At 41.4% G+C, this 138,588-nt stretch overlaps 15 protein-coding genes, 1 long non-coding RNA gene and 1 other non-coding gene across 32 annotated transcripts in view; 9 read left to right on the forward strand and 8 right to left on the reverse strand.

Moving 5' to 3' along the window:
• Window positions 1-31,699: 31,699 nt before the first annotated feature.
• On the reverse strand, window positions 31,700-42,696 carry LOC142964641 (cytotoxic granule associated RNA binding protein TIA1-like). Of its 3 annotated transcripts, XM_076105044.1 has the most exons (12): window positions 42,478-42,695; window positions 41,621-41,717; window positions 41,287-41,385; window positions 39,875-39,929; window positions 39,340-39,427; window positions 39,005-39,080; window positions 38,806-38,914; window positions 38,614-38,709; window positions 38,131-38,215; window positions 37,745-37,883; window positions 37,123-37,277; window positions 34,165-35,558 (listed from the first exon to the last, which is right to left on the reverse strand). In XM_076105044.1, exons 1-12 carry the CDS (start codon window positions 42,504-42,506, stop codon window positions 35,420-35,422), a joined length of 1,167 nt encoding a protein of 388 aa, XP_075961159.1. In that variant the 5' UTR covers window positions 42,507-42,695; the 3' UTR covers window positions 34,165-35,419. The 3 variants fall into 3 exon arrangements, with proteins under 3 accessions (XP_075961160.1, XP_075961159.1, XP_075961158.1); XM_076105045.1 differs by lacking the exon at window positions 34,165-35,558 and adding an exon at window positions 31,700-32,273 and having other exon boundaries at window positions 38,806-39,080; window positions 42,478-42,696; XM_076105043.1 differs by having other exon boundaries at window positions 38,806-39,080; window positions 42,478-42,696.
• Window positions 42,697-43,106: 410 nt separating this feature from the next.
• On the reverse strand, window positions 43,107-43,177 carry trnag-ccc (transfer RNA glycine (anticodon CCC)). Its single transcript has one exon. It is a non-coding gene; the product is annotated as a tRNA-Gly (tRNA).
• A 430-nt stretch (window positions 43,178-43,607) lies between these two features.
• rchy1 (ring finger and CHY zinc finger domain containing 1) lies at window positions 43,608-48,132 on the forward strand. The gene is made up of 9 exons (XM_076105046.1): window positions 43,608-43,763; window positions 44,189-44,308; window positions 44,449-44,564; window positions 45,066-45,144; window positions 45,230-45,274; window positions 45,368-45,426; window positions 45,748-45,777; window positions 46,115-46,235; window positions 46,423-48,132. Exons 1-9 carry the CDS (start codon window positions 43,713-43,715, stop codon window positions 46,660-46,662), a joined length of 861 nt encoding a protein of 286 aa, XP_075961161.1. The 5' UTR covers window positions 43,608-43,712; the 3' UTR covers window positions 46,663-48,132.
• A 2,654-nt stretch (window positions 48,133-50,786) lies between these two features.
• On the reverse strand, window positions 50,787-60,946 carry lrp13 (low-density lipoprotein receptor related-protein 13). The gene is made up of 21 exons (XM_076104891.1): window positions 60,493-60,946; window positions 60,230-60,385; window positions 59,231-59,446; window positions 58,903-59,118; window positions 58,313-58,528; window positions 57,975-58,204; window positions 57,409-57,538; window positions 56,985-57,175; window positions 56,527-56,713; window positions 55,766-55,978; window positions 55,464-55,647; window positions 55,168-55,369; window positions 54,730-54,894; window positions 54,231-54,431; window positions 53,564-54,113; window positions 53,311-53,430; window positions 52,890-52,997; window positions 52,517-52,750; window positions 52,024-52,408; window positions 50,952-51,051; window positions 50,787-50,857 (listed from the first exon to the last, which is right to left on the reverse strand). The coding sequence occupies exons 1-21, from the start codon at window positions 60,611-60,613 to the stop codon at window positions 50,834-50,836; spliced, it is 4,149 nt and encodes a 1,382-aa protein (XP_075961006.1). The 5' UTR covers window positions 60,614-60,946; the 3' UTR covers window positions 50,787-50,833.
• LOC142964533 (uncharacterized) lies at window positions 52,096-60,906 on the forward strand. Of its 4 annotated transcripts, none has more exons than XR_012957538.1 (5): window positions 52,096-55,660; window positions 55,800-56,029; window positions 56,932-57,149; window positions 57,708-57,767; window positions 58,000-60,906. It is a non-coding gene; the product is annotated as an uncharacterized LOC142964533 (long non-coding RNA). The 4 variants fall into 4 exon arrangements; XR_012957537.1 differs by having other exon boundaries at window positions 52,096-54,310; window positions 55,421-55,660; window positions 55,800-57,149; XR_012957536.1 differs by having other exon boundaries at window positions 55,776-57,149.
• A 71-nt stretch (window positions 60,947-61,017) lies between the features above and the next one.
• LOC142964527 (mothers against decapentaplegic homolog 2) lies at window positions 61,018-70,224 on the forward strand. Of its 2 annotated transcripts, none has more exons than XM_076104887.1 (11): window positions 61,018-61,184; window positions 62,259-62,709; window positions 64,182-64,271; window positions 64,501-64,694; window positions 65,384-65,518; window positions 65,842-65,904; window positions 66,480-66,533; window positions 66,695-66,907; window positions 67,032-67,169; window positions 67,488-67,632; window positions 67,937-70,224. In XM_076104887.1, exons 2-11 carry the CDS (start codon window positions 62,474-62,476, stop codon window positions 68,058-68,060), a joined length of 1,392 nt encoding a protein of 463 aa, XP_075961002.1. In that variant the 5' UTR covers window positions 61,018-61,184; window positions 62,259-62,473; the 3' UTR covers window positions 68,061-70,224. The 2 variants fall into 2 exon arrangements, with proteins under 2 accessions (XP_075961002.1, XP_075961001.1); XM_076104886.1 differs by having other exon boundaries at window positions 61,019-61,184; window positions 65,842-65,916.
• Window positions 70,225-70,911: 687 nt separating this feature from the next.
• Window positions 70,912-72,049, forward strand: LOC142964531 (immediate early response 3-interacting protein 1). The gene is made up of 3 exons (XM_076104890.1): window positions 70,912-71,072; window positions 71,316-71,417; window positions 71,547-72,049. Exons 1-3 carry the CDS (start codon window positions 70,982-70,984, stop codon window positions 71,600-71,602), a joined length of 249 nt encoding a protein of 82 aa, XP_075961005.1. The 5' UTR covers window positions 70,912-70,981; the 3' UTR covers window positions 71,603-72,049.
• Window positions 72,050-72,201: 152 nt separating this feature from the next.
• On the forward strand, window positions 72,202-78,499 carry LOC142964526 (uncharacterized). The gene is made up of 6 exons (XM_076104885.1): window positions 72,202-72,530; window positions 72,633-72,796; window positions 72,969-73,211; window positions 73,352-73,561; window positions 73,812-73,995; window positions 77,089-78,499. Exons 1-6 carry the CDS (start codon window positions 72,292-72,294, stop codon window positions 77,783-77,785), a joined length of 1,737 nt encoding a protein of 578 aa, XP_075961000.1. The 5' UTR covers window positions 72,202-72,291; the 3' UTR covers window positions 77,786-78,499.
• Window positions 78,500-79,397: 898 nt separating this feature from the next.
• susd1 (sushi domain containing 1) lies at window positions 79,398-88,432 on the forward strand. Of its 8 annotated transcripts, none has more exons than XM_076104877.1 (19): window positions 79,406-79,687; window positions 79,849-79,989; window positions 80,358-80,513; window positions 80,676-80,828; window positions 81,208-81,387; window positions 81,952-82,131; window positions 82,294-82,473; window positions 83,216-83,395; window positions 83,520-83,699; window positions 83,915-84,094; window positions 84,830-85,009; window positions 85,419-85,583; window positions 85,677-85,771; window positions 85,983-86,169; window positions 86,310-86,412; window positions 87,067-87,322; window positions 87,434-87,473; window positions 87,818-87,911; window positions 88,291-88,432. In XM_076104877.1, exons 1-19 carry the CDS (start codon window positions 79,633-79,635, stop codon window positions 88,307-88,309), a joined length of 2,724 nt encoding a protein of 907 aa, XP_075960992.1. In that variant the 5' UTR covers window positions 79,406-79,632; the 3' UTR covers window positions 88,310-88,432. The 8 variants fall into 8 exon arrangements, with proteins under 8 accessions (XP_075960997.1, XP_075960999.1, XP_075960994.1 ...); XM_076104878.1 differs by having other exon boundaries at window positions 79,408-79,687; window positions 86,319-86,412; XM_076104879.1 differs by lacking the exon at window positions 86,310-86,412 and having other exon boundaries at window positions 79,403-79,687; window positions 87,138-87,322.
• A 137-nt stretch (window positions 88,433-88,569) lies between these two features.
• zbtb26 (zinc finger and BTB domain containing 26) lies at window positions 88,570-92,913 on the forward strand. Its single transcript, XM_076104888.1, has 2 exons — window positions 88,570-89,968; window positions 90,628-92,913. The coding sequence occupies exon 2, from the start codon at window positions 90,659-90,661 to the stop codon at window positions 91,988-91,990; it is 1,332 nt and encodes a 443-aa protein (XP_075961003.1). The 5' UTR covers window positions 88,570-89,968; window positions 90,628-90,658; the 3' UTR covers window positions 91,991-92,913.
• Window positions 92,914-93,252: 339 nt separating this feature from the next.
• LOC142964530 (nuclear factor 7, brain-like) lies at window positions 93,253-96,208 on the reverse strand. The gene has a single exon (XM_076104889.1). The coding sequence runs from the start codon at window positions 96,179-96,181 to the stop codon at window positions 94,748-94,750; it is 1,434 nt and encodes a 477-aa protein (XP_075961004.1). The 5' UTR covers window positions 96,182-96,208; the 3' UTR covers window positions 93,253-94,747.
• A 1,840-nt stretch (window positions 96,209-98,048) lies between these two features.
• p2rx4b (purinergic receptor P2X, ligand-gated ion channel, 4b) lies at window positions 98,049-101,368 on the forward strand. Its single transcript, XM_076104694.1, has 12 exons — window positions 98,049-98,191; window positions 98,298-98,445; window positions 98,602-98,673; window positions 99,719-99,791; window positions 99,880-99,976; window positions 100,056-100,136; window positions 100,246-100,387; window positions 100,503-100,639; window positions 100,718-100,811; window positions 100,901-100,966; window positions 101,074-101,178; window positions 101,283-101,368. The coding sequence occupies exons 1-12, from the start codon at window positions 98,049-98,051 to the stop codon at window positions 101,313-101,315; spliced, it is 1,191 nt and encodes a 396-aa protein (XP_075960809.1). The 3' UTR covers window positions 101,316-101,368.
• A 228-nt stretch (window positions 101,369-101,596) lies between these two features.
• gucd1 (guanylyl cyclase domain containing 1) lies at window positions 101,597-104,550 on the forward strand. Its single transcript, XM_076104617.1, has 6 exons — window positions 101,597-101,954; window positions 102,070-102,154; window positions 102,333-102,498; window positions 102,600-102,691; window positions 102,796-103,037; window positions 103,272-104,550. Exons 1-6 carry the CDS (start codon window positions 101,948-101,950, stop codon window positions 103,361-103,363), a joined length of 684 nt encoding a protein of 227 aa, XP_075960732.1. The 5' UTR covers window positions 101,597-101,947; the 3' UTR covers window positions 103,364-104,550.
• A 1,238-nt stretch (window positions 104,551-105,788) lies between these two features.
• Window positions 105,789-109,501, reverse strand: upb1 (ureidopropionase, beta). The gene is made up of 10 exons (XM_076104616.1): window positions 109,289-109,501; window positions 108,409-108,580; window positions 108,190-108,277; window positions 108,007-108,101; window positions 107,767-107,925; window positions 107,517-107,686; window positions 107,235-107,316; window positions 106,811-106,853; window positions 106,441-106,595; window positions 105,789-106,235 (listed from the first exon to the last, which is right to left on the reverse strand). Exons 1-10 carry the CDS (start codon window positions 109,390-109,392, stop codon window positions 106,152-106,154), a joined length of 1,152 nt encoding a protein of 383 aa, XP_075960731.1. The 5' UTR covers window positions 109,393-109,501; the 3' UTR covers window positions 105,789-106,151.
• Window positions 109,502-113,689: 4,188 nt separating this feature from the next.
• Window positions 113,690-116,253, reverse strand: c8h22orf15 (chromosome 8 C22orf15 homolog). Its single transcript, XM_076104794.1, has 6 exons — window positions 115,540-116,253; window positions 115,290-115,400; window positions 114,977-115,063; window positions 114,574-114,696; window positions 114,112-114,186; window positions 113,690-114,026 (listed from the first exon to the last, which is right to left on the reverse strand). The coding sequence occupies exons 2-6, from the start codon at window positions 115,312-115,314 to the stop codon at window positions 113,890-113,892; spliced, it is 447 nt and encodes a 148-aa protein (XP_075960909.1). The 5' UTR covers window positions 115,315-115,400; window positions 115,540-116,253; the 3' UTR covers window positions 113,690-113,889.
• Window positions 116,254-117,374: 1,121 nt separating this feature from the next.
• adora2aa (adenosine A2a receptor a) lies at window positions 117,375-122,328 on the reverse strand. The gene is made up of 2 exons (XM_076104923.1): window positions 120,852-122,328; window positions 117,375-119,489 (listed from the first exon to the last, which is right to left on the reverse strand). The coding sequence occupies exons 1-2, from the start codon at window positions 121,187-121,189 to the stop codon at window positions 118,490-118,492; spliced, it is 1,338 nt and encodes a 445-aa protein (XP_075961038.1). The 5' UTR covers window positions 121,190-122,328; the 3' UTR covers window positions 117,375-118,489.
• A 4,651-nt stretch (window positions 122,329-126,979) lies between these two features.
• Window positions 126,980-138,588, reverse strand: part of specc1la (sperm antigen with calponin homology and coiled-coil domains 1-like a) — a 19,149-nt gene continuing 7,540 nt past the window's right edge. Inside the window, exons 4-17 of one of the 3 annotated variants that reach the window (XR_012957518.1) lie at window positions 138,104-138,588; window positions 137,343-137,550; window positions 137,018-137,091; window positions 136,119-136,294; window positions 135,615-135,778; window positions 135,335-135,456; window positions 134,415-134,505; window positions 133,820-133,909; window positions 133,559-133,715; window positions 133,155-133,257; window positions 131,525-131,641; window positions 131,365-131,424; window positions 130,352-130,535; window positions 126,980-129,952 (exon numbers count right to left, since the gene is read on the reverse strand). The exon at window positions 138,104-138,588 is cut by the window's right edge and continues 1,188 nt beyond it. Coding sequence is in view for 2 of the 3 variants with exons in the window: in XM_076104431.1 (XP_075960546.1) it covers window positions 130,446-130,535; window positions 131,365-131,424; window positions 131,525-131,641; window positions 133,155-133,257; window positions 133,559-133,715; window positions 133,820-133,909; window positions 134,415-134,505; window positions 135,335-135,456; window positions 135,615-135,778; window positions 136,119-136,294; window positions 137,018-137,091; window positions 137,343-137,550; window positions 138,104-138,588 (1,937 nt within the window). In the remaining variant the exon portion in view is untranslated. Of the gene's footprint in view, window positions 130,536-131,364; window positions 131,425-131,524; window positions 131,642-133,154; window positions 133,258-133,558; window positions 133,716-133,819; window positions 133,910-134,414; window positions 134,506-135,334; window positions 135,457-135,614; window positions 135,779-136,118; window positions 136,295-137,017; window positions 137,092-137,278; window positions 137,551-138,103 lie in introns of those variants that run through there. The other 2 variants (XM_076104431.1, XM_076104432.1) reach the window with 2 other exon arrangements.

Consider the following 138,588-nt stretch of genomic DNA (forward strand, 5'->3'; position numbering starts at 1 on the left):
GACAGGATGGCATGGACACCACCGGACATAAAAGACAACCTGAAACAGTGAATCTCTCTCTCTCTCTCTCTCTCAACCAGAAAAGACCTTTCACAACCGACCTGGTGCTGAAAAGAATAATACCACTAATGAAAGGCAAGAAACAGAAACGTGAGCCAGAATATATTCACTGGTCTGTGTGTGTGCGTGTGTGTGTGTGTGTGTGTGTGTGTGTGTGTGTGTGTGCGTGGGTGGGTGTGTGAGCATACACTTTTCTTGTGTGTGTGTGCGTTTGTTTTCACATGTGTGTACGAGTGCGAGCCATGAATGTGCCATGCGAAGGCGTTTGAAAGAGGCCAGACTTCGGGTGTCAGGCGTTGCTCTGTCTTTCCTCCCCCCCTCTCCTCCCACCGCTCCCTGCCCGATGATGGATGATGGCGAATGAGAAGTTTCCTCTCCTGGACTGCTGACTGCAGCCGGCTGCTGTCAGAGGACCGGCCATCTGCTTTCCATTGCAGGGCCCTCGGTTTTGGGCTGTGCTGGCAGCACGATGGGGCTACAGAGACAGCACGGCCTCGAGGCAGGGGGGGGGGCGCGTCAGAGGAACGAGCAACCCTCTGAAACTGACTATTGAAATTACGTTTATTTTCAATTTTACTGAAATAGTGATTTATCAGTCTGGATCAATTAAGTGTTAAAGTTCCTGTAACTGGGATTAATCCCAACACTGGCACTTGAATTTTCAACATCCACAGTTCTTTAAAGTAGAATTTAATATTTCCTCTGATAATAATCCAGCTGGAACTGACTCCTCTGAAAGGTGTAATGTGATACGTGAGCAGAGGTGTAGATGACTTTTTGAATCCTGCACAGCATGTTTAAAGGAAACCACTTTATTCCACCCCAATTGTCTTTAGCTGTTGTAGACAACTATCCTATGTAGAGTATTGACAAAATATATGAGTCTTTAAAGTCCAAAGGTCCACTCACACGAAAGGTGAAGTTAATCCAGGCATATGTAACTTGGGTTGTCTAAAAAGTGCTGCCATCTGAAGTTGGCACCCTTTAGGGTCTGTAATATAGGCTTTCAACTAACTCTAATGTAAATCCATCTGCGTCATTATTAGAAGCTGAGAGCAACTGACAGTATTTAGGCTACATCCACACTTATATATTTTTGCTTTAAAACAAAAACAAAAAATGTGTCCAGACTAGCGTTTTAGCACCATTTCAAAAATGATCTCTGTCCATACCTCCATGCTGAACAAAGCATATCACATGACCAGGGCTGAAAAAGCCGCTGGACACGGGAATTGTCGCGAAGCACTCAAATAATAGTTTGCCTCCTGCACATGTAGGCAGTAGTAACGTCATGAAATGCAGAGAAAATAAGGTCATTAACGCATGTAATTTGTTATCCATGTTGAAATTAACCACTGGTAGACGAGATTGATGTTGTTTGTTGTTAAAAATCAGGGAAAGCCACGTAACAAAAGACCCAATCCAGAAGCGAACAGGTTATCTGCGTCATCGCTTTCAAAGGTCTCCGTTTGCCGTCCACACTTAAAGCAGCCCGAGCTGTCAATCTAAAACGGCTTCAGCAGCGTTTTCAAACATCTCCGTTTTAGTGGTTCTAAAAAGCCGGAGTAGCGTGGACGCTAGGCGTAAACGTAGCAAAAGGTATTTGTTTCAAAACAAAAACATATTAGAGTGATGTGGCCTTTGGAACAAGAAGTATGCCAAGGGCAGGTGGAAGCGTGGGTGAAGGCTTATCAGACAGTGGTTTTTCTAATACAATTCTGGAAAAGTTTCACGGCTACAATAATTGTATCTTTCATTGGGACGTTGAGATGTAAACTGTAGAAATACAGCAGTTATGTTTCAAATTTATGTGCGCTTGCATGTATTTGATTGGCCACCGCAGCATTTTGCATTCCGCATGATCTTGCGTTTTTTTACCAGATATCCGATCCAGTATCTTTTTCTAATAACGGCCAGTATATCAGTAGTTATCACCACATGTTTGATAGATGGACCGGTTACTTTTTCCTGGACCCTGATGGTCTGTGTGCAGTTATTGTCAAAAGCAACGCAACCAGGGAGAGGAGGACACATATTCATCCAACATCACATCAACTCCACAGCTTTGCAATGTTGTGGAATGTCAGAAAGTTAGCGGCAGGGCTGGAAACTGCAGATTTAAACAAGCGATTTGAATCAGAGTCCATCCAGATTCGAGCCAAGCCGCCGCTTGTATGTCAGTTCTGATTTATTAACCCTGGAGGCATTAACTCGGCAGGAGATGAGGAATATCACTGGCAGCACTGAGCAAAGAAATCATAGCACAGAATGGGAGAAGAGAGAGAGGAACAGAGAGGAAAACAATCACTTTGCTCCCCAGGATTCATTGCATGAATATTCCTGCCAATTATTCTTTTTGCTGAGACACTGCAGACCTCCACACCGACATACACTAAGCATCAGCAAGTCAAACAAGTTGAACACAGGGTTACCATTACATTACACTTTATATGTCATATTTGTATTCTGTTATTTAACTGTTTTTTTAATGTTTTGGCTATTCTGTACATACCAATTTAATCAGCCTGTTATGCATAGTGAATTAAAGTGAAACTGAAAGATGGAGAAAGAGAGAGAGATTTGAGGCCCACAGCCACAAATCAACAACATGTGAATATCTCTTTGTAAATATAATTGAATTTAACTGAACGTGACATTGTTCTTTTTGTAGATACTTTTATGCAAAGAGTCTTAAAGTTGAAGGAGAGCTCACACTCTTGACTCTCACCCAGGACATCCAATAATTTGGGGGGTGAGGAGGGGAGAAGAGGGGAGGTAGTGTATAGTTATATAGTAATGGCAATGGTAATCTATGTTATGTAGTTATAGTTATATAGGTGTATAATTACATAATTGTTATCACAGTTACATATTTACATAACTATAGTCAAATTAAAGCTCTATTGTGATTACAAGTATATAGTTGTATCATAATCCTTATGTAGTAATGTTACACTTGTATAGTTATATCTTTATCATTTTATAGTTATAGTTATATTGTAATTTGTTGACTAGCTATGTTGCTATTGCTTTATATTTGAAGTGTATAGTTATAGTTACATAGTTCTATAGTAATATGGGTATTGTTATACAATGGTATATAACATATGATTAGATTTAGTTGTCGGGTTAGTCACATGAATGTCCTGGCTGCATTATACACAGTCTGTAAGATGTTATCCAGCTGTTTTGTGGTTCGTGGTTCAAATTAAATGATACAATAACACCTAATCAGCCCCGGTGGTGCGTGTGCAATATAAACAGAATATTATATATATATATATATATATATATATATAAATATATATAAATATAAATCAGAAGACAGGACGTTTTGCTGAGTCATCATGGTTTGGCAGTGTCATGGGAAAACGCTCCCAGGTGAATCTCCATTTCCACAGAAACCATCAATCATCATCCTAGGATTTCTGTGTTATCCCCATCCCACTCCTTTCATCCTCCACTCCCACACACATCCTCTCCGTTTTGTTTCTGGTGTTTGTCTCACACACTGTATCCTCCCATGCCCTCTTCTCCTTTTTTTTTAAGGAGAGTGGGCTTTCCACTTCCTTTTGTTCTTTTTTTAGATTTAAGAAATGGCTGACAGCAGAAGAAAGTGTTGTGATGCATGCCCAGGCAGCGAGGTAGCGGTTAGTGGTGAATAATACAAACGTCGGTCAACTCTGACCTCCGTCATGAAAATGGACACAAAATAGGTGGATAGTAATTTATTATTTATTCCTTTACACATCCAACGATGGGAGGTGAATCTACAGAACACTTAACCAGAGCAGCACATCCATCATATCCTCCTTACTCCCTTGCCTCTTGCCAAATGCCTTTCTATCACACTGGTGGCCAGTAAGCATCGACAATAGATGTCTCAGCAATGTGTGGGTCGGTGTTGTGTGGGTCACTGACTGGGAAGTGAAGGGTTTTCATGCCGTCATCAGTCGCCTGCCAGTTTTCTGACATCTCTCTTTTCCTTTTTGCTCTCCATCACTCCTGTCTTTCTTCCACTGACACCTGTCTTTCACTGAGATTGTCCGGCTTTCCATCTGTGTGTGTGTGTGTGTGTGTGTGCGTGTGTGCGTGCGTGTGTAAATGTGTGCTGTCTGCAGGCCTGTGTGTCTTGGTTTTTTATCTTTGTGTGATTGCCTGTGTTCACACACTTCCAGTGGCCCGTGCACTCAGGCACACGCGGATTGATCGGGGTCTGGACCGTCAGGGAAAGAGGTGGGAGTGGGCATTGATAAGGCAGTAAATAAAGTGATTGGCAGGATCAATGGAGACCCCAAGGGAACAATGAGCATTTCTGCCTGCCGGTCAGTCTCTCTGGCTGCCGGTCTGTCGGTGCGGCGAGGTGGAGGTGGAGCGGTGTTATGAGGAGACAGAGACGGAGTGCGTGCACAAGCAGAATGTAATACATAATAGAGCTGGCCACGGCCTCTGTTGCTGCTCTCTGCCTCATCCATCCATATGACAGGACAATGGCCCAGCATGGCACAATACTGAGCATCGGCTCCCATTGTGAGGACAGTCAAAGGACGAGGACACCATCCGTGTACTGGAGTACAACCTCAGACCTATAACTGTGTTTTGACAATGTTCTGTATCTTGTCTGCGTTGTTAAGTCATTCATTTATTAATTTAACTAGAGCCTTAAATATCAATACTTATCTATCCAATATTACTTGAACGTTTCTTTATAACTTATGCATTTCGTCAAATAGAAATGTAATCTTCTATTGTTTGGTTTCAACATTCTTTTCCAATGAAGCAAGTTCATGATGCTTCCAGTCAAACCAGCACTTTTTTTGTATTTCGGTGGTCAGCGGTGTGGATGGTATGTTCAAAGAGAAGGAGTTTGACAGTGGAGACCGATATTTGCATCCTGACTCATGTGTTTAGTCAACAAAAGCACTTTGGTTAAGGTTGAGGAAAGATTGTAGTTTCTGTTTAATGTTAACAAATTGTGTCTCATGCTTGAAGTCACTTTTTTAAATATTTAACCAAGACGATGATCTTTCCTTAACAAAGTGCTGTGAGTGCCTAATCATGAAAAGCTGCTATCAGTAGACGTTATATTACAGAGTCGGATATTGTAGAGAAAACGAATTGGATTCATAACTGTAGTAGTTATTGCTGCACAGTTGTATTGGATTGCATTAGATTGTACTCAACTCAGCTTTATTTTGTAGCCCCTTTCAAAGAATCATGTAGTCCAAAGTGCAAGACTACAAATTACATAAATAAACAATTATTGTAGTAATCATGTAAATAAATAAATAACAGTCACAAGAATAAGTAAACACATGGGATAACAAATAATCAACCAATTGTCAAGACCTAAAAACTAATGCAACAAATGAGTAAAAGCCAGGCTAAAAAGATATGTCTCAGGGTTTCTTTAAAAAAATGTCAGAACCTCAGGCAGACTGTTTCAGAGACGAGGGCCACAGTGGTTAAACGCTGACTCATCATACGTCCCTGGGACGACAAGGAAGCCAGCTGCAGAGAATCTGAGGTTCAAAACATGTCTGACAGAGGCCAGGCCCTTTAGTGATTTTTTAAACTTGGAACGAAAACCTTAAAATCAATTCTAAAACTGATGTGTTATTTGCACTGCTGCCTTCTGAGCAAGTTGTAGGCAGCCCACAACTCTTCTAAAGAGCAATAGTCAAGCTTAGAGGTTATAAAGGCATGCAGTAGTTCTCTTCTGTGTCAGCCTGAGAGAGAAACAGTCTAACCTTAGCAGTGTACATTATTCTATCTTTCTGGTATTTCAGTGCAACATGCTCATACGTCACAATACTGAAGCCTTCGTTTATTGCAGAATGTGTGCCCGGATGGATGGATACAAAAATGTTCCTCTGCTGCGGTTTTGGAAGCTGCCATTGTATTTTTCACCTCAGTCCAATAATAACAGGAGATACACTCATGCTTGGTTTCAGCTCAGCTCTCTTTGTATTAAATTCAATATCCCCACATTTCTTTCAGTCAAAACACCAATGTGTTCAACAGTAGTCATCCTTTCGTCCACTCTACTGTGTTTAATAACATTCCCGTCCTGCGCAGCTTTTCTCCAGTTTCACCTTAAGGACCAGCTACTTTATGAATATGTATCGCATGTATACATAAAGGATTAAGATCTCTCCTTCAGTTCCTCTTCGCTTCCTTTCCTTCCTTACGCTCTCTGTCTCTCTCCTCTCAGCTGTTCAAATATTGTCTTTCTATTTATATTGAGCTTGGGGAAATATTTACCCTGGGCCACTGAAGCAGGGTGGATGTGAATGGGCATCATCTCGGCTTGTCAAATTAGCTGCCGCTCGCTGCCTGCTAATGTCTCTGTAATTGTAAAAGGCTGGCAGTGCAGCCCGTCTTACTGCTGCCTTGGCATGGACGTCATGTGTTGCCGCCCGTCTCAGGGTTGAGATGCTACGCCACAACCACTGAGGTCACCTTCAGGGTACACGTTAAAAGCCTTTAGATGACAAGCACATCTATAAATGACTTACAGTGTGTTGCCATCCAGCTGTCCGTCACACTTTGAAACCTTTGCAATGTTGGCTGAGTCGCCATCAGCTTTTTTGACGCTATAGATTTGTCTTCATAAAATAGTATTGTTAAGCATATATTTATGACTTTTAAACAACATTTTTAAATATGAGTTCAAACCAGATGGAGGTTTGGTGTCTTTGTAAAGTGAAATTCAGGGTACATAAGGATGTTCAGTTCTCTAAAACTAGGTTTATGCTCTCCGTTGTGTCTCTGGTCGTGAACCAAAAACGTCATCACCTGTTATCATTCATCAGCTCGCTCTCTCAGGTCAAACATGTAAAGATGTCTGTCTGTCCTCACGCCTCGGCCTTAAAACCTGCAGTGCTCAAGCTTTTGAGGAACGCTTTACCCTTACTGTCCACTGATACTGTAGAATCATTCTACAATCAGCTGAAGACATACCTGTTTACACAGGTGTTTCAGTAAGCTGTAGGCACCAGGTCTTCACTCTATGAATTATTTCTGTATTTTATTGTGTATTGTGTTTTTTCTCTGTATATTGTTTTTGGTTTTGCACTTTTTAAACATGTGGCCTTTGTTGTCTTTTCATCTTCTATGATTTCTTTCATGTTATTATTCCATTGTTGAGCGCTAGTGAATTATGTCTGTAGAAAGCGCTATATATATATATATATATATATATATATATACATACATTTTACTTCGTTTTTACTGTTTTCGCCCAACAAGTTGTTGCAGTGTTATTTCAAGCACCTCAGAATTCTTGTAACTTGGCACCCGCTTTTCGGTCATGACTGCCACAAATACTGATACAATCAAATAAATTCATACATTTTTTACTATTAGTATGTCTAATTTTAGAATGATTAGCCGATTAGTTTTACATGCTTTAACAACAGGATATCTTGAAAGTCTGTACTCACTGACCTTGAATTCTGTCTTATGGACCTCATGACTTACTGTTATCTGACCATCATGCATTTGTGATGTGCTATTGTGCGTAGCTTTGTATCGTTGTGTGTTCTTTATTGTATAACTTGGTTGTATGTTTTCACTCTGGACTGTTTTGTTATTGTGCTTTCTTTGTTTTAAACTGCCAAGTTACTACGGATGTGAATTCGCTTAAAGCTATGGATCAAATGGTGACATTTATGATTTAACCCTCTCCATTAGGAGATTGATTGGTCAATTTTAAATAAAATGAATAAATACAATTTAAGAAATAAACAGATAATATAAAATGTCTCTTGATTCATTATAATATAAACTCTTCTCTGTCAATCCATAACTCATGCAAACTGGGAAATAAAGCACAAGCGGGTGTTTATCCTTTTGAAAACAGCTGAAAGAGAGCAGGCAGTAAAACAGTGATGGAAGTGGTTAACAGCAGAGAAGGAAAGCTAATGGAGAGCCACATGTCCCACTAAAAAGGTCCACCTGCAGACGAGGAGATGGGCTCGAGAGTGAGAAGAGAGGGGCGGAGGAGGAAGGGAAGAAAAGCAGCCGCGGCGCTGATATTGATCTTCTGCCAGAGAGATTGATAGAGCAATAAGGAGCTGAGGAGAGGAGAGATGAGAAGTAGAGTAGAGGAGAGGAGGAGGACGGCAAGGTGAGAGAGAGGATTGCAGGGTGTGAGATCAATGGATGGCAGGGCGAGGGGGGGAGAGAGAAGGGTAGAGGGTGAGGAAAAAATAGAAGAGGAGAAGGGGGGGCTGAGAAAGTGATAGACAGCCTATGAAAGAGAAGGAGAGAATGGGAGGGGGGGGGGGGGTTGATGTTGATAAAGTAACCAGCGAGTGACATCATTTGAGAGGTGAAAGATCAGGTGTCTCTTCCTTAATTAGGTCAAGGAGAGCAGAGCGACGGGGTGATGGATGAATTAGAGGAGGGGGGGGGGGGGGGAACGATAGAGACAGAAAAAGAGAGCAAGAGAGATGATTGGATTTCATGTGTAAGGGGGAATTGTGTGTTAGGCCAGCTGAGACACTAAAGGTGACCTCCCAGCCGTCTAATGGCACAATACATATTCTTTAATGAAGTCATAGTGCAGTCACATCTAACTACAGCTCCACCGGCAGCTCCTGTGTGAGTGGAGGTATCAGTGTGTGTCTGCGCGCGTGTGTGCGTGTGTCTGTGTGTGTGTGTCCGTGTGTCTGTGTGTGTGTGTCCGTGTGTCTGTGTGTGTGTGCATGTGTGTGTGTGTGCTTGTATGCGTGTGTCTGTGTGACATGTGAAGCATAGCACAGGCACCATTTATCTGCAGCCCCCAGTTCTGTGTGTGTGTGTGTGTGTGTGTGTGTGTGTGCGTGTGTGTGTGTGTACATGAGTGATATATGGGCGCGTGGCGCGGTGAGTGGAGGACCGGCACAGCCATCACTCAGGTCCAAGGCCTAATGGAGAGTCCTGGCAGACAGCTGGCTGATAGATGGCCTAACCACCACACACAAGCACAAGCACACGCGCACACACACGCGCACACACACACACACACACACACACACACAGTCATCAGATAACAGTACTAATGCCTGACCTCACTCCCTACATGTCCTTCAGGAGCGACAGAGGGAGAGTAAAAAAAGACACACCAGTGTGTGTGTGCGTGTGTATGTGTGTGTGAGAGAGAGAGAGAGATGGAGAGAGAAAGAAGGAGAGAAAGAGAGAGAGAGAGAGAATGTCTTCATGTCTGCCGATATGATCTCAATTTCCCTGTTAGTCCCTCTCCCCAGTTTGTCAGGAGCCATTAACATCAGCAGCAATCCTAACTTCCTGGACACACAAACACACACACACACACACACACACACACACACACACACACACGCACACACATACATATAAGACTATGTAACGCCTGGTCTCATGCACAAGTATGATCAGGAGTGACGCACGTGTATACACACACACACACACAAACACACCTGCAGCGGCCACTGAAGCCACATGTGTTTCGCGTTGGTGCCGGCCGCAGTGCGTGGCCTGCCTTCAGTCTTCATTAGCTTCTATTTGAATGAGATGCTCGGAGACATTAAGGTAATGTTACAGGCCAATAAAGAATTTAAAGCCCCCCCGGTGACAGCGCAGGGGGCGGCAGGGTGGGGTGAGGACACTGGGGGTCCCGGAGAAAGTGGCAGGAAGGATGAGAGAGTTTTATACATTTAATACGTTCTACTAATTTTGGCAGTATTTATAAATTAAATATTTCCTTCCTCAGTCTAAATATTTAAAATAGCAGGATCAAGACAGGTAGCTAGTGAGAGCCTGCATCGCTCGATGGCATATCTCTCTAATGTGGCGTCATCACATGACTAATGTAAAGATGCCTTTTAGTGAGTCAGATTCCCAAATTTTTCTTTCACATCTGTGGAAGTCTAAAAACACTTAACACCTTAAACCTCCTTGTTTGAACAGGCTCCTGGGCACTTGTCTGAGTGTCTTCGCTGGATGTACAGAAATTATCTCCTGGATTGTTTTCACAGTAGTTTCTTTTTTAAACATTAGCAATTGTCATTTATTAAGTGCACTTCCTCACAGTTACTTCCTTATGCATTGGCACAATAACAACCTACACCTAGAACATAATGAGGGTGTAAAAGCTTTTAAAGGACGATACATTTTAGCACACTGTACTGTTTTGACTTTGACAACTTGACTTTGTAACCTTTGCTGTATCTATTACAAGATAATTGCACTTTTAATTTCCCTTTATGTCCTAAGATGCTCTTGAGTCAGCTGCTTCAAAGACATCATCATTAGGAGATCTGACTAAGAGCAGAAAATGAGACCACAAGCAGGGAAAGAAGTAGAGAGGATTAATGTCAGTGATGTCAGTCTAAAGTTTGCTAGCATTAGCTAACATTAGCCAACATAAGCTACAGGTCACACCAGACCAAGTTAGGCTGTTGCAGCAAAAAGTGTGCTGAATGAAGGAAGGGGGCAGTTTTACCAGCCGGGATGCTGGTTTTCACCCTCTGACTCTGTGTGTCATCAGGGCAAAATATTGACCGGGAGACAGTATACTGTAGCAGGAACTACCACGGAGGCAGCAAAGATGGTCTCTACAGTAGTTTTGATATTGGATTTATCGTTTAGACTACTGTGTATATTCCCTTATTTTTGAATGTACATCATCTTACCTTAAACCAATGCTTTCAGGACAAAAAGTCATAAACTGTGGATTATTTTTCTTTGATGATCTCACTTTTCTCCAGGTTTCCATCCAATACACATTTCCACCTCAGCCATGTAAAAATATTATTACTTTGAGTTTCTTAGAACTTTCAGTGTTTTCCGCATAAAAACAGGTGGATGGAAATGCACCAATAGTGTCATTCAACAATTTTTGCTGGTGCAGGCCTTGGCAGATACTGTGGCTTGAACAATGATGAACCTAACTTTTCTTCAAAGTGAAAAAAAACCACATTATTTTTTGCTGTAGTTTTGACCGTATCCCCTCACAATATAAAGATGGTAGCTGGAGCGTCACAGAGGAAGACATCAACTATCAACATAACGAATACCGAGCTTTCAACTTAAATGACTGCAGACACATTAGGGATGGATCTTGCTTTGTGGACAATGGGTATAGTCTCGCTCCATTGATTTCTCACCAGCTTTTATTGCACTCCATCGACGGGCTAATGCCCCTAAGATCCTGCCGCAGTCTGAATTATTCAGCAGGAGTGTTTTGTTTTTGTGTCAGGGCCGCGGGGGTAATTCTAGATCGGCGATATTTGATGATCTGCTGCAGGAGTAAAACGTCTATTCTCAGGGTAGCAAGTGACTTTTTTCAATGGCCATGGGTCTGATGTGTGTGTCGGCTGAGGTGGGGTGTACATATCAGGTGGAGAAAGGCCTGTGACAGTGATATTTAGGGTCTTTGGCTGCGTTCCAAAACTGTCCAAGGCAGCATCAAGGCTTTTCATTTCAAAACAGGACAGACAGGTGGAATGAGACGGAACAGGAGATGACCGACTTCTCAATATCACGGGAGATTAAAAGAGGCATTGATGGAATAGCTCAAAAGTGGAAAGAATAGCTAAAGATTGACAAAAAAACGGGAACAAGAGATGAAGTGAGAGAGAATGCAATAGAGAGTTAGACAGAAACACAGAAGGGGAGAGTGTAGAGCCAAAGAGAAAATGAAGCAAAGCCACTGAGGATAAGACAACAGCACAGAAGTGATATATATACACTGAGAGAGAGAAAGGGGGATCCGAAGAGACGAGAAGAGATGAGAGGAGAGGACAAAAGTGCGTTGGTTAAGATTCAGGGCAGGCGGTGGCGCGGGGCTATCATTACCATACATCAGGACAATAAATGAGGCTTTCAGCGGGTCGTAATAAGAGTTTGATAAATCATCGGGGCCAGAATTAACTAGACGTCAAAACAATGTGAGGGCTCTGACGGATGGCAGAGGAGGGGCCGATGGCACAGATTAGTCTAGCTGGAAGTGAAGGAGCGCTGAAGGGAGAGAGGGGAGGAGAGAAGCACGAGGGAGGGGGGACGGAGGGGAGGAGAGGTGAGGAGCACAAGGACAGAGGCAGGCAGACTGTTAAACAGAGGACTGAGACGAGGTCTGCTCTGTCACGTTCATGTTGATGGGGAAGTTTGCATCACACTACTGTGGAGATGACAAGAGGTGTGTTTGTGTGTCTCCCACTTTTGTGTTACAGTATCTGTTGACCTCTGACCTCAAGGATGTGAGTGCTTATCAGGCAGCAAACCTCCCGGTCTGACAAGTGAAGCCAATGTTGAAGTGGTTTTAAACTTGCATTCTATCTAATGGACAGCAGGGGGCAACTCCTCAGTTTGCAAAAAGAAGTCAGATTGTATGGAAGTCTATGAGAAAATGACCCTCTACCTCAGTAAACATTGTAAACATGAGTTTATGGTTTAAATCGCTAGCTTAAAGTTTTCTTCAATAGCATGATGTTCATTTAGTAAATTATGACCCCGTTTAGAGTAAAACAGACCCTAAAGCAGGGTATGTTTTCGGTCGTGGCTACCTTGGGATGGACAGGTTGCTACCACAACGTTGTCTGGTCTGGAAGTTGTCTATGCTTTCGTCTTACATATTTAACCCTTTCACGATGTGATTTAAGTTCATGAAAGTTAATTTTAACATTCAGGTCGTTCGGTTGTACTCAGCTCCACCCTCTCGTGTCACCTCTGGTTGCAAAAAAACGGGATGGCGACCCCAAGGCTTCAAAACTGTAGTCCACAAACCAAAAGGTGACGTCACATTGACTACGTCCACTTCTTAGATACAGTCGACGGTGCCATTGCTGTAAATGTTATCTGCGTGTGTATCGTTTTTAGGCATCCAAGAGGGTTGCTGTTCATTCGTGTTCGTGTGTGCGTGTCAAGCTTTCAGCACCCCACAGCTAATCCTGTTTGTTATCATGATGAGAGGTTAGTGCAGTGCTGCTAGTGTCCGTCCCCTCAACCCCCCTCCATACCACCACCACCCCCCACCCCTGCAGTGGGTAGCTTTAATTGCCAGGCTCTGACCTTTGCCGAGCGGCAGTGACAAGGCCTGTCTGTGGCGGTGGGAGGTGGTAGCGACTCGATTAGCTGTGACAGCAGAGCCAGGCGATCGGAGGGAGCGAGCACGAGAGAGAGGGAGGGGGGGGCGGGTAGAGAGTGAGAGAGAATGAAAGAAATGAGGGCGAGTAGAGAGCCAGCACCGGCTAATTGGAGCCCCTCATCCTCGGAGCAGTGAGCCAGAGAGCAGACGCAGTGGTCTGGGGCATAGTGACGAGTGTGTGTGTGTGTGTGTGTGTGTGTGTGTGTGTGTGTGTGTGTGTGTGTGTGTGTGTGTGTTGAGAGGGTAGGCTATGGGGAGAGTTGCATCCACTCTGCCCAGCTTGAGAGCGATGAGTGTGTGCCTGTAGGTGTGTAATGTTTGCATGTATTGTGGATTCTGTGTATATTTCATCATGAGTGTGCAATTGTGTGTGTTCTGTCCTGAATATGTCTGACACGTATTCATTCGACCAGTCTGTGAATGTGTGTGTGTGTGTGTGTGTGTGTGTGTGCGTGTGCATGTGGGTGCGTGCATGCGTGCGTGTGTGTGTGTGTGTTTGTGTGGCCATGGAGAGACTAAGTGGAATGGACAGTTAGATTGAACAGAACGAGGCACAATTACCAGGTGAGGCTGAGAAGATAATGTTGTCCCAATCTAAGTCACCCCTCGGCCCCACATATCTCTCCCTCACACACACACACACACACACACACACACACAGAGAGAGACACACACACCTGCACACATTCCTCTCTCTCTTTCGTTGTCCTACAGGCTAGAACTGAATGGTCTCTGAAGAGTCACGGGTTGGACAGCCTGTAGGCAGAGACCACCCAGCATTTATCAGCTGTCTCTCTTCAACTGCATGATGGCACAAGTGAGCTTTCAGGCCTGCTGGTTATAGAGACTCATGAATTAAGTCACATAGTTTGATCCCTGTCAACAAATTATTTTATATTTTATCTGCTCTGTCCAAGACACCTTGAGGAAAAACAACAGCTCTGTGTTTAACGACAAGGGGCTGCATCGGATGGGACTTATTCTTCAGGCACCAGTGAGACAATGAAATGCCATCCAGTCCATGTAAGGCAACAGATTAATGTGTTTAAAGCCCTATCGGACATTAAAACACAGCATAATGTAATTTATTGTTTAGAGACAGGATTTTACAACACAGCTGCAATTATTTCATCTGTTGTCATGATGATAGAGATGTAAGGAACAGTAAAAATACAGCATTCAAGTGACAAAGTATCCACCAGGAACTTGTATTTGATGGGTCACTGCAGTGCCTTGCCAAATGATGTCATGTTGTGGTCATGTGAAAGTTGAGCCAGGTTCAACTTTCTTGCCTGCGTTTTTTTCCCAGAGCCCCTTGTGTTGACCCCATATACTGTATAAGAAGTGGAGGTAACAGTGACATCCACCATTGGTTTGAGGACTGCCTTTTGAAGCCTCGGGTTCAGATGGTCACCATCTTGATATTTGGCCGTCGCTATTTTGGCTTTTTGCAACCGTGAGTGACATGAGAGGGTCACTCCTTAACGCTGAATAAGACATTTTTAGGCAACCAAAATGTCACAATTATCTTTCATGAACTGAACACACACTGTGAAAGGGTTAAAGATGTTTGATCAGCACGCGGACAACCCCCAGAACTGACAACGCAAACTTCATTCACAAGTTAGCCCCGCCCTAAAGCATATCCTGCTTTATTGTCTTTTTCTAAATGGGACCATAATTTAATGAATGAACATCATTCTGTATTGACGAAGACTTGAAACTAGCTATTGAGACCATAAAGTCATGTTTACAATGATTACTGAGGTAATACATCAAGTGAGAAATAGGGTCATTTTCTCATGGACTTCTATACAATCAGACTTCTTTTGCAACCAGAGGATTTGCCCCCTGGTGGCCATTAGAAAGAATGCAAGATTAAGGTACTCCCGCATTAGCTTCACTTTTCAGAATGATAAGGCTCCTTTGAGCTAAATGCTAATGCTAACATGCCCACAGTGACAGTGCAAGCATGCTGATGTTCAGCATGTATAATCTTCACCACGCTCACCATAGTGTGTACGCATGTTAACATTTTCTATTTAGCACTTAACACAGCACTTAAGTACAGTTGAGGATAATGTGACATTAGTTTGTCAGTTTTTTGGTCTTTAACCAAACTGATGATGGAATCCACAATTATTACAATGTTTGTACCAAATGTCATGGCAAGCCATTCAGTAGTAGTCACTAAAAAACAAAACTTTCATTCATCCTCTGGGGACCATGACCGTCTTTCATAGTAATCCATCCAATAGTTGTTGATCTGATCTGTTACCAAACATCAAGCCTGTTGACCGTACCTATAAATTGAAGTGGATAGGAGCACCAATATGGAAAACTTAATTCCCACTATGGATCAGTTTTTGGATTAACTTTTTCTTATCACCGCAGCTTCTCTACTGAACCACGGTAATCAATGTTAAGTAGTTTTGTCTCTCCCACTTAATCATCTAGAAATTCTTATTCAATTGCAGTAACAGATTATATTTGTGAGTCAAATATTTCAGTGTTCCTTCCACCGCTGATGAAATTACTCAGCAACTTGGATACAGTTTCCAATGAGAATCATCGCCCTTGGATCACAGTTTATTGAAATTCATAAGATGTTTCAAAGATCCTTTGTGTGACATGAAGGTGTTGGAAAACTCAGGCTTGGCTGCTTCAGTCTCACAGTCAATACACACTTCAGATTCAGCTCACTTTATTGCTGCTCTTACCCATTTTTTGAAATATAATACATTGAGAAGTGACAGCAAAGTGGAAGACAGACAGAGAGGAAATGAGGCGCAACCTGTACTCAAACCCACAATGTCATAATCACATGACGCATGCACGCAAAACCTTGGCTGAACCTGGACGCCACAACCACAACCTTCATATCTAATCTAACTCTGAGAAGAAAAAGGGTACAATCCGGTTCATACATGTACTGCCACCCTCAACTGCTTCTATAATTAAACTAAGTGCAACCACACGCTGAATCTTGATGCCACAAAGTGTGCATTGATTGACAACGAGCAACATTGGGTTTGAAACACTGCCTGAGTAAAGCCTACAGTTTCAGTTTACAGCTCTATTTGAAAAGGACATACATTGTTTTCTGTGTTCCCCTTGTTGAATATGATACTCTTGTCACTCCTGTAACTAGTGAAGTAGAAAATAGAAAGGACTGAGAGGTTTATATTGGGTTAAGTCAACCCAGGTGATGTTCAGAGGTTCACAGCGAGGACAAACTCTGGCGTGAAAGTTCAGTGTCTCTTGGCAACGGCACCTCTTTAGATTTAGTTGTTTGTGGTGTGACTGTGAAATGAAAGGAAAACCTCTAGAACATCTGTAGCTGTTTACTCTAAAAGTGAATTATTTGTCTATTTGTAAATATAAACCCATCTCATGACACGAAAAAATACAGTTAGTGTCATTAGTGTCCTGTTAATGCTATGACGTAATGTCTTGATCTAATGTCCATTGAAATTGACATTCAGTTCTAATCCTTCTATGTTTTCTGCATTGAAAATACATTTAATATGGAGTATAGTCTGTTAATATTACACCCAGTTCAATAAATTGGCATCTGCATGTATTTAATAAAAGTTGCTCTATGCAAAGATGACACATTACAAGCTCCATCAAGGGTTTGAAATGGTGTACACTTCCTGTCTCCAAAGTGGGCGTGGTCATTGTGTGTGCTGAGGCAGAGAAAGGTCATGAACAAAGTTCAATTCCTCCTGATTTGTGTCTTCGAAAATGACACTTTAGTGTGAGAATGTTCCGAGGATATGTGGCTTGTGAAAAATGGGTCCAATATTTACTTTCAGTCATCATCTGTGTTCACGTTTACTTCTCAGTTAATAGACTCAGAACCTGCCACTAGTCTCCTAAAATCGCGGAGTCTCGGCGAAACCCACATGACACAGATACAGGAAACTGTCTCTCACTGGGTTGTCTCCTTTCTGAACTGTCTCTGATATAATTTCATATTTGATTCATTCATCTTGTCAAAAACGTTCTCACTCTACTTCCTGCCTGCCATGGTTAACTCTTTCACCTTGCAACTTGTGAGCAAAAAGTTGACATTGATTGGTTAGAATCGGCTTTGTTTAGAGTCAACATAGTTGCTTGTCAGAAGACATTAAATACATTGCATTTGTATTGGCTGAAACCAAAAACCCTGTGATGTTCACCACAGTATATGCAGGGTCTGAACTGTTTAAAATGCTATGATGACATTATAAGGTCTCGCTGCAGAAATATAGATATTGATTACAGTGTTAAAGGTCAGGTGTGAATGGTTATGAAGTGAATCATCTTATGTACAAGACTCATGGGATGTGCCTGTGTCAGCACACTGAAGTCCTGGACTGTGTGAGTGAAGGACCTGCCATTAGAGAGGGTTCAGGGTGGTCTGAGCCACCAGGACATCCTGCAAATTCTTCACAGCTGATCTAATCTAACTTTGCTGCAGGGGAAATATGTCCCAAAACTAATTCACACATGTATTACTTCCCCTGCTCTGTTAGTAATAATAACTAACCCTTTATGGCGTGGTGTCACGTCTTTGACTGACAAACAGCAATGTAATGACAACCATCTGGCGTAGTAATGAAGGCAGCAGTGGGAATGAGATGTTTTAATTAATGAAAGCCACTCCATTAGCTCTGATGAGTGGCTTATCAGCTCCGATTCATTATGCAAATGGGATTAAGATCGCTGCGCGTCCGGCGTTATTAATGACAGAGATGTTAAGGCGTTTTGTTCAAAGTGACTTCCTTTGACCAAGGCTGGCCGAGAAGCCATCAACTGTTCCAACAGTGACACATAAAGTTTCAGCTTTATGTTTATATACACATTATGAATGGATGCGGTGTTCATCATTTATACTTACACAGCCTGAAGAACAATTTTATATGTATTCCCATGCTCCAAAATTAACATTGCATTTAAGAACAAACCAAGAGCTGCTCTAATCAAACACTTTAATAGTAACAATCCTCTAAATTAAGATGTGTACTGTGAAAGGGGTTGTTTTTAAGTGATGAACAGCCCATGTTGCCAGGAAAACATGTTGTACAGCGAGCGACATGCAAAGCAAGTGAGGTAGTATATCGAGTAACCGTTATTGAAACTTACTTGGTATAATAACGAGTGTAAGTAGCTAGAAAGTCCACTAGGGGGGGTTCAAACAAACAACACTTTCACACAGGAGACTGCTGATCGTGTCCCATGTGAAACCAAAAGTTTACATTTGTTATGTAATGTGGATACGTTTTACAGGTGACATTACGTAAGAAAGTCTGCTAAGAGTAGTTGTTATTTACGCAAGTTACGGTGATAACGTTACATTGTTACGTTATTATTTTAACACAAACATGATCTTTTTATAACCTTAACCAATTAGTTGTATTGCTGAAACCTAACCGATCATTTTACATCGTTAACCACCGCAAACTCCACTCTAATAAGCAGCAGCAGCTAACTTTTTGACAAAAAAGGGACTGTACACAACCTGCCCATCACCAAACACCAGACAGACACAGTTAACGACTAACAGAAGAAGAAAGTCTAGAATCAATTTGGATATATTTCTCAGAAATAGGTGGAGACCAAAACAGAGCTAAAAGCACATTCAATATTACAGTTATAGAAAACTCAAGCTTTAACTTTTAAAGCCGCATGTAAGAATTGGAAAACAAAAAAGGAATACAATTATTTTAATTAATCTGAATGACACAAGTGTTTTCAAAAGGGGGGCCATACTCACAGTGCATCAGCTAAATCTATAACCAACAATGGATTTTGTTTCATTTAGATTTTTCAATTTTCCACATTGTAAAGTGTTTTTCTCCCCCTTTATGTGCAGTTGTGTGTATTTGGCTGTGCATCAAAGTGTGTATGTGTGTGTGATCATGTGCTGTTGTTTGTGTCTTTGTATGAGTGTGTTCACAATGGGTGGGGTAGTGTGGCTCTCTTTGACCCTGTGGCCATTAATCTCACTTGCTGTCAGGGTAATGGACACTGATGGACAGGATTGTGTTTGCTCACAAACACGCACACACACGTACACACACACACACACACACCCACACACACACACATGCACACCAGTACCTCTAGGTGCTGACAGCTTCAAACAGCCCCCCCTTCCAAACACGCATAGTTACTCATTCACAGCAGCTGACGGCCATTCACTGAATAATCCACAAGCATGTGTGTGTGTGTGTGTGTGTGTGTGTGTGTGTGTGTGTGTGTGTGTGTGTGTGTGTGTGTGTGTGTGTGTGTGTGTGTGTGTGTGTGTGTGTGAGTTAACTGTTCTTCAGTCAGCTGTCACTCCCTCTGCTGGTCAGTTGGAGCACTCAAACCCTTTTCAAGTCAAATTAGTCATAGCTGCTGTCGGGCCTCAACCTCACTGTCCCAAAAGGTTTCTACAATTCTCCAAAACATCTGTATGTTAAATTTCCAGAGTCACACTGAGGTTAGCAACACAACCCCCCACCCCACCAACCACACCGCTTTGTCCAGCCTGCCTGCTCGCTTCCTCCACATTTCAAAGCAATTACTCCATGTTGATTTAGCTGTCATTGGGGGCATGTGTTCGTGCGTGATTTATAGACGCCTGCCTGGTGCCAGTTGACTCGCGATAAATTGCACAATATTCCGAAAGGCTCATTTGCTTAGCGCTACATTAGGGGGCCGATGATTGCTACACAAAGCCATGTAAATGAGTTCTGAGAGGGGCCCCATCACTCAACATGTCATGTACCCAATCCCATTATTATTTATGACTGGAGCAGGGCCGTGTTTCCTCAGAGGCCAGGCGAGGCTCATATGTGTGCCGTGACAGCTCCGCTATGCCTCTGTGAGAGTGTGTGTGAGAGAGAGAGAAAGAGAGAGAGAGAGAGTGTGTGTGATATAAGCCATATCTGTGTGCTGGGCAGGAAGGAGCCAGGCTGTCTGTGTTATCTGCTGGAGGGTGAAGATTAAAAGATGCTGATGATTGTACATGGGGAGATGGAAAGATGATTAACTAACTTGTTCAATCTTCCTCTTTTTCCCTCTTTCACGGTCTTTGTCTCTCTCTTGTAATACACACACAGGGACTTGCACAGAAAGACACACTTAACAAGCCAATAAATCCAGAGATGTCCCGAAACAAAAGCCTCTTCAGTGCACAGACAATAGAGGAGATCAGTGCAGTTCATTGTGTTTATTCACTCTTATCTCTGTCATGTCAGGGCCGGCATGCAGCGCGGCCCGGGCCTGGGCCTAGAGCATCGGCCTTTTTCACGGTCGCTCAGACATGTCATAACACCGCTACTTACATTCACTGCTGTCAAACATGTCAGCTCTCCAAACCATAACAAAGATAACAGAGGCTCTGCTCTCAGATCCATCGCTCAGCAAGAGGATATCTGCGTGTGTGTTGACATTACAGCTGAGCTGTTATTTGATCAGAACAGTGATCTAAGTGTCTGTGGTGATTAGGTGTAATCTGCTTTCCAGGGCTGTGATCTATGGTCTGCAGCTGGATGGAGAGGGTGTGTTGTGTGTGTGTATAGCAGACTGGCAGAAATCACTTACAATAGTGCTTCTATAAAGACACGTAGATGTAGACAGAAAGTCAATACGGTGCACTACAGCTAACTCGCAAAAAACGGTTGCTGTTTGTAAACACAACATTCAAAGTTGGCCCCACCTCCCCGGCTCAACGAGCGTTGGGGTGCTCATCAGCGGGTTAAAAAACCCACCCGAGATTCACTCTCGTCACAAACACCCACCCAACTTGAATTAATGTCTGGACATGGACTACTAATTGGTGCTACTGGTTGGTTTTGCTCATTTGTGGTGGCCCGATTGTGTATTTTGAATTTCCACTCAGACTTGGTGCCTCCATAATAATTTTAAGACATTTACTGTACAGCTGTAATAGCTGAGTCAGTAATCTTCTAAAGTTCACACATTGAAATTTGAGCTATAAACTCAATGCAGATAATATTTGCAGATTCACAATTTAGACTGAACAGATCCATCATCTGCAATTGTGAAACTGTTTCAATCAACAGAGGAAACTTAAGACAAATTCAGCCTCCAAATCAAAGAGTTGATTGAATTCGTCGCCCACGTTGATGACTGACAGTGGTTAGTTTGAAAAGTATGCGATGCTCGCATGAAGCTAGACAGAATACTACAGGTGAGGTATACTGCTAAGTTTGCAGTGGATGGATTGATTCTTTTGTACACTTTTTTGTCGCCATTGAAATCATTTTTTAACCCTACAAATCAAGGGCGACTACAGAAGGAGAGTTAGGATAAGGTTGAGTGTTTGATACTTAGATTCCCATTGGAGTACTACTTTAACACTTAGAAAAGCTTTATTATTCATAAATACGACAAATGTGTAAAATAAAACAAAAACTAAAGTGTTTGCTTTTAGGAGCTATTGTGTAGAACTGCAGCTAAAGCATTTTCAGCTGTTCTCACTTCATTCAATTACTCCATTGTCTTTCTTCCTTCTTCCTCTTTCTCTTTTTCTCTCTCATGCGCTTGCTTGCTTCTCTTATGTCCTTCATTGCCGCTCCCCATCTCCTCCTCCTCCTCCTCTCCACTGGAGCTTTTTGTTTTTTAACGGATGAGTTATTGACTTAAGCAGGGCCAATTAATCAGGGTGTAATGGGGCAGCGGGGAGGCCCAGGGAAGCCATGCATCATGGGCCAGAGATGAGCTCTGTCAGCCTGCTCATACAGCCCTCCTCAATCACTCCCACATTAATGCCAGGGAGAGATGAGGAGGAGGAGGAGGAGGGAGAAGGAGGAAGAAATGAGGATTGGGAAGGAGAAACAGGGTGGAGGGGAAAGAGGAAAACAGGAGAGAAAGTGTGCACATGAATCTAAGTAAGACAGAGTTTGTGAGAGACCACACATAGACTAGACTTCATATCACCCAAATACAATCAACCCTGTGTCTCATCTGATCTTAGGTGGCCTATGCGTGTGTGTGTGTGTGTGTGTGTGTGTGTGTGTGTGTGTGTGTGTGTGTGTGCGTGCGTGTGTGTTGTCTTGTGGCTGGGTCAGATGAGACCAAACACTTGACTGCACTTTACACCCAAACATAACATGCTAGAGATCAAACCAGAATCACAACATGCAAACAACCTGAGATAACTGTTGTTTCTGTTTTGATAGTACACATACACACACACACACACACACACACACACACACACACACACACACATGAAAGTGACTTAGTCATACATAAGGGTAAATTTAAATTTAATTTATTTAATCATTAATAAATAAATAATAATAGATAATTATTCAGAAGCTTTATTGAATGAATAAATACATAAATGCTGGTAATTAATAGGGGCATAGAATTAAAAGTATTTATTCAATAATCATTATTTTACTTAAGTCTGCCTTTTTTGTGTGTTTCTACATTCATGTGTATTTTAAAACTTATTTATTTATGCATTTAACTGTTAATTTATGTTTTCATTTCAGCTTTTGTTATTTTATTTATCAGAATGTGAACCGATGTTTTGTTTTTTAAAATCTCAGAATCTATTTATTTATTTATTGTCCTCCCTATTAATATACATTCTGCAATCTTTGCAATTGTCGGTCAGAAATTAAATTTTAAAATGCAACTTTTTGTAGCGCTTCAGTTTTCACTATGACAGTTGTGACCTGCCAATAATGCTAACCCAGTGGCCAATAAAATTAACCCTTTATGGCAAATGAGCACAACAAGCACAAAGTTACCGAACAGTTTGCTTCATTATTTGATCCAACATCGATTTCTTCTTCCAGGCTTTTCTCAGTGGCCTACATGTGTTTCCTTGACTATCAATATAACATGCCAATAACCAACGACCAGCCGATCAAGTTCCAAGAGGAGCCTGTGCCACAGCTGTGCCCCACCCCACTACTAACCGACCTGCCCCTGAGCAAACGCAGCACTGCGACGGTGGGTTCATGTAAAATTCATTGCCGACAATGTCAGACACATGTTGTCTCACTCAGCCTGATTGACTTATCTGACTTCCATTGGTAGAGCCTTTACAAATATCACCGACGTGTGTCAGTCAATGGCTTTAGGCCCACCAAGCAGCTGTGTGTCACATCATAATCCTCCCCGTCACGACACAGTTACACAAGAGTAAAATATCCACTTAACATGCCGTCCATCACTTTTATCTCCTTCAGTCAGTCCTCGTCTTCTTTTCTGTCTGTCTGAGTCTCTCATGATGGAAGCTGACATATTGCCTCTTAAAGTATCACTTTTTTTCTCTGTGAAATCAAGGACAGGATGTGAGTTAGAAACATAATATCTGTCGTTTTTTATCCAAAGGGCCTCTCTGCACTATTAATGCATACATTTTGAATACAGCTGGCCCAAGTGTTGATCTCCTGACAGTCACATGTTCTGCCCGCTGACCTTCAGTTTCACCTATTAAGCCACACAAAAGTAGAAACATGTCCCCCTACACCACCTGGTTCTCCAACATCCTGTGTTTGTGATTCATGTGATCAAGGATCAAAACGTCACTCTGGGCCCCTTATGAGACTTGGCAGCCTTGGATGGAATACTGATTTTTATAATGACTGCTGCAAAGCCAAAACAGGAGTTCAGCTAAGTAAAAAAGAATATGCAAAGCATCCTTCCCCTGGAGTGGAGGAAATCTGGTGTCTGGTGGCGTCTGCAGTGTTGTTGCCTGGGGGGCTAAAGTGAGTTGCCAAGCTAAACTTGAGAGAGAACAGTAAAGACAAAGTGAGAGAATTTGAAGAACAAACGGCTGTCACAAATTCACCTCTCTACCCTGTCCTCTAATACCCATTTTCCACCAATATTAGTGTGTATATGCAGGTTTTTTATAGATAGACTCCTTTCCCTTTGCGAGAGGACTAGAGTGCCTGTGCGGCACATTGTACGTCTCGAACATGCTGCAAAATTGGGTTGCAAATGTTACAGTGCTCACGTCTTTTTTATATCAGTTACTTATTCAGTCACTCGAGATGCTGGAAACGATGTTCGAGCACTTCTTGGATGAAGACGGACAGCCTTTGTGGCTGAGATGACAAAGGAAATGCCAGAAAAGGGGCTTTCGTGCCCGTCAGAGCTGGAGCCGATAAATACCCATGTCGACCGCAGAGTCACAGTTTGACCTGGGCATGAATGCCGATTGAAACATTTCCCTCTAAAGACAAAAGCCAGATGTTAGTGGATGTTTTGTCACGTGGGAAACACAATCTAATTTACTAAAAATGCAAAAGACAATTCAAATTACCCAGTGAAGTATATATGAAAAGGGCGAACTGCCTCTAATTCATCAAAACAATTGCTGTGCATAACAAACCCATAAAACCAGAAGTAAATTCAGTTCACTGAAAATGAATACCATCTTAACTGTTTTACTGTGTGAGAGCTTTTGACTGACACACACAAACACACACACATATGACTGTAACATATCATGCTGGTTTGTGCATGTATGGAGGCACTGCCTGTAACTGATATTACCTTTTGTGTCTGTGAGTGGGCATGTGTGTGTGTTTGCGTGTGTGTGTGTTTGTGTGCGTGTGTGTGTGTGGTGTCAGTATGTACACTGGCAGGAAAAGGAGCTAAGGATTGTGCCCTCAGATAGGGACTGAGTGACATGAGGAGAATGGTGGTGGTAGGATTTCCGAGGGATGGGGGATGTTGTTATGGCGCCCCAGGGCAGACTGAAAGACATGTTTTGACATGTGGCCCTTAACTCCCAGCTTGATCTGACCACATTGCACAGCCAAAAACCTACTGTATGTGTCAATTTACCATAGCAAGCATTAACAGAGCAAGAAAGAAATCCAACAGATCTCACTGCTAGCAGATATGGCCAATATCATTTTGTGACTTCCATCTGATAAGATATTATTAGTCATGCAGTTTTTGACCATTGTGACAGAGCTATTGGCAAATATTGTAATTTTCAATTTGTTTAACACATACAGATGTAATAAATTACTCAATATTCTGTGCTATTTCAAGTGTATTCTTTTTCCCAGTGTAATTCCTGTTTCTAAATGTTCTTTATATGATATCCTCAATGTTCCTCATCATAGACACACAGGAGTCTCTCAGATACTAAATATGTAATAAAACCATCAACAGGAAAGTGTGTTGTATCGCCCACGTACACAAACACATGCATGTGCATCTGTGTTGGTGTGTAAGAGCTAACTGAGTTGGTTCATGTTGTGATGTCTATGTTCTTCCGCTCATGTATGACTATAGGGCCGTAGAGACCTGGCATTGCATGGTCAATGTTAAGTATCACAGGATGAAGTGACAGTGGGGAAAGTCTGTCTGTTGACTCTCTAAGCTAATTTTCTATCCCGGTGCTCCTGCTAATTAGCCCCACGCTGCTAGCTTTCTCCACCTAAACTAACCAAGTTACAGCACAAGCACAAGACAAAAGTGTGGACCCACTTTTAGTTTCCAAAAGGTTTCTGTAATAAAGTCCCATTGGGAACACAGGAAAGGGCGGGGCTTCGCCCTTCTATACAGGTGAAAGTAAAAGTAAAAAAAAAACATGTATTGCTGTATTTCTGTTTCCTTTCCAGTTTCCCACACACATACATCTACATACATGAACCACCCCATCCTCGACTCCACCCACCCTTCCTCTCTCTCTCTCTCTCTCTCTCTCTCTCTGGTGGTGCTTTATGGGTAATGTCGAGTGACACATTTAAGCGGGAGCTGTCAACCCTGTGTATGTACCACTGAATGGCAGAGCCACTGAACGCTGGCGACAGGCGCACACACACACACACACACACACACACACACACATATCCTGCCCTCCATTACTGTGTTACCCGAATACTGTTCAGTTTGTACTCTTAAAGCATCTCTCTCACACACACACACACACACACACACACACACACACACACACACACACACACCATCTATAAGAAGTAAGTACATACTGACAAACAGAGATTCAGACATGCAGCATTGACCTTGGCTGTCATGGTCCTTGCTTGTGTGTGTGTGTGTGTGTGTGTGTGTGTGTGTGTGTGTGTGTGTGTGTGTGTTTGCCTCTGCTTTTAAGAAACATCATCTACCATCATTCCTCCTTCTTCCTCTTTCTCTTTATTAGTGATCAGATCTTCTCTCCCTTCTCTCTCAGACATGAAGCTGTCAGCATTGCATCCAGTCGGCCAAAAGTGAGGAGAAGAAGGAGAGAAAAAAAATGGGACATGATGTTCGGCGCTGTCAGAGATCTCTTCTTCTTCTCTGACATTTGGATTTACACATCTCATTTTCCTGAGTGACAAAGTACATAAACACATGCTTCAAGTCGAGGAGCTTGGCAAGCTGCTCCCCTCCAACACACACACACACACACACACACACATATACTTACAGCCCTTGCTTTGGCTTTTTGGATGAATTTAAGGAAGGAAAGGGGGATATGACATCTAGTCTTTGATCCATGGAGCTCTATCTTACTCCCTGTGTGCTGGTGATGAGCGATGAGTCAAGTCAGATGGGGTTTTTTTTATTTTTTTTCATTTGGAGCATTACAGACAGTGGTAATGGGGGGGAGTTAGCCGCAGGCTGTCTTTGTCCTACATAGGACTTCTCCAAGACTCCCACTAAACTGTGTGCGCACAGAAAGTGGCTCTGGCTGAGCAACAGCCAACCGGTGTCCTTCATCGGCGTCTCGTCTCCTCCTGCCCGTCGGCTGCGTTGACAGCTCAAATGATGAGGTGACACACACCTGTCAACGCTGAGCCTGACACACCCTGACAGACACGCAAACACGAGCATGTGGGTGAACAGGCCGCACACACACATACAAACAGAAACGGTTGCGAAGACACAAACAAATATATAATTGATGATGTATAACACACACTCTAGCATGCTTTAAACACATGGCTGCCTTGACCTGTACAGGGTGTGGTGTCTTTCTGCACAACAGTGTGTGTGTGTGTGTGTGTGTGTGTGTGTGTGTGTGTGTGTGTGTGTGTGTGTGTGTGTGTGTGTGTGTGTGTGTGTGTGCGTGCTTGTGTGTGTTTGCGTTGGAAGCCGTTGCAGTTTGAGTGTACGTGAGAGCACAGTTTCATCTTTATTTGCTTGCTGGATTATTCAGGTCTTGTTTGCCGTACTGCCTATGAAGCAGTCACGACTGTCTAACGAACACTCTTACAGCCACAAAATCACCTGCAAATCTATTTACACATGCCAGGAATTTGACTTGCTGCTGAAGCTGTATACAAAGTACATAATAAAGCTGTCAAAGTTATAAACAGGGTGGCAGAGCTCTGAACACGACTTGGCACAGTAAAGTTTGTGGAGCGAAGAGTTAAACTGATATAAAGGTTAGTTTAAATGTCGGGCCAGTGTTGGCATTTTATGAAAACAGGACATCAGCCGGTCTTATAAATGTTTCTTCTCTTCTTACTCAACAGACCCGACAGTCTGAAGACCTGGAATGAAACCTGCCTCACTCAATGTAAAAACGGATCGTTTTTGATTGGCCAAGTTTTTGCGATATCAGCCTCTGAGATTTCTGCATCCAGCCCAGTACAATAGAGGTGAACCGAATTTCATTCAAAATACTCAACTGCAAGATATTCACAGAACGAGCTGTCAACAGTTCTTAGTCTTCATCGGTGTGAGCACCACAAATTAACTCGCATTCACATCCATTGTTTTGGTTAGAAGCAGAAATCTCATAGACCTCTAAATCTAAACAAACTCTCTTTACTCTCCACATATCTGGAAAACAATTCGATTATTTTGATGTTCCGACCTTTTGAATTGAAATTTTAAACTACTCAGAAAGTACAACAAAGCCTGTGAGAACAGTTTTCTAATGTCGTCTGTGGATCTGAAGGAGCTTTAAATCTGAAAGAATAATCCTGATGATGTCATAGTGTTGTCATGTTCAGGGTTATCTTGTCTTGGGCTTGAGAATTTTTGACAGCCTGCACGTCAAAGTGAGCTTGCGACGTTTTAAAGCTGTGGGTGGAGAGAGTCAAATGGAAGATGCAACTTAGTTGCATTGTGGGAAATGTAGGATGTAGCACTTTAGGATTTACATTTTTTTGAGCAGTGCAATACTCTGACTTTGAAGATATTACTGTTTTCCTTGTCAAACATAAATTTTCAAAATATTATCAGAAATTATTATTGACATATTTAATTCCACGTTGCCCCTCAAAAGGCTAAAGTCAAACCCATAAATCTATGAGCCATGTTCTGCATCTTACCTGGACTACAACTATGTATAATGTAATGTAACAAAAATTACATTATGGGACAGCGCTGGGAGTATGAAAAAAAAGTTGTTTCAATTTTCTACAATAAATTGAAACACGTAGGCTCATACTGTTTCTTTATTTTAGAGCCACATATTAGTTTATTTAAAGCTAGTAGCACTTATCGGAGACATGAAGCTTGAATATTTATACTGGATGTATTGTATAACACTAATACATGTCCTTGTGGTGTGCTGAAAACATTGTGCTGGAATATTAAACAGGAACATAAATTCAGCCAAAACTAAACCAGGGCAGAGCCGCTGTATTTAATATCTTCTATAACAGAAAACCTTTGAACCATCCAATACCCACATTATGACACAGATGGAACAAAGCAATACATAGACAGACAGTGAGTCACCCGTCGGTTTAGAGGGAACATTGGACATGAATGCTGATTCACTGGAATGTGATTTTTTTCAGGTTCTAAATTGAAGTGTCCATATATTTGTTATCCTCATAATGAAAATCGTGAGACATGGTCAGTGTTCGCACCTTGCCATACCCAGTGGAAATCTGAAAAATTAAGATGTACTGTTCAGTCAGCAGATCAGTGCTGTAAAGCGAAAAATAAAGATTGCATTGCTGCAAAGGTAGAGGGATGGAAATGCCAGTGATGCATCCAGATAGAATCAAGTCTTGAGGCTTTAAATAGTAGAAAGTGGGACCAGAGAGACATAAGATATTATAATAGGCACACAAGGAGGCTGCTTTAAAAACAATATATGTATATGTATATATACAGTATATGCATCCTCTTCTCACCTGTTTCAGCTTATCTTACACATACTGGTCTCAGACTTGCTGTAACTGGTCACTTCAAACAGCACAACTAACAAGGCTGTCCTGGATAAACTGTGGTTTTTCACCATTTCTACAGTTTTAAGAGCTCCATTGTTGTCCAAAAAACTATTAAAAGCATTTGAGTGAGACACACTGTTGCACTGGGTGACATGTCCCTTCACTACCTTGAAAACACTTTGTTTTATCTTTTATTATTCAATCCCACATACACTGTAGGGTTGTGGTAAATACTCAGAGCTCCAAATGTTAATCCAAGGGTGAAAATAGTCCTCAACAAAATGATAACATTTCACTCCTGTTTGAGTAACATTTGGTAAAATCTGCAGCGTCCAAGCTGTTTTAGGAAATTACTGAGCCCTTATCAAAAATGAAACTAAACATGTGTGACCTGTTCTTAAAGATTTAAGCATTACTTCATCAATTATTCATATTTTCAGCTGGAACCAATGAGCTTGATGCTTAGTGCCACAGACAGAGAAAGTAAGTTGGAACACTCCAGTTGCCAGGAAGAGATGTTGTCATTGTGCATTTCTGCAAACCACAGATACATTGAATATGGATGTTTTGCATTCGGGCAGAGCAAGTGACGTACAACAAACAAACTCATGCAGAACGTTGTATATGTAGTGGCCGTTATTGAAAGTTAATGGAAAAGTCCACAAAGGGCGCGTGGGAGGGTGAGGGATTGGTCAGACAAACACAGGACTTTCATCTCGTAAACTGTAATTCATGTCCTGTGTGAAACCAAAAGTAAACATTGAGTTTACGTTTGTCACGTAACGTCAAGCAAGAACGTTGCATGGATGGGTGGTTATTGTATTACGCTTGTTACATTGTTATGTTATTATGTTAACTTTAACCGTGAGCTTTTTTTTAAACTTGACCAAGAACCTTTGTTGCCAAAACCCAAACAATCATTTCATAAAGTTAACTGCGTTTCTTCCATCGTGATACAAGGTTGACATGAAACATATTCGTGATTCAGAAAAGTCAGATCAACGTATCCCGTGGTTTGCAGAAACATTCGATGCCAACATTTTATTCTGGCGCCTGCGTGTAGTTATAAATTAAAGTCCTGAAAAAGTAGCACTTTGTGTCAAAGCTGGTGCCGATCCAGGCTGCAAGAAAAGAGAAAAGTAAAACAGCTTCATGAAGCCTGCATCAAAGAGAGGTCATTATTTGACTGCACACATTTTAAGAGTTCATCATCTTCAGCAAACATTGCTGTACATTCTTCAAAGACGGCGTCTGTGCTGGTCTGCTGTCCATAATAATTAGCCTATGTTTATATTGTACGGTGGTTGTATACTGATAATATTTCTGTGCTTTTAATTGCTTTGGGTTTTGCTCAATGCAACTCTAGTATGTAGACAAACACATGTTATTTCACCCAGTGTGACTTTCATGCTCTTATTGTAGTGCATAATGTATTTCCCATGAACCAATCCCTCCAACACACACACACAATGTTCATTGACTGAGTGTGTGTGTGAGTGTGGTGTGACAGAATGCCTTAATTATGGATTAATTGTGTCATTAGCAGGTTTCTGCTGTTGCCACCACATTGGGTCTGTCAAGGTTAATTACTGGAACATGTTTATTTGCTGTCAGCCACTGCCGCAAGCTGTCACTTGCATGGAAACACAGACAAACACACACAGACGCTGTTCACTCAAACAATTCACAGGGCACCTCGTGTCCCTCAAGCCCTCAACATTTTTCTCAGCTCTCTTGTTTCTGCTTCAGCACACTTTGTACAGTTCTCAGTCAGCCACCTGAAGTACAAACACACCGTGATCCTGCCGTTTCCCTCCATCCAAAAGAAACCGAAGTCATCAGTGGCGGAATTTCAGGATGTGCAGCTGCTCTGGGGCTTTTGATAGTCATGTACCAAAGATAAGAGGAAATCATATCTTGGTCTTATTCATAGTGCTTTTTGTGTTTTCATCAGAGGTCTATTTGGTCCTCCAGCCCTGAGAAACCAGTAGCCTGTAATATTTTGAATATGGTCCTGTCCAATAGGTTTGTTTTACCGTTGTTGTCTGTGCCTGACAAACTTTCTGGACCAATTAGGATTTCACTTAACTTACAACATAAATAACCTGTAATAGTGTGATATCAACCTGGATCACAGCTCTATAGTTCTTATCTATTGTTTGTGTATCTGCATGTGTGTCTGCTTGTCTATGTGTGTTTGCTTGAGTGTGCATCATAAGTTAATAGGGCCAATGAAACGTGCTGGAGGTTTCCCTGAACACTGAATCTATTCGAGGTAGATTCATAAATCTACATTTAATTTTAAAGTTGTTTAAAGAAAAAAAATAGAAAAAAAAAATATATATATACAGTATATATAATATAAGCTCTCGAATATAATCAAACATAAAAAAGTAATTGCACAAATTAGTCTTGTTTGTTTTAATACACATTTATTTATTAAGATGAAAGACTAAATGTAGCATATTGTATAAGACACAATTTAAAAACATTGGCTTCAGAAAAGGAAAGGAAAAACAAAAGATTGTCATATATCACCAACTCTTGGGAGGTAATGACATAAATGACAGAGGCACAACAATACAAAATGTTTTGTATTTTTCAGCAAAGTGTTCAATAAAATGAATAATTATTCAAACTTATAAAGAACAAACCCAGTGCGGAAAATTAACATTAGTTTGCACTTAAACAGGAAGCTTACAAAACATTTACCATACATTAAACTTATGTGACGGGAGTCAAGCAGCCGAAGGGTTAGAGGACTTTCCAACAATTGAAACATGAAAAGTATCTCAAAAACAAAACAAAGAAGAAGGAAAAGATGAGAGAAAGGAAGCAGGACAGGCAGGAAGAGAAAGCCAGCATGGCGGCTTTGATTGATTTCAGCTGTAATCTGCTCACTAGCTCATCTCCTGACATCTCTCTCTTTCCATCTCTAACAGAGTCTCCGTCCATTAAAGCCCAGTCGGGTCCTGGCTGAGCAGCTGTGAAGAGACAAAACATTCATCAGCCTGTCAGCTCTTGCTGCCTGTTATTCCAGCCAGACAGACTGTCTGAGACCCAATAACTCTAACTGAGGAGAGCTGGAACCGTTGCTTTACATGACTCCAACACACCCATACAGTCCACATACACAGTGTATCATACGCGATGAAAGACTTTCTTAAGAGACACTACAAGTTTATAAAAGGTGACACAGACTAGAAGACAGTGAGTTAACAAGCGTGGACAGTTCTGTCACAAACGCACCTCAATGTGTCAGACATGTGACATTTAACATGTTGACATCCTGACTGATGGTCTGAGTGGCACTGTGCTAAATAGCAGCAAAGCCATCCACCTGCTCCACGCAGCACCGTGGCGCAAACATGGACCGAGGGCGCCATCTGGGGCACAGACCGACAATCACACGTCTGCACAAGACGCTGCATCTCATCTATTTCATGAGGATGTTTTCAACTCATCCCCAAAGAAACCAGGAAATAACGAGTGTGCATGCCTTCATGTGTGGTTCTTGCATGGCAAACTGGTGCTTTAGAGCTCACTGTTAATACACACTATCTCATACCCTAGCCCACTGACACCAAGAGGCCTGAACTTATCAGTTTTTAAACTTTAAGATGAGAATAAACGGTATATGACATTTTCTAGGATTTTTTTGAATGACATATACTATGACAATTCTTTGTGATTTTTTTACACCATACTATAATATTACATATATTATAATATAAACGACAATTTTTTCAAAACATACAACACTATATTTTCATGACATACTATACTAGGACATGTTTTTAAGAATTCTTTATTATAAACTATACTCTGCCCTTTTTGATGATTTTTCATGACATACTAGAATTTGTATGACTTTTTAGGCTAATTGCCAATCTAGTGCAATGTGGTTGTGTAAACAAAGAAGTGATGGGTGAGAGACAGGGAACAGAGCTTATTGAAATATCACTATACTGAAACTTTTTAGGGCTTTTCTAACGACATACTACACTCAGTGTCTTAGATCTCGTCTCAGAGGCAGCTGAGTTTCTTCTGCTGATGTTTCCTGTGGTTCTCCAGCTGCTCCTTCAGTGTTTTCTGAACCCGTCTTAACATGCAACACAACACACAGTTAAAAGTAGAAAACATACAAGGGAAGTGGTTTTTTAGGACACACTAATCGACACATTTTTGTGACATTGGGATTTGGCATCCTCCTATAATTCTAGTAATAATAGTCAGACATTGTGGCCAGTTGTATCACATAAAAAAAAAAAGTATGACTTTTTTACAAATAACACGTACGCTGACAATAGTTGTAGCCTATAATCTGCCTCAAGAAGAAAGACACACAAACACCCCATTGTTTTTATGTTCTTTCCAACATGTGTTTCTGTCGCATTTCATTTTTAATTATACATTTTCTAATACTTATCTTATAAGTTGTAGCAAATTACTTATAGAATGGAGAGAACAGAAATTCATTTTTGAAGTTCATACACTTTAAGTGGTAACAGTATATTAGAGTCCAGCTTGGAGTGACTAGTTTAAACATTGTAAGAGGAGACGTTGAGCTCTAGTGTTCAATGGAGTTACATTTTATTTGTGTTTTATCTCCAAAAGTCTAAAGGTGATAGTGTATTTTTGCATATTATGTTACAAGACTCTTATGCTTAGCTTGGTTGCCAAAGAACGTATACCTCTTAACTTTTGCAGCAAGAAAAAAACAAAACCCCAGTACCTTTTAAAGCAGAAACAATAAAGTTCAAAATATATACTCGTGTGCAAACATTTTCAAAAGTGGTTTCTGAATTAAAGCTTCATGAATGTTTCCGAGAACAGCACCACCTCCATGAGAAAAAAGTAACACAAACAGTGTGGTTTATGTGCATTAGCATTTTAATTGGACAAAGCAAGAAAACATTGATTACAGTAGCAGAGTCATCAGTTCTCAGGGGTAACACCTTTCTGAACAAAAGGGTCTGAAAATGTCCGTAGGCACTGCCTAATTAAAAAGAGTATCTCGTCAGCTAAAAGAAACCAGCTCTATAAGGCAACAGTTAAAATGTAGGCCTCCCCATTTCTCTGGCAAAAAGAGCAAGTGTAAAGGTTGAATCCACTCAGATTTTTTGATATAAAATACTGGCGTTTCAATAGATATTTAAAAACCATCATAAGTGTCAAACATGTTCACCCTTTAACATTTGAATTGTGTTACATTTTAAGTTTGCACAGCATGGCAATGCCGTATTATCCCTGCATGGAAGAATTGTGTGTTGCACTGTGCCAGTGTCACGTTAGATAGTGCCACTCCGCTACGGTCAATGTTGGCGTTAACTGTCACGTTATCAAAACAAAAAAGAAAAGCAAGCACCCACAGTTAACAGTAGCATTTTACTTACATTGTTCCAAATGAATTCATGGTTATTTACACGTGGCGAAAAGATTTGAGGCTGTCCGAAAGATATGACGGAGAAATGGAATGCAAAAAAGAAAAACACTCTTGAAGTCAAATTTGTCCCAAAGTACAAGAGAGGAAAAAACTGTGCAATATTTATCTGCCCTTACAGAGAAACAGCAGTGGCAACAATCCCTGCAATTGATTTTAATCCAAGAGAAAATGAGAACAAATTAAACAGATTTCCATTCCTCAAATAATAACTAAGGTTCATAACTTAGCACGACTCAGACTTTCACGGTTTCTCAAAAAGAAAAGAAAGAAAAAAGAAGACAAACCTCTCGGTGGCTGTCTGAGAGGAAAGATGCGAAAATGGAAGCAATTTGTAAAACCCGAAAAAAAAAAAATTCCAAAAGTTTCTCCTTTACAGTTTTATACTCATTTACAGTTAACTTAAAATGGTAAGAGCCCTGGTCCATGGCCAGTCTCACCTACCACAAAGGGTGTAAATACCTGTGAGGGTCAAATCGCTCCTCCCTGGCTCCCGTTACCCTCCACCCCACCCCCCCATGAAATCCCATTTACATCTCCTATAGATGTCAACCTTCCCATCAGGTTCCACATCCCAGTAAAAGTCTTAGTCCTGCCACAAATGGAGGCGGTGTTACACAGCCCCGCGGGGCACCGTACAGCCAATAAGAAGCTGATGGTTGAAAAATCTCCCACCCTGCCCACTTATCAGTGTGTGGGGTATCCTGCGGCTCCCATACCGGGCTGGTTGGCTAGCATACTCCCATTCAATCCCTGTGTAGGCTCCATAACCCCACCGTTACTGATGGCGCTCATGCCAGTCCACCCAGCACTGGCCGGTAAGTGACTGCAAAAAACGAGGTAAAGAGAGAGAGAGAAAGAGGGGAAGGGGGGGGGGAGACAGAAAGACAAAATGCCAGCAGGTTAGAGGAGACAAGGCGAAAGGGAGCCAAAGGGTTTATATTAGAGCTATTGGAATCTGGACAGGCTAGAATGAGAACAAGAAGGCAAACAGAGTTATCAGAGGATGTGAGGGTGAGGCAGGCTGGGCAAAAAACAAGCTAGCAAAAAGAAAAACAAACAGAGAGTGGAGGGTTCTTTGGAGGAGCCAAAGGTAAATGTCATGTGATTAAATATGGGTGGAAAAGTAGACAAAGAGCACAGAGGCTAAGCGCAGCGAGCTAAATATTCCTTTTAACCCCCCCCCTCCCAACAGTCGATAAAAACAGCGTGGCTCATTTTCATTGCAACACTACGTTTGGCCACAAGGTATAAAAATGTAAATTCTCGCCTAACACACAATGTATTTTAAGTCTTTCATGATTTCTCTAATAACTCTAATTTCTAAGTTCAGTGTGGAGAGAACAGCTTATTCAGGATAAAGTATCATCTTCAAATTTCAAGTCAAGAGAGGACTCGCCCTCTTTTTCTGGATTTGTGCATTTACTGTACATTCGACAATCAAACACTATCACTGCTTTCGTTACCTCACACCTTTGTACAGAGCCTATTTATACAGCTGGTCGCCAAGAATTTTAGACTGTCAACAACATATGGCCTCTCCTTTATTATTCTTCGGTGCACAAAATGTCACTGCACATAGGCTGTCTAAATAAAAACAAAGTTTGATAACAACCTACAAAAGATATGGAACATGTCCTACTGACATTCATATACAGATCAGATCCTCAGATGTATGTAGAAATAGATCAATGAAATCAAAAATGAAAAAAAAAAAAAAATATGTAAAAATCTATGACATGAATGTAGACAAACAAAAACAACTGAACAGCCTTAATTAAAGAACACAGTCTTTACACACAGTAGGCAGTCGTACAAAAAGGGAAATGAATTCTTCAACATCAAACCATCCCCGGACGCGGACAGTAAGTGAAAACTTTGTTCTGGGCTGTGAGCATTCATCTTGTTCAGTCACTTTAGTCAGTTATCTTTAAATGTATCGAAATTCAAGAAATAGTCTTGGAGCTAGTTTAAGGCAGTTTACGTACAATCCTTTTTGGGAACAGACTAGAGTTTGAACTATTATGCGCTAGAATTCAAGAAACATTTCAGAACAAAACCCTTCAGTTATTAGGATGTGCTGTGCACAGTGAGAAGGTATGACTGTAACATGATTAACAACAAAATTAAAGTTCAGATTGTTCTGTGTGTGTGTGTGTGTGTGTGTGTCTCAATCTTCTCGAGAGATGAGTAAGGTGAGGGGCTGGCGAGGGGACGAGACAGGATGTGGGTTTTCGGCGGAGGGAGGTCACGGCTCCCTCCTGTGGCCAGAGATGGCTCTCGCTGCCCCGGTCTTGAAGGGGGGGGGGGGGGGGGGGGGGGGGGACTCTGGTAGCGCTGGAGTAGAAGGAGGCGGTGAAGGGGAGCCCTGTTCACACCGTGCTACTTACTTGAAGCCCTGCTGGTTCCAAGCCTGGCCGTAGACACCGTAGGTGGGGACCTGCCACCCGTTTGGGACATACTGGCTGATCTGGGGCCCATTGCCGTACCACTGGCCCCACTGGCCGTAGGGCTGGGCTGCCGCAGGGAAGCTCATCTTGTTCTGCTGTAGAGCACAACAATATTTACTTTGACAAATTATGGACATTAATAGATTAACACAGTAATAAGATCACAGACAACCTCTGCAATTATTAAAAACTGCTAGAGGGCCCCAGGTAGGCTGACAGAAGGTTTTCTTTTGTTAACTATAAATGCAATCCAACGATTAGTTTGATGTTCAAAATTCATGCCCCATTTTCTTGCACTTGAATAGTTACAGCCTGCTTCATGTGAAGCTCAAATCTCCCTTCAACATTAAATTAAGGAGGCATGCTTCACCTTCCTTGTAATTATGTAGTTCAACACTTCCTGGGTTTCAAATCGACTGATGTTATTCATAATACAGACTCGGGATACACGGCAGCACTACCTTCCAGATGTTATCTCCTGCTTATGTTGTCCTATGAGCTTCTACTAGGACAGCAACTAGTGGCTTTCTTTAAACAATATGTACAGTATGTGCGTCCTTACCTGGGGCAGAGGCATCTGCTGCATCGGGTTCATCATGTCCGGGGTCTCTTTACCCCAGTAGCATTTGACTATATGGCCCTCTATTGAGGTGCCGTTCACTGACACAATGGCATGGGCTGCTGACTCATGGGAGTTAAACCTGGATAGAAACAGAGGGAGAAAGAGACCAAGGAGTTCTCCATCAAGGTCCTCATGATCTAGAGCACTGCATGTTTTGTCTCCATCCTTGTAGTGAAATGCATTCTCCCTACATCTAAAGCTGCAGTCCTCCATTAAATGGCTAGAATAAGAGTCTGCAGGACCCCAGACTGCCGAGGACCAGGAGCAGGAGCCTGTGCGCCACACTTTGAAGTAAAAAGGGAAGTAAATATGAAATGTCCACATACCTCACAAACGAATAGCCTTTGTCTGGGAAAACTCTGATTTCCATGATTTGTCCAAAGGGAGAGAAGGTCTGTCTCATCAGTTGCTCTGAAGGAACAAACAGAAAGGGAACATTAGATTTAATTTCCATGTGGATTGATGTGTCGTGATTAAAAAAAACATATGCTGCTTTAGAAATGTTGCATACTAACATCCTCAGGTACGAGTCTCTTGGTGATTGTAAATTAAATTCATAGGCCAGTCACCATTTTGCTGATGACACCACAGAGCTTTAAAATGACCCCTCTGAGCAGAATATTGACAACATTTTAGCTGACACAGGCATTACTTTATCTTTATCAACAATTCCCCTGAAAAGACTAAAATCCCCAATAAATGAATCCTGCTACCGAGTATCGTCTGTGTTGCCAGCGTGTTATACCTGATACTACCACTGTTATCATCATACTGATGGTAGTAATGGTACTTCTAATAGTATTCATTACCTGTCAGTCCTGTGCTGACGCCGCCACAATACACAGTGCAGTTACTGGGGCTGGACTGACTCACTACTTCATCAAAAGATAGGTGCTTGGAGTTACCTGCCAGAGGAGACAAGAGACATTTCTACTGTTAAAACATGAACCCAACATCCCATGTAAACGAGCAAAACGTGCACTTCCATCACGACTACGCACTTTCATAGGTGGTCTTTGGGGCGGGGGGCTTTCTTGTGGCCCAGTTAGTTCGAATCTGTCTGCCTCCTAACCACTGACCACCCATCTGCTGAATGGCGTTCTCTGCGTCCTGGAACAGGGAAAGGGACTCGTTAATCCAACGAGATCTGACGTGACGATGCAGTAAGGAAAATGTGGTGAGTGACGTCTCTGTACTAACCCATTTGTTGAAGAAAGACACAAAGCCGTAGCCTTTAGATTTCCCTGTAGCCATATCTTTCACAACACGAGCATCTCTGTGGACAAACACATCAGCAGGAGTACATTAAAAACATGCAGCGCAACACAGAGCTTGACAGAACTGGAAATCTAAAACAATAATGGTTGAGCTTTAAAAGCAAAAGCTCTTCAATTGAAATTCCCCCACCCTCCATGTATTTTATTACCCAATATTTCTTACTTTTTAAAGTAAGAGGAACAGAGAATAATACCACTTCCTGTTCATTTTTCTAAGCGTTGATTTAATCATCATTGTCAGTAAATCCTGATACTTACGATATCCTGCCAAATGGACCGAAGGCAGCTTTGACGTCTTCTGTAGTTATTTCTGGGCTGAGGTCTCCAACGAAGACGTGAAAGTGATCTATGAGGGGGGGGAGACACCGTTTAGACATAGAGTATGTTACAAAACACAATCTAGTACTTTCTTCCAGTATTGTGACCTCCTGCTCATTATAGTCACTGTATAAAATGTATAAAAATGTTTTCCAATTCATTAACATTACTTATAAAACATTCAGAGCACTTCATTTTACAAAAATATGGAATGTTTTGTTTTATAACTGAATCACTTCCTTTGATGAAAGAACAAAGTGAGATGCTTTGTTACATCAAATGAATTGATCTTCATAAAGATTCTGAATATCTTATTAGCAACAGAAATTTGACACTTTCTGGTGACACAATGTGCTTGAATCGCAAAAACACAGAACTTTGGGAGAGAAATAAAAAAAACATGTGAAAAATATAATTTCTGTGTAGATTTCTCCATGAAGAAGTGTTATCCCCACTGACAAGCACTCGTACTTACTACTTGTGTCTTTTTTCTGGCTGGTTGGCGTCGTGGCCCAGTTGACTTTGACCTCCTGCAGATTGGGGCAGAGAAAGAACAGGCCAGGTGGGGTATGTTTACACCACTTACATTAAAACCTGGATACCTCCACTATAAGAGTATATGACTTAAAAGCTGACTTAAAGTTATTTAAAATATACTTTAAAAATGTTTTTAATTTATTTTAGTGAGATATGGTGCCTTATCACTCACTTCTGTCTTGTGTATATTTAGTGACAAGAAAATGAATCTCATCTCAAATCTTCAATCAGAAATCAAACTACAACTGGCCTCCCACAAAGATTTTATAACTGGATGCGGGAAACTTAGCAAATCAAAAAACAAGCATGATATGATACGAAGTGGGTGTCGATTTAATGTTTAAACACCACAATGGGAGTCATAAGACAACAACAACAAATGTAGATATTAGTGAAAGTTACAAATCTCTTCTGCCGTAGTCGTCAATGAAATGCATCTCACTTAGAGCGGTTGCTCACTTCAGCCCTGTAGGTCTGCACCTAATCCATTAATCTAACGAATATATTTTTGATTAGTCTAATAATTCTAAAATAACGTAAAATGTAATGTCAGTTTAAGTCATTTTCTTACTCATGAATGGCTGTTTAAGTAAACAGAACAGTGCTGGTTTGGCTTTCTGAAGTGTTCTGCAGAGCCGTTGTACTGTTGTGAGTTCACAAAGCACCACATTGTCTAAAATAATACCACACTTTAGAGGATCGGGGGCGATGTTTTTAACTGCAGCTTGTTATCTGGGGGAATGCATGCTTTAACCGGGCGCAGCACTTTATGCAAAGTGCCAACATTTTAATTAAAAATGATATTTTAATAGTTTGCTCTATTGTTCTAGATAACCCGACATTATCCAGCTGCTCCCAGACTTTTTGTTTTGCTATCTTTCCAATGTAGCTTACATGGTCTTGAAGACTTTAATGGAGAGAACAGCACTGGCTTGTTTAGTAGATCCCTGTATTAGCACAAATCAACTTTGTCAGTGTGTTTTTTTTCTTGCCAAACCTTACTTTGCTTAAAACACTCAAGCCACACGATGATAAAAATCCTGCAGCCCTAACGCCACAGCATCATATGTTTTAAGAGATCCTATTTTACCAAAATAGAGATAGCTTTCTGGCAGTAGTGATGCTCCAACATGTTCAAGATCTGATTTAGACCCTGGCTCCAGCAACTTCCCCTTCACAGTAAGAAAACTAATCTAATCTCCGGCTGGAAACATGAAGTATCTAATTTAACTAATTAATGGATTATAAATGCTAGCAGTCAACTAGTAGTTTTTTTTTATATTTAGAAGGCACACAGCCCATTACCAAAGACCGCCCGTCCCCACTCACCCTGTAGACACGATAGCTTACCTTACCCATTATTTTCCTTCCATTCATGGCTGCCAGTGAGGCAGCGGCATGCCTGTGGTCATAGAACTCCACAAAGCAGTACGGATCATTTCCAGCAGTCTGTCAATGGGAGAACAAGATTGATATTGAATCCACAGCAAAGGGGGACAATTTAATCACTGCAGATGACAAGAGCCACCCACTGTAGTTTGGAGTGTCAGGCCTGATATAATAGACTGGGAGAACAAAATCAATTTCATGCACATAATGTAGATTGAGACTTTCACAAGCAGCACCACCACCTCTCAGGCCACTGTTGAGTGAAACAATATACACCAGAGAGGATAACACTCACATCCACTATCATTTTACAGCTCTTGCAAGGTCCTATCTGTGTGAAGACCTGCAGGATGAGGGGCTCAGTGACATCCCTGGACAGATTCCCCACATACCTGCAAACAAGGAGAGATGAGGGGAGGAGGGGGGTATTGAGTCTTTGTCAAACAGGAAGTAGCAAGCAAACAAAGGCTAGTTAACCGGGCTAGCTACAACCCACAACAATTCCTAAAATTAACATAAAAACAATGATGGTGGACTAAATATTATTGGGGATGGTCTCAATCCCACACAAATAACTCGAGTGTGGCCGGTCTAACACGAGCTGTCCCGGGCCGTCTCTCTCCGAGCGTTGACGTGGCTCGTCTACCAGCTAGCTAAAGCTAGCTTACAGATAGCCGGTTCATGAGGGCCTCATGCTAGCTGGGGTTGGCAACAGACGGCACTCAAATTACATCCACTCTGCGAGAGTCTGGCTAACGCATGTCTGTTGCTAATAAAACACGAATATTGTAGTGGATAAGTATAATCATACAATAAAAACGCGTTCATTGTAAAAGAAGCGACCGGCTAGCTGAGTTTGGGATCTTTGGCTAATGATAACTAGCATTAGCTAGCCATTCAGTTTCATTCTCAGGTTCCGTCTATTTATACGAGTAAATCAAACAACTTCACGCTAAAAATCCAACATGTGTACTGTATTTACAAACGTTGCTGTTTTCCCCCATGCTAAGATATCACGAATTAAATGTTAATTTGTGACAAAATGAGAGGATGTTATAGTTTTTAATTGAAACAACAACGTGGAAACATTTCGGACAGTAGTTACACCGAGCCTTCCCACTCCAGGACATAGACGGCGCCGCTGTTACTCACAAGGTTCTGGGTTGATCGTCCTCCATCATCAAGGTTTAGTGGTCGCGTCCTGAGAGCTTCTTTAATCCAATGACATACAAATGGTTTGTGCTGAACTTGAGCGACCGTGAACGTAAAAGGCTATTAATCTACTATTTAATGATAAATCGGTGGCCGATTCTGCTCTCGCACACACACCGCAGACAGCCTCAGTCTGATGCAAACAATAGGAAGTTGAAGATGGCGGAGGAGCGGCGTCAGCAGCGTCAACCTGCGCGCTGAAATGAAGCCAAAATCAAGCGCTCTTTCTCCCACACACACACACACGAAGATGTGCCTCTACGTTTTTATGGCATAAGCTACAACACAGCGAGTTTTGTAGCTTTGCATAACAGCGTAGAATGATCATAACAGCGTAGAATGCTTTTCCCAATTATCCTATTCGTGGTCATAGCTTAATCAACCGTGATGCAAAAACGTTAAGAAATTACAACTGGAAACATTTGTGAAACGCACCGTTAACCCAACAAGTTACACAATAACGTACCGTGTACGGTAGGTGATTCGAACATGGGAGTTATTTGCTACAGTTCATCATTGCGACATTTTAGCAATTTATTTTTCAATATTAGTTGCCAAAGCAAAAAACGTGCGCCGCCCGGGAATCGAACCCGGGTCGCAAGAATGGGAATCTTGCATGATACCACTACACCAGCGGCGCAGCCACAACGAGTGAAGGACCAATATACAAAATATAGATCAATAGTTAACGAGGCAGAAGTAGAAAAAGAGTGTAAAACATTGATGACTGTGGTGCATCAAAGGTGAAGGAACTCAAAATTAGTGCAAATGTAAAAAAAAATAAAATAAAAAAAAAAAACATTACAATGAAATGATCCTTTCTACTAAAGAGTTCATTTGAGTTCCACCTACAAAGGTTCAACTGAACGTGAAGATTATTTTAAAATCCGAAAATGTTACGGAGGAAAGGAGCCACTGGCATGTCAAAGGAATGTATTAATTAATGCACAACCAATAAAGAAGTAATGTTAATATTACGGTTTTAGCTCATGTTGCAGGATCATAGGGGCAGAATGCATCTAAAAATCCATTCATCACCTATGATTCTCAAACGGAGGAGGGCAGCACTGCTCTGTCTAAAAGAAAAAAGAAAAAAGAAGACGAAGAAGAAGAAAAAAGGCCAGTCTCGCCATTGCACTCGAAGAAGAAGAAGAGTCAGTTTTTCTGGAGGAAACATGGCTTCCCCTGCCGGTTGCGAGCATTATGTACGCAGCTGCTTATTGAAAGTGAGTTAACTTTTTGAAATGTATTGTATATATTTTCCCTACATGCATGATGGAGTCATGTTAATGTTGCCTCACTGTGACTCTGCTACAACGAATAGTGCTTCTGTTTAACTCTGTATAACCACTCACAGCTAGCATAGCTAACCTACTAACGTTAGTTAACGTGGTTACTAAAACACTAGCTGGTGTTGTAACACGGCAGCTGAATGGTTATGACATTTTAGTTAGTGTCTCATACCTTTATTATATGTTGATATTATGGAAATAGTGAGCGCTTTAGAGTTTAGTGAGTACCATTATGTCATTACTTAGCTTATCACTGACTATGTCAAACCTTTCTTTTAACTTCCAGTGTTGTTGCAGCAGATGCATGTTGTTGTCGAGCTGTGATGAGACTATTTCACACATGTTTCTGTGCACTGCAGGCGCCTTGCTGTGGTAAACTGTACGTGTGTCGGCTGTGCCATGATGCAGAGGAGAACCACCAGATGGATAGATTCAAAGTCAAAGAGGTGCAGTGCTCTGAGTGTCAGACAGTGCAGCAGGTAAAGAACAACTCCAACGTCAGCTGTAGCTGTACCACTAAGTGATGTTAAAAGTCACTTGTTTCCCTTTGGTTTTCATGTTGTTTTTGTCTATGTAGTGGTTAAAAGAATGGTACAAATGAAAGATGTCGCTCTTGTAGGCCCAGCAGACTTGCCAGCAGTGTCATGAGCAGTTTGGGGAGTACTACTGTGACATTTGCCACTTGTTCGATAAGGATAAGAAGCAGTACCACTGTCAGCCCTGTGGAATATGCAGGTGAGCACTAGCAGAGTTTATACATCGTAAACACTTGTCACTCTGTTACAAATCTGTTTTTAGGATATAGCCTAAATAGAAGACACTAACAGTGATCTGGGTATTTGGGGAATAAAAGTACAAATGCCTCAAGGTGAAACCCAGTCTTTTATTTGAAATTTAGTTTAACTTTGATCCACATGACGAGGCCTGAATGTTCTTTGGTTCAGATAATTGTAGTCTACTGATAACATCGAATGTAATATAAAAGGCTAGGCTAAGCAAGGGCCTGTTATCTCAGCCTGATTGCATTATTTGGTCTCATTTATGAATTATTCAACATGTGTGTAATATATAATATTATATCTCTTTGAAATGGCTGGTTTACCTATTCAAGATAATATAAACTGATGCAGAAATCTGCCATACGACTGAACACGTTGATATTTTACGTCGTCAGTTGTTATGTCGTTCATACATGAGGTAATTGTCGTCTGTGACGTTGTGTTTGGACCCCTACAGGATTGGGCCCCGGGAGAAGTATTTCCATTGTGAGAAGTGCAATCTGTGTTTAGCTCAGGATCTGCGGGGAAACCACAAGGTGATTATTAGCCTGTATTATGTCTGTGTGATGAGCAAATGAGTGTCCTCACTGCTGTTACTTACATCTATCTTTTATGTTTCAGTGTGTTGAAAACGTTTCGAGGCAGAACTGCCCAGTGTGTATGGAGGTAATGAAACATATTCGATGACGGGCTGTTGATTTGTTTATGCGTTTCATTACCTTCTCTAGGATTTTACATGATTTTCTCTTGTGCGTTCAGGATATTCACACGTCCAGAATTGGAGCTCACGTTCTTCCATGCGGCCATCTTTTACACAGGTATGACTCATTATTCTCTCAATATGGATATATCCTAATTTTCATTACACTGCAGAAAACAAATACATAAATGTATGACATTGGCCAGATTTTTGAACAGATTGATTACTCTATAAACTACATTTTAAAATAAATCATAGTATCTGTAAAACACATTCAAATATTGTAGGTGATGTAGACTAATGAATCTAAATATTATATTTTCTAGTCCTATATCATCGTTAAATAGATATTATATTTATTTAGTAATCGTATTTCAGGATGTGTTCTGATATAGAGCTGTTTATTAAATATTAACGTGTTTGTTTACATTCTCTGCAGGACCTGCTTTGATGACATGGTCAGAACAGGGTATGTGTAATCATTCCTGGTTATTCTATAGTTGAGTAAAACACGTTCTTGATCCACGTTAACGTATTATTTATTTGGCATAAACGTTTCATGCATTGCTCGAACAATTGAGTCCTGCATCAGTCATTGGTTTTCATGTCTTCTTATTTAATATGGTTCCATCCAAAGTCCGACTGAAACTAACACAAAGTCAGTTTCCACCACTGAACATTTGTTAAATTCAGACGGTGTGAGGAAAAGCTGATCTCTGACCTGCTGCATGTGTGCGTGGACTCACAGTGCTCAGGTTACTACAGTGCTTCCACTAAATGCAATGTTTTTCTCTCATTTATTTAAGAGCGTATCGCTGTCCTCTGTGTATGCACTCTGCCTGGAAGATGGAGGACCACTGGGATCAGATAGACGAAGAGATTTCCCTGTCACCGATGCCCACTGAATACCAGGGTGCAACTGTCAAAGTAAGACCTCAGTAATACGATCAAATTAACATTTATTATTTGAATTTAGTCATGCCCATTTGTTTCCATTTCATTCAATCCAATTTGTACAATTCAATAGAGATGGGACTTTGTAATTGTTGTGATTAATCATCCACTTGGTTATCTTTTTCATGTAATCCATTACCTTTGTTTTTCCTCATTATAGATTATATGTAACGACTGCCAAGCCCACTGCACGGTGCCTTTCCACGTGCTGGGGATGAAGTGCATCAGCTGTGGCTCCTACAACACTGCACAGGACGGGGGACTCATCCGGCAGCCTCCTCAACAACAACAACAACAACAACAACAACAACAACAACAGCAGCAGCCAGAGCAGAATGAGGCAGAAACAGACACGGAGCCAGAGCAGCAAGATCAACCTCAGTCGCTTACGCCAGATTAAACATTGACATTTGTACTTTAGATGTTTGGCTGGTTCACTTACTTGTACCAACTTACATTGAGTGTAACAGTTGACTGAGCCAATATTCCTAGATTGTACATATTACAAGAACAATCCCATCTATTTTCTGTATCTGCTTATCCTCTTCAGGGCTGGAACCTTTCCCAGCATGCACTGGGTGAGGTGAAGTGTATCAGGCTATCACAGGATTCACACACTTACAGGCAATCTGGAGTCATAGTCCATCTGACCACCCAGGAGGGACTTACTGGTGACAGTCTAACCTCTGAGCCACTGTGTGGCACCATGATGAAGATAAAGAATGAGCAGGTTAACTACTACTGGTGGTGAATCAGAACAATTGTGATTGTTTTCTGTTAAGTTCAGGGACTGTCATCCTACTGTACATCCTATTTAAATGTTCTACGTAAGACAGTGTTCACATAAGTGTGTCAGCTTGGAATACACACAGTCCTTTATCTGCCTGTACAACTATACTTAGTACCAGATTTGTAAGTTTGTCAGACCCAAATAGAAATCCGCCTCAGGCAGACGTCGGTGATTAGCGACATAGTAAACCTGCAGGTTAACTGTCATACTGGCAGCATGGCAATACAAACCAGGTGCATAGGATTCAAATCCAATTCAGGATTTGTGAAAAGTGGAACTGACACACAGGGCGACTAAAATATATATGGAGATGCATTCAACTATCTAGAAAAGTGCACTTTTTAATTTAGCTGCTTTTTTGTTCAGATGCCCATTCAGTCAAAAAAATAAACAGACAGCATCATTCTGAATTAAACTAAACCATAATATTAATTATTATTCAATATTATATGGTTTAGTTTGATTTAGTCATTTTGACTATCAAATTGTTTAAAGCTGTAATCCAAATACAAGTGAAAGCATTGCCTCGTCTGTTGCTCCCCAAATGATTGACAGGTTTCTTGTTTTTCTTTTACACCCGTCATGTTATCTACTTATTTGAATCAGTTCTGTTATCAAAAACTGAAGTATAAATGGAGAAATATTAGAAATAATAATTTTCCATTGACGAGGGAAACACTTCATTAATGACTGTTAACGTGCCTGTAATTTATAAAATGGTTATTGGGCCTTTTAACCAGCTCATATTCAAAAGATAATAAGATGACAGTATGGTCTGTGGCATAGGAAATATGTTCCAAGTATTGCCTGTTAAGATATAATAGACATAAATCCAACTGCAACACATTTATTGAGTGTTTCCTTCTCATAACATACACACAGTACACCTTTGAATCCGCCCACTCCACTGAGTTCAAGTCTGCAAACAGAGTGCAACGAGTTGACAATTCTGTCTGATATCAGGCAATACATACAGTACTGTCATTTATAGTGTGGCTGCTGCGACATCAGGCCTTTGATTGCTTTTTGTGTTTTTGTTACATTTTACAATGACAGCAATACAAACTCAACATGATTTTACGAAGCTATTATTCACCATTGTGTTCTGAACCGATCATTGAATTACAGATAAGAACATTTGATCACATTTTAATTTTCAGCTGCTCATATGAATTCAGTTTCAATTGTGTTTGTGTAGCAGTCAGGTACACGAGCAATTATTAAAATAAATCACCACTGATATTGTAAAACATGTGCCGCGGCCTAAGGGAATTACCCACAAATCATTGCAATGTGACGTTAAACACGGGGTAACCAGTGGACGCATGGAGACGTAAAAAAAAGGCAAACAAAGGACGGCTCACGTGTGTTCAGCCTGTCATATTCAGAAACATTAAGGGTTAAAGATGGAACAAAAAATAAACATGAAATCAGAATATTTATTTATTCATCAAATATTTGATTTTTTCATTGAAGCAGTTTTGACAAAAACAAGTAAATAGATTATATAAAATTACCTCTCATCTTGTGAGGAAAGAGCCTGGAACACTTTCAAATCAGGGAGTACAAAGTATAAAATAAATACAGACAACTATACATCATATTTTTTGTCGTTTTCATAACGTGATATGTTGCAGCAAAGTGCTGTCCCATTTCAAGCCCTCAGTCTCTCACACACTTACCAGGTGACGTCAGTAAGTCCTTGAGGGTTCAGGGTTTGGGGGGGGGGGGGGGGGGGGGGGGGGGGGACATTGGGATTGGGCCTAAATCTTTTTGGTTGGATCACATGCTGTCTCCTCTTGGTGGATCTGGCTCAGGGGTCGTGAACTGGAAGGTGAAACAAACAGGAACACCAGTCAGGGCGGGTCCCATTGCGATTGGCAGGGGTGGGGCTATCAAGAATTGTAGAGGTGTTGGTGTGATGTGTAGAGGAAAGGGTGGACTTCTGGTTGATTTGTACCACCAACAGCTATGATTGTATCCGTTTCTGTACACCCTGGGTGGAGTGAGCCCTCTGAATCTGGTGGAACGTGCACCGTGTCAGCGTTAATCGAGTCCTGTGAAGGATCAGAATCAGGCATGTCCTGAGAAACGTCCGTGCCTAGTGCAGTTTGTGAAGGATCATCTGGCATAAGCTGTAAAGGGTCTGTGTCAGCAGAGGTTTGGGGATCCTCTGGGTCTGATAGAGCTGAAGTATCGAGCGTGGCTGGAGAAGGCCCTGCGTCTGCAGAGGGAAGCTGGGGGTCAGTCTCCTCCATAGAATTCGGCATGTCTGTCTATGTAGATGCTGGCGGCAGCAGCTCCTGTGAAGGCCCAACATGAGCGTCAATCTCCGCTGATGAATTTGACTCACTGGATTCTGATGAATCGGATGAATCCTCACCCTCACTTAGACAACCTGTTTTTGTAAAAAGAAATGTTAACATTTGTCACAAATCCTCTTAGATTGCTTTTTTGTTGTTAACAGAATAGAGCTACTCACTGGTTTAGACATCACCACAGTCACCATAAAGGCAGCGCAAAGTGTATTCCTCAGAAATGCCATCCCTCTTTCCTGTATTTGCTGAAACAAATAAGCCATAAGCACTATATAACAGTGGCATTGTGCATCTACTGCATTTCAGAGGGGAATATTGTGCTTTTATCTCCACTACATTTACCTGACAACTACAGACACTAGTTATTCTGCAGATTATTCGTTATAAACATGATGCATTGCTCAGAGAAATCTACCTCTTATTAAGTCTGGAATTGAGTTTAAGAGTGTTTTACTATAAAAAGGTGAAACTAAAATCTGCCAGTGTGGAAAGAATAGTTCAACACATTTGTATGCAAATCAAAGTGTATTTCAAAGTATTGTCTAAAAACTTTCCGAATTCCATTGTCGAAACCTCTTTCATGATACAAATTTTTACGTTTTTTTCAAACAAGTTGATAGACATTAAAAACAGGCTAAAATATTTCAACTATGCAAATTAATGTTTTTAAGACTCAATTAAATTACACCGAAATGTCTTCAGGAGATTATGTTTTGTCCATATAGAAAAGAACACTATAGTTAAAACCAGCATCACCTCCAGCAGCTACAACAAAAATGGGAAAAATCCAGTATAGACTTTAAATACATGTTATCAGAATACAGTGAAGTAATTCAATAGCTTTTCTTCCAGCATCAATTAAATATGCCATTCATCCAAAGAAACATATCGTCTTGAATCCAGTCAAATGTCCCAAAATTAGTTTATTACAGCAACTTTCAAGAGAATTTGTTTAAACCATAACTTTATACGCCCTCCATCTATAACAATGGGGCATATTATATACGCCGATCACATGTTCTGCATTTATAAAAGAAATTTAAGAAAAAGTTCATCTTTAAAGTAACTACTTGTGAAATGTATGTAGTGATGTGAAAAGCGTAGCATGTTAGTATCAAAGTAGGGTTTAAGCTGAATAATAGTGATACCTTAAAAAATAAAAAAATAAAATTAATCTTCACACATCACTTGATCAAAATCAGTAGTAAAACTAGACTTCAGCTACAGCTCTGTGAGGCTGTACAGCAGTAGCTAAATGCTAACACAAGCATGCCAATACTTACTGTATGTTTCTCAAGTGGGATGTTCACTCTTAGTTCAGCCAAGCTGAACTAACTTGATTTTACCATCTGTCAAAAAGTCAACATTGGTGGTCTGACAGTAAACAATTCAGAAATGACTTTACAGGAGCCGGTGCAAGATGTAACCTTTTATTTAAAACTTTGCTTGCCCAAGAATCAACCTCATTCCACAGAAGACGCCACTTCCTGCAAAGAAAGAAAGCAAAGTCAGACCGCCATCCCACAAGAACAGTAACAAAATTGGGAACCTTCTAGTTCATGGAATGTTTTGGAAGCCAACCTCTGGTTTGTCAGACTCTGGTGGGGCAGTTTCTGTGGTCTCAGCTTTGTTCTCCAGGTCCGTCATACTGGTGCCATTCATTGCTGCTAGGCTAGCTCTCCTGCAGGAAGGAAATACAGAAGTAGTCCTGTGCTCTATATAATGGCAACTGTTGCCATTTGGGGCAAACATTTTACCCAATCTGCACAGACTCCAAATGTAGAGACACATTGAAGGTTTACATCAATATTCCTAAAATTGGAACAGGCACATATGATGCCATCTTTATTTCAGCCACGCTAGCAGTGTAGCTCTGGAAATAGTAATGTCAGTTGGTCCACCACTTTGATCCGGACTAACATCTCAACTATTGGATGGATTGCCATCAAGGTTGGAAAAATATTCATGTTCCCCAGAGGACGAAGCATACCGACTGTCATAAATTCCATTTGTCAAATATGTTTCTTATGTGGCATAAAAGGGACTACAGCTTTATTTCAGTGTGCAACCTTGTGTTGTACAATGAGAAAATAATCAACCTTTATTACCAAGTGCCTCACTTCCACTGCATTTAGTTTTCCATGTAGGCGGGATTCTCAGCTAATCGCCATAACTCCTTGTGAAACTGCTAAGATATTAAAATGTGCATTATGTCCCATGTTGCCAAGTGACAATTCTAGTGATTCTATGACCAATCAGTAGTCTGCAGTATTTTACCGCAACCTTCTGCTCGCTTGGAACCTCGACTGAGGTGGTACCAAAAAAAGAACCAGGTACCACGCACACCTTTTGCCGAGTAGATCTGTGCCGTGGCATAATACTGGCAAGGCTATAGTCATTCCCTCAGCCTCACCTGTACTCTGTGTTTAGTACCAATTAGCAAATGTTAAATTGTAAACTGATTTACACCTGCAAGCGTCTACACCTCAAGCATGTTAGCATTTAGCTCAAACCTGGCGAATAAAAGTCTCGGAGCTGTGGACTTTTAAAAAAGAATAATGTCTTTTAGAGAAATTTAATCTCAAGCTGCAGACTGTATACATTTATTTTGTGACTAGAAGGTTTCTGCTTAGTAATTAGTAATCAGACAAACCTTGTGTTGGCACGCCTCTTACGCTTAACCACAACTGCCATCACAGCAATGATCATCACTCCTGCACAGAGCCCTGCGGCACTGTAGATAATGGGACCCTGCATGGTCTTCAGGAGATTGTCTTGACAGGAGTCACCACTGTAGGCCAGTGAACACTGGCATGCAGCGTCTCCATTGGTTTCAATACAGCGTCCGTTGCCACTGCAGCGTTTCTGGCTGCACTGCTGGGCATCCAGGTTCTTGAGTAGACTAGATGCATTCAGGGTGGAGTTCAGGCCAGTGACTTCAGAAAGAGTTACAGTGGGCAGAGGAGTAGTAGGAGAGGAGCTGCTGGGCTGGGTGGTTGCAAGGACCTCGACTCCTGACCACGGCTTCAGACCAACACCTAAATGTCAACAGAGAACTCATGAGTTTGTTTTATGTGGTTTTAGATTAAGAAATCATTTTTCTAGTTCTTGTTGCTTTAAAAAATAAAAAAGGGATAAATACTCACAGTTCTCATCAGAGTGGTCATAGCAGTCAACGTGACCGTTACAGAACTTCTCAACAGGCTGGCATGAGAGTTGATCCAGACACTGCCTGCCGCCATCTGGGCAGCGCTGCTCCGGGCCACAGTGGGTGGCATTCACAAGGATTTGGCCATGAGCACACCTGCATGTCCGTCCGTTTGGGATGGCGAGGCATAAGTGGTGGCAGTTGCCGTTGTTTTCCGTGCACTGGTTTGAACCTGTGAAAAATAGGTCAGTAGATTGGCCATCAACTGGTGTTTGTGATTGGCACTAGATGACAACCACCTCAGTACGCTCACATTTGGAATACCCTTTTAACTGCCATCAAAACCGCTACAGCGTGTAGTTCTTACGTACCAGTCTGACTGGACTTGCTGAACGCCTTTAAGCCGATTACTTCTGTGTCGACCTCAAACCACAACTTGTTTTGCTGCTGCTCATCTCGGTACCAAAGCCTCGTCTTGTCTGAAGGAAAGCATCAACACAAAGTAATGTAGCTAAAGTAGTAACAACATTCTATCACACTGGATGGTCAAACATGTTAATATAGATTTCTAAACGATAAAGCTATGAGTTGCCAGTTGCATATTTTGAGCCAATTCATCATGCAGGAATTATTAATGTCTTGAGCTATGGATTCTTAGAAGAAAAAGAACTATGCAGAGATGAAAAACAATTTAAGATAAAGTTAGGATTTAGACAGCCACACCTCCTGGTAGTTAGTACAAACATATCATTAAAAATATATCATTTAGTACATACAATATGAGCCCCTTACCACTGACAGTCATCCAGAGCAGCGCATAATCACTCAGAGCCACAGCAGTCAGGCCATCACCGGCCTTCAACTCTCTGTATCCGGATCCATCAAGCTGGACACAGCCGATGGTCCCAGGACCTGGGCAAGAATCCAAGCTATGTTACAGCTTTTCTAAACAAATGGTATCTTTTTTTTACACTTTTAGAGCACGAAACATTTTGAAAACAAACTGACCAACTATACTGAAAATTTGTTAAAAACAAAGTCTTACCCATGTCAGCCCAGTAAATCGTATCCCCATTACTGGAGAAGACCAGAGATGTGGGCTGGACAGCATCCTTCCACACCACACTCCGTCTGGCACCGTCCATGTTGGCACACTCTACCGTAGCGACTGTGCCTGTACCCTGCAGGCCCAGGTTGGTGAAACAAACTCGTCCACTGGGAGGGTGGAGGGCGATGGACTCCACTCTAACAATTCCTTCCTTTATGAGAACAGCAGTGTGTGCACTGGGGATGGAGGTCACCTGCAGGCGGGGCTGTTTGTTGCTGCTCCAGTAGACATTATGCGTTACCCAGTCCAGGGCCATGGCGGTGATGGTGTTCCCAAAGAGTTTTAGAAGCTGGCCCTGAGAGGACAAGTCGGAGCCCTTAAGTTTGAAGGAGCTGAGTGAAGTTGTGCCGTCATCTGTCACCAAGAGGGTCTGGTCACGTAGGCTGTAGTCCATGATGGCTGCCTCATTGATGCCGGGCACCTGCAGGACCAGGTGTTCAGGCCAGCCCTGCAGGTCTGCTGCTGTGTGTCGGGACTGCAAGTAGATCTTGGAGAGTATAGATATGAGAGTGGTAACGCATTACTCAACTTTTCCTTTAAAAAGCATCTTCAGTTAAAAGCAAATTAGAGTTAGTGTAACTATGCTTTATTATATAACAAAAACCTGGGTGACAGTAGAGGGAGACAGCATCAGCAGATACGCTGAATTGACCTGGCTGGAGCAGGCAAGACCATCCTCAGCCAGTAAGAGTCCAGTGGGACACTTGCACACAGCCTTGGGTCCCGGGGCCAACACACACATGTGGGAACATCTCATCTTCTCACACTGATTCTCAATGCCCATCTGGAGCAATGGGTGGATGACCTGCAAACCAAGCAGGGAACAGGAAAGTGCTTTAATAATGCTATTCATGCTGGTGAATTATATCTAGCACATGGTACATTTCAAATTTCAAACAAGAGTCAGGTATTTTTTTTAATAATTTCCCAAAACTGGTCTCTCTTCATACATGAAACACTTCAAACATTTAAAGTCACAGCTGTGCGTGGGCAGTATGGATCACTGCTGGAAGCACTTCACACACAAAAAGTGAGCCAAATTTAGTTTCTCCGGCGTACAGTAGCAGCCCCATTTCTAACTCAATTCTGAAGATTTTGCTCACCTTCACAGCAAAAGGTTGTCCGGGTCTTTTCAGGAGAACTTGGTGGTTTTTGCCAGATATTTTATTGGCAGCCAGCACCACTCTCTTCTTGGCATCAGACCAGTAGAGCATGTCATTAAGCACTGCCAGGGAGAATGGGTTGGTGGTCTCTTTCATCTGTAGAATCTGAAAATTACATTAGACAGATTTATTATTCAAGCATTTCACTTGTCTTTGGATGAAATTTATCCAGAAAATATAAACTTTAATGAAGAGCCCATTGTGGGGTACTTTTAATTATAGCGGGCAGGAGGACCTTTTGCTGGACACTAGATTTAGTGTTGAGTTTAAATTTATTTTTAAAAGCCTGAAACATGCGTTTGAGTGGTTGCATCCAAACTCAGAACTATTCCTTCAAATCTTAGAACCAGACAACATCCCGCTTCCAAAAGGTTTTACCCGAATGTCATCTCCATCCAGTGTAGCAGATCCAATCGCCCTCAGCCTTTCATCCGTCCAGTAGACTCGTTCAGAGATGGTGTCCACAGCCACACCGCCTGGCCAGCCCAGACTGGAGTTCACCACTGCAGTCCTCTCTGACCCGTCCATCCCAGCACGCTCTATCTTCACTATATTACCGATCTCAGTCCAGAACATCAGCCTGGTAGAAACATAAAAAAATATGTTGTTTTTTTTGTTTCGTTTTTTTCAGACATTGCACACGAGTTAGGAGAATGAAATTAAGTCATGCGGACCCTTTTTGTGGCAGCAGTGCCAGAGAGCGAGGCTGATCCAGGTCTTCATCCAGGATGACACTGTGACCCACTGACTTCACAGTGCCTGTGGCCAGACTGACTGCAACAATCTGACTGTTCTCGCCGTCGATCCAGTACAGGTTCCTCCCAAGCCAGTCAACAGCAATAGAATCAGCTCGGACGCCTGTGAAAACGAGGTGTCGCACGTCTTAAGTATCCTTATTCACAACAATTACTATGCATTCCTCCATTAATACATCGATGTCCCCTACAATACGCGACGACATTTGTGTTGCACCGACCTTTAATCAGAGTTCCTGTGGTCTTCTGGTCCAGCGAGGACCACTTGATGCCGTCGGTGTCCAGACTGACCCAAAAGACCCTCTGCTCCCTCCAGTCGTAGTCCAGGGAGAGGATGGCCTTCTTCGCAGAGGACGACAACACATCTAGGCTACCACTGCGCAGGCCAAACAAGAAGAGGTCCGTTTGGACCGACATCAACAGGAAGGGTTCACCTGAAGGGAGCAAAAAGGACCAGCATTTTGAACCCCTTCAGGATAGACTAAGTATATCATTTATTGAACTGCAGCCAAGATACACGTTATCAATATTTGCATCTTTATAGGTTGCGTTACTGTGCAGATACACGTTGCAACATTCGGACAAACCTTCATTTGCTTTCTTGGCTAAAAGTGAAGATAGATGCCGCTTCATGTAAATACGAAGCTACAGCCAGAAAATGGTTAGCTTAGCATAAAGCCTGGAAATGGAGAGGAAACTGCTTTTCCGGCCCCATATGTACATAGGACTGCACCTGGGCAAGACAGTCTTGCACATAAATGGAAATGTGATGATTTTGCCATGGAACCAGACATACACACCAATTTGTGAGTTATAGAGGTGCTGGTAGGTTGATTTTCATATTGAACAGACCGACACGAGTGGAATCGATCTTCTCATCCAACTGACAGCAAGAAATGTATTTGTATGAAACGTGCATTTCCCAATGATGCAAACACCTTTATCTGGCCCACTAAGGATGTGGTCTACCAAAAGACTTTACCAGTAATCTTGCAGTGGTGTCCACCAGTCTCCATTATGTAGCCTGGGTGACAGTCACATTGGTATGAGCCAAGAGTGTTAATGCATAGCTGACTGCACACGCCTGGCCACCAGCCTTCACACTCATCGAGATCAGCACAGGTCAGCCCGTCCTCCATCAGCCTGAACCCTGGTGCACAGCGACAATGCTACACCGCAAAAAACATTAGTCAGAGGAGCTGCAACATTTACATTAATCACTTATCAAAGGGCAAGTAGTTATGATATTCACTTTGATTTGACTAAAAAGAATGCTTGCGTATCCAAAGTGGTCTTTCAAAAACCTTGTACGGCAAAATTCACAATTCAGTTTCTACTGCATTTCTTCCTTTAACTTTCCATTTGAACCCACTGATTGGCTGGATAGACGTGAATGGTTAACATCAACTACACACAAAGTTGGAACTACAGGGTCCTCACCGTTCCCTGTGGCGTGGTGTAGCAGCCCTGGGAGCAGAGGCTGTTATCCGCCTCCGCACAGATCATCTGGCAGCTGCCCCCCTCGTCTGAGCCGTCTTCGCAGTTGGTGACGTCGTTGCACACCAGGACTGGATCCAGGCACTCCTGGCTGCCACACTGGAACTGGTGAGGGAGGCATGTCACTGCCCCACCTGTTACACCATTTTCATGTTTAATACAGAGTTTTACAGGTATTTAGTCACATTATAAATTAGAAAGTACACAGAGACTCAAACAGGAACCGTGTGAATAGAGATTTACATGCAACAAATCCCCAGCTGGGTTCAAACCGGAGATGTGCATTTTAAGAAGACACTCACTTCAATTAAAACAGTTTAATTTATTTTCGGCAATGGGTAAACGACTATAGTTGACATCTACTCACATTCGGTCTCGTCACTGCCATCGTCGCAGTCCTTCATGCCGTCACACCTCCAGGCTGTAGGGACACACTCGATCTTGGATTTACACGACCACTGGAACGTACCACAGTTCAGTTTTGCCACAGGACAATCCTAAAGAAGAACCAATGGATTATTTTACAGTCATCCAAACTGGCACTTAAGTCAAAATTTTGATTTGAAAATTGAGCCAACAGAGAGGCCACATACATGTTGACCATTAGATGCCTGGCTTTAAAACCACCACAGGCATTTGCCTAACGGAAGTACTCTTTACACACAGAAACTCTACCAGCTCCATGAGTGTTTGGAGCCTGAACTTTGACCTTGATGTGGCTGAGAGGTATGATAAATTCTTCAATATGAACTACAGTCCTAGTATGTCAAAATCCCTTGTCAGTGTCGATTTACAGCTTTGTTTCACCCTTAATGTTCCACATGCATGACTGAAACAAGTAAATATGTTCTTATAAATAGGGTCAAACACAGAACTTTTGACTTTCATGTCTATTTTTTTCACAACAATCTTAGTACTGCATTCAACATCCACCTTCTCGTCTGTGCCATCTTTGCAGTCCTGATCGCCGTCACAGATCCACTCCTGTACCAGACACTCTTTGCTCTGGGGGCAGCTGTGTTTGGTGGTGCAAACCGGTGGGCTGGTGCAGCTGTTCTCATCCGAGCGGTCCTGGCAGTCTGGGTGACCATCGCAAAGCATTGTGCCCGACACACACTTGCCACTGATACACTGGAACTCAGAGTCACTGCAGCTCCTGTCTGCTGCAGGGGAGGTAGAGAGTCCAAAGATACAATCACAAAAGTTGTCCATACAAGCAGAGCCGATTAATACAGCATATATATTGACTTCCTTGTTCAATGACAACGTACCACAGTTTGCCTCGTCACTGCCGTCGACACAGTCCCTCTCCCCATCACAGAGGAAGCTTTTGGGAACGCAGCGACTCTTTTCATCACACTGGTGAGCGCAGCCCTGCATCTGCTTGGCACATCCCAGTTCATCCGAGCGATCCTGGCACTGAGGCACGCCGTCACACACCTGGCTCTGCTCTATGCACGTCTTTCCATGCGCGCACTGGAACTGGTCTGCAGGAGACACATGGCAAAACCAGGATGTCGGGAGAGCTGGGTTTATAATTGAGCTTTAAATTGTGTAGTGCGTTACCAGCTTTATTACCCATGAATGAGTGGCAATTACGTACTTCTTTGCAGTGACAATGTCACTTCAGACCCATGCGTTTAGAGACTACATTCAGATCAATATGATTTACCAACAATCCTCAATGTCAGTACATACTGTGAAGTCAAATTGCTGATCTGTCTCAGCACCAACATCCTGTACATTTGAAAGGTATTTGATTCTGATGTGCTAAAACATAAAAATGAACACTACCGACTAGAGGGCAATAAAGCAATATTTTTTGACCCACGTAAATGGCACCCACCAACCACCAGATTACCTGCTTCACATGTTGATATGCATTCTTCTTCATCTGAGCCATCTTTGCAGTCTGCGTCTCCATCACACACATGTTTGTAGAGGACACACTCAGAGCCATCCTTGCACAGTTGAGAGCCAAAAGGACACTTGATGGGAGTTGAGGCACCAACAGAGGTAGCAGGCACTGAGGTTGAACTGGCCCCTTTTGCCTCATCATACCCATCTTCCTCTGATGCTAAATTAAATGAGTGAACATGACGTAAGACCGCATACTACACACGTGTGACATATGGATGTAAATGATCTCCTGTGAGAGATCTGTATCTTCTCAAATAATTTCAACGTACCGCAGTTGGCTTCGTCTGTGCCGTCTAAACAGTCCTTCTCGCCATCACAGAGGAAGTTTGCAGGTATGCAGCGATCGTTGTGGTCACAGTGATGAACACAGCCCTTTGTCTGCTTCTTACACTGCATTTCATCAGAACGGTCCTGACACTGAGGCGTACCATCACACACCTGGTCCTTGTCTATACACTTTTTCCCATGAGCACACTGGAACTGATCTGCAGGCATTTTACATTAAAAGACATGCTATGTTTGAACAGAAACAAAGTCAAGTATATTGAAAAAGGGACATTACATAATATATTATACATTAAATTGCCAGTTTATTAGGTACACCTAGCAAGCAATCTTGCAATAATTCCTACTTTATTGAAAGTTCAAATGTTCAGTTATTCATTTTAAATAGTTTGAGAAGTGTCAATTCATCTGTATGATCATTTTACAGGCTGCAGTTTGTAGTCCTGTTGAACTGTATTGCATAATATGTAAAGCCTATCATCAAATATGACAAACATTAATGAAAGTAGGATACATTTAGGGCTGTTGGACAAGACTGCAATAGTTTAATCTGGGTGTACCTAATAAATTTAGTGTTTTAACCAGTTTAATCTGACAGCATTTAACTTTACAAAGGTAGCATTTCCTCTGAAATTTCAGCTAAAATAGCTAATTCACCCTAAAGCAAGAATTGTTATTTTTATTATTAATGATAATCCTCCAGGTTCTTAAACATGAAAAATCCAAAGAATACAAATATTTTGATTCAAAGTAATTTGCTAATTTTGTTTTAATCAATATCCTACAAGTCATGCATTTTATTTATCATGCCAACTTGGAATTGAAATAGTCTAATCTAACATCCAACCTTTTTTTAGTGATAGCCATACATTTTAGCCATTCACAGAACTGTATGTGACAAACACAATCCCATAAGTAAGTTAAGTTAAAGCAAAACTAATCACAGAAAGTAATCACAAATAGTTTGACTTCCAGTCCAGTACCTTCATTGCATCCTGAAATGCAGTCCTCTTCATCAGACCCATCCTTGCAGTCAAGCTCTCCATCACACACATGTTTGTATTGGACACACTCAGAGCCATTTTTGCACAGTTGAGAGCCCAGGCCACACTTCAAAGAATTGCTTCCAGCTGAAACAACTGTTTGGATCACAAAATGTCACACACTAGTAAAGGAAAAATTATAGCAGATAATACATATCTTCTGTAAAACTTCTGTAGATGGTGAGAAAATAGTTTTGCTAGACCTGTCTCACCTTGCAAAGACCCTGACAATTGTAATAAGAGGGCACACAGAAGCAAACATCCACCCATTGCCACAGACTGAATAAACCGGCGCAACTGCCTGAAAGAGCTTCGGCATAGCATTTTATAAGGCTACCAGGTGATGCCAATATAACCTAATTGAACACCTGAGTGAGGGGAGGAGCTAATGATTATTGTCCGATGATCCTGTGCAGCTGTTGGGGTAATCATATCATACATAAACGGAAGTAAAAACATTAAATCTCACACTGGACCTGACTGTGACATTCTTTAATTCATTTTTTTATGTTTTGAGAAAATGCTGAATACAAATAGCTTTTGCCTCCTAACCTTAGATATAAAAAAACAGATATAAACTCTGTCAAATAAACAATAAAGATATCCAAGAACATCAACCAGTGTCAAAAACATGTTTTTTTTACATCCTCCAATCAGTTTTTTGAGAAGGCGGGATTACGAGCTCGTACGTAACCATCATGTTTGTTGTTTTGTTCCGGTCTACCTAACCTGACAAACTAGCCACAGTAGCACTGGTAGCAACTTGAGAGGAGCCCTCAAGCCTTGTCAAATACTGCGGCACAATACAGTTCAGGCATTTTTATGTCAACAAGGCGTTTAGAGGGCTGTGCACATCTTTCTTTGAAAAAGCGGAGCGTTGGACTTTAAAACTGGGGTAACTATTGAAATGCTTTTAGCTGTTTTTATCGACTTTGAAGCATGTTGTTTTGTGTAAGAGATGCAGGTCCGTTAGCCAGCGGGAGCCAGGACTCAGTTTGGAAGAGTTCGTCCAAGATGCTAACTCATTTTGGTGCCGTCTGTATTTTAATAAAAGTCACAAACACTCAATAGCTAAGTCGAAATACAACATTACAGTGCTTGAATTCTTGAAGCGATATTTTGTGTAGTTAGATCAATGATAGCCGGGACAACCCGACGTTAGGTAGCAAAGTAGCGCGACTTGACTGTTGCGCATAGGAGGATTTTTTGTGGATCACAACAAAAGGATTTTTGATAACAAGCTGGCAGCTAGCTCAGTTAAGCTAGCTAACGTTAGCCGACCTAGCTAGAGGAGGACATCTCCTTAAACTGCCTCCGGTCTGCTTAGGTACGTCAACTGTAGGTTTTAGCTTTGTGATTTTAGCTAACTATGAGACCATTAAGCCTTTTGCTATTTAACACTCTGCAAGCTAACGCTGGTGAAGTTATTGTTGTGATTTGAGTCAAGCAGCCCCCCCCCCCCCCCCCCTCCCTCCCTCCCTCCAGAGAGCTAGCAGCCGGCCTTCCCAAAGCCAGTTGGTGTTAGCACTGTGGGGGCCTGTCACAAAACACTCTCCTTGTTCATGTTCAATTGATGGTGTTCACTGTGTTATCCAACGTGTTCTTCAACGTTAGTCGCTAGTCGTGATTGCCTCCAGGCACGGAGTCACACGCCGTGTGTTAACTTTATAAGTTTGCATGCTAAGCTAACTAGCTTGGATGTCGAGCAATGTTTGTGACAAGCTAACGTCAAAGGAGCAGCTCTGCTTGTTCAACTCACCAAATTCTTAACTTCACACAAGAGGCAGTCGTGTAATGTTTGCGATGCTGTTGACAAAACGATCTTACCATTTAATTTAATATTCGAAGTTTCATTGAGTAATAAGTTAAGTTGCATGCTTAATACTGTTTTGATGAGGCTGCATGTTGTTGTTTTTCTGTACTTTATTCTGTTTGTAATGATGTACTTTGTGTGTGACTTTCTCCCAAGGTTGTCCCTCTCTTTGGAATAAACCCTGCTAGCACTGGCGTCCACCCTGTGACTCATTGGTCACTAGAGGGGCCACATCAGAGCAAGGGCCCAAACTGTAGCTCCAGGTCCCCTCTGTGTGTGTGTGTGTGTGTGTGTGTGTGTGTGTGTGTGTGTGGGGGGGGGGGGAGAGCTTGTGTTGAGTCCTCTGGAGACTCGCGGCTTGTCCGGCTAAGATGTCCTCCATCTTGCCATTCACCCCACCCGTGGTGAAGAGGCTGTTGGGCTGGAAGAAGTCGACAAGTGGCCCAGGTGGAGCCGGCGGTGGAGAACATAATGGGCAAGAGGAGAAGTGGTGCGAGAAGGCTGTGAAGAGCTTAGTGAAGAAGCTAAAGAAGACAGGCCAGCTAGATGAGCTGGAGAAAGCTATCACCACACAGAACTGCAACACCAAGTGTGTCACCATCCCCAGGTACACTGCCCAACACTTGCTCTTCAAACTAGAATCAGGAATGCTGATGTTACACGTCTCTGCAAGTGTACTTAGTTTGAGACCTCTGCGTAATATAAAACCATGCAATCTTGGGCTGGTGGCAGACACCGATCTTGCACTTCTCTTGTCTTGATGCTGTTTTCATAATTTCCTGTGATTATTACCAAACATGTAAAGCTTATTGCAATGTTAAACAGTTTGTTTTGGGATGCAAAATAGTGGAACATGAATTGCTCTTTAAAGATGAGCTGATAATACATCAAATCCCTGTTTATTTACTACTGTACATACAGTCAGATTGTTTGTATTATGCTCATGGGGAGAGAGACATTTAAAGGGTGAGAGAGGTTGTTCTCTTTATCAGCCAGCCGGCCTTGATGGCCCAGACTCAGTGGGAACGCCACGTTAACAGATTCATTCCGCACTGATGTGCCGTCAAGTACCGTGTCAGATGTTTGTATGTCTATAGATAGCGGCCTGGTTGTTATCGCCTGAGAATTGTTCTAGGCCGCACTATTATGTTTGTAGAGATACAGTGGCTGGCTCGATCTGAATGAAATTATTTCTCGTGGAGGGCTGGACTAGTAGAGAGGACAGCTACACAAGAGAGGGTTACAAGCACAAAATAATGCCAGATTGAGGCTTTGCCACCAGCCATACTGTTGTTGGTACATTTTGATTGTGATTGAGGATTTTGTCTACCCTGCTTGTCACTTTGACATTATCCATTCACGATTTAGACTGATTCTACTCCAAGCATTTAGTTTTCTGCAGTTGAATTGGCTGGTAGACAAAAGTTGGTTTCTTGCCCTGTCATGAATCAGACAATTGCAATTTTGAATGTTGGTTGAGATCCCACCAAAGTAATTAAGTCTAGTAAATATTGTACATTTGTAGCATTTCATATGCAGAATTATTTATTATTCAGAAGCAAATACTCTCCATTTGTCCTCATGCCAAGTTTTTATTCTAAGTTTTTGTTCATTTTCTTGTGAATGTTTTGAGAAGGTCTGAAAATTGATTTTTTTTTTTCCTTCCAAGGTTGCCTCCTCCCTTTTCCCCCTCTTTTGTGCTATTGTGTGTCTTAGTGTTCGTTTGAATGTCTCCAGATGAGCTCTGACACAAACGACTGGAGTGAAAAGGTTTTCAGTCATTTTAAGCGTTTGATGCAATGCCGCAGTTGAAGAATGCTCTTTGTCTCACTCATTGTGTGTTAGCAGATTCCATGTCGTTGTTTTTCCTTAATTCTCTCAAAAAAAGGCTTCTCTTATTTGAAATTCCCATCTTTCATTTCCACTGCTGAAAATGAATTTGATGTCTTTATTTTTGCCATGAGACTCTTGAGGCCAAGAGGCCTTTTAATGTTTACATTACCCATACTGATATTTCTGAATGAGCCATGTCCCATGTTTATCATTTGTTTTTTGTTTTGTTGTTTTCTCTGTGCACAGCAATTGCTCTGAAATATGGGGACTGAGTACACCAAATACGATAGAACAATGGGATACATCAGGCCTATACAGCTACCCTGACCAAACCAGGTGACTATCATCAACTATTGTATGGTGTTGCGTACAACTTTGTTGTGGGAGAGTTGTCATTACAATGTTTGAGGTGACGGACATTGAGAACATCTTTTGTTTCTCGTCTCCACTCAATCCAATCCATCTCCATTTCCCTCCCCTACCTTGCCATATTATGTGTCGCCCCCCTCTTTCCCCCCCCCCCCCCCCCATCTCACCTCCATTTCCTGTTTGCTGTTCAACTTAGATCCCTGGATGGCCGCCTGCAGGTCTCCCACAGGAAGGGGCTTCCCCATGTTATCTACTGTCGCTTGTGGCGATGGCCGGACCTTCACAGCCACCACGAGCTGCGTGCCATCGAGGCCTGTGAGTACGCCTTCCATCTAAAGAAGGATGAGGTCTGCATCAACCCCTACCACTACCAGAGGGTGGAGACCCCAGGTGAGTCGACTTGGTTCAGTGGACATTTGTTACCTAAAACATGCACCTTTCTTCGTATTGCTGTGTCTATTGCATTATTGTTGCAGTATTGTTTGCTCCCACTGAGACTTGTATAGCTAAACTGAATCGGTCATCGTCTATGCAGAATAACTTCTTAGTAGCCAAAGTGTTGGTCTGGTTGTATGAGGAGTAATTTGACATTTTGAGGAATACAATCATACAATTTCTTCCAAAGAGTTCAATGAGAAGATCAATAGCATTCTCTTGTCTGTATGCTAAATGTGAAGCTACAGCCAGCTGCCAGGTAGCTTAGCATAAAGACTGGAAACAGCTAGCCTGTCTCTGTTCAAGTCTACCAGTAAATGCATTGTATCTAGTTTGTATAATATGTAGGGAAGAACAGTCAATTTGTGGACTGTAGCCTTATACAGTATTAAACAAATGTTAATCTTTGCATCTAACTCTAAGCAAGAAAGCAAAGAAGTGTTCCCCCTAAAACACAAACGAGTCATTTTAAGAGTTTCAGGGATGGCCAATATTAAAATTAAATTCCCCACAACAATGAAACTTCAAAGTACTTGATTCTTTTGATGTATTTAGTCCAAAACCAACTGACAATTATTTTTGAAAAGCATATAGCTGATAAGTGTCTAACTCATCTCTTCTGACACTTTTGCCCAACACTGTAGTGCTGCCTCCTGTTCTTGTGCCAAGACACTCAGAAATCCTGCCAGAGCTGCCACCTCTGGACGACTACACTCATTCCATACCTGAGAACACAAACTTCCCTGCAGGAATCGAACCGCCAAACAACTATATACCAGGTGAGTTAATCATCTCTGCACCGGAGAGGAGGGACTCTATCTGACTAATGTACTGAAGGGTTACATAATGTACAAAATGAAATCTGAAAATGAATAAACTCTTATTGTAGGTTAATGGGTGCAGTGTATTACATGGCATCTAGTTCGTATTTGGTATTGTATTAATCAAATAGAATCTTGTCGTACATTTCTTCTTCTTCTACTAATGACATCACGTCAGCAAAACAATATTGCTAACATTATGTTTTTATTATTTCAGTAAGTTAAACAGCCATATTAAAATATGATAACGCCACAGCTCCTTCTGTCCGTTATTTCAACAGAAACGCCTCCACCGGGCTACATCAGTGAGGATGGAGAGGCCAGCGATCAACAGATGAATCAAAGTATGGACACAGGTACCCTAGACTAGCGACTCCTTCTCCTTTCCTCGTGAGTCTGCCTCACCTCACCAGAAAGGTCAAAGTCAAATGTATGTTTTCATGGAAAACATCTGCTAAAGATGCTTACGTGATAAACAAAACGGCTGACAATACTCAGAAGAAAGACTTTATCCTCAACTCCCTCCTTTGCTTCAACAGACCTGTATCATGTTTCATAGACTAGATCCTCTTCTAGAGATTTGGCATTTCTTAACTACAGATATTGATTTTGACCTGACTACCTCAGAGTATGCTGTTAATGATAACCATAACAGCAGCAGCAGGCTACTTATTGTTTTGTACATCCATTTATTTGTAGTTTAAATTGTATGATCTCAACAAAGCATGCTGTGGGATGTTTCTGTAACAGTAAACAGCATCTCTGCATCACTCTCATGCAAATTGAGCAGGTTCACAGTATCATTATGGCAGCCACCACTTTCATCAGAGTCCTTTGATCCGACCCACCTGGTTCCCATGTTACGGTCTAATGTGAACCCATCCATATCAATGACTTCCTGTTGTCTTGTTTCTGTCAGGCTCTCCAGCAGAGCTCTCCCCCAGCACTCTGTCTCCTGTCAATCACAGCATGGGTAAGATGCAAACAATACAGAACATGCAAGCATACCGTGTAGTAATACGTCACAGGGTCTAGTTGGATTATATACACAAACATTTTCCTCCACGTATGAACAGTGTTGTATCAAAAAGAGATGATTGAGATAAACTTAACTGACTCGATCGTCTACCACAGACCTGCAGCCGGTGACCTACTCTGAGCCAGCCTTCTGGTGCTCTATAGCCTATTACGAGCTGAACCAGCGCGTGGGGGAGACGTTTCATGCCTCTCAGCCCTCGCTGACAGTGGACGGATTCACAGATCCATCAAACTCTGAGCGCTTCTGCCTGGGTCTGCTGTCTAATGTCAACAGGAATGCCACTGTGGAGATGACCCGGAGGCACATAGGTATGGCACGGCATCGGGTAACCAATCATCTGTTAGCCGCTTTACAGTTTGTTCTAGCTTTTCAAAATGTGCCACTGATCAAGTCAGATCTTGTGTTCTAGCGTCTCTCTGTCTGCGTTCACAGGAAGAGGAGTTAGACTCTACTACATTGGAGGGGAGGTATTTGCTGAGTGCCTGAGTGATAGCGCCATCTTTGTCCAGAGTCCAAACTGCAACCAGCGGTATGGCTGGCATCCAGCAACAGTGTGTAAAATTCCCCCAGGTAAGGTGCTGAAGATGTCACTTGTGTAGCAATTTGGGAAATGTGCTGAAATTGACAATGAGGTACCCACAGAACAAAAAAAAGTATAGACTGGCTAGCTTGTGGTCATGAATATATGTGTGGAGCTGTTTCTGGTTCTGGTGCTGCCAAATGCCTCCGGTCAAGGCCAACCAGAGCCAATGATGCCCAACACACCACAGAAACTCTGGGGAATAATTAGCCACAGACACACAATGATCACTGCCAACCAAAGGCCAAAATGTTGGCTGTAAACCCACATTAACAGCTGGTCTGTTTGCCGCTTTGTTCCTTTTTTAGGTTGTAATCTAAAAATCTTCAACAACCAGGAATTTGCGGCCCTGCTGGCTCAGTCGGTCAACCAGGGCTTTGAGGCGGTTTACCAGCTCACCAGGATGTGCACCATCCGCATGAGCTTTGTCAAAGGCTGGGGAGCCGAGTACAGGTGAGCACTGCCACCGCTTTAGTGAATTTGGCTGTTTTTAATCGGTGTATAATTGTTTATCTGTCGTAGCATATCGCGACATGGAAAATTTATCTGAAACTTTTACATGAGGGATTGATTCTGACGAATGTTGTACGAACTCAACCTAAACACAAGAGTTACACGTTATGGTCTTGGACAGAAGACTTAAGTCAAGTTTGGTGTCATTATTAGCATGAAGCATCAAATGTCTCGTGTTGTAAGGAGTGACGAGGCTGTGTCAGCACAGACGTCAGACATTGAAATGTACGTTTTTGGTTTCCAGGCGGCAGACTGTCACAAGCACTCCTTGCTGGATTGAGCTGCATTTGAACGGTCCCCTGCAGTGGCTGGACAAGGTTCTGACCCAGATGGGTTCCCCTTCTGCACGCTGCTCCAGTATGTCCTAAACAGCTAAAGAAACGCCCCCAAAAAAACGCAGCCCCATTACATGATCATTAAATTCCAAACTTGTGAGTCCTTTCATGAAAAAAAAAAAAAAAATGGAAACCCCACAGAATGAATTTTCTGTAACATTCATAGTATTTGTGGCCCAGTTCCACATCCCTCACACACACACACACACACAAACAAATGCACCTACACTGTTGCACTCACACACACATACAGACTTTTCAGTAAAAAAAGAATTGGCACTTTGTTACCCATCTATGTCATGCACCTTGTTAAATTGCTTTTCCTCAAATCCTTGATATTAGATCTATTTGTGGTACAAATAAAATGTATATTGGTTTTTAGTCCAGGAAGTAGGGGAAATACCAAAAATATCTGTGAATATTTTCTCAGTATTGAAGATTGCTTTTATGAGTAACACAAGCTTGAATGCTAAATGAATTTTGTTCCAGCCCACCCCAACCATTGTTCTGAACCTAAGTTTACTTTTCTCTGGGAAACTTGGCCCCATCTTTTGTCAGGGGGGAGGTGGCTCGGTGAAGAACTGATGGCCTTGGCGGCCGCTTTCCTCTGAAGGAAACGCCACAATGTGTTTATGAAATTTGAATTGACTTCGGAAGAATGGCCCTTTTTTTGTAACTCTCGACGTGTGTCGTTATAAGACGCACTTCTTAATGGACAAATAGGAATGTTAGTAAGTAATTCCAAAAACCCCAAACGAACTGCAAACTTGATCTGGATGTAGTTTATTTCTTTGTCATTATATGGCACTCTACATGTCCTTGGTTTAGTTGATTTACATCCCTACTGAACAGCCTGGTGTGGAAGCTAATGAGATGTTAGCCAGGCTTTGCAAGGTGCACTGGGCAGGGACCAGAGAACATCAGCTGTTGTCAAAAGCTTCTTTTGTTTTTCTCTTTTTGACTCGACACTGGGAGTCCTGGGGCCCTCCAAGGTGAAGCATTAAACTTCTCACCAGGAGAAATTGAAGGTATCAATGAATTCATTCTGTTTTTAGCCTATATCCCCATTGTTTTGCTACTTTTTTGTATTCTCATGTATTTTTATATATAAATATACTTAAAATTTTCTGTCGTTCACTTTTTATTAAAGTGATATTTTCAAGACCACAGCTGTTTCTAAAGTGACATGGAGGGCATGGAGCATTCCTTTATTTTACCCAAAAGGTTTAGTTTGAATTTATTTACAATTGCAGCTCTTTGTCTTGGTAAAAAAAAAAACTTTAAAAAAACTCACTGCCCCACATGATGTGTAGCCCGTTTCTATCCTTTTGTTTTTCCAAAGAAATCTGGTGCATTTAAAGTACACAAACCCACAGATTTAACTGAAACCCCAAATCTACTTCCCTGTAGTGGTTTTAATGATTCCAGAGGCATGTAAAACTTCGTAATGGCCATTCAGTCAGTCATCTCTTCACTTTTTTTGAACAACACACGTGACCTCTTGTAGCCTTTTGGTGCTTTGTCAAGCGGGTTAAGGGTAACCAGATACAATTGGCTTTTAAAATGTTACAGAAACCTGGGTGGAGAGAGAGCGATTTTCTTCCATGAGAAAAGAAGAGTGAATGTGCCTGCACACGAGGACATTCTGTGTTAATGTGTGTATTGTATTTGTTCTGTCTATAAAATACAGTATGTACAACAAGACTTATTAGCTTATTAAACTCTGCCATTATTGTCATTACGTGGCTGTTGCGAGTTTAACATGTTTCCTCCCCTCCCTTCTTTTTGATGTAAATGTGTTTACCTTATGGCACTAGTGATTGTACTTTAAGTGCACCTAGTGACGTTTGGATTTGGGGAACTGAACCATGTGTTAGGGTCCAGTGTTACATTGTTTTTATCTTTGGCCTACAACATATGAATGTGAAAAAATACATTACAGAAACTGACGTGGACCAGACGTACATATACATAACAGTAGTACAGTATGTGTGTATTTAACAGTAATCTTTTTGCAAAGCAGTCAGTACAGTAGATGTCGCAGTTGTTTTACCAGTAGAGGGCGGTATTGATAGAACAGTTTTTTTTCGTTTTTGTTTTTTTTTCGTTTTTTTTCTGACCATAAGCTTCTCAGGCGTGTGGCATATTATGCAGACTTCATACTTCAAAACACTAATAAAGATTTTTATTCTCATGATTCTTTATGTTGTGTGCGTGTCTTGAATGTATTAAGGATATTTGTCACTGAAAACACAATTGAAGACTGGTAACATGGGTTTAGTCTGCAGTAACAGCTGCTCTAAGCAGGGTGGTTTACGGTATGTTTAAAGAGTTGTACAGATATCAACGGTAGCTGACAATATCTACACTTTTTAACAATGAAGGAAATTAACTGAATTTACTCCAGGGCTGTACTTAAGTACACATTTGAGATTCTATTTCTAAATTGTATTTTTACTTAATTCTGCTCGACTTCAGAGGCAACATTATTTACTCCCAATACATATATCTGACAACCAGTTAGTTTGTTGATTTTACATACAAAGAATCTTTCTTTTCTTACAAATAGAACCACTTAACAGTACGTAAGAACAGACACAAGAATCATATTTATTTCAGGTAATGCTAACTTAGACAATGGGAACTGTGCTTTCATACATTTTGAATGCAGGATGTAGAATACTTTCACATTGTGTTATTACTACTGTAGTAAAGGGTGTACATCCCACTACTGATTCATTTAAAGTACATTATATTTATTGTAAACTGGATTTACTGTACGTAGTCATATTTTTTAAGTACTTTTACTCTACATGAGTAGACTTGTGTGTCTATTATCTGTCTGACAAGCGCACGCTGTCATTCGGTTTGACCTTCCTCAGCCACCGTAGGCTACGTCAGAGGTAAATACTGTCTGTTAGCCCACCACTAGCTAGCTTTGCTGTGAAGACAACATGGCTTTTACTGTGTACTCTCTCATTCAAGCAGCAATCCTGTGCGTCAATGCTGTCGCTGTATTGCACGAAGAAAGATTTCTTAGTAAAAGTAAGTGGATGTAGTTTAAAGTGTGTGTGGGTGAAATATAAATTAAGGTAGCTAATGCTAGCTAGCTAGTTAGTAACTTAATTAACAGCTAACTAAAACAGTTGTTAAAACATTAAACAATTAGGATTTATAGGGGAAGGATTGTGTTATTTAGAGGTACAACCTCTAATAATTGATAAAGAATGTTTTGTGTTAATAACAAAGCTGCATGTCTATCCCTCTGTGTGTTTTAACCATCTCTAGTTGGCTGGGGAGTAGATCAAAGTGTCGGAGGCTTTGGTGATGAACCAGGCGTCAAAGTGCAGCTAATGAACCTGGTCCGCTCTGTGAGGACAGTGATGAGAGGTGAGTGTCTCTCTAGCACCGTGTGTGGTGTTACACACACAGTTTGTGTAACGGTGAGTAACACAGGAGCCCAGTGGGACTCCTCTTGGCTCTCATCGTGTCATCTATTGTCTTTATTTTGCTCCACAGTGCCGTTGATTGCAGTGAATGCAGTCTGCATAGTGCTGCTGCTTCTGTTTGGATGAGGAGGAAGAGGAGACAAACCAGTCTGCTGTCGGGAGAACATCTCCATCACCTCAGGAAACCTTCTGCAGAAACATTGGATCACTTTGACTCACAACATGTCTCCTGTCAGCCTGAATGGGGATATTATAATTTAATATTTCACATCAATACATGGGATATTTATCAAGGCCTGTTTTGTACAGCACAGTAATTCAAAATAAATACATGCAGCTATTTAGAATGGTTAACATCCTTCTTTTGAATAGCACAATAAAATGCTTAATATTAAACACTTAATGTGTCTATGATTTAACTATCAATATATATAAAAAAATAAAATAACTTTCACGTGGAAGCTGACTGTATAATGTTTTCAATGTATACGCTGAAAACATGTAAATTAATTTTTGTATACGTGCTCTGATTGTTGAAATGCTGGCAAAGAAAATATGTTTTTAAAACTCTCACTAAGTGTGTTTACGTCTCTCATTTCCTGAAATAGTCGAATCTGTTGTGTTTGTCCCAGCTCGCGCTCCGTACTTTTGACAGTGTCGTGGACATTGATGTCCGCTCGTGTTTGTGTTTACTTCTTTAGTCCAGACCGATTTACAATTAAATTAAATACATTAGTGAATTAAAATGTAGCGATGTGTGCTAATGCATTTATTAAACCCACGGCGTTGTATTGTAATTATTAATTTAAGTAATAATGGGTAATGCGCAGAGTTCCATTGTTGCCTCGCTCTCTGTATCTTGTGTGTATTTAGTTTATGTTCACATTTACTGCTCTTATAAGTTGTTGAAAACAAATGTACTGAACGAGAGACTCCCAAGTTTTGTGTACCTTTACATCAAATGTGTGTCCAAAGCTCTGATTCGGAGGACAGGCTACTTGCACACAGCAACTACAAGGAAGCGTGAAGTTGTTTACACGGTCCTCAACTGCAGGTAAGCACGGTCCACTTCCGCTGAAGTTTTAACGGGACTAAACTGTCTGAGAGTAGACTGCTGGTCATTCACATTTTGAGTCATCGTATTTGTCTTTAAAAGGCTGGAGACTCCCTTGTTGAGGAGCTTCTGCGATGCTGCAGGTTATGGTTGGGATTATCCAGACACAGAATATAGAGACATCCCAGTGTGCTTCCCAGAGATCCTCTGCCGCAGACTGCTGCTTATGGCGCTAACTGATGAAAACTTCAGACTCAGCCCAGCAGGTACATAACACACATTCAGCAGGTCTCTTTAAACAGATGATTAAAGCTGATCTTTTTGTAAACTGTCTAATACACTAGAACACACATGTTGAATACATTTGGATAATTCCCACTACCCTAATTTCCACGATTTAATGAATGCTTCTAATAAAATGGTGAATTTCTTTTGCAGGTCTGTTTCGTGTGCGTCAGAGTTTGAAAACCCTCCAGCCAGTTGATGAACTGAAGAAGGGTCCGTTCATGCTGCAGGTCAGAGTTCAGGAGTACCGGCAAATTGATGCAGGGGTGGAGGTCGACATCGGTCTGTCTGCCACTTCTCGTACCGGATGCCCAGTGTGGGAATGCGTCCTGACACTGCTGTCCAAAAACGGGCTCCACAAAGCCAGCAGATGCTTACCCAAGAATGCACACGAATGTGAGCAATAATCTGGTGATTTCTGCTTAGATCTCAGCTTTTTCATTTTCACGCAACAAACACCAATTATTGTAGTCGTGTTTTTAGTGGCAGAAGCAAAGTCTATCTCTTTCTGTTTCTGATCATTTGTCTCTTGACAGGCCAACCAGATGAACCTGCGCCAGAAAATGTGAAGCAGATAGAGGTCAGAGTTCCCAGGACTACCGGACTGCAGTGTGTTTGGTACTTCTCTGACTACTCACCCTATCGGCTCCTCTCTCTATCGGCCAGGCTCTTTGGCTCCAGATCGCAGACCGCACCAAGTCTCTGGATGCTGTCTGTCTGCCTGGCTGAAATAGAAAAGCACAAAGGTAAAAGATTTTATGAGAAGACAAAACTGACTGATAGGTTAGGTTGATGAAACACTGTAGTAATTTAACCTGGAACCAATTCATGAAAGCTTTTATTTTTGCTGTTAAATTTTTTTTTTAAAAAGGAAACCAGACATTTTCTTGTTTCTCTGTTCTTTCCTTTTCTTGCTACTGAGAGTCAACATGTCTGCTGTGAAAAGGATTCGAGCCATACTGGTCACATCTTCTCATTGCTCTGTTGTGTCATCAGGGGTTGGAGTTATCACTGCTCCCATCAACGTCACTGCCGAATTTAAGGAGCCTCTTTTGGTACCAGGCAGAGTGAAAATCAAGATTTGGGAGAAAAACGGGGATCAGTCTCCTGCCCAAGACCTCAGCTTCCACATGCAGCAACATGGGAGCAACACATCTCACATGATGGGATTGATTTCTAGGTGATTGACTAACTTATACGGTTAATATTTGTAGTTTCGTCAATACACAATAAATGATTTTCTTTCTGTTTTGTTCTGCTTCAATTTGGATAACCCGTTGTATAATCAATGAAATGCTGTATGTTTCATAGATCTACTGTACATGAGCACTTTGTCAGATGGCATGTCTACCGGTTGACTATAGGCTAATGCAGACACCATCCCTACAGGGAAGGAAGACTTTTCAATATTTGACCCCTCTGTTATTCCAGTTTGCAGCTTTCTTGTGTGTGAAGGTCTGTCCTCCTGTATTATTTATTGGAACACAGTCAGTGAATGTGAAGCCATGCATCCCTGCACCACTGTAACATTTCATGAAGGAATCATAAAAAGGAATCATGTTAGTGCGTTTTAGAGGTGCTTGTAGGCAGATTTTGTTACTTTTGGACAGGCTAGCTGTTTCCCCGGTTTCCAGCATTTATGCTAAGCTAACTGGCTGCTAGCATTCCTTCTTCTTTAATAAGAATAATTGTCCGATAAGTGAACGTTCATGTTGTGTTATGTAGATACTGATTGTTTCCAGGTGAAAATATGTGCAGCCATGAATGTTAAATTCATTGAACTTGGGGGTGGGGGGAAATAAATAGTGGTGTGATTTAAATGGGTAGAGCGTCCCGTGACTGCCTCCCTGCACACTGTGAGCAGTTGTAGTTTATAAGATGAGGGGAGGGCGTGTGTGTAGAGTCTCTGTTTATAGACGACCAGACGGAGGAGAAATCAGCTTCACCAGTTTTACTACAGATCGGAGGGACACATGCTGGCTCATCCCACTTCCACCATGTGATTTTCATTACAGCAACTTGGGAAAGATTTCAACTGTGGAAGGCTTAGGGTAAAAGAGTTTTTTAAATATTTGAATGCAAGTGGATTTTTGTGAAAATTAAGCTTTATGCAGGATTCTGTATTCTTGTTAAATCACTGTAATTGATATATAGCCTACTAGTGTATGGGACACAGATGTTCTGTCTCCCTACAAAAGGAACTTCATTAAATACTTCAACTCGTGGTTGGCAATGAAGTAATTCAAACTAAGGCGAGTCTTGGGTCTTTGGTTAATTCAACATTATTGTCTTATTCCTCCTCGTCAGTATAAATTCCCTCCGCCACGGGTAAAGCTGTTGTCAACCTTCTCATAGTCACTGCTGAGACAAAAACAGCCACCAACCAAGAGCAAACTAAAGCGGTAATATAGTGAGTGTGTTTAAATCAAATCAATTTTTCATCTATTGTTCCTCAGCTACCACCACATGCTGGAGTGGAGTAGACTCTTGCTTGAACTTTGTACATTGCTGTTATTATTCATTTATAGAGTCCCGATTCTGTCATGCATACGAGTCAGTCAAGTGTAAGAGGGTCAGACAGCTAAGCTCCTGTGCAGAGTGGATTGCAGCATGTAGAGACTTAAAGTGGAAACACTCCTCTTGAAAGAATCTTTTAATCTTGTATTTAATGTAAATATGTCATTTGTCACATGTGTTCTTTAAATAGTGTATGTATAGTAATGTAATGTGTAGTTCAAAACAAATTTGAACATGAACTTTTCAGAAACAGTATCTGCTACTGTAGCTTTGGCTGATGGTCGATTTCTACAGTACGGACATTTAAAACACCTGCCATTCTGCCACTATATTCACCACTTCGTCTCTTTTGTTTCCGTGTGTAGAAGAGGAGGGTGTGTGTGGTTTTTAGAGAGATGAGATGACACGAACACACTCCTTCCTTGGTTAGAGCACTTTAGAGGAGTTCATCCGTCTCCTTCTTCAAAGAGCTGATCCTCTGGGATTTCAAGTTATTTTTGCTTCTTTTAAAAGTACCAGCTTCATTTATTTATTCAGAGAGGCCAATACTAAATGACAGCTTGTTCTCTCTTACTGTTGTTCATGAAGTCCATTGCACTTGCTATTACCTGCCCTAGTTGCTGTGTTAGTGGAAGATGTGACTAATATTAATGCTACAACTGCACAACAGTACCATGTATACTAGGGGTGAGCGATGTCTGGCACAGTGTATGTTATTTGTTATAGCGATACAAAGGGAGAAACGTTAAAGGAAAACCATGAATAGATTAGTGCAAAATACAGAGCTCAATAAATAATCATTCAATAATGAGTATGAAAATTATGTAAATAGCGACAGCCTTTATAGTCACTTGATCTCAACCCGGTTGAACACATATTTGACATATTAGAGCAGCGTGCAAGACCACCGCCATCATCATTAAGTATAAATGAGGGAATATCTTTTGGAAAAATGATATTCATCTCTCCAGTAGAGTTCCAGTGGAAACAACACTGAGGAGCATTGAAGCTATTCTCGAGGTTCATGATGGCCCAACACTTTACGACCCTCAAGACCCTTTGGCTGTGGTTACACTTGTATTTTCAATGTGACTTTTACAATAAGATGCGCCAGATTGGAACTCAGCTATGTCCATATTTGTATGTCCACACTTGACACTTAAATGAGACCTGCCCGATTGGATAGTGATCGGATATATTTAGTGATCAAAGGAACACTTTAGCTGGCCCTGTTCGACGCGAAGGAGCAGCGGCTCTACTCTGAACCCCCTCCGGATGTCTGAGCTCCTCACCCTATCTCTCTCATTCTTTCAGTCACTACCCAAACTCATTTCAGTCACTACCTATACTCATACAACGCCCGTATTACTGCTGATACTGCACCACACCTGTCCATCTCCCACTCCATCTTGCTATAACTCGTGAACAAGACCCAGAGATACTTGGAACTCCCTCGCTTGGGGCAGTGACTCACTCCCCACCCGGAGGGCGCAATCCACTGTTTTCCATCAGAGAACCAAGGCCTCAGACTTTGAGGTACTCAGTTTTATCCTGACTGCTTCACACCTGCAAAAATGTGACAAAGTAGTTGGTATGTAATTGTTAATAAATATTAACTGACGGTCTACTTACTAGCTCTTTCTGTAGCATCATTAATAAAGCTGGCTAGTAAATAGATATTGAGTTAAGTTTTTTTCAAACTACTATTTCCAAGGCCAAGTATTCATTTTCAATTTTCTTTTTTGTCTCAGTGCAGCAAACAAAAATACATGAAGAAGCAAGGAAAAGGCAACACTGCTGCCAGCATCCCCCTCTCTTCCCCACCAGGGAACAGCGGTGTGCAGGTCTACCATGACTACCAGAGTGTGGCTTTTAAGATGTATTCTGCGAACGGTCATGCTATAGAAAATGGCTGTCACACCAGGAGAGACCGGGTCACCAGCCGAGATGGTACAGGCAAGATGTCCTCCATTCCAGACATCATTTCTAACAGCCAGGACCAGAGGTACAGCATGAAAGACCAGAGTGTTCAGAGGAACTCCCCATGGATGATGGATTCCAGCAGCCAAGCATATTCAGGACCAGAGGACAACTCCACAGACCCACATGAGACCCTGACAGAGACTTCAACTCTGACCTTTGTGGATGTTCACACCCTGGAGGAATCAGCAGAGAACCACAGCCTCCATGGGGTGGGGTTGGTTTACCTCAGGGAGTTTGTGCTGATAGATGATGACGATGAAGGAGACATGTCGCTAAGAGAGAAAACAGTGATAGACTTGTCCGTCATGGATGGAAAAGCTGCTGACCTGGTGTGTGGGAGGCTGCTGTCTACCTCCTGTGGCTCCCTGTCAGAGAGTATGGAAGAATTTGCGGCTCCTGAAGCGCCTCCACCTGAGGAAGTTGAGACGGCACATGAAAAGAAACGCTGCTGTTTCTGCACTGTTTTATGAACAAGCAGGACTCTGCAGGAGTTTGTGTGAAGCTGTTCTAGACGACTCGGTTCTCTGACTCGGTTCTGATCTCTCTGGCTAAACACTACTACACACTGGTTGTATATATGTGTTCCTGTTGAATTGCAGAGCAGATTTATAGGTTTGGTGACATACCATTGTGTCATTTTTTCATTTATTGACTTTTTGTTTTACTCAATATTTCTGGCATTAATTTTACAAAGCCTTTATTCTACATTAAAACAGCAAACATATTTGTGTTGGTCTCAAATGTCAGCCACTAATGTTTTTTTTGAACACTCCTTATTTAAGTAGCCTAATTATGAAATATATGTATGCTGAGACGCATTCACGGATTCACATTGAAAGAATTGGATAATTTGGGTTAAGATAATCATTTTCAAGTTTAACAAACACATCTGATGTTTATTATAAAGTTTTTATACAAAAAAAAAGGCATATTCCTATAATATTTCATCTGAATGACATCTACTGGTGAAAGTAGGACTGAACTGTATCTGCCATGTGATTATCTTGTGGACATATTGAGGGACATTGCTAAACACCAGGCAATATGGTATATTCTGCACCTGTTTTTCACCAGATGATTTTGGTTCGAAGCTAGCTTACACTTTCAAGTCATAAATCATGTGTTGCTGAGGAAGTAATGCATTTTAGGCCTGTGGAATAAAGCCTTAGTTCAGGCAGAACTGATTGGCATCAGCTGTTTCTTTCATGCCTCCCGATCATTGCCTCATTCACAGGTGTGTAGCTACCAGCTGACTGAAAACATCCAATTATATACATGCAGGTGTACAGCATGGTCACTATTGCTCTGCCTCCTTATGTGTTATATTATTGATATTATCATGTTCATGTATGTTCCTATTGAGGGGGAATCATTCTTTCAACAAAAACACGATGATGATGCGTATTTGAGTCTTTTCCATTATATCTAACTCTCGAACCATTGGCTATAAATGGTCAATCCCCTGCTGCAAGTGTTGCTGACTGAACGTGTGTGCTTTGGGCAGGGGTTAATCAGTCCAGTCCAGCAGGCACTGGTGTGAGGCGGTAGCTTTTTGGTTTGAGTGACAGAGATACCCCACTAAGGACCATGCTTGGCTGACAGATAGCAGCTCACCACACTTATCTCCCCCTCCCACAGCATGCCAACTGACACCCCATCAGCACCAACTACAGACCCCGTGGTAGGACGAGGAGGGATGTTGGTTTCATTGACTTCAAAAACCAGTAAACATTTGAGGATTATATTAAAAAAGGATCAATTCAGTTAGTTTAATAAGGGTTACTTTAAATATATAGGGCAAAGGGTGAAGGTGTACTAAGAAATTCATAAAATGTCATTAATATTAACTTATTATTGATGTAGTTTCTAAGTCATCTAGTTAAAGGTCCTTAACTAGCTGATAATGTGGTTAATGTGCTTTTAAAAACATCTAAAATGATACTTTGTTTTTTGAAAGTGCATCCAACAAGTTCATCGGGCCAAATATAGCCGTTATCAGCCACCGCAGCATGAGTGTGCAGTTCACTAAAGTGAGCACAGAGCGTATCAACACATGTGAAGTCTAACCGAATGTGTCAGGGAATGAAAGATTAAGCCCCCAAAAAAAAACACCAGCTGCCAGAAGACCATTGACAAAAGGAGCTATTTCTCAGAGTGACCTCAGCTCACCCACTCACAGAGTCACTCAATCCTGGTTATCAAATACGCTCGGTGTCATCATGGAACACAAAACGGAAGTAAAATACACATAAAAAGAAGATGGGGAGGTTAAGCGTCTGGTGAAGTGAAGAGAGCGTCAGGGAGACTCTCAGAGAGGATGGACGAGAGACACAGAGCAATGATCCTGGTTTTTCTGCTCTGTGTCATTGCAGGTAAGAACACCGATGACAATTTTTTTGCTGCATCATTCTCACTGAACGTGATTATCTATTATGCATTTTATTTTTAATGTTTCACTTTATGTTTCACTGATGATTGCAGAAGGGGTGAATAGAACGATATTGACTGATGGATGTTCTTTCTATCCTCTCAGAAATTCCAGCAGAAGGCCACAATCTGGATGTGTGTCCCACCTGCCACGCTGACGCCACATGTGACGAAAAGTCAGACGGCTCTGGAAAAGTTTGTAACTGCAAGTACGGCTTTGTTGGAAATGGGAGAACCTACTGTCAAGGTAAGAAAAAAACATTGTGTTTATTTATCAAGTGAAGCTAAATGAAGTCTTTTCGTCTCAACCTCTTTTCTCTTTTCCTATAAGAAAAGGGGTTTGCAATGTCAATAATAAGAGTCTACAGCTGCAGTGGATCTGTGAGGCTGTAGTTAGGCATATATTCTCAATATATCCTCAATTTTCTTGGAGATCACTGAAGTCAGTAGGATTTATTTTTTGGGGACCATTCATGTCTGTAAAAAACTTCATGGCAATCCGTTCTATGGACATTTTGACTTGTCAAAGTAGAAAAAGCACCGTAGGAATTAATAACATTTGATTTCAACTCCCTCTCTCCTATGTTGAAGTGCAGTAAATATTTTTTCTTCCAGATAAAGATGAGTGTCAGATAGGTGCCAGTAAGATCTGTGGGCAGGACACCACCTGCCACAACACATATGGCGGCTACTACTGTACCTGCCTGGCTGGCTACAGCCCTTCTAACAACATGACCGTCTTCATCCCGAATGATGGAACCCACTGCCAGGGTGAGTTTAGGCTGGACGTGGGGCTTTATTTTTACAGGACTGTTGAAGGCATAACTATACAGAGAGGTATATAGGACAACATGAAGTTTGGACTTTTACCTGTAAAACAAGCCTTTCATTATCGTTTTTATGTCACATGCTCATTTACCATGTGTTGTGCAGACAAAGACGAGTGCACGCTCACAGGCTCGTGTGGAGAAGGAGCTCAATGCAGGAATCTTGAGGGCAGTTTTGACTGCAGCTGCCAGCTGGGATATCAAGTCCACAACGGAGCGGAGCCCTTCCACCCTCGCAGAGACAAAGCTTCCTGCAAAGGTAAGACAGCATTAATGTGTTTTGAATAAGCATAATTACAGTTATGAGTATATTAAATTGACACTTTTCCAGTGTATGTATTATGGGTTTGGGACTCGGCTCCAGACAATCAAGCAAGAGGGCAGTAGATGGACTTTCAAACCCTTTAAAAGGAGATTAAATTCCTACTGTGTATTTGATCTGTCTTGCTCCACACAAATCGTACTCCAAAGACACACATGTAGTTAATTGCAAATTCAGTCGAACCCATCCCTTTATGTCATTAGTGTGTACCCCTCACTTTGGTCCTGGCTGGTGTAACAGTGGCAGTGCCTGCTGCGTGTGGGTGGGCAAACAGCTGGATCTAATCTTGACTTTTGTTTGTTCTTGTCCCGCTCAGTGGTTGACTGCGGCCAGCCTGCCTCAGTGAAGGACACAGTGCTGCTGTCAGTCACAGGCACCACATACAGCAGTGTGGCCATGTTTGTCTGTGATAAAGGCTTTGTGTGGAGGAGTGGAGACAACAGCTCTGTGTGTGGAGCTGATGGACTGTGGAAAGGACCCAACATGGTCTGTGAAGGTAACAAAACACACATAAAATATATATACACATATATATACATACACAGCTTCTAGCATTATATTACTCTGTATGACCATTCGTCACCGCATTGCAACTTTGTACGTTGCTTTCTCTGCTCTCTGCTTGTGTTTTTTTATTGTTTGGCTTTTCAGGAGTTCTTAACAGTGTCAATTAAATGTATCATAATAAAAAATGTAACCATAAGTACTTTTAATCATGCTAGCTGTCGGCTAGCTCTGCAGGACTTTGCTACCCACACAGGCTACTAACTAGTTCTACTTCTGCAGATTTCAATACAGATTTGTTGCTCACAATGTAGCATTGTCAAGGAACAGTATAAACATGTTTAACCACAGGTGTGTAGTACTAGTTTGCACATGTGCAGTACCGATCTCAGCATCCGATCCAGCATCATCAGGCTGTATAGGTAGCAAACCCGATGCTGGTATCGGCTTTGGAAGAACTCTAACATGGATCATAAAACTGATCGGTCGGAAAGAGTTCCTGGAGATTTTCCAGTGACTACGGTTTCATGCAGCATGTCACTGCTTTGGCCCTCAGAGGTTGACTGTGGCTCTCCCCCTGCCCTCCCTCACTCTCATATGCTGTGGAATAAGAGTTCAAGGATGGGCACCGAGGCGGTTTATCAGTGCAACTCTGGATATCATAATGTTGGAAAGGGAAATGTATCCATCTGTACGTCTGCTGGACAGTGGGAGAGACCGTCTATGCTCTGTCAAGGTACAGTCACTGTTTTATCAGATCATTTTAGAGTAATTACAATATCACTGGAAAGCATACTTATCCACCACACAGATATACAGTTTGTTATTTTTTCCTTAAATTGAGTTAACTGAAATGAATCTGGATCTTGGTGTTCATGTTACATGTTATTCCTTGTAGAGGCCACGTGTGGAAGTCCTCCGATAATTGAATCCACTGAGCAGGTGTGGGACAGTCATTCAACCCCTGGCAGCACCGTGCTCTATGTTTGTAAAGAGGGCTTTTATAACAAAGGAGGACTTAATATATCGAAGTGTAATGAAAACGGTCAGTGGACCCCGCCAAGTCTGTCGTGTCAAGGTAATTAAAACAATGACTGAAACCATTCAAATCATTTTCTTTTACAGTATAAAATGGTAGGAAATTATTTCGAGCATTTTCTGTTGTGACATATTGTGAAGCTAGTTTTAGGAAACATTACTTCATTAAAAGTGTTTCACTCAATAATGACACTAGCTTGCACACCCACACGTGTTTTCACTTGTCCTGGCCTATTACATGTTCCAAATGAATTACTTTTTCTTTTTACTTGTATTACATACTGCAGCTGCCCTTACAAAGTACATACTGTTGCACATCCAGTCGTGACATACTACTTCCTCATAACATTGCACCTTGAACGTTGACCCTCTTATTTATATATCTGCTGCAAAGAGGATTGTGGAATACCCAGATAAGCATACTAGCTTTGTATGCTGCAAAATGCGACTGGAATGAAGTAGCACGTCCTGTTATTTTTTTTGAATAGTGACATTTGACATACTAAATCTTTTTCTGGCAGACTAAATAGTATTGTAGTATGGGTATTGGAATGCACAGTTTGTCTGCACATGGCTACGCAGTCCTGAGAAGAGCTGCTCAACATAAGTGAAATCAATGTAGCGTGTTGGGTGTGCAGGGCAGCGATCCTTATGTGAACATAACTAACACTTTTGTCAAACTGCTAAGAATTCATTAGATATAAAGAATGTTTTGTATGTATATATATAATATATATTTATTTTTCTGTATAACCCACTGTGTGCATAATTTTCTGTCCCAGACATATTATGTGGGGATCCCCCTATACTGCCTCACACTGGGCAAGTGTGGGATGGCAGCTCCAGCCCTGGAAGCACAGTGACGTACTACTGTAAAATAGGATTTTATCCCAGTGAAGGAAATAACATGTCACTGTGCTCAATTATTGGTAACTGGACAAAACCAAACATCTCATGCCAAGGTAAAAACACCTTCCTCCAAAATGTTGTTAATGCTGTGGTTCAGCATTGCTTCTCCATTGCTGTTGTAGATTCAAATAATAACTGTTTTCACCCAATTAAATATTTCAATTTCTATACTTGCAGAAGTTGACTGTGGTGTGCCGCCACCCATCCCCCATTCAATCATGCTGTGGGATAGAATCTCCACTTTGGGCTCTCAGGTTGTTTATCAGTGTAACTCTGGATATCGCAGTGTTGGAGAGAGAGATGTATCAGTTTGTACTGCCATTGGAGATTGGGATGGAGCCTCACTGCTCTGTACAGGTAATAATGACATTAATCTACACAATGGAGTATTGGGTTACCTGCCTCCAGTAAAAGTTATAATGCAATCCTCATGTCGGCATAGTCGACATAATTTCCATGCTGTAATTGAACAGTATGAATGTTACTGTAATCATTCAGCTGCCATTACAATCACTTGAAACTGAAAAAATGTGTAAATTCATCTGCAATGACTTGCTGTCTTTTTGTTGTAGAAATCAATTGCCAAGAGCCTGTTTTTAAACCTCGTGCTAAAATGCTATGGGACGGCACATCACACATTGGCAGTGTGGTTTATTACCAATGTGAGGAAGGATATTACACCAAGAGCCTGAGAAACTACTCAGTATGTGGAGACAATGGACTGTGGGAGGATATTGAGCTATGGTGTGAAGGTGCAACGTTTGATGACAGATATATTGATAAACTACTGTTTTCATTTCAGAATATTTGTAGCAATTCGCACATAATATTTAGAGCAATGGTTTGAAATTTTCAAAAAGCAGCTGGTTAGCTTTGCTTAGCATAAAGACAGGAAACAGGCTCTGTTCAACGGTAACAAAATCAACCTATTAGCACCTTAAAAGCTCACAACACGTTATATCGTGTTTGTTTAATCCACACAAATACCAAAGTGTAACTATTTCTTGGCCTGATTGCAGTGACGTCCTCGAGTCTACACTGGTTGCCTGGTAATCTCACAGTGACAAGAAGACTCCACTCACTGCACTTGGCCAAGAAATAGTTCATTTGTTACCTTTTGAGTGCCATGCTAGCTGTTTTCCCCCTGTTTCCAGTCTTTGTGCTAAGCTACGCTAACTGGCTGCTAGCTGAAGCTTCATATTTACTGTATTGATCTTGTGACTCTGTGTAAGAAAGCAAATAAGCCTTTTCCCCAATATTCAAACTATTGCTTTAAAATAGAAGTATTAGTATATTGCTATGCTCTGTAAATAGTTGAAGTATGAAAATCCAGTCCACCAATTCTATATTCTATAAACGTTCATATTCATATGAGGTACACATACGTAAGTGTAATAAACACAAAGTTTGCTACTTGTTCTCATTATGTTTATGGAGGAATGAACTGTGCCATTTGTGTTTTTCTTTGTGATATCTTGCTAATTCAGAAATAAGCTGCGGCCCCCCACTAACCCTCCCCCATACTAACCTCCGGTGGGATGGCACCAGTAGACCGGGCAGTGTGGTGCTGTATGAGTGCATGGATGGATTTTACCTGATGAGTGGAAACAATAGTTCAACATGTTTACTCTCAGGACAGTGGGGGAAGGTATCTGTGAAGTGCAAAGGTACAGTGATAATCTCTATAAGTGCATCTATTTGACTGCGGAAGAATCATTCTTTGTTAACATGTTATTGACATAATTTAGTTGATGCTTTGATCTTATCTGGCAAGTAACTGATGAATGCCCTATATTGTCTCAGCTGTGGTTGGAGGCTCCTTTGTATTTATTCCCGCTTGGGCTATACGTTGTGTGTTGTTGAGGTATATTGCTGAATAATGTTTTGTAACTTTCACATTGTTATGCTGGTGTGATTCTTTCCTTGGGTCAATCCACTGCTGACTGAATGTCGAGGAAACAACATGTTGCACGGCTTTTACCACCTGACGACTGATGGAATGTCTACGATATACTGTAATCATGCTTATAAGGCCTTTCAGTAAATTAGTTAACCAGTGCCATTGTTTTCCGACAGCTAAATGTGGTCCGGTTCCCTTCCTTGCCAAATCAGAGGTGATGTGGCATAACAGGAGTGTTGTGATCCACCGCTGTGTAGATGGATATCACAGCTGGAGGGGCAGCTACGTCTCTGTGTGTGGCAGCTCTGGGCTGTGGCAGAGAGCTACACTGAGATGCATAGGTGAGTAACAACACAACCCCATTAGGATCTGTAATATGTCAAATAAAAAGGGGAAGATTTGTGGTACCATCACTCTTTTTACATCTCTTACAGAAATAAAGCCACCTGTCAATCACCTATCTGTCCTTAATGAAAAATGTCTGCATTGGAGAGCAGAGAAGTATGAGGAGGATAAAGAAGTATACAAGGTAACAGATTTTATAATCCTTCTTTCACTGCCGTTGCTGTTTATCTTATCTCTATCTTACCATTATTGTCTTCATAGGAAAGTGCTTTCAGTGTTTTTTTACCTTATTATCTGGGTATATGTGAATGTGTATGGACAGTTAAGCATTTCTCATGCGATTACCATACTTTTTTTTCCCCTGATGCCACATTGCATATAACCAACCGTTGCAGGTGACGTACATAGGATTCAGAGACTACGAGAGGTCCTTTCATGATAGAGGGAAGCGGTGTCTGAGCTCTAAGGCAGACCAGCTGGAACTCTGTCTGAACCTGCTTCCAGTCACAAACTACAGCATCTCCATCACCGCACTGTCTTCCAGATTCACTGCCACCATCTCCACTAACACCAGTTTAACAGGTATCATTGTACAGCCAACTCTCCTCTGACAAATGTCTCCCTGCATTAAAGTGAAACCAGGAGTTATCAGCATTTATGGAAATATTTAGGACTGATTGTATTGAATGTGATGCATTCTTCTTTATACTGAGCATAATAAGATTTGACAGTTCCCCGAGCACCAGTTGTCGACTACAGAGAATTTGAGACTCCTGTACCAACATTGAGGCTCCGCAGATCACCCAACACACTGGACCCAATAAGGTAACAATCAGCTCTATTGTTCTGCCAGGTTACAGAGGAAATGAAAACCCTATGAGATAAAACAAACAGACATGCTTAAATAAGTTTGATAATTCATAAATCTTTACAATAAATCTAGTTAATAGCAAAGAAAGAAAGAAAGAAAAGAAGATATAAGTGCTAGAGCTAAACGGATGAATCAGCAAGGTAGACGTATCAGCTGATATTAGCTTATTGCAGATATATCTGTATCAGTGCTTAGTTTGGCCGATTTGTGTAAAGAAAGCACAGTCCAGGAATTACAAACTAGGTTACAGGACATTCAGAAGTTTGTCCACCAGAGGTCACTGACAAGTTGATTTATATTCTGTATCCACCGTTTAGTATGGAAGTCCTGAGCGGAAAGTTTTTCACCTCTTTTTACAAAAAAAAGCAACTTTCACCTGGAAAAACTTTGCCCACCTGCTTCAAAGATTAAAAAAAACAATTCTTTAAATGTTGAAAGATTATCCTGCAATACCGTTTTTCACCAGTTCTGAAGTCAGAATCACATGTACCACGTTACCTTTATGTCATATTCAGGTGTTACAAATCTTTCATGTAAAGAATTTAACGTGTTAACATATCTCTATTTATGACCATACGGTAACAATTTCTTTGTTCTTCATTCTGCAGTTGGTACCAGGTGTCTGTGCTTCCTGTAGAGGGGATTATAATGTTTAACTGTTCCTCTCCTGCGAGCTCAGACATCTCAAGCAAATCAAAGTCCTCAACAGAGTACATCACTGCCCAGATTGATGTCAGACATGTTGGGACCGAGATGAACTTTACTGTGGGAGATGGACTCCACTATGGAGGCTTCTTTAATGCACCACTGGAGAACGGCAGGAACTATTATATCATCTTACGAGCTGTCAGCCAGTGGAAATCGGTGGGTCCAACTACGATACAATAAAGTATCAGTATAAAAATGTATTGACTTATAAACTGCAACAAACTTTGCAGTTTACTAATTGAATTACCTGAATGTTTTCTCTTCTAGGCTTTAAAATGTTCCTGTGTCCTCTGGGCTAAAGTAAGAGGTAATTTACTGGCCAAATACCCAAATACTATAGTGTCCTTTTTTTAAATGATAAGATTTATCTTGGGAAATTACATAGTGTAGGCATCCGGATGTTATACGGTTAAGAGAGGAGAGAAAGAGGCTGAGCGAGGAGAAGGTGGTTCGGGCTGGTCTTGTTCGGTGTTGGTAGTTCACTAACGTTATGAGTAAAACTCAGAACGTGTTGGACTGATTTATTTATTCCTTATCATACAGTCACGTCGCTTACACTAGTAACAGAAAGGCAAGAGAAAGTATTTCAAATAAGTAGATGTAGAAAAAGCTCGTTGCCAGTTACTCACACGCAGCATTTCCTTGTTCCAGGTACAGCCTATGTTCTGTGGGTTTCATCTCTGTCTGCTGCTGCAGCAATTGCACTGGTTGCCTTGGTCATTTTGGGTGGATACTGTTTCCCCTGGTATGTAAGATGGTACAATAGAGTGTTATAACCCTGTTAATATTATTTTATGTGTGAAACAACTGTTATTTAATTAAATCAAATCTACACAGTCTGAAGTGATTCTAGTGTTTCTGGAATTTTCAAAGATGAAATAAATGCATGATCAGGGGATAATTCAAAAACTAATAACTATGACTGGTAATCACAGCCTGCAAATAGAATATTAATTTTTGATTTGTTTTCTGGTGACAAAATACAGTAATCCTGCATCGTGCAAGTAGCCTGTTATATTTCACTATGAATGACTGTAACTTAGATATTTTGCACACTTTCAGGGGAAAGACGGCACTTGAAATTGTAATTTATTGACCTGTTTTCCCTCTGTCGTCTTTTCCAGGTTTTTCAAGAGGACATGACACTCCTAAACTCCTTAATTGTCATTATGACGAATTCAATTACAGTCTTGACTTCCCATCTGTGCATTTTATTTTGTACATTTTGTAACTAATTATAATAAACTGTTTTTTTCACTTCAATAATAGTTGAATGATTAGTGGATGTCAATGTGTACTTGGAATGAAGCAATCCACTTTGTAAAGCAGACCATTTGTGACTTCACTGTTTGAGAAACCTTCTGACACACTCCCATGATCAGAGTCTACAGGAATAAGGAATAGATTACAAAACCAAGACTTTATAACTGAGCTATGTGCTTCAGTAGAGTTGAAGAGACTATATAGACCCCTAATAATGTATGCATTCAAACACAATGCCATGTCTCGTGAAGTTATGTATTAAGCCAGTGGTGTCCAGCCTATTTGAATTTGTGACCTTTTCACATCTTTAACAAAAGAGGGATATTTCTCTCCCACCTTGTTTAATTAGAAGACTTTTTTGAGCTCTAAAGAGGTGATTTGATTCTTTCTCATCTTGTATCATCTTTAGACACATCACTCTTGGGACAGCCCTGGGAATATAGACTCATTTTGGGAATAGTCTACTGTAATAACTGGATTTGGCACCTCTCTCTTATATATAGACTTCCTTACCTTGTAGGAGAGGATACATCATATAAAAGAAAAACATATTTTCATTAAGAAAACATAGGGGTTAATGATGACACTGAAATCACGATTGATCATTGTGTTTATCTTAATATGTTTACTGATGTTAACATTGTATTATTAGGTTATTATATTTGGCTTATTTGTATCTGGAAGGTGAGGGTTTAGGGCTATCCCACTGTCAAATCATCCAGTGTTTGAGGGCTCTCTTGCAGACTTTTCGAGCCCTTTATGAACCCTTTTCGTAAGTCAGCACTTCTGCAGACTTTGCCCAAGGAAATTACCCACAATCCATAGCAATGTGACAATAAACACGAGGTTACCAGTGGAAGTATGGAGAAGTTTAAAAAAAAAGGTAAACAAAGAGGACGGCCCATGTGTGTTCAGCTTGACAAAGTGAGGATGAGGATGAGAGATGAGGATGAGGATGAGAGGTGAGGATGAGGACGAGAGGTGAGGATGAGAGGTGAGGGTGAGGATGAGAGGTGAGGATGAGGACGAGAGGTGAGGATAAGGATGAGAGGTGAAGAGTGAGGATGAGAGGTGAAGAGTGAGGATGAGAGGTGAGGATGAGGATGAGAGGTGAAGTGTGAGTATGAGAGGTGAGGATGAGAGGTGAACAGTGAGGATGAGAGGTGAGGATGAGAGGTGAGAATGAGGATGAGAAGTGAGAATGAGGATGAGAAGTGAAAATGAGAGGTGAGGATGAGAGGTGAGGATGAGAGGTGAGGATGAGGATGAGAGGTGAGGACGAGAGGTGAAGATGAGAGGTGAAGAGTGAGGATGAGAGGTGAGGATGAGAGGTGAGGATGAGGATGAGAGGTGAGGATGAGAGGTGAAGAGTGAGGATTAGAGGTGAGGATGAGCATGAGAGAGGTGAGCCCGTACGGCTGTACTGGCCCTTTAAATAGGTTTTACATCCGGGACAGCGCTTCATTTCCCCTGACGGTCCGACAGACTCCTGCTGATGAAGACCCACCTCTAACGGGCTTGTTTACGAAGGGTTAACAGGTACAAAACACGCATTACTGTGCCCGTTAAAGTAACAACTTTGTAATAAAGACAGCTAGTCATCAGTGTTGCATGTTACCAGACAGCTTGAGATGTCAGCTCAAGTGTGGAGTAGGCCAAAGGGAAATATGCGGTCGATTTGTGATTGATGTTTACATACAACGCTAGCTATTAACTAACGTTAGGCATGGAGAGTCACTTTATACAAGATTACCTGATTGTCTCGCTGCAGCCTAAAGAGTATCGTTAAACCCCAGGCTAACGTGACCTATTTCCCCTTAAAGGAAGGCAATCATTTAACAGTAGCGTCCATGGTGTCGCTGACACGCTGCTCGTCAGTGATGCTAGCAGGTAAACCAGTTAGCATCACGTCACCAATGTGCTTACCATGTGTTTGAGAGGATGAACGCCCAACTGACGAGCTAACGTTAGCTAGCTCATGAAACAGACACGCTCACTCAACCAAAGTGTGGATCTCAGTCTCACCTTATCCACGAGGGCAGCACGCGCCTGTTTTGATGAAGATCATGATGATTGTTATTGACTCAGGTGGTGGTAACTTAATTAGCCATCCTACCTGCCATCTGAAGTACTCGCACTATACAGTCTATGTTGTGCTGTCCAGGAGAGATAACACAGTCTGTATTTGTCCTCAACAGGTGCGCTGCTGCCGCTGGCCCTCAGCTCACTATGGCCCAGAACCAAGTGATCCTGCAGTTCCGCTTCTCCACATTTGGGGATTCCATGCTGCAGAAGATGAACCTCTTACGACACCAGAAACGCTTCTGTGATGTCAGTGTGCGCATCAACCAGCTGGAGGTCCCTGGTCACAAGGTAGTGTTTGCGGCCGGCTCCTCTTTCTTGAGGGACCAGTTCATCCTTCAGCAGGACTCCAGGGAGGTCCAGATCTCCATGATCCAGGGGGCGGAGGTGGGCCGGCAGCTGCTGCTGTCCTGCTACACGGGTCAGCTGGAGTTTCCTGAGCTGGAGCTCGTGAATTACCTGACAGTGGCCAGCTTCCTCCAAATGGGCCACATTGTGGAGCAGTGCACTCAAGCTCTCAGCAAGTTCATCAAACCCCAGTCTGCACGCAAGCTGGAGGTGGATGTGGGTATGAAGAGGGAGAAGAAAGAGGGTTTAACCTCCCAGGCCCAGAGAGAGCAAGAGCGCTCTGAGGTTCGGACTTCTCATCAGGATGAGGAGGAGGTGATGCAGGCTGGGGACGACAACAATGGCGACGACGGCAGCGATGTGGACGACGGCAGTGACGCGGACGATGGCAGCCAAGACGACGATGACGTGATCATACAGCCTACGTCCCCTCTTCAGACCTTAGCCAAACGTCCAAAGCAGGGTGTGGTGGAGAGTGACATCACTATAGTAAAAGTGGAGTCTGTGTCTGATGTAGCAGAGAGCTCCATCACTGGTAACCTCCTCACCAGTCCTGCTCCCCCTACACTCCACTCTCCTGAGCCCCAGCACTCTCTCATCAACTCCACTGTGGACAGTCGTGGCAGTGAGATGGCGGTTCCGCCCGGCGTAGCCGGTCCCCCTCATGCAGAGAAGCACAGTGTGCACCAGAGGAACTACGACAAGCCCCTCCAGTGGTACCACCAGTGCCCCAAGTGCGCCCGGGTCTTCCGCCAGCTGGAAAACTACGCCAACCACCTCAAGATGCACAAGCTGTTTATGTGCCTGCTGTGCGGCAAGACCTTCACGCAGAAGGGCAACCTGCACCGGCATATGCGTGTCCATGCCGGCATCAAGCCCTTCCAGTGTAAGATCTGTGGCAAGACCTTCACCCAAAAGTGTTCTTTGCTGGATCACCTAAACCTGCACAGTGGGGATAAGCCGCACCGCTGCAACTACTGCGACATGGTTTTCGCTCACAAACCAGTTCTCCGCAAGCACCTCAAACAGATCCACGGGAAGAACAGCTTCGACAACGCAAACGAGGGCAACCTGCACGACGGGGGGCTCGACTTTGATTTTGGACAAATGAAATCTGTGGACCTTTTTTAGCAGCTATGTTAGGCGGCTGTGGCTAAGTGGAGAGCAGGGCCGTCCTTCAATCAGAGGATCGGCGGTTCGATCCCCCGGCCCCGGGTCACATGTTGATGTGTCCTTGAGCAAGACACTTAACCCCAAAATTGCTCCCGTAGCTGTGCCTACGGTGTGATAGAATCTGAATTGTAAGTCGCTTTGGATAAAAGCGTCTGCTAAATGACTGTAATGTAATGTATGTTGAATGGCATCAGTTTAAATGGCCGTGACGCAGACTTTCCTTCAGATGGAACATTGTTATCGTACATTTAGCAGTTCAAGAAGCGGACACAGTTTATACTCAGCAGAGAGCCGGTTATTTGCATTGTCAAAGAGCGGCAGATGAGCGAACATGATGGCTGGTTTCCAATAATGTCAGCCTCATCGGGATGGGTTTAACTGGAGAATGTAAACAGAAGACGTTTTCCTGGTCTACGTTTCACTGTAGCTTAATTTAATTTTATTTTCTAGATTTTATGTAGATGCCTTCATATCGTACTTGAACATTCAGCACTGAAACACGAAACATATTGACTGGACTTCATGAGTTTTATTGATGAATTAACATGTCTTTGCGTCTATGTTGTCCAATGAAAAATATCCACGTGTGTGTATATATATATCTATATACAGTCTACTGTAGCCTTTCTTTCTTACCTGTGTTATCATGGACTTCATAACTAAAGGAAACTTGAAAGAGGGCGGGTTGAAAAACTATTTTATTGAAGGCAAGCTACACCCGTGACGAACAGGATGCCAAAGTGTCTATATGAGCTGAAATGGTTCTTTTATACAGACTTTATATCTGAGGTACTATTGGACCAAAGTGACATTGTATCTGTCCTGTGTTCATGGAAGTCAATGTGTGTTAAGAAATTAAAACTGATTCTTCGAAACCTGAAGCTTTGTTTCCAACCGACCGCTTGTGTGTCTCGATCAATCAGAAGGCTTATCAGTGACGTCACCATGTTCCCAGATCTTATCTATTAATGGGCTCTATGTTGTTGTGACTGATAGAAAAGAAGGAGAAAACTACAACAATAAGAGTACAAGTTGTCAGGAAACATAGCGATTTTTAGATGTATTTTTCCTCCAGTGTTGACAGGAAACTGCTGCTGAGGTTTGTCCACAGCTGTGCTGCCTCTGACGCCCAGCAGGGGGCAGCAGTCCACCTGCTCAGGACCGTGCAGCACAGGCTGGATCTGTCCTGCTCCTCCTGTGTTGAGTTGGATCTGAAGGAGACTCTCAGGCTGACTGCTGAGGACTGCAGGGCCGTCTCCACCATCCTGAGACGCAGCAGCCAGAAAGCAGAGCTCATCCTGCAGGACTGTGAGGTGGAGGAGTAAGTCCAGAGACAGGATGAGTGGTTTGTTTGCAGTCAAAATGTCCTGAGGTCTTTGACGGAGCTCACGATGCACACAACGCTGTATACACTTTGAATCTTATGTGAGTGGACGGTCAGTTATTATGCAGTGTCAGAAAACTTCCATAAATGATGAAGAAATACAAGTGAACATAACGTGAACAGCCTCCACATATAAAGTCACAAATGCTCCTCTGTGTTCCAGTCCAAGTCACAACATCACTGATGCTTCCACTGACAACTTAAAGAATTGAAAAGAGGCTGGATATTGTCTTCCCTTGGGCTACTTGTGCGTAAAGTGACTGTACTGTTGAAAAAGAGGGAAATATGCAGATTTACTGTCATAACGACTGATAAATCCTGATTGTGTATGAATGATCAAAGCTGACATGATGATAGAAGATGATTCATTGTGCAGCCCTACATATAAACTACAATAACAGTCCTCTGGTGTCTGGAGGTCACTGAGAGCTCTGCTGCCTTCCCCTCAGCTGTTTAGTCAGATGAAGCATGACTGAGATCAACTGGAGCCACTGTGTTCACTCTGAACCTCCGCCATCTTCTTTCTCCAGACAGTGACTACGTTGCACTGACAACACTGAGTTGTCTTCTCTTGGTCTTCCTCTCTTTCTCCCATTCCCTCTGTTTCCGACCTTATTCAATCATTTCTCTGCAGTTGGCTCTTTCTAGTTTCCCTTTGTCTCTTTTTGTCTCTTTGGGTTTCTTCTGTATGATAATATTAATCCTCTAGTTCTCTGATTCTTTGGATTATTGCTCTGTTCTCTTACGTGCTACACGTGTTTCTATGACTTCAAGAAAATGTGTTACGGTGTTATCAATAAAAATGATCATTGAAATAGAAAAGTGAATCAGTTTCTGTGTTTGCAAACACATCAAACTGCAGCACAGCTTTGTATTGATAGAAGTCACTCATTCATGTTTTTGACCACAATATTTGCTGACCAGGTAGAAAACATGCAATTTACTCATCCATATTACTAATATAAACAATGATTAGTTGTAAAACATTATTTATAAAGAAAACAATCTACACATCTTCTCACATTTGAACATTTTTTTTTTTTTATTTAGCATTTTTTTGTTAAGGTTGTTGCTCATCCTTAAGATTAAAAACAAATCTGTAGATAAATGTGAAAATAAAATGATCACATGAAATCTACTGGTCCCAGTTCTTTCAGCATATTTACATAAAAAACACATGTTTACTCAAATCTTATGTTTCTTTAACTCTACATTTTCTTAATGTACTATCAAATTAAAGAACTAACTGGAATTGTCTGTTATTAACAAAGAAACACCTCCATTATAAAAATCCTGATAATTCACTGAGACCTCACCACCCTCCCTAAACATCACAGAGAAATATCAGTTTGACAGATTTTGATATCAGCAGTTTTAGCATCACCAGCTTCTTCAATATTGAAGAATGGGAAGAGTTTCTCAGTGAAAGTGTCTCTGTGAGTGTAGATGTGAGTCATGTCTTCAGGGTCGTAGAAGGACACGTCCCCCCTGTCATAGTCCAGCTGGACTCTGATCCTCTGGAGACTCTTCTTCACTCTGACAGTCTGACCAGATCCATTAGTGTAATTTCCACTTCGATGACGTAAACACCAGACTCCATATTTTGGTGAAACATGTAACTCTCCCTTCCTGTCAACTGACTCTTTAATCAAACCTAAAGTCCACTCAGGATGGTCTCCCACCTCCACCTCCCAGCTGTGTTTCCCTGAGCTGAAGCCCTCAGAGCCCAGAACAATGACAAACTCTGTGTTTCTCTCTGGATTGTCAGGAAGCTTCTGGAATGTGTCTCCACGTCTCACACTGGTCAGATCATCAGACAGATAGAGCCAGTGGTTTGCAGTGTTTGGGTCCAGAATGACAGGACTGAAGTGGACCTTGTCCTTCATCTTCTCCCAGACTCTGAAGGACAGGTTGCCCAGGTGTTTGGCCACATCTATCAGCGCTCCTGAGACCAGCTGTGGATCTGACAGTGAGCTCTGGACTCTGGCTCTGGCTCTGGTCTGAGTGGGTTTATAACTGCTGAGGAATGACACGTTGTGTTTCTGCAGGTCTTCTTCAACAGCAGAGATGCTGTCTGACAGAGAGGAGATCTGCTCCTGAATCATCTTCATCTCTCTGCTGATAGTCTTCCCCTTCTGCTCCTCTTCCTCCCTCAGAGCTGCCAGTCTGGACTCCTCTTCCTCTTTCAGGAACTGGTGGAGCTTGTTGAACTCTGCTGTGATCTGCCTCTCTGTGGACAACAGCTGCTTCTTGGAGAGTTCAATCATTTCATTGTATGTTTTCTCCACTTGCTTGTGTTTGTCCCTCTTGTCCTGCAGAGACTCTAAGTCAGATCTCAGCTGGTCCTTCAGGTCACTGACTGCTTGTTCTAGAGGAACCACCTTGTGACTCTGGTGGAGAGAAAACTCACAGACAGAACACACAGCTTTCTGCTCGTCCTCACAGAACAGTTGAGTCTCTTCTCCATGTTTACTACACACCACCTCCACCTTCTTCTCTCCTTTTTCTGTCTCAGATGATCCAGTTTTCAGTCTCTCAGCAAACGAGTCAGCCAGTCCCTTCAGTGCAAAATTCCCCCGAGGTCTGTCATTTGAGGATCTTCTTTTACAAATGGGACAGTTTTTGTTTTCAGCTTGTTTCCAGAATAGTTGCAGGCAGCTTGAACAGAAGCTGTGGTTGCAGCTCAGAGACACAGGATCTCTGAACATCTCTGAACAAACAGGGCAGTTCAGGAAACCTTCAAAAAGAGCTGTTTTCTCAGCCATTTGCTCTGATATGTGAATATCTTTAAACAGCAAGACTCACCGAATCTGTGTCTCTTTAAATTACAGATTACAATCCTTCTGATTTAATGTTTATAGTAGAGATACTCCACCCTGTAATGGCGTCTCTCGGCTCCGTTCAGCAACGTAGAAACCAGCTTTAAGTTTCACTTTCTATCCTGATATTTGATTTCATTAACAGCAGATGGTGATGTTTTGTTGATTATCAGATTTTACAGCAACTTTCCACAAGTGCCTGAGAATTGTTACTTGTGAAAAAATATTTATTTTAAAGTGTAAAACAAAATCAACATAATAAAATGCATTGACATTGCAACATTTTCTGACTAGAGAAATGTTTTAAAACACAACATTTCATGATTCAGTTTAACTTGTTACAGGAAATAATCACCACGTCACATCATGTGTTATACAACCAAAGTGTTAAATTAAATGACAATGTATTTTTCCAAGACAGTGAGAAATACTTTAAAGTCTTTTATTTTTGCAAAACATTTCCTCTTAAAATACACGAGCACATGAAATAACAGGAAATATTTACATATGCATATGAAAAATAAAACTTAAATAATCGGATAGAAATGTCTAACTTTTTAGTATTTAGTTCACTGGATTATGCAAAATTTAAGTTTTAATGTGTTTTATCACATTGAAACAAAATATCTGTAAATAAATACAATATTGTGATAAAGAAGGAAGATTTTCAACATTGACCACAATGACCTGATACAACCACACAACCTGTTCTAAAGAGAGAGCTCAGTGTAAACAGAGAGGACATGTTGTAGTTTCAGACTATGTACAGAACAACACTAATTATTTCATTTTAAATAAAATGTATTTAATGTAAATAAAAAAGATTTGCAATAAATATAATATAGAAATGTAAACAAACAGTAAATGTACTGATACAGCACTTATTTAAAAACTGTTTACAAAGTCCTACATTTGAAACAAGAGGTTTGGCTGTAAGTTAACTAACAATTACTTTCATTATTGATTATTTTCTTCTTCTAAAATATCAGAAAACAAAGATATTCAGTTTCTCAGAGTGAAAGGTGACGTCTTCAAATATCTTGTTTTGTTTCACCAACAGTCCAAAACCCCCAAATATTCAGTGAACATTGATATAAAACAGAGAAAAGCATTAAATCCTCTCACAGAAGGAGGAACAACTGGTGTTCTCGACCTTTCTCCTTCATTCATCTTATATCACAAACTGTAAATGTAAATGTGAGGTGAGTTTAACAACGGTTCATTGTGTTTGCTGCAGTTGGTCCTCCGAGTATCTTGAGACCGGCGAAGAGATTACTAAAGAGGAGTAACACAGCAGTGCACCTTTGCATGTTAAACTGACCGATTCACCTTTCGCAAAATGAAATAATATAATTGCACGTGTCAGATAATTATTTTTTTATTTGACCCCAGCCTTATTACATGTTATCTACTCAATAAATGGTAATACACAACAGAGTGACTCCTTTCGCTTCACATGTGTTACTGTGTTGAATACTGAGAATGAACAAAGTATCACGTGTACTGTAGTAAGTGCATGCATTAGTTAACTATAGAGTTATAGGTGGTTTCAACAATCTGTGAGTTTGGCATGTTTATATATATCTTATATAAAAAACACCTCTCACTCACCCTTTTTAAGTACGGGCAGAAGATGTGGAAAGTGCTTTTGTCCAGCCTTCACTGTATGTGTTTTGTTTAAACCGACTATATGTCCACTACATGTAAAACGTGCTGATGCCAAAAAATGTATTTGAATACAATGATTTGAATAAGCTACGTTCTCTCATCATTATTGCTCAGTAGTCCTTCACTGGTGTGTGGTGCAGCAGCCATGAGCAAGACTGCAGGCGGCTTCCAGAGCTGTCTGCATTACATGTTTGATTATGAAACACCAAAAACACTGGTTATTCCAAACCTATGGGTAGGATTTGTCTTCAGGTTCATCCAGTTTCTGGTGGTGCTGTATGTGGTGGGGTAAGTAACAAATGATGCGGGGGGGGGGGGGGCATGTGGACATAAAGCTAATCTAGTCTTGAAGTGCTGTTGTAGTGAGCTGCCTGGTGTTGCTCTACGTCCGCAGGTATGTGTGTGTGGTGCAGAAGGCCTACCAGGAGACAGACTCTGTCGTCAGTAGCGTCACCACCAAAGTGAAAGGTTTTGCCTTCACCAACACATCTGACATGGACCCCCGGTTTTGGGACGTGGCGGATTATGTTATCCCGTCTCAGGTATTTAACCAGACATTTCATCTCACACGCGTTCCATTCCAACTCATCCTCCATGTATATCGTCTGGGAAATGTGCTAAACTGATCCACACAGTTTGACTGGGAGTAAAACTATTTAACTGCCTTGTGACGTTTGTGCTTCACTTCTGTCTAACAGGGCGATAATTCATTCTTTGTTTTAACCAATATGGTTATTACCCCCCATCAAACTCAGTCACGTTGTCCTGAGGTGAGTCACCAACACGAGTGTATCTTTTAGGGATGCAACTGATTACTTTCATTATTGATTAATATGTCAAACAAATCGATTGATAATTTAGCCTAATGTGCCAGAACAAGTTTCCATCACAAGTTTCCATATGCAAAACCCAAACACATTTTAGTTGGATTAGTTTAGATTATGTAATCCTCACTTTTGGAAAGGTGGAACCAGCAAATGTTTGGCTAGCGGCGTGGCTCTAGAGATGGCAATATCTCAACAATAATTGGATGGATTGCTGTACAAATTCATGGTGCCTAGACTATAAATCCTGATGACTTTGGTAACCAGATATTTATCGCATTGGATGGAAAAATTTAATAAACAGGCAATGGTAAAGCATTAATGATGGTATGTTTTATAAAAGCCCAAAAAGCTAAGGTCAGGGCTATGATGGGCACAATGCATATTATTTAGATTCATTGTTGTTGTTCAACTCACATAAACTCCAACCTGCTTAATAACTTTACCACATAGACATCCTGATGCAGATGTGCACCTTGTCTCATACTAACAGGATTAAATCAGATAAGATAAAATAGAACTTTATCAATCCCGAAGGAAATTCTTGTGCCACTTTCATAAAGATTATAACAGAAGAAGAGCAAAAAACATTAGAATAAAAATATAAACAAAAACAAACAATATAATAACAATTATTAAGTGTAAAAAAAATAATACTGACACCATTGTAAAATAGAACACAATAGCAATAAGGATTGCTAAATAACTAAAATAGGAAAAAATATATATAATATTGAGCATGATAATGAGAGAAATATTGTCAATGATATTGAAAAAGTAGTAGAAAGTTATTTCTCACATAGATTAATGAAAAATAATATTGCACATGATGTGGTTATTATTGTTGTAGGTGTAAGATTTTTTAGCTGTCCTTCCTGCAGAAGAAGGGGGAGGAGTTAAACAGTTTGATGGCCACAGGTAGAAAGACTTCCTGTGGCGTTCCGTGGTGCATCATCAGGCGACAGGTTAACGGTGGTGATTTCTCCTCCAGCTTCCAAACCTATCTTCTACTTGTGTGGATGACTGTGACTGTATCGAGGGATACAGTGATCCCCGAGGCAATGGTAGGCCCATTAATAAGTGTTAATACATCAGCTATTAATTATGTGATACCACACAGCAAAAACCACCTGACATTGATTTCCCACTCAGGTATACGGACAGGGCTGTGTGAGAACTATTCCACGACTGTCCAGACCTGTGAAGTGCTCTCATGGTGCCCTCTTGAAATAGACACTACGCTGCCCGAGTAAGAATATATTCGATGTTATAGTATTCACAAGTAAGAAGTATAATGTAGATATGGCTTGACATGTTGTGTCCCACAGACATGCACTGCTGGCTGCAGCAGAGAACTTCACTGTGTTGATCAAAAACAGCATAACATACCCGAAGTTCAACTTCCACAAGTCAGTGTTTCTGAGTGTAACAGAAAGGCTCTTATCAATGTAGAATATGCCAATGTTCTGTTTTATTGTGTGCCATTATATCAAATATACATCTTTCTTCCTGCCTCAGAAGAAACATACTGTCACATGTTAACTCCTCATACCTGAAGAGGTGTGAATTCAATCGTGCAACAGACCCTGACTGCCCCATATTCCGCCTCAAACACATTGTTTCAGAGGCTGGAGAGGAATTTGAAGACATGGCTGTAAAGGTACATGCACACAATTTAATATGATTCCCCTCCACACTTTCTTATCTCTTTTCTCCCTTAGATTTCAGTTATATAACTGATTAAAGTGTCAAAGTTGTATTTGTTGTTTATAAAGGGTGGTATCGTCGGTATTATTATTGACTGGAGCTGTGACCTGGACTTGTGGGCAAGGAAATGTTACCCCAAGTACAGCTTCCGCCGGCTGGACAGCAAACATCCTGTCAACAATGTGGCTCCTGGATACAACTTCAGGTGAAACCATTTTTTAACAAACGCTTGTGATTTTTCATCAGAAAAAAATGGATTAAAAAAAACAAACACTGGTTTTAGGTTTGCAAAATACTACAAGACCCAAGATGGAGAGGAAACAAGAACCTTAATCAAAGCATACGGGATCCGGTTTGACGTCGTTGTATTTGGAACTGTGAGGCCAGATTAAATCTTTAAATTGCAATGACTTAATGTCTGTTCTCTCTGCTTTAACAACACCTGGGGTGTTCTTTTATCTCGCAGGCAGGGAAATTTGGAATTGTACCAACCATAGTGAACTTGGGTGCAGCTTTGTCATTCCTCAGTTTGGTGAGTAGACAGGTTCAGTCCTGCACTTGACGTGATGCGTTAAATGAAATGCACTTTTCTAGAAAAAAAGAAGCAATAATACACAGTATTTGTTTGTTTTCCTGCAGGTTCCCATGGTTGCTGACTGGTTTATGTTGACATGCGTGAGAAAAAGAGATCTTTATAGCAGACATAAAGTCACATATCTAAATGAGGACGCTGTCACTGAATCAGTAAGTGACCGATCCTTTAGTTTCACATTTTACATTCCTCACTGCTTACAATAATTTTGGCGAGTTGTACAATCAATCTTTTTATTTATCTTTTTACAACACAGGTGTCGATGGGAACCAGCTACGGAACCCAGTAGCTCGCTCACTTGAACATTTTCCGAGGGTCCAATAACAGAGGATGCTGTATGCTGTACAGACTGTAAAGCCCTCTGAGGCTAATTTGTGATTGTTAAACTTATAATGAAAAAACAGATATCTTCATAATTATTTGAATTCTTCAATAAAACTGATTAAATGTCTAAATCTAAAGAAAAGGTATATATATATATATTTATTTTTTTAATTATCATTTTAAAGATGAGTCCCCCGCACCGCACGGGGGCAGCATCACTGTAAGTGACAACATGACCACACAGAAGAAGCTTCTCAGTATGCTAGCAAACAACAGAGAAGTGAAGCAGAGCAGCTTTTTAGAAAGAGGCACCGACCTAAAAAACTGTCATACTTGTACCCTTTATTTGTTTAGTTAACTAATAAGTGTATGTGCTGCAGTGGCGCGTGTCGAGGAGCTAGCCTCGCTATTTATGCAGCTAACCGGCCAACTGACCAGTTCCTACTGTTAGCCTGACAGCTAACGTTTAAACTGGCAGTTGGGCAGCCCGGTTTCTGCTCGTTAGCATCCATGAAGAAACCCAACCCTGGATAAATATGCTGTGAGCAAGACTGACCGGCTCGTCTCGAGTTAGCTAGTAAGAAAGAATACAACAGAATGACAGGTGAGTGACACCATATCAACCACTTCATACACACGGACCGAGCTAGCCTAACGTTGCTTTTCTGACAGTTTTGTTTAATCACGAACTAATGATTAACACTGCGGGGTTTTCTCAGAGGATGCCGTCTTGCTGGATGTCCCTGTCATTCGGCAGCTCTACCACTGGGACTGTGGGTTAGCCTGCTCCAGGATGGTCCTCAAGTAAGTGCACAACAAAGTTGTTAACTTCTAAAAAAAAAAAACATAATGTGAATCATGTTTGCATAATGTTATGAAGTCTGCCAAAAGGTGTTCTGCATACACATTATAGTCAAAGTGAAATGTTTAACACCATTGCACTACAGTTGACCCACAGTCTCTTAACTGTCCGATCTTGCAGGTACCTCCATCCAGTCAGCGATGAGGAGTTTCAGAGAGCATGCTGGGAGCTCAAGCTGACGGAGAGTGTGTGGACTATTGACCTGGCCTACCTCATGTGCCATCTAGGAATCAAACACTGCTTTTGCACCCAGACTCTGGGTGTTGATAAGGGATTTAGGAATCAGGTACTTTGCCCCAATCTAAGCTGTCAGTACTGTCCGAACCAGATTTCTAGTTTTCTGTGTATGTTGACGGGGTCTCTGTTGTCTTTTGGTGTGGTTTGCAGTCCTTCTATAAGAAACACTTTGATACAGAAGAAGACAGAGTGAATGAGCTTTTCCTTAACGCAGACAGCAAAGGTGTGGCGGTGAACAAATGGTGAGTTTTCTGGGGTTTTTTATTCATGTGTACAAGCCACCAGCTATTGCCTGAGACAAAGCAAACCTAACACCTGACGTGTGCTTGTGGATGTCTCCTCACAGCTCTGTGACGGTTCAGGAAATCCAGTCTCATCTGGAGCAGGGCCACGTTGCCATAGTGCTGGTTAATGCCGTCGTCTTGACATGTGAACTCTGCTCCTCACCTGTCAAATACTGCTGCTTCCTGCCTGTAGGCCAGAAGTGTTTCTGCAGGAAGCCGGAGTACCAGGGTCACTTTGTCGTAGTATGCGGCTTCAACAGGACCACCGGCTGCGTTTTCTACAACAACCCAGCGTATTCTGACCGTGAGTGATATGGCCAAAGCAAAAGTGTATTTGAATAAGAAAACATTTATTTACTGCCACTGTAGTAATAAGTTATGTCTTAAGTTTGGAGCGTGTGTGTGTGTGTGTGTGTGTGTGTGTGTGTGTGTGTGTGTGTGTGTGTGTGTGTGTGTGTGTGTGTGTGTGTGTGTGTGTGTGTGTGTGTGTGTGTGTGTGTGTGTGTGTGTGTGTGTGTGTGTGTGTGTGTGTGTTCAGGGGTGTGCTGCACCAGCGTCGGTAACTTCGAGGAGGCTCGGCGGAGCTACGGGACAGACGAGGACATCCTGCTGGTCTTTAAGGAGAGTTGATTGACAGCGATGATGGGTTTGGATTTCACTCTTCCTCAGCGCATCGTTGTAGTGACCTGATGCTGCAGGTCCACAGTCTCGGACTAGCGGCTCCTCCCTGCTATCGCAGATCCCCCCCCCCCCCGGGGCCTTCCTCTCCGGTGCTAAGAAGCCCAACTGCTCACATGACTGCTGCAGATCCACCGCTCTTGTAAAGCCACCACCACCACTCGACCACTGCAGGACTAACAGCTGGGAGTTTCACAAATCTAAGTTCCATTTATTTTTGTATTCTCTTTTTTTGGGGGGGGATTAGCAGATAGACCAAATGGATTTTTATTGCGTCTTCGTTGAATTTGAATGACTCAAATATGAGCTATTGAAATCTCAAGCTGTGAGCGGAGTGTTTCAGACTTGTGGAACTACAGTGGATGAAATGTGGGAATCGTGACGGAAGAAGACGTACCTGGAAATAGTGTGCACATAATTCAGGGCTTAAAACAACATTTATTATAAACAATTTATTTGTGCTGTTCAGTGTTGAAGTCCTGAAGAGGCTCATCAACAGCCTCACCTCCACTTGCCTTTTAAAAAAGATAAATCCTCCTAACTCACCTCATCACGTTTTTATTCTGAGTCTATCAACAGGGAATACAGGAAGTAGTTGTGCTTTGAGAGTCTCAGGTAGTTAATGCCCTAAAGTGTGACATCATCCACAGATAGTTAGTGCAATGCAATACCCCATAATGTCTGTGGAACTCAATCCGCCTGCAGGAGGACGTGGACATACTGAAACATGTACTCACCAGATTGATTCATTTCAATAGAGAAAGAGCAGCCCGACATGCTGACGGACGGAGACGTTGTTTCGACTGCGGCAGAACAAGAAGGTGGATCTTTGACTCGTGTCCTAAGTTGAAAGTGGTGAAGACCGTTCCTCGTTGTCACTTAAGTTTTATTTTGTCATTTTGGTATTATGAGTACGTTTTTGCACTACACTTTCCAAACCAGACATTATTATTATTATTATGTGTTATTTAAATAAATCATGAAATTGCTGTTCTTGAACCGATAAGTGATTTCTTCCTGGTTGTGCTTTTTCGGTAAGAATAAACGGCACGTTTTAAACCTCAGACGTTATTTTTTATTAAAACATAGAGCTGCATTTATTATAAGTTGTGATTAAAGAAGGATTTGAACACGTGCGCCATCTTTGTTTTGCTGGAGTATTTAATGAGAAACCTGCACCTTAAATTATATCTGGTTTAAGTTATATAAAAGGTTAGGTTATACAAAATACAATTTGAAATGCAGCTTTTAACTAAATCCCATCCCAACATCTTTCTACTGGTGCCTCTTAAGAAAGATAAAGGATGTCTCGCACTGAGAAGGAGTTGGTGTGTGATTCATCTTAAAAAGGTCTGAGTCGTGCAGATTTGAGCTCAAAGAAACTCATTTTATTCTTAAAACAAGAAATTGTTCATCTCACAGATTAAAATGTTTAAATTCATAAGCAATAATAATCTTCAATTCAATACACTCAGTCACTACTGCCTCACATGGTCTGTGCCCTCTTGCTTACAGTGGCTAATGTTAGCGGTTAATGTGTAACCGAGTCAGTTCACTGACTTTGTGACTCAGCATTAAGCGGCTGCAGCGGCCGCTGTTCAGCAGTTACATGGTCTCGCTTTACTTGTTTCTCTGTTTACAACTATAGATAAGTTTTAAGACAACAGAAAAATCATCGGCCTTGTCAAATCATCAAGGATGAAATGAAGGCAAGTTAGTTATCCAGTTATTTAGAACACTGGTTTGACTTTCCTGTGATAAAGTGATGGAACCAACAGAATCAAACCAATCTGACAGACGGACAAATATGAACACAATGAATAGAAAAGAACTGAACTTTGTTTGTTTCATATTTTGGGTCTCACTAGGGACATTTTGGGACATTATTTTTTTTAGATCATTCTGGCTGTTATAATGCATATGCCTTGAATTTGCCATGGTTGTGAATTTCTTTTTTGAATTTTAGAAGTTCAACCTCAGGTCCAATAATAAGTCTATAATAAACTATATAGCCAAAATAAAGACACTCAGACCTTTTAAAAAATGACAAAAATGTCCCCAATCAAACCCATAAAAAAACATTTGTGATCCCATTAAAGCATAAAATCATGCATTCGATTACATCAGGCCTTCGATCTAGAGCTACGGCTTCAAAATTTGAGTCTACTACTTTAGCCATTTTTCTCACATTTGCTGGGCAAATACATGCTATTTTCCTGCACAAAAACATTAAAATGCAGGAAATAATTACATCTTTGTGGTTTTATTTTTTACAACAGTGACATAGTGTTAACAAACTGAAAATTCAGAAAATGAACGAATATTTGGTAGTTAGCCAACTTCCCTAATCCCTGGGAATCAATAAAGTACACCAGTATGATTCTGATATTTTATTGCAGTTTTAGTCCTCTAAAGTAACACGTGGGAGGTTTTTAATCTGACTGCACAAAAATGAAAAATTCATTAAAATAAATGCCATTTCTAATCATTGACATATCCCAGACTATACAGAAAATTATGTTTGTGTTTTTTAAATAAAATCAACAGTGGCATTATGTAAACAAACTGGCATTAAAAAGGCTCATCTTCTAAAATAAATGGATATTGGTAGTTAGGAAATTAACACATTTAGATTTGTTATTTTAGCAATATATAATAACTTTATGGCAGTTTTGTTTGACACAGTTTTTTTTTTTTTTTAAAAGGCACACGGGTTACCTCTCCTATTGTGGAATATCATCTACTCTTTCACAATGTTGGGTTTGAAGTCATGTCTCACAGTCTTGGTAAGTTCCTCTGCATATTCAGAATACCGCCCAGTCATCTGCAAAGAAAAGCACAGTACACAGGTAGAGTAACAGTACATCAGGAGAATAGATTGTATTTACCACAATGGAGCTCACATTACTTAAGCAAGTACAAGCCTTCAATCACTGCAGGAACAAATACACACACACACATCCTTTTTTAAAGTAGGTCAAAGTGAGACCTACAGGGAGGCCTCAAATGCTGTTCCCAGTTATATTTACCTTAAAACTCCATTTGTCGCTGATTTGTCTGTTCAGGTTGAGATCCATTTCTACAACTAGCAGTCCGTCACGGGTCCTGGAGAGACCGGGGCTGCGGCTGCCGTCAGGAGCAGCCACGTAACTGGATCCATAGAAGTGTCCAAAGTCATGGTGAGCTGCAGAAGTCAGAAGATCTGTCTGTCACTGCAACTGAAATAATTCAGTTCATTCATAATAATAAACAGCTATTCACTGTATAGATATAGATAACATAAAGACTGCGACATTACAAAACATTTAGGTTGTCCTTAAGAATACACTTATTAATGTAAATGTACATGTTAAGGAAGCTAAATTAAAGTTTCTCAATTCCAGGAAATCAATCTCTTACCTTTTTTTCCATCACCAGATGTGAATTCACTTTTGAAATGTTCCTGTGTGAAATACAAGAATGCACAGAATGTCACACAAGCTTCCAACAGAGACTGTTCAGCTGCTGAGTGGAGGGCCAAAGCTACCACTGATACTGAGGTCATGTTTCAGGGACGTGGAAGGTTTTGCAACCTACTGCTTTGTAACTTCAGGATAATAAATCACTGAAGAATAAATGCTTTCAGTTTTGTTTTTTTTAAATGCTTGAAAATTATGAATGTTTTCTAACCAAACCAGATGAAAAAAGAACACTTTTTAATCCATAAAACAAAAGCCACAAGTAGGATTGAGTACGTCTAAAACCCGACTACGGCCCTGCTCTAGAGTGTGAAAGCCCTGCGTCTGTGAATACAGACTGACTGCAGTTACAGAGACCGACTCACCGTCCCAACACGGTTGATTGCACAAGTGAAACAGTGGTTAGCTATTGCTGCATTCCTGGCCTCGATAGACCACATGGGCTCACTGTAGGCAAAAGAAAAATACATTATTCTTAATGTATATAAAACGATATACAACGACAACGTTAGTACGGGATATACCAACAGCAATAAGTCTAGTTTTATGGGGGAATTAAGGGAATATGTACAACTAAAGCCTAATATTGACAATATTAATTACATGTTGCGTATTCCCAATAATGCTAACTCCATTTTGCTCCTCACCTGAGAGCTCCAACAGTAGCTGAGGGGTTGAAGATGATCTCCGCTCCATTCATGCTGTACATGAACCAGTTGAGAGGGTGATGGCGGCCGTAGCAGATATTCACAGCAATGTTCCCAAACTGTGTCTGGAACACTGTGTGGCCAGTGTCGCCCTCCATATAATATGTAGACTGGGTGTAAAAGAAACACAGTGAACAGAGCAGTTTGCCTAATTTCACACAAGTGCAAGTTACGGAAACCCCTCACTGACCTCATTAAAGTCTCCAATCCTGGGGATGTGGTTCTTCCTGCTCTTTCCCAGCACATTTCCAGAGTTGGAGATCACCACCGCTGTGTTCCACAGAGTGCTGTGCAGCCCCTCTCGCTCCAGGATTGGAGAGACGACTACCATGTTGTATTTTTTGGCCAGCTAATGACAGAATCGCAGTGTTTATTAGGCCACTGCAGCGAAGCATATCATGGCACATGTGGCAGACATCTGCAATCTCACCTCTTGGCAGAAGCGCGTGGTGTTTCCTTCTTCAGCAGACTCCGCAAACTCCGTCCATGGTTCTTTCTCGCGGGTGCAGAAAGCAAAGGGCATGGCTGTGGACGGCAAACGACAGGTTAGTCTTTATTTTTTTTTTTACTGGCTTTTATGAAATGTGTAGTTGTGACCCATGAAAGCACTCACTCCAGGTCTCCTGGAAGCAGACAATGTTTACACCGCACATGGCTGCCACTTCAACCATCTCACCAACACGGCTGTGCATGGCATTGATCTGTGGAGGAGACAACCAGAGGGTTTACACCAGTGACTTCTACATCAACGGCTTCAAGAGGAAATACTATCAAATGTACGGCATCCTGTCTGTCTATGGCCTGTTTGATAACATGTGTCCCGAGTCCTGACCTGGTCCAGGATGGGGGCATCGGTGGGCAGGACGATGCGGTTCTGAATGAGGCCCACGCGGATCCTTCTGGGCGGCCTCAGTTGTTCCTGTGCAGCTTCAAACCTGTAACCCTTCAGCTCAAAGTCCCGCTCAGAGGCAGCGCTCACAGCACATGTCGGGAGGTCCAACTTCCTGCGACAGAGAAGACTCTTCATGACTGTTCACAGGATGGACACTCAAGGAAGAAGATAGGAAGATGATCTAACATTGATCCCTTGTAAGAACTGAACAATGTCAAACATATTTTTTTAGGTGTTTCTTGGGCCAAAACATTTGCCCCCTTGGTTTATGTGTATTCTTCTTATAAAGTCAAATCAGTGTCTGTTCAAATGCCACATTGGACAGAATGTGATAGTACTCAAATAGTTAGCATTTTGCTCTGGGATATTATAATTGTATTTTTTCAAAATGTGTTATTAAATTAATCAAGAAATTATTCTGCAGATTAATCGATAATGAAAGTAATAGTTCCTTTCCGCATTAGTTTGTATTTTCCTGCTTCACTGCTTTATTCTCCCTTGTGTGTAGAATTGGAGATGTGACTCATAAATAGGAGTCTGGAATAATCCTCATAACATCATTATTAAGTGGAGCAATGTGTGATGCCTGCATCTACACAGAAACTACACGTTTAAAGTTTCAAACATTGTATTGCGTAATCTTTTCTTTGCACAGTTTAAAGGTTGTGTCTTGAAAGCTGCAGCTCAGACAACAGTGACCAAAGTCCAGTAGAATGATGATTTACCAGAATCAAACTGAATAGAAAAAGCATGTTAAAAGAAAATAATATGGTCTGAGTGCCTGGTTCGCTAAAGTTAAAGTACTCTCGCGACAACTCACTGTGTTTCCTTCCCGAATAAGATGCGTTTCACCTCGGACAGCTCGGTCTCTGGCAGGTGGGTCTCCAGAGATTTCTCCAGCGATTCAAACTCACATGCGGACATTTCTGCGGTGTCCTGGGGTTTGCGGTGTCTGACGGGACGCACGTTTTAATCTGTTGCACTCGTTATCTGTCGTAGTCTGACGCAAATTCAGGATTTTTCAGGAAGAAGACCCGACCGTGTCTGTCCGGCGGAAGTTTGGTCATTTATTAACCATATGTGTCCCGTCACCCGTGTGTATGTGTTGTGGGAATAATTAAACCAGCACTACACCCCACTACACACACACACACACACACACACTATTTAGCCTCTCAACTTCGTGCTAGTCCCGCTTTGCGGAACATGTATAGGCATTATGATATGTGCGTGCAAGAACTGACTTCAAAATAAAAGCTATCTTCTGGTGAACTTGATATTCTGTCATATTATATAAATAAACAAACATAAATAAATAAAGGATTAAAACAAAGGGTATGAATATTAAATAATAAATGAATTATTACTATCACCTGCAAACTGTATTTCAGAGACAATTGTTTGATTAATTAATCTTAATAATAAAGAATATATTTGAAGACCAATCTCACCTCAAAATGAAAATACAGTACTCTTCGAAAAAGATGGGCAAATAGGCCCAAAGTTGTTTTGTGGTACATGTATATAGTCTTTATAGAGTCTAACCCTCCCTCGCCATTTTTGACATCCAGATATATGTATCTCATTGTTCACAATGCTGCTGTTTTCTTAAATGTTACATTAACTGGTTGTCTTTTCCATAATTTGTACCTGTGATGGATTTCCAGGAACTCCACACTTACCTTCAACTGCAAAAGCGTTTTACTAGTTTCATCCTCAAGAGTTTAGGAGAACTGTCCTCTAGTGGCTGGAGTCAGCATAACTCATTGTAACACATGTTTAATCTGTGTTTAATTGTCAATTTGAGAATCCATTTGGTGAAAAATTTGAAATTTAGCACAAAGGAAAAGGCTTGAAAAAACAGGTGGAATGTAGTATTGTCAGTAGATCATGAAATCATTATAACTTGGCCTCAGTAGATTTAATGATATAAACTGTAAAATACTTGATACCTAAATATTTTGTTTATTTACGATTAAATGAAATTATTGTTCACATTGTTAAAAACAATATTCTATGTTTGTTGTTTTTGTGTGTGTGTCAGTGAGCCAGTCATCTCTGCCACTGCATTAACAGCAGAGGGTCTATTTCTATTTCTATGGGTCTGGCTAATATTGACTAAGTATAGACGTAATAAAATCTCTTCAGGTCAGGTTTCAATTATTTCTAGTTAGTCTCCTATAGTAACAGCAGGAGCCCCTGCAGCACATCCCATAATTAACTAATTAGTGCCACCTGGTGGACATTCAAGAGCTGCAGGGTTTCCCAGTGTTTTATGGAGGTGGTGAGCCAGCACACACCTTTCTCTCCACAGTTCACAGATGAGAAGTGTGAGAGGAGCTCACACTTCTCATCATTCAACCAATCCCGCTGGTCTCTGGCGAAACCACATCGGTCTTTAGTCTTCAGGGGTTTAGGCATCCTGTGCGCTGCTGTAGCAGTAGGCTTCGGTATTCTCCCAGGAGGGATAGCAAACAGTGCCTTAATGCAGGAATAATCACAGCAAAGCCCTCATCTATTCCCGGCAGTGCAGTATTAATGGGAGGTGTGGTGGCTGGTGAGTGCAGGAGCTTCTCCTCACTAATGCATCCATTCCTCATTGTTCCGTGTCTGGTGAGGAAAACACAAACACATGCTGCCTTTTTACAGAGCTACACGTGCACATGCGCACACACATCTAATAATTGAATGTCATTTTTCATTATGATAACTTTTACTTTATTTTGATTTACTTTTTCATCTGCAGCTTATACTTCTAATTAAACTTTTAAATGCACAACTTTTAGTTCATAGTAATTTCCAATTGTTTTATTGCCACTTTTACTTTTTTATGTTTCTACTGATACTGTCTTAACTATCTGTTAGAATAATATACAAACGTTTTGGGTAAACCTGAAGCAGAACTATGTATGTGTAGCTATACCATCATTGTTGTGGAAATCATTATTAATAATTATTGTGAGGAATAATTAACTGACATGTGATCAAACGGTCTCTTCACATATATTATTATTATTATTATTAAGGTGATCTGTGCAATTTTGTTATTCAGGAAGTTCATATCAAATAAGTAGCCCTTCGTCCTACTCGGTACCCTTGAAGTAGCTCTCAGTTTAAAAAAGGTTGGTGACCCCTGTAGTAGAGCATGTCGAAAAGTCAAAAACTATACTGACCGTTTTTGACTTTTTTCGACATGCTGATTTTACTTTTAAAAATAAAAAACTTAAAAAGTAACTTAAAAAATAAAGTAACTTAAAAAGTAACTTAAATAATAAAGTAACTTAAAAAGTAACTTAAATAATAAAGTAACTTAAAAAGTAACTTCAAAAATAAAGTAACTTAAAATATAAAGTAACTTAAAAAGTAACTTAAAAAGTAACTTCAAAAATAAAGTAACTTAAAAAGTAACTTAAAAAATAAAGTAACTTAAAAAGTAACTTAAATAATAAAGTAACTTAAAAAGTAACTTCAATAATAAAGTAACTTAAAAAGTAACTTAAAAAATAAAGTAACTTAAAAAGTAACTTAAAAAATAAAGTAACTTAAAAAGTAACTTAAAATATAAAGTAACTTAAAAAGTAACTTAAAAAATAAAGTAACTTAAAAAGTAACTTAAAAAATAAAGTAACTTAAAAAGTAACTTAAATAATAAAGTAACTTTAAAAGTAACTTAAAAAATAAAGTAACTTAAAAAGTTACTTAAAAAATAAAGTAACTTAAAAAGTAACTTAAATAATAAAGTAACTTTAAAAGTAACTTAAATAATAAAGTAACTTAAAAAGTAACTTCAAAAATAAAGTAACTTAAAAAGTAACTTAAAATATAAAGTAACTTAAAAAGTAACTTAAAAAATAAAGTAACTTAAAAAGTAACTTCACAAAATAAAGTAACTTAAAAAGTAACTTAAATAATAAAGTAACTTAAAAAGTAACTTCAAAAATAAAGTAACTTAAAATATAAAGTAACTTAAAAAGTAACTTAAAAAGTAACTTAAAAAATAAAGTAACTTAAAAAGTAACTTAAAAAGTAACTTAAAAAGTAACTTAACAAATAAAGTAACTTAAAAAGTAACTTAAAAAATAAAGTAACTTAAAAAGTAACTTAAATAATAAAGTAACTTAAAAAGTAACTTCAATAATAAAGTAACTTAAAAAGTAACTTAAAAAATAAAGTAACTTAAAAAGTAACTTAAAAAATAAAGTCACTTAAAAAGTAACTTAAAAAATAAAGTCACTTAAAAAGTAACTTAAAAAATAAAGTAACTTAAAAAGTTACTTAAAAAATAAAGTAACTTAAAAAGTAACTTAAATAATAAAGTAACTTTAAAAGTAACTTAAATAATAAAGTAACTTAAAAAGTAACTTCAAAAATAAAGTAACTTAAAAAGTAACTTAAAATATAAAGTAACTTAAAAAGTAACTTACAAAATAAAGTAACTTAAAAAGTAACTTACAAAATAAAGTAACTTAAAAAGTAACTTAAATAATAAAGTAACTTAAAAAGTAACTTAAAAAATAAAGTAACTTAAAAAGTAACTTAAAAAATAAAGTAACTTAAAAAGTAACTTAAAAAATAACTTAAAAAATAAAGTAACTTAAAAAGTAACTTAAAAAATAAAGTAACTTCAAAAGTAACTTCAATAATAAAGTAACTTCAAAAGTAACTTCAATAATAAAGTAACTTCAAAAGTAACTTCAATAATAAAGTAACTTCAAAAGTAACTTCAATAATAAAGTAACTTAAAAAGTAACTTCAAAAATAAAGTAACTTAAAAAGTAACTTCAAAAATAAAGTAACTTCAAAAGTAACTTCTAAAATAAAGTAACTTAAAAAGTAACTTCACAAATTAAGTAACTTAAAAAGTAACTTCAAATATAAAGTAACTTAAAAAGTAACTTCAAAAATAAAGTAACTTCAAAAATAAAGTAACTTAAAAAGTAACGTAATCTTCATACCATAGTTGCTCTACTTGCTCAGTATCTGGATACAAATGTTTCTGATATTGAGCTTGATGTCTAAAGTAACTCAAACATGCAATTTCTTACAGAAACATTCATCCTCCCAGAAGGTTCCCAGATTTCTCAGAAGTGTGAAGGTGGCTGTTTCAAATCCTTTGTGGTTAAAGCAATTTGATATGCTATGTCCTTTGTGCAACTGTGAGATTCAAGCTATCAATAGAATAAAAAATGAGACATGACATTAACTTGTGTTTTTTTTTCACTAACTTTTTTATTGAAGACAGCGTCAACCATCTTCCAATACATCATAAATTACAACTAAGGTGGCCAAAAGATAGAAAACATACATTTACACAAAAACTATATCTGACATATTGTTTGCATGGTTATAATACTATAATAGTCTATGAAATCTAATGAAATCAGACTTTAAAGTCTTGACCAGTACAGAAACAAACAGAAACTATTTAAGATGGTGTTTCTTGTTATTTGCAGAGACGTTTTTGCTCCTGGTTTGGCCGGCAGGACTGCTCCTTTGTGTCCGTCCTCTCGTCTTTCTGTCTCGCTCCTTGTCGGGGTTCGACAGTTTCCTCAGCAGCTCTACAACAGAACAGTTGAATTTAAATCGTGACTTAAAGTCTGCTGGTTGGTTCAGCGCTGTTGAGCTGTTGCTGGTTTTTGTTACCTGTTAACTCGGGATGACTCTGGCTGCAGTTGTTTAGGAGAGACACATATTTACGACCTCCAGTATCATCGTCTCCTGAAGGGAAGTAAAGTCATGAACTTTAATGTGTAATAAAACAGCTTGACAAGGTTATAGTTTGTCAGACTTTTCCCCCATAAAACAACATGAAATATACTTTTGTTACAGTAGAATACCTCCCCGAGCAGCAAATCAAACTACTATATCCTCCAAAATGAAAATATAATATTCTAACATTTTATTATACCATCTAGATTTATCTATGTATTGTAAGAAATGCCACACTTTTACATTCACTTCCCAAAATGTGGGTTGTGATATGCTAATTATTTTGTCAGTCAAACACATGTTACCTCTGAAACTTTAAAAAGCACCATCATTTGTTTGTTCTATGATTGTTATCGACCTTTTCCCCCCCAAATATTAGATTACTAGATGACTCACGGCACACTCGCAGCAGGGCGTAGTGTTGTCTCTCTACCAGCACGCTGCTGGCCAGAGCCACACTTTGCTGCTTCCCCTCCAAGTTCATCACTCTGCCGCTGCTGTCCATCAGGTCCACACACTCTGCAGGAGGAATTGTAGGATTTATTTTTATACATAGCACTCAACATTAAATACTTTGTACTTACAAATCAATGGAAGTGGTCAATAGATGAAGCTGTTGTGAGACAATCTGACTGCATAGAGTTGGTGCTTTATGTGCAGTATGCTGCCTTTGCATTATATTGATCCCAATAGCAGATAAAAGGAATTTTAATGAATAATTAAGCTTCACTAATGGAAGATTTCAGCCTATTCTTACAGCAAGTCCAAACCACTAACAGTGTTGAGAGCTGTTAAGTACCTTTGAGGTCCAGACCGCATCTCTCTTTTAGATGATGGATGAAGTTTATCAGCTTACAGTTGAGATTGAACATTTCCATCCTGCTGTCTGTCAAGAAAAAAGAAAACTATTGAAAACACTACGTTGCACAATAAACTTTAAATCTTTCATAATGCTAGTTTATCCTCCCTGTACTCGGGCAACCAACCACTCTCAAATAACAATAACCAAACCTCAAATAACAGTTTCAATCCTACATCAACAGTATTATTGGTTACATTTTGTCCTACTTGAAAAGCTGCAAGAATATAATACATCCAGGAACTTTACTAACCTCCGAGCAGGATAGTGACAAACATGTTCTGGTCCTGACTGCAGTTAGACTCCACTAGTTCTGCCACTACCAGCACCTGTTTATTCCACAGAGCCGAGGGAGTAGTTTGGACTGGGCACAAAATGCAACAATGGAGGCTGTTAAATCAGTGTTGTGGTCGACACTTTGTGACAAAGACTCAGCTCGGAGGGAGAAGCTGTATGAACTGGCCTGCATAATGTAGAGACGGTAAACACACACACACACAAACCTCTTTTGCATCGTCCTCCTCTTCTTCTACTTTCAAAGCAGAAGCCTTTTAAATGAGGGAGACAAGGGACTGCAGCTGCTCGTATCCATGGAGTCTCTACACACAGACAGACTGGCACTCTGGACTTTATAGATACATGTTGGACAGTGATGTCAAGACTGGCAACACAAAAAGAGGCTTTGTTGTTTCCCGCCACAGATTGGAACTAAGAAATGAAGTAGCCTGACCAAACCCTGTTTCTACTTACTGACTGTAAAACCTATGGAGGCGAGTTTTAATCTTAGTTCAGAATTAATTTATGAGGGACAACACAATAATCACTATTATCTCCCCACAAAACATTACAGTGATAAACCAACAGCTCTATAGCCTAATCAGTACTTATATGTTTGAGAACTATACCTTAAAACGGCAATATTCAATATTTTTATAATAATGTCTGATATAAGAATGTAAAATGTTAATTTGACTGTGAGAAAGGTTGCCTCTTTACCTTCTCACATGTCCAGATCCCTACATTCAGCTGAGCCAGCTGTGCCTTGTTAGGCGTGTCATTTAGTCTAATTGAATGTTGCAGGAAAGAGTGAATAAGTAAGCATGTTTGCACTTCTTTTTTGGATGGATTAAACAAATGTTGATTAGTGAGCTTCAGCTAGCGGTTTTCCTCTGCTTCCAGTCTTTATGTCAATCAAATAAGTATATTTGCAAAAATGACTATTTTTAACTATTCCATTATTATAAAATATTGATTCGAGCAACTTTGAATGATTTCAAACAAATAGACACATTTATAGTTTCTTTGCGATGGCAATCAAGTTATCTCACTGGATCCTTCAAAAAGCGTTGAAAAAGAAGAGGGCCCTGCACCCTGTAACCTGAACTCACAAGGGATTTACCCTGCAAGCTGGGAAAATAAATAAACCAAAGATAGTCCGACTACCTGACTAACCATTTCCCAGAATAAGCAAACCAGATCTCTGACTTCTATAGACTTCCAGATCTGATATGAAACATGACCCTGCCTGGTGAAAAGCCAATGGGAAGCCTGGAGCTGCTCTGGTATAGTACACTTGCAAATGTAAAGGGATCTATTTAAAGTTACTGTGAGGAACTTTAAACTGGTTATGAAACAGACTCAATGGAAAACTAATGCCTCTATATGTCCTACATAAGTAAACGAGACCATCACGGAGAAGATTGATTCTATATACAGTATACAGTAGTTATTCTTGATGCTTGTCGTCTGTGACACAGGGTCGGATTTGATGCAAAACCAGATAAAATCATGCAGGTTCACCAGAAACTCCTCCAGCTCAGATTCCAGCAGGGCCTCCAGTAGCGACCAGTCCATAGTGGAAAGACCCAGACCCGGCTTCGCTTCTGCCTTCCACCTGCAGTCGGAAGCTCCGGCGGAAGGAGGAGAGCTCAGCATCCGGCAGCAGCTACTGACCAGGAGTAGAGCTTCGCCTCCCTTACCCCGCTAGGAGTCAATACCGACACCCCGCTGCTGGAGACCCGGGCCGTATTGCTGGGCCCAAACCAGGACTGAGTGGAGCAGACCGTCAGACCCTGCTACAGTAAAATGAGAGGTTTTCTAAAAGAACTCTGGTGCTTGTAAAAGCTACCATTTTTGTCCACAGGAACCACCAAAATCAACACAAAATGAAAGTCCCTTGCAGTAACTTTAAAGACAGGACTTTGCCTGCTTGTGATTACAAAGAAGGCAACAGCTGCGCTGGACTGAGGACACATTCATCAGGACAATGAAAACCAGAACTTCTTCCATGAGTTGATCTAAATCTAAAATAATAAAAATAACAATTTCCAGACATTCATCAAATCACAGACGTCACCATTTACATGAATATAATTGAAATAAGTCAAGTCACATTGTCACACTGAGCAAACAAAAATACGAGGTTACATCTCAGCATTGCATTACCAACATTGGGGCCCTTGCCTTTCAACATGTGTGACATGAACCGATCTGTCACTGGTGAAAGTGCTGTTCTGGTTTTTTAAACCAATCAGAACTTGTTCATTTTATGTGTGAACGCACATAAATCTATGCCATGAAGCTGGATTACAATGTGCGAGCAGGGATCAGGCCGAATGTGAAAAATGTTTAAATGAGCGTGAACTTTGCTAAGCAGGTTGGTGACACTGTTTGTGGTCCATGCAGGTCCTCAGGATGGACTGAATCTTAAAATGGTGCACATGATGGTGCAATACTGCATAAGAAATAATCATCTGCCCATTGTGATGCATGTTATAGGAAGAAATCCATCAGAGTGCGTTTATATCCACATTTCACATCCCTGAACATTTTCTAAATGTACCAATAATGTATTAATAAGTATTTTTCTTCAGCCAAAGGCCCATTCAGACCAGGAATATCAGGATGATATTTACATGCATAGTATGGTATATTACTTCAACCTGCAGTTAAACAAGTAGTTTAAAGAGAGTGAGGGTCAATACTGTGACTTCTTTTCCATTTTGGCTAAGCTTTGGTGGGTCATGCAATTTCACTAGTCAAAGAGCATTTGTATTAAAACCCTAAATATTCGTGAGCAAAAGCATTTAGTAATCTTGTTTGTTGAATTTAATGCGGAGCCGTTTGTGATGTGTGAAGTGCCTGCATCTTAAAGATAGACGTGTCAGTCGCTCAGTCGACTCGTGGTCATGAGGGGTGAAGGAACACAACCTCTTTGGGTTACTAGCAGTGCTCTTAGACTTTTAGTCTGGTTTAAATTAACAAGTCATTGTGTTTAAATACTGGAGAGTTTCTCACGGCGAGGAATTTTAAATCATTCGCTGTCCATTATCTGTTTACAGTGCTCCCACTTCCATTGCGGATCAGGACTTTTCCAGATGCTCTGTGAGCCGCTGCTGAGCTGACGTTGGCATGTTACTGCAAGGCTCTTGACTATCAGGGTATGTGCACGCGTCACAACACCTTTGCCATCTCACTATAGCAGCTCTTTGTGTTCTGCTTGTTCAACAGCGAGGTGACCTGGCCGGAGCCGAGGTTCTCTTTGTCCTTGTCCTCCACGACTTCTGTTCCAGCGCAGTCACGCTGCTGCTCCGCGTCCTGCAGACGATGGCCTATGTGGATTTGAGCGTGTCCGAGGGTTTGCAGTGGACAAGGGCCTATTTTAGTACAGTGGGAGATGATGAATGACAGAGGGGGGCGGGATACTGCCACCATGCCGCCCCCTACAGGAGACATGTGAGTTGGACAGCGGTAGGAGCTTTCACAGCTACTGCTGCTGCTGCTTTGTTCAGTGAAAAGGTCAACGCTCAGGCTGTTTAGCTTGAGTCTGATTGAGCTGCGCTTACCGCTGCCGCTCTCCAACAGCTCCTGCTTGCCCAGGATGTGGCGGCGGATGATCTTGCGGAAGGTTTGTCGGAACTCCCGGATGCGGTAGGCGTAGATGAAGGGGTTGACCACAGAGTTGCCGTGGGAAAGAATGATGGCCACATACATGATCCAGGATGGAGGACGCTGACACTGAGGACAGAAGAGGGTGAAGCAGTTGATGATGTGCAACGGCAGCCAGCAGACTGCAAACAGCCCGACAATGATGGCCAGAGACTTGGCAGCCTGGACCTCTTTCTGCAGCGTGGAGCGGGACTTCTCCCCATGGACCGCTTTCACCTCCATCAGCTTGAGCTGGTGGCGAGCGGCCATGAAGATACACAGGTAGATGGCTAACATCAGCAGCAGGGGAATCAGTACGCAGGCAAAGAAGTTGAAGTAGACCATATACTCCATGGACACCACATCCTCAAACAGGCACCCCATCAGGCCAGGCGGGCAGGTGACGTTGGTGCTCCTGGTCAGCTTGTGCCAGCCCATCATGGGGGTCAGACCGATGATGATGGATAAAACCCAGCAAATGGCGATGATGCCTTGAGCCCGCTGACCTGTCACCAAGCTGGTGTACCTGAAGAGGGAGACGATACAAACATCAAGCGTCAGCTCAAACGTCCGCCAAAAACTGCAAAATTGTAATTAATAATCCTTTGTAAACATGTGATGTTCCCCTCGACTTATAATTTGATCAGCTGATTGTTCCTTGGAAGCACTTCTCCTCCCGGAACTAAAAGAGAGGATAAATAAACAAAGTCCTCATAGGAAGTCTATTTTGAGTAAGCCTGTGTGGGAGAGCAGCTGAGATATTTGCCTTGTTTCTATCACATTCTTGAGATGTTAAAGTGCAAAGGTTAAGTCCCCCCCCCCCCCCCCCCCACCACCACCACTCAGGGATGCATCTTTCAGCAGGAGGGAGAACAGGAAGGCTGAGCTCCATGTGGCTCTGACGTTCAGTATTTTTATTATAATGACTCACAACTTGACACCGATCACTGCTGTCAGCATGTCATTAGGTGACTGTCTGGAGACATATCGTCCTTAGATAATTTAAAAGCTAAATCCTAGCTAATGTCTGAAAACGCTGTGTTTTTACAGTGAAATAATAAAGTAAGATTACACGGAGAGTTACAGGGGGGTCCCACTGTCTGTGTAAGCAATTAAAGCACAATTCATTTGAATGCTCCGGGGGGGAGGACACGGCCTCGTGGGAGACGCCATTTCTGGACACACTTATTCAGCCAAGACTTTCTGGTTCAAATGTCACGTCTTTACTGATAAATAGAAAATTGTGAGAGCTCCACTGCCTGGGACTACGAAACAGATTAGACTGAAAATAAAGACAAAGAAAAGACAACAAGTTATGGCATATTTCAAATACCTTCTTTCTGTTAAGAACCATGAAACAATGCAATTTAGGTTGTTTCTTATTTTTCTTACTTTTGATTCAGAGGTTGTGATGCCACTTTCCAATAAGGCGTCATTTCGAAAGGCTTTATAAGTACTTAATAAACCACTCACTAATGCTTGATAAATTACTTATTAAGGAAACTATTCAGGACAGCTTTTCAACTTTTGGGTTTTAAATGCAGTTTTAAATGTTTATAAACCATTCATAAATGCTATCCCTTTCTATGCCCTCTAGTTTGCAGCTGTTACAGTGAATAAGTCATTAATAAGGGTTTTATTCTCCCAAGTCTGTAGTTGCACATGTTAACAAATAGATTTCACTTCAGTACAAGTGAGTGAGGTTTTTTTTCTTAACCTGGAAACTGAAAAGTGGTTCTTATTAACGGCTTATAACTGATCTATAAAGCATGAATAAAACATGTATTAACCATTAACAAAGCCACTACTAAGAACTTATCAACTCTTTATTGTAAAGCCACACATTTCTCCGTGGCTCCTGTATGAGAAGCGACCCCGGGTCACTGACCTGAGCGGTATCTTGATTGCAATGTAGCGGTCCATAGCGATGGCCAGCAGGCTGAAGATGGAGCTCTGTGTGAGAACCAGCACGAAGCAGGCGATGAACAGGCAGCCGTAGAAGTTGGAGCAGAAGCCGGTGCTGATGACGATGGCGAAGGGAATGGCCAGGACGCCAACGGCGATGTCGGCCACCGCCAGCGACACCACGAAGAAGTTGGTGATGGTCTGCAGGTTGCTGTTGAGGCACACGGCCCAGCAGACCAGCACATTGCCCAGCACGGAGAACACAGCAATCAGCAAATCCAGGACGATGTAGCAGGAGGTGGCGACGGGGTCTTTCAGCATGGTGAGACAAAGGGCGAGGTCACTGATGAGGAGGGAGGAAGCCTCGCCTCAACGACCATAGCTGCAGCCTGGCAAACCACCGAGCTCAGCCTCTCACCTCCAATACTTTCACAAACAGCCACCAGACTCTCGAAGCAGCGCCGGCAGCTCCTTCACACCTGCTCAGCTCAAACAGCCGAAAAAAAAGACTCCGGTTTATTGAATTTGAGATGGAGCAGTCATCTCTCTTAACTCCACACTCATCCTCTGCTGTCCTCTTTTCCCCAGGTCCTTCCCCTCAGCGCCTATTTCCCACAGACTTCTCAAGGGGCTGAGATGATGCCAACGACGCACATCGATGGAACGTTATGTCGCTGAAGAGGAGCAGAAGTGAAAAAGAGGAAATGCTTTCACAATAAAGGAAGTGAATTTCAACAGACACACACTTGCATCAGATACGTTTTAGAGCAAATCAGAGGTCATGTAGAATACGGGCATTTTCGTTTTACACAAACCCTACAGCCAATTTTGGATTCTTTTTTTTTACTTTTTATACTTTTTTGAGACCATAAAATAATTCCACCGACACAATGAGCCCTTCACGAAATACTTCAACTTTTAATTTGAAAGATATCGCCAAAAGCTGATTCAAAATGAAGATTTGGAATTTGTTCATAAACCCACGTGAGTCAAAGCGGTCATGTCAGTGTTGTGTGGGGTTGCTGTTGCTCTTGAACCCTGCAGAGGGAGAGCGGTTTGTGTAGACGTCATCAGAGTCAAACGTACTGTTTTGAGTCAGACAGTAAAGACCCAAAAAAGTGTTTCCTCAGTCAACCTCTTACCGTGAACAGTGGTTTCTTCACGAGTGATTTCTGTATTTGTGTGTTTCTTTTTGTGTTGTTTTTTTTATTCTGACCTTCTCTCACTGGTTTTAAATGGGCAGGGCTCCTGTTACAGAAAGGTGATGCTGGTGATGTCACACATCCAACCAACCAATTAGGATTTGGCAACACTTGAATCAGAATGTGCTGACAGCTGTTTGTTTATTTTGGCTACACTGACAGTCAAATCTGATCAAACCTGAAAAAGTCCTGATGAAGCAGGTCAGCTCAATTTGTAAGTGTAAATAATAAATAATAATAAGGGACCTTTACCTTTGATTATTGCATATTTGATTCATAAATATTTGATGCATTGGAGAAATGCTTTCAACATGAAACCACGTGTCCATCATACAGTAAATCAGATGTTTACTGATGTAATGTGAAAGTTTCTCTCAGTTCTACGGAGCGTTTTTACGATTTCCTCTCATAGCTTCTTTCTTGACAAAGTACTTTTGACTCTTATGCTAATGTAGCTCTTCGGGGCATTTTCTAAGTACATTTCTTCTGAGAAATACGGCCCATATCATCTATTCTCAATTTGTGGATCACAAGGTTGTCAGATATCTGTGAGCCTTTGTCCATAAAAGGCTTAACAAACAGAAACCTGCTGTTTTTGTGGAGCTGAATTCCCTCAAGGGAAGGTTTCCTGAGGTTGAGTTGAGGTTTTCGGGGATTACAGCTGTGGTGGAACACAGAGGTCTTTGCTCTCTGAGTCAGGGTTTTCCCTTTGGGTTGGACGAGATGTTTTTATCAATACCAAAGACTTTGTTATTTCAAAGTTGATAGCTATCAGTAGGTTTTTTTGTTCATTCTATTTGACTTACAAATAAGGTTTTAGTTGGTCTCTGTCCTCTGAGCCCTGGGTATTCATTTGTCTTGATGTCGGAGACGTGAGGTGTTATATTGCAATGTATTATAATGTTTAATGCAAACTGCGGTTTGTCCAACACAGAAATCCCAGAGGACAGGGATGGAAATAATGAATCACTGAAAGATACGGCAGTGACTCTCCCATGCAAGCGATGCATAATAACGAGCAGTCATGAGATTGAATTATTTATATTTATTATGAAACAAGGGACAGTGAGGAATTTCTTGAATGAATTTTGCTCAGAAATTATTTAATTTAAAAATTATCTTTGTATTCAGATTGAAATGTTTTGTCCAATTGGTAAGTGAATTAAGGATTAAAATGGCATTTACTCAATTTGCCCCAAACCCTGCCACAGCATCATCACCAAGAAAACAACAAATCCCCTCATCACACATCGTACTCGTCCTGCAGTGGAAGCACAGGAGGAACAAACATCAGAGCGCTCAGCTTCCTGGTAACAGTCACTGTACGCTGCTGACGGACGCTCTAAGTGACAACATGGCTGCTGGCAGAGTGAGTCCTCCAAGAGCAGCTTTGTTGACAAGACTGAAGTGTGCACCAGCTAAACACTGAGACATGTTATTGAGAATAACATTACATATCGTGAAGGACGGTTTCATATTTTTGGAATCTGATGTTTTATGAGGTTATTTTCACCTGATAGACTTACCAAGACATCTTAATGTGAGTAGTATTAGACCTCATCTACTGACTTAAATAATTGATTGACTTCATTTAGACATGGTGTATTTAAACTTGCCATAACCTGACTTTGTAATTTAATCAATTTTTTTCGGTAAATTTACTTTAGGCTTGAACATGAAAACACAGTTGATTATCAGACTGTTTAACCAACCAGGCTGCCCCAGGCTCCAGAGCCTCAAAAGCCCCGGGTTCATTACGTGTCAATCTATTTCTGAACAAATAAGAAATGAATGAGGAACTAACTGCAAGTGAACCATAAGTTAATCAGTATCTGATAATCCATTTTCAAAGAGTAGCTAATGATTAGTTAATTGAGAAACAAGTGAGGAACGACTTCATAGCATACATGTAATTTATGAATCATTGATAAATACTTCCCTCATGGAGGACTATATAGTAGATAACGATGAGTCACTATAGAACAGATTGAGAGATTCATTACTAAATGAGTACTAAACAGTACTAAATTAAAAATTCAGAGCATCAGTATAGAATCAAACACGTGACGTCACCTGGTTTGTGGACTACAGTTTTGAAGCCTCAAGTTCGGCATTTTGGCCGTCAGCATCTTGATTTTTGCAACCAGAAGTGACGCGAGAGGGTGGAGCTAAGTACAAGCGAACGCTGAATAAGACATTTTTAGGCAACCAAAGTGTTACAATTAACTTTCATGACGTTAAAAGGCACTATGAAAGGGTTAAAGCTGTAAGACTAAAACACGGACAACTCCCAGACCAGACATCGCAGTGGTAGCGACCTGTCAATCACAAGACAGCCACGCCCTAAAGCATACCCTGCTTTATCATTTATTACACTCTAAATGGGACCATGATTTACTAAATGAACATGACAATGTTTACTAACTATACACTTTTATGCAATCGGACTTCTTTTTGCAACCAGAGGTGTCGCCCTGATGGCCATTAGAAAGAATGCAAGTTTAAGGCACTTCAGCGCTGGCTTTACTTTTCTGACCTGGAGGTTGCCGCGTTGCTGTAACTCCAGCTTCTCTGTGCTTTGTTTACACAGGCGGGCCGGCCACACATGCTTTCGCTCTATGCAGTGCGTAGTAGGGTGATCGAGCGTTTGCGGTATACTGGCACCTCAGCTCTGGAACAGTCTTCCAGTTAGTATCCGATCTGCTGACACTGTTTCCATTTTTAAATCCCGTCTTAAGACACATTTTTACCGACTTGCCTTTTCCCCTGACAATTCATTTTATATATTTATTTATTCATTTATTTTTAGATATAGCTCTGTTGTGCAACCACTTGATTTTAAGGTTATTTTTGACAGTTTCACCTGTCCTACCCTATATGCTTTGGGATGATTCATCTGTAAACGTATTTTATACGGTCTTTAAAGTGTGTGCTTTCATTTTGCTGTCGTTATTTCTTGATATTTTGTATTGGTATCGATCTGTTGTCTATGGAAAGCACTTTGTGCTCCCAGCCAGAAAGTGCTATACAAATAAAATGATCATTATTATTACTACTTGACCGGCTAGCTAATCACCGCCACTCTGCACTTGGCTCATGCAGCGGTTACAGCTGAAAACGCCATCAGGCTCCCCTCTCAGGTAAACACTAGTCAGCACTGTTGTTTGCACTTTTAGCACAGTTAGCTTCTAGCCGCCGGCTCAGGCTATTAAGGGAGTGTTTACTAGGGGCCCCAACATCAAACCTTAGGCCCAGGACCCCAAACAGCTTGATCCGGCCATGATAGGACACTGGGCGAGGGCCTTTACAGGAATGCAGTGGGGAAACTCACTGCAATGAATTCTCTTCAGGTTAAGTGCTTGTTTTTGTTCCCACATGTGGGGAAACCAAACACCCACATCACCTTGTTTCAACACATGCTGTCTGATGATTTACACGCAGCTCCCGTTAGTCTGCACGCTTTCTATGCGCAACATTCTACAGTTTGATATAACATCTTTGCATGCATAAACTCTGACAGAAACCTCATTTACTGTATAATAGCAGGTATTTATTTAAGTATGTAGGTGTTGCATAATTAAACTTTTTGTCAAATAAAATGACTCACCTTTTTTCTTGACGCCCTCAGTGCAGACAGAGGATTTCCGGCAATGATAAGAGGTACTAAAAAAAAAAACACACTCGCTCTAAAAAAGAAACACGCAAATTACCGTTTTCACTTTCCACTGAGAGACAAGTTTGAAACTTGAATGATGTCAATAAAGGACCGGTTCACTTCCCCGTGCTGCTTATAAGTCCGGAAAATGAAGAATTTGTCTGCTCGCGCTGTAAGAAATAACAGCGCTTCTTCAGTGAATGACTTCAAACGGATGAAGCTCTTTCCTCTCGCTCACACTCATACTCGCACTCCTCCCTCGTGAAACATATTCAGCCTGATATGAGCATGTGTTTCTTCTCCTGAGGGCGGATCAGTTAAAAGCCTGTTGTGTATTCAGATGAGTCTGTTGACACAATAAAACTTGTTGCATCAATGTCGAAACCCGAGACACAAGTTATCCCGTTTATCATCGTTTTAGGCTTTTAGAGCCATGTCACAGTCTAATTACTGTTGAATTAAATGCGCCTTACACTAGTAGTCATCTCTCGATATAAGAAACATATGTGCACCATTAATATAAATTATGTATTTTTTACTAAGGACAATATTAAATTGAATGCAGGAAGTCAGTGGTACAATTTCCCCCTTATATTAACACACTGTATCTCAAATAAAAGCACTTCAAAAATATATATATTGTACTACTTTCTGTCAATATATAATATTGTTTCAACAGATATAAAACACGTAATTTTATTCAAAAAGTATGTTACTTGATGTATTTTAACACACCCCATTTAAATGGTATTTTACATTTTAAATTAGTGAAATATGTTAATTTTCTAACAAACTAAATATATCAACAGAGACAAACAAGGTGGTTATTTGGCCAAAATCTGGTACGCAAGCTTAGCATCAGTTGTACATGTTCATTTGTAACCAATAACCTAGAGATAAAACTGAAGTTTAAATTCGCAGTCAACTAAACTTTAGACAGCAGAAGATAAACACTGTAGGCCTACATCTAAAAAGTAATTTTCACACCACAAAATCTGTTTTTTTTGTTGAAAACTTCTGCCGAGGTGAAATGATCCTTCTCCACAGACAGAGAGAGAATCCTACTGAGCATGTGCAGAGTGAGTGTCATCACTCTAGCTTGATTCTGATTGGATGAATTAAGTGTGTCACAATTGCCCTCAGTCCCACCAACTGTGAGTCAACTAGAAATGTTACATCTCGGCTTTTCTGAAGTTAAAACCAACAAACGAGTCTGTTTCAATGGTCCCAGAAAAGATTAAGCAAAAGAAGGAATTTGTTGTTTTCGTTTATTTCTTACTGATTATCATCGTAATGTGCACTTAATACTGTAGCTTAGTCCCTTTACACACAAAGACACACACACACGCGTATTCATTCAGCTTTACCCTTTCAAAGGGACCATTTCAGCACTGCATGTAGTGTGATGAGGAAAAATAAAAACAATAAAAATCACACCAAAAACAAAATGCGGCATGGATTGTAACAATAAAAGGCAACATGGAAACAAAAAAGACAAACTAAAGCAGGTTCAGTGGAATTCTCAGAGCATTTTCAAGTAAACACAAAGAAAAATAAATGTATTGTGATGAAGTGGACCCAATAAAGACACAATGCACTGTTCACATTTGCTCGTTATGGTAAAGCTACACACACACACCTCAGGTCCCAAATAGTGTAACATGTCCCTCGTGGCGGCATCGTGTGGAGGTGGAATGTGCTTCCTAGCTTTTGCCAGCCGTCTGGTCTCTCCTCGCGTTCATCAATCACTCTACATATCGGCACACGCTGGACCTCGTAAAGTCCCAGGATCACTGAAGCGTGATCAAAAACACATTCCACTTCCAGGATGGAGAGGCTTCAACTCTTTCTGTAGCTCTCACACGTTCCTGACGGGAGCAATAAAACACGTGGGCCGGTGTGGGAACCAAGCGGAACACACAATAAAACTGTTGGCTGACAATCCTCAGCAACATGTTATCACACAACCACTATCAACAGAGAGCCGATGCTTTCAAATGTCATTAAATACCTCACTCGCACTCTCTCTTGCACACACACACACACACAAAGAAAATAAAGAAAACTGTCATTGTTGCAGGCCCTTGTGCAAACGTTAAACCACTGAATGTCTAATGCAGCTGTACACACTGTGTTGATGCAGCTTGGCAGGATGTGCTTCTAAATCGAGACAAAGATGTCGTATCTGATGTTGCTATTGATGCCAGCTGGCAGCCTCATCTGGTCCAAATCCACCAGACACGGCTGATGACCATCACTCACTAGTAAGTGTTCCTCAAGGGGCTCAAACAAGAAGGACCTTGTTTCAGTGACTGTTTCCGCGCTGCGACACAATGCCCGGTGAGCAAAGATCACCGCGGTTTGAATCACAGTTTCACTCGCAGAAGCCTCGGCTGAACTGGTTAAGGCAGGAAATTAGTGCGGAATACAAAAAGCGTATCTCAGTGCAGCTACGTACTGTATGTGAAGTAAATTCATTGACACTCCAGACACACACATAAAGCAATGACCTCACTACAACAATTGGTAACCATGCAAAATAAATACAGTGAACTTGGTATGTCGAGGCCCGATAAACACACAGCACAACATGGTGGCACTTTAGTTTAAATCCCCCTATTTAGCATTTCAAAGCAGTATATATATATACATTTAATAAAAGGCTTATAATTTACATAAAATGTAGCTGTAAGCATATTTAAGTGTTTATTAATGCATTTGTCCACAACTATAATTCCTCCCGTGGACACCCATAAGTGTAGGATATTAACAGATAAATAATGACAATATAGTGAAACACAGTTGTAATGATATAAATAAGTCTTATTGGAGAAGTTATTACTGCTGACAAACTACATTATTAAACATTTAAAATGTCCTTAAAGCTCTTAAATCAATGATTACATGTTTGTATATAGCTTGTAAATACTAAATAAGGAGACTTAAAGCGATATGCACAACATTAATGTTGCCGACTGAAATCGCACAAACTATATGACATTGTGTGCTGCGAAGTATCTCTATAGTAACTGTAAGTCATACTAGGAATTTCAAAAATGACCTGTCTAACACCGCATCAGTATTCACACACACAACAGAAGTCAACGGCGCAATGAAATGTCCAATTACTTCTGCATATTTTGAGCTAGAAATGATGATAGATGATTTTAGAAAGTACAATTGTTTGCCGTCTTGCCGGGTGAAAGATGAGAAGATACCACTCTCATGTCTGTGTGTTGAATATGAAGCTAGGGCCAGCAGGGGATTAGCTTAGCATTAAGACTGGGAACAGAGGGGAAACAGCTAGCCTGGCATTGTACGAACTAAATCTGCCAACGAGCACCTCTAAGCAGACTCGAGGACTAAAGAGACAATTAAGAGATAGCATGTCAATTAGTGAGCTTTTTTTAATGCTAGGCTAAGCTAACCAGCTCCTTGTCCTAGCTTCAGATTAACCGTACAGGAACCTGAGAGTTGAATCAATCTTCTCCTCTGACGCTCTGCAAGAAAGTGAATACGTGTATTTCCCAATAAGTTGAACTATTCCTTTAATGCAGCGCCGCATTGAGTCTATTCTTCTAATTAGACTCTAAAGTTTAAGGCTCTCTGATCTAAACACAACTTAAATGTCAAACACACATTTTATCTAAAGACTAAATACTACTCACTCATATTTTGGTTTACGATGAAATGATGCCGTGTGCATGTATGTGCCTAATGAAAGAAGTCTAAGACGGCAAATGCAGGCCTACAAAATGCAAACACTCATTCGTGTTTATACGCACCGGTGTACAACAAGCATCATACGAGTGCGTTAGTGCTGCTTAGTGTGTAGTAGTGTTGTAGAACATGGCATATTTCTGTCAGTCTCGACCCGATGCTGATGTAGTAGCTGTCTGCAGCATCAGAAATCGACAATCACAAGGGCTGGGAAACATATTTGGCAACAACTCCCGAAATCTTCAGCTTCACAAACTGTAGTGAAAAGTCACTGCCGGCCTCTGTGGAGGATTGGCACATAGCGAGAGAGAGCTCATATCCTGGTCTCCTGCATCATAACTCTCACAGGCACTTTTATCCATGGAAAGAGAGGCACCTGTATCGAACCGTCACGTCTGGAAGACTTGGTGCAAAAAGGCTGCGTCTGTCTTTTGTATTTTCAGGGTTGTCCGGGGAATTCCAAGATCTCTGACTTGTGGTTTGTTATTCTGTAGAAGCTGATGTTTTCTGCAAATTATTCACAACCAAGAAAAGAAAAAAAAAAACGGTCAGATTTTGCAGGAATTCCCATGGAAACTAGGTTGCGGGTGAAGGAATATTATCTGCCAAGAAAAGTCGGGTCGAAGGCACTGAGACGTTTCTCATGCAGCTCCTTCAGGCGTGAACCAAAGGAAGAGATGATCGCAGGTCAGTTCATACTTGGTTGACCAGAGTTACTTCTCATGGCTTACTAGTGTAACAGTAGACAAACAGGCAACACAAAGCACCCGCTACGCTGCATTGGAAGGATGTAGCATCTGTGTGTGAGTTCAGTGAGGTTCAGGTTTAATGCTGCTTAATACTGAGGACATGCAGCGTGACTGGGTGTTTTGTGGTGGTGGTGGGGGGGGGGGGGGAGAGGTATACCAGTCGTTCATGGGTCCGAGAGGCTGCTGAGAGCTCAGGAGGGCTGGCGTGGCTCTGATTGTGCTGCAGGAGCAGGGTGGGTGAGATGGCGGAGTCAGGTCTCAAAGTACTTGTATATGGCTGTGACATAAGTCATGACACTTTGCCAGTCCGGCCTCTCTGTGTGCACCATCTCATTTATGTCCTGGAACACACACACACACACACACACACACACACGCACGCACACACACACACAGAGAGACAGAGACAGAGACAGAGAAAGAGACGGTTAAGGAGGAAAACTCACCGCTAAACTGAAGACATCTGTCCCACTAAAACCTGCAGTATATCCTAGATAATGTAAACAAGACACTTTAATACTGTGTACATACTTGTGAACCAGACCACACATTCAACCCCTTAACAAACACCTTTCCTCTTTATTTCTCCTTAAAAGGAGTCGTAGTTTGACATTTTGGGAAAAGTTCTTTCTTCCTGAGTTACATGAGACGACTGACATCACTTGCTAAATATAAAGCTACAGCCAGCTGCAGGTTAGCTTAGCTTAGCATAAAGACAGCTTTCCTGATTCTTTCCAAAGCTAACAAACTCTGCCTACCTAAATAGTTAACATGTTGTATCTCATTTACTACACACTACACACACGTCTTTTTGCTAAACTAAGCTAATCGTCTCCTGGGTCCCTTTATTATTGTATAGACGCCACACTATACAGATGAAAACTGTACTGTAGTTCATCTCTGGTTAATGATTAGAATGTCAGTATATTTAATTATGAGTAAGGGGGACATATCAAAAACAGATGATATATGAAAAATAATAACTCTAAAAATGGTCAAAGAGAGACAGACATACACGTTTATGTACACATTCCTCTGAGTATACATACTGTCCAAATTAAGGCATTTCATCTGACCCAAAGTTGTGTCTGGATTTTCCTTCTTTCCCATTATTTCGTTTTTTCTCATATTTATCAGAATAAAGTCGTTTGATATTGGTATCAAGCTTACCAAAGTGCATTTGATGCCCACGCTCTCTGCAGCCTGGAAAGCTAAGGTGAAGTTTCTCTTCTGAGAAAAGAAGAGAGAGTCAAAGTCACACTCTAACACAACGGCGATGACGGAGTCGTGGCGGCCTAAAGGTCGGGGCTTTCCTGGGGGCTCTACTTGCCTTCTCCTGGCTGGTGAGCTCCTGGTAGGGGATGTGTGCGGGCAGGTAGGTGTGGAGCACAGCGCAGAAGGCCAGGCCATCATTCCAGCTGCTGCTGAAGTTCGTGATGTCAATGTTCTGAAAAACAAAGCGGCGATCAGCCACGTAAACTTTGATTTAACTCGACAGAACAAGGAGTCAATAGAAAACCAATCTGTGGGTCCGATCTGAGCAGAGTATAAATTCAGTTGTCGTGGAACTCTTTAAAATGATTTAACCACAGAGACCTGCAGCTTGATCTGTTGACAGATCTGGGATTTTATATGACGTGTCAACAGTACTCATCCATATCATATTTATCATCAACTGCCTGCTGACCTTTGCGGAGGCTGTAAATCCGTGACATTTTAAACAACCACTAAGGTTAAATGCAACTCGACAAGCGAGTCTCCTCAACTATAATCTGGATAGTGTCGCTATGACTCAGAGATAGCCTCGTGTTTTTGTCAGGTATGTAACTTGCAGGATGTGTGAAATGTTGCACACTTCCTGGAGAGCAACCACAGAGTCATGGTAACCACAACCTACATCAGTTTAAAAGGAGTAAACATCGCTTCAATGTGGCAAGAGGCAGTGCCACACCTGTGGGTCATTTCTAGGTTTAACTTTGACATTTATTATCTCTGCACACATTTAGACAGGTGAGCTTCGATTTGAATCAGTCTCAAACTGCATTCAACAACAACAACAACAACAACACCACCATCACACCGGACTGAAAGGACAGATGAGGACAGAGACGCACTTCAGCTCCAAAGAGGCAAAGCTCTAATCCTAAAGATTTGAATGATCTCAAACCATCGTTTTTGATTCTACTCATGGTCTGAATTTCTTCTGCAAAAAGTATTTACATTTTATTCGTAACTCTCTATAAAGTAAGTTTCATTTTTAGTGGCGGAGTCTGCCATTCCCGCTCTGTCTTGTAATTTGCTACTTAAGTATGTACGAGGGATTCACAGGAAGTGATGCAGCATGTAATCCATCTTTACTGTTTTTCATTCATGTTTGCTGCCTCCAGAATTCTGGGAACTGTAGTATTAAACTGTACTTGCTGGTACCACCAGTAACCACAGGAGTCGCCAAATCAACCAGGACAACGCTCATGCTTTGTCACAGTCACTGTACAGCTCAGGGAGCTGCTACAGATTCAGTTAAGTGTTAAAAATGATTACCCTCTTGACAGTATGTACTGATCTAACAACAAAAAACAACAACAATCAGCTCTGATACTATAAAAGAAAAACCTCCGTCTCTTATTTTGCATGATTCATTGATTTTAACTACGAACATAAACATCAGTTTCTGACATGTAGTACAAAATATATTATACTACCATGAAACTCAAACCAGCGGAAGGAAAAACTGTTTTTGAAGCTCATCTTGTCGCTTTTGATGAGAACTGGCACTGTAATGAGATTACAAAAGGCTTCATACAACCTTTTTTCTCTCCCCAACTCCTGTAAACAGGCCGTGATGTGTAAAACCTTTCGCTATGTTTGTTACTTAATGCCAGCTTCTTCCCAACATATTGGGGAAGAGTTCTAGAAACGTCATGTGGGATCGGATCAGCTGGTACCTTCCAGGGACCTACCTGATAACCCTCAGTCTTCTTCTGGCACCACTTCAGCAGAGCATTTCTCTTGGAGCCTCCATACTCTCTGGCCAGTGCTGACAGCGGGTCCTTTCTCTCTTCTCTGTAGCAGTCACACAGAAGACACGCGTGAGCAAACACTCAACAGTTTTAACAGATTTACTAAGTCAGTGAGGCGAGCAGATTACATGGTAAGCATGTTTGCTTAGCGAGCTCGGAGAGGCGTCCTGGGCTGTATGATTTGTCAGGAGACCAATCGCGACTACAGTATGAAGAGGTGAAGTCAAACCGGCCGACTAAAATCACTGACCAGAATGAAAACACGGACTTTAAACCGGCAGCGTGAGCGACTCGTATCATATCAGTACAACACACAGGTGAGTCAGTGGCCCAGCAGGTGGTACCTTAGGCGGCTGCGTGCTGTGGGGGTGATGGAGGCGGTGGGGGAGGAGGAGGACAGGGAGAGCGGGGAGGAGGCAGCACTCATAGCCATCAGGGAGGTTGAGGAGGAATCTGGAGCAGACATGTCCCTCTTTATCTCCTCACTGCTCCGGCGGGACACTGCTCAGGATGGGGGACACGATTAAAGACCGTTTTTCTTAAAACTAAACTATCGACTGAGCTGGTTTAAAATAAGTTTGTTTAACTCAGCAAGCATCTCTGACCTGATATTGTCTTGGTGGAGTCCATGTTGGGGACCCTCTGGTGGACAGACGGAGGTCGGCTAGCCGAGGTTCCCCTGAGAAGGTGCTCCGCTGTGGATACATCACAGTATTTACATGACATATAGTGCTTCTATAAGGGACTTACTCTGGAATTAGATAACAGGGTCAATAAAAGAGCCACATTCCAAAACAATCACTCAGAGAAAAATAAATGGATGGAGCCTATGGCCAAGTCTGCACGTTCACATAAAACACTTGAACTCATTACTGGTGAGAACGAACTGTGGGAAATTCTACATTACGTGGTGGTTCATCTTTTCCCTCTTATCGTCCCACTCCAGTGTTTTGATTAACTCAAACATGAAGTCAACATACAGTAAACCTGCTCACTGTCAACTCCAGGCCTCTGAGGGGTCATTTCTCACGAGAGAGCGGAGGTCCGTTCCTGTTAGTCCTTAGTTCACTGTGACAAAAGTGTAGCGGAGGGCAGAGGACTCTGGCATTTCCTGTGTGTGACCCATATTTACCAGCACATTATTCTGCCCTCTACGGCGTGTGGAGTGTGTTTAAACGATCACTGTGACGGCTGACTCACCTGGCATGGTGATGTCCGTGTAGCTGGGCCTCTTATCACTCAGGGAGGAGAGCGGCTTGGCTGCTGACATGGAGCCACTTATGGAGTGTCTCTGAAACAGCAAATAACAGCTTTCTGTATTACAAATCATGCAAGTGGTCTTAATTGAGAAAAATACAATCTAAAACGTGTAAATACAACATTTCTAAATAGCGAAATTAATTGTTGCTGTCCAAAGAAAACCAAGTGTCTCTAAATTTGGTGATTTCACAGCCTGAACTATTAATGCTAACAATCAAAAACCCACCGGAACAAAGCGGTTTTGAATTGCTCTTTAAAAACACACAGACACATGGATTTCACAGGACAGTAAAAAACTATTTATATTATGTGTGTTTTGATTTATTATGGTTAGTTCACCTACAAGTGATATACTCTTACATATGTGTGCTCACCGTGTGAACAGACAAAGTTATTTATTATACAAAAAGTGTATAAGAATGAGTGGGATGTATGTTCACATCTGAGAGAGTATACTGCGAGTACAAATACAGAAAGGACAGGGTGCGTCTCATATTTACTGTTCACACAGTTCACTGACTCCTGGGAAAGTTTGTTTATCTGAATATTAATAAACACTTCACTGGGCAAAAACACACTATCATACACAAAACAATAATAGTTTGATCCTCATTCATGAGTGTTAGATCCGGCGATAAGACTTTCAGGTGTGCAAGAACTTTGCAAACCAAACCTTGCATCAAGTCAATTCTAGTTTTAACTATATTCATGTCTTTTAAAACCATGTTTGTTAATGATAAGTTTTCCATCTTACGTAGTTTTTAATACCGTCTTTTCACACTGCGGTCAATAAAGCTTCTAACTAACCACTGAAAAGTATGAAATGTGAAAGGTAACACGTGAAGCCTGTCCTCCTGTACCTGTATGGGGGAAACAGCAGCTGCTGGGGGCGTCTTCATGGGACTGGGGCTGAGGGGGGTGCGTGGTATCGGAGCGGCCGTGGCTGTTGGCGTCGCCGGGGCGCTCCCATTGGAAGGTGGACCTAAATTAAGAGCGAAAAGGAACGCACACACACAGCTCAGTTTAGACCTGGTCCACAACTCCTGATGCCATGAACTGTGTCGGGAGAAAAGTTCCTTCTGTGTGGACAAGCAAGGGATACAAGTGAGGAAAGCGGAGCATGTTGTGGTTGTGGGGTACCTTGTGAGGCACTGTCGAAGCTCTTGATGAGGTTTTTGACGGTGGGCGAGGGCTCTGAGGAGGTGGACGATCGCCGGCTGAGACCCATCCCCTGTCTGAGAGCAGCCAGGTCCCTCTCCACTGCATTCATGTAGTTATACACTCGGCCTCTCTCCTCGTCCTGCCTGGGAAACACACAGTACTCTGCTCAGTATGTACACTCACAACTCCTACGCTGTCATCTTCTAAATCATGGTTGGAGGAAGGATCTTATTCTGGGGTTTATATCATGCTGTAGCGACAGTTATGGGGAAATTCTAAGTATAAATAAATTGTTTATTCTGTAAAAGGCAATTTTTCAACTGTGGAATTCAGAGATAAATGGATGCAAACCCTGTAACCGAGCACCATGAATCACAATCACATAAGCAAAGTTAGAGATTCCCTCGTTTGTTGTACAAACACAAGACAGACGATGTCAGCGTGACGTTGGGGCTCGTCCAAGCGTCTGTCCGTGGGTCTTACTTGCGGGTCTTGACCTCGTCCAGCTCCTTGCACAGCTTCTCGTTCTTGTCCTGGTTTTCCAGCAGCCGGCGCCGCAGGTCTCCGATCTCCTCCTGCGCTTCGGACTTGATGTCATTAGCAATGACGACAGCCGTCTGCAGATCAGCCTGGAACTGACGCCACTCCATCGACTCCTCCTGCGCACACACACACACACACACACACACACACACACACACACACACACACACACACACACACACACACACACACACACACACACACACACACACACACACACACACACACACACACACACACACACACACACACACACACACACACACACACACACACGAGAGGAGATTTAACTTTCAATAACCATGATTGTCTGTTCCAAAAAGAGACTTTATACAAAGATCTTTACATACATCACGTAGATGATGTTTCTGAAACATGAATAACGAGTTTCTATAATAGAACAGTCAATTTGATCATGAATGTATTCATAGAGATATTATGGTTAGTTGTATCTTTCTAGCGAAACAGCAGGTAAAGCAACTAGGTGGCTCGTGATTGGGTTTGGCCGGTGTATGGGCGGGACCTCGATAGTGTGGCTCCACCCCCGATCACAACTGCACAGACTTTGGCACCAGCGCAAGATGGCAGCGCCCGTATCAGCAATATTTTTGGCTTCACATTTGTTCAATGGGAGGAAGTGGAGATGCGTCGTCCATCTTTACATACAGTCTATGGTTTCAACCAGTGTCGACATAAAAGTACCGGCCTAAAATTGCTGCAGTTTCATGTGCCGTCTTCCTTTCTCCTAATGAAGCAATCTAAAACAAAAGAGCTTCATGCTAACTATTATTTGCATGTCTGCCCTCAAATCGCTCACTACCCGCCTGCAGCGCTCTTACCCTCAGTTTGCGGTGAAGAATCTTAATCTCTCTCTCCATGTCGTGCTTCTGGTCCTGCAGCTTCTTCACCGAGTCTGAAACAGGTATATAAGTGAATGCATGTTTGTTTGACTCAATACCACAAGTGTTACACTGAAGATTCACAGTTAGAGGAAGTTTGACAAACACATGGTGCCAGGAGATTAAGACTTTTGAGATGTGAAACATGATTCATTGGTTCTTACTGGCTGCTCCAGCAAACATGAGGGCGCATAAACCTACAAAGTCAGTCAAAGTCGGACCATCACAACGAGTTTACACTGTTCCGTGTGTTCGGCCCGCTTACTCTCGAGGTCCGTGATGATGAGGTTGTCGTGGAGTTTGAGAGCTCGGTGCTGCTCCACCTCGTCCTCCAGCTCAAAGATGGTCTCCTTCATGTCTGCGATCTCGGTCTCCTTCTCCTGCAGCTCCACGCGCTGCTTCTCCAGCACGCGCTCCTGCTCGGCCATCTGCTGCTGCACCTGCTCCTGGAAGTGTCTGTAATCCCTGTCCAGCTGCACGCGCACACACACACACACACACACACACACACACACACACACACACACACACACACACACACACACACACACACACACACACACACACACACACACACACACACACACACACACACACACACACACACACACACACACACACACACACACACACACACACACACACACACACAGGAAGAGTTGTATTGTTCATTTCATTAACAAGCCACGAAGTAATTAGCTGACTAATGTGCAACAAAGCTGCAGCAGTGTCATACAGTTATTTATAGAGATGTATTGTGTACAGTGTGTTAAGTACATCCTCTGCTTAGTGTCATGTTGCTAAGGTACCAACAGGAAGGTAGACTCTGGAGACCTGGATGCTGAATCTGTGACATTTACAAGGTTGAATCTGGCTCTGCTCCACAGACAATTAAACTCTCAGTCCCATCTAGGCCAAACACTTAAATTTAGCATCCTATGGCTTCAGGAAACTGATGCCCTACACATTATTTCTGTAATAGCCTGCGATTTGACATCTCTAAATCTCTTTCGCTTTTCAACTCACCTTACTGAAAGTCTCCTGCAGCCGGGTGAGTTCGCTGTGGGCTTGTTTCAGCTCCTCCTGCAACTTCGCCGCCTTGGCCTCCGCCTCTTCTTTCCCCTGACGCACTCCTTCCAGCAGTTGGCAGATGTCATTTTTATCCCCGGCCGTGTGAAGGGAGTACAGCTCGGCCACCCTCTGCCTCTCCTGGTCCAGCTGGTTTCTGCAGCGGTTCAGCTCCGCCTGGTCACTGCTCACCGCGGCCTTGTACTCTTCTAGAGCGGCCCCCATGGCGGCCCGACCCTGTCTCTCGGACTCCATGATGCGCTCCATCTGGTGGTTCCGCTCTTTCAGCGCTCCGATCATCTCCTGGGCCTCGGCGTTGTCCTGTTCAGCCATCTTCAGAGTGTTAGACAGGTGTTGTTGAACCCCCAGCAGCTGTTCTCTCTCAAAGCGGGCGTTGTCTGCCAGGTCTCCGTAGCGCTGCTCCAGCTCCATGTAGCGGCCGC

This window comes from Anarhichas minor, unplaced genomic scaffold, assembly GCF_050575085.1.
Source record: "Anarhichas minor isolate MPS153535 unplaced genomic scaffold, ASM5057508v1 ptg000030l, whole genome shotgun sequence".
Lineage (NCBI taxonomy): Eukaryota > Metazoa > Chordata > Actinopteri > Perciformes > Anarhichadidae > Anarhichas > Anarhichas minor.

Excerpts from the sequence above, each read along its gene's own strand:
- LOC142964641 (XM_076105043.1), bottom strand. The coding sequence starts at position 42,506 with ATGATGGAGGACGATCAACCCAGAACCTT. Across the intron at positions 41,718-42,477 it reads GACGATCAACCCAGAACCTT|GTATGTGGGGAATCTGTCCA; the intron begins GTGAGTAACAGC and ends CCTTGTTTGCAG. Across the intron at positions 37,278-37,744 it reads AGCAGATGCCTCTGCCCCAG|CAGAACAAGATGAGCTTCCC; the intron begins GTAAGGACGCAC and ends TGTGCTCTACAG.
- rchy1 (XM_076105046.1), top strand. The coding sequence starts at position 43,713 with ATGGCTTCCCCTGCCGGTTGCGAGCATTATGTACGCAGCTGCTTATTG. Across the intron at positions 44,565-45,065 it reads CAGCCCTGTGGAATATGCAG|GATTGGGCCCCGGGAGAAGT; the intron begins GTGAGCACTAGC and ends GGACCCCTACAG. Across the intron at positions 45,145-45,229 it reads ATCTGCGGGGAAACCACAAG|TGTGTTGAAAACGTTTCGAG; the intron begins GTGATTATTAGC and ends TTTATGTTTCAG.
- lrp13 (XM_076104891.1), bottom strand. The coding sequence starts at position 60,613 with ATGCTATGCCGAAGCTCTTTCAGGCAGTTGCGCCGGTTTATTCAGTCT. Across the intron at positions 59,447-60,229 it reads CATTTCAGGATGCAATGAAG|ATCAGTTCCAGTGTGCTCAT; the intron begins GTACTGGACTGG and ends AAATGCCTGCAG. Across the intron at positions 54,895-55,167 it reads TGGATGGAGATGACATTCGG|ATTCTACAGATGAAAGAGAC; the intron begins GTAAAACCTTTT and ends TGTAATTTTCAG.
- LOC142964527 (XM_076104886.1), top strand. The coding sequence starts at position 62,474 with ATGTCCTCCATCTTGCCATTCACCCCACCCGTGGTGAAGAGGCTGTTG. Across the intron at positions 64,695-65,383 it reads CCAGAGGGTGGAGACCCCAG|TGCTGCCTCCTGTTCTTGTG; the intron begins GTGAGTCGACTT and ends CCAACACTGTAG. Across the intron at positions 67,170-67,487 it reads AGTGTGTAAAATTCCCCCAG|GTTGTAATCTAAAAATCTTC; the intron begins GTAAGGTGCTGA and ends TTCCTTTTTTAG.
- LOC142964531 (XM_076104890.1), top strand. The coding sequence starts at position 70,982 with ATGGCTTTTACTGTGTACTCTCTCATTCAAGCAGCAATCCTGTGCGTC. Across the intron at positions 71,073-71,315 it reads AGAAAGATTTCTTAGTAAAA|TTGGCTGGGGAGTAGATCAA; the intron begins GTAAGTGGATGT and ends AACCATCTCTAG. Across the intron at positions 71,418-71,546 it reads TGTGAGGACAGTGATGAGAG|TGCCGTTGATTGCAGTGAAT; the intron begins GTGAGTGTCTCT and ends TTTGCTCCACAG.
- LOC142964526 (XM_076104885.1), top strand. The coding sequence starts at position 72,292 with ATGGGTAATGCGCAGAGTTCCATTGTTGCCTCGCTCTCTGTATCTTGT. Across the intron at positions 73,212-73,351 it reads ACCCAAGAATGCACACGAAT|GCCAACCAGATGAACCTGCG; the intron begins GTGAGCAATAAT and ends GTCTCTTGACAG. Across the intron at positions 73,562-73,811 it reads TGAAATAGAAAAGCACAAAG|GGGTTGGAGTTATCACTGCT; the intron begins GTAAAAGATTTT and ends TTGTGTCATCAG.
- susd1 (XM_076104877.1), top strand. The coding sequence starts at position 79,633 with ATGGACGAGAGACACAGAGCAATGATCCTGGTTTTTCTGCTCTGTGTC. Across the intron at positions 81,388-81,951 it reads ACCCAACATGGTCTGTGAAG|AGGTTGACTGTGGCTCTCCC; the intron begins GTAACAAAACAC and ends TTTGGCCCTCAG. Across the intron at positions 82,132-82,293 it reads ACCGTCTATGCTCTGTCAAG|AGGCCACGTGTGGAAGTCCT; the intron begins GTACAGTCACTG and ends TATTCCTTGTAG.
- zbtb26 (XM_076104888.1), top strand. The coding sequence starts at position 90,659 with ATGGCCCAGAACCAAGTGATCCTGCAGTTCCGCTTCTCCACATTTGGG.
- LOC142964530 (XM_076104889.1), bottom strand. The coding sequence starts at position 96,181 with ATGGCTGAGAAAACAGCTCTTTTTGAAGGTTTCCTGAACTGCCCTGTT.
- p2rx4b (XM_076104694.1), top strand. The coding sequence starts at position 98,049 with ATGAGCAAGACTGCAGGCGGCTTCCAGAGCTGTCTGCATTACATGTTT. Across the intron at positions 98,674-99,718 it reads CTCAGTCACGTTGTCCTGAG|CTTCCAAACCTATCTTCTAC; the intron begins GTGAGTCACCAA and ends TTTCTCCTCCAG. Across the intron at positions 99,977-100,055 it reads ATAGACACTACGCTGCCCGA|ACATGCACTGCTGGCTGCAG; the intron begins GTAAGAATATAT and ends TGTGTCCCACAG.
- gucd1 (XM_076104617.1), top strand. Across the intron at positions 102,155-102,332 it reads TGCTCCAGGATGGTCCTCAA|GTACCTCCATCCAGTCAGCG; the intron begins GTAAGTGCACAA and ends CCGATCTTGCAG. Across the intron at positions 103,038-103,271 it reads CAACCCAGCGTATTCTGACC|GGGTGTGCTGCACCAGCGTC; the intron begins GTGAGTGATATG and ends GTGTGTGTTCAG.
- upb1 (XM_076104616.1), bottom strand. The coding sequence starts at position 109,392 with ATGTCCGCATGTGAGTTTGAATCGCTGGAGAAATCTCTGGAGACCCAC. Across the intron at positions 107,687-107,766 it reads GGATTGGAGACTTTAATGAG|TCTACATATTATATGGAGGG; the intron begins GTCAGTGAGGGG and ends TTTTACACCCAG. Across the intron at positions 106,596-106,810 it reads ATCTGGTGATGGAAAAAAAG|CTCACCATGACTTTGGACAC; the intron begins GTAAGAGATTGA and ends TGACTTCTGCAG.
- c8h22orf15 (XM_076104794.1), bottom strand. The coding sequence starts at position 115,314 with ATGTTTGTCACTATCCTGCTCGGAG. Across the intron at positions 114,187-114,573 it reads CGCCCTGCTGCGAGTGTGCC|GAGACGATGATACTGGAGGT; the intron begins GTGAGTCATCTA and ends ACTTCCCTTCAG. Across the intron at positions 114,027-114,111 it reads GAGTCATCCCGAGTTAACAG|AGCTGCTGAGGAAACTGTCG; the intron begins GTAACAAAAACC and ends GTTCTGTTGTAG.
- adora2aa (XM_076104923.1), bottom strand. The coding sequence starts at position 121,189 with ATGCTGAAAGACCCCGTCGCCACCTCCTGCTACATCGTCCTGGATTTG. Across the intron at positions 119,490-120,851 it reads GCAATCAAGATACCGCTCAG|GTACACCAGCTTGGTGACAG; the intron begins GTCAGTGACCCG and ends CTCCCTCTTCAG.